This window comes from Callospermophilus lateralis, chromosome 20 (genome assembly GCF_048772815.1).
Source record: "Callospermophilus lateralis isolate mCalLat2 chromosome 20, mCalLat2.hap1, whole genome shotgun sequence".
Classification (NCBI taxonomy): domain Eukaryota; kingdom Metazoa; phylum Chordata; class Mammalia; order Rodentia; family Sciuridae; genus Callospermophilus; species Callospermophilus lateralis.
In genome coordinates, this window is record NC_135324.1 from 9,630,177 (window position 1) to 9,774,355 (window position 144,179).

A 144,179-nucleotide genomic window follows, 5' to 3' on the forward strand; every position below is an offset into this window, starting at 1 on the left:
TTTTAAGATTAATTTTATGTTCACAGGAATATCATGCAGAAAGCAGAGTTCCCAGATATTTTCTCTCCGCCCTCATTGCTAGCCCCCACCACAGTCACACCTATTACTATTTTGCATGATTTGGGCACAGCTGTTACCATCAATGGACCAGTATTCATATATTATTACTAGTCAAAACCCACAGTTTGTTAGAATTCATTCTTTGTATCCTGAGGTGCTACAGGTTTTAAACAATGCATAATGCCACCTATCCACCATTATAATAATATATAAAATAGATCCACTGCCTCAAAAACTGAGGCTCAGTGTTTACTTTTAATCATGTTACCTCACTTTGCATAAAAAAAAAATTAGGGCTGGGGTTGCAGCTCAGTGGTAAAGCATCTTGCCTTAAAGCATGTGTAGAGGTACTGGGTTCAATCCTCAGCACCACATAAGATAAATAAATAAAATAAAGATGACATGTTCATCTACAACATAAAATATTTAAAATTATAAAATAAAATAAAAACAAACTTTGCAGCAGAATTCCATCTCTTCCTTGCAAGCCTGTTTTGTTATTCCCATCAAGGGTTTTACTTCTACATGTTACCAACACATGTCCACAACACATTCTTATCATTCTTGCTTTAAATAGTCCATTTTAAAGAAACTTTAATAATAACAACAATAAAGTCTATATTTACTCATGTGATCCTCCTTCCTATTACTCTTCCTGAGATCTGATTTCCCTCTGGATCATCTGCCTTCTTCCTACTGGGTTTCTTCTAACTTTACTTGTATTATAGGCCCACTGGTGACGGATGCTTTTGGCTCTTGGATTTCTGAAAATATCTATTTGATTTTTGTCTTTGATAGATATTTTCCTCAATATAGAATTCTGGGTTAACTTTTTTTATTGAGTAAAACTGCTGCTCCATTGACTTCTGGCATATGGTGCGTGTGATGAGAAACCTTTTTACAATGGCTGCTCTTAAGACTTCATTTCATCATTTTAAGTAATTTGATTATGACGTGCCTTGTTGCTGTTTCTTTCACATTTCTGCTACATGGGTTTCACTGCGATTCTTGAATATATTTCAACAATTTTGGATCCATTTCAGCCCCTCTTCCTTCAGATATTTATTCTGTATCTGTCTCTGCATTTAGTAACTCCAAATGTACATAAGTTGTTGCATACATTCCTAATGCTGTTTTATTATTTTCTGTCAGTGTTTCATTTTAGATGGTTTCTATGACATCTTCAAAACCTTTTCTTAGAATATATAATTTTCCTTTAATCTCATTCAAGTTTTTTTCATAAAATATTGTCATTTTCATCTCTGGATATTAATGTACTTTTTTATACCTTCCATATCCTTATATAATGTGTTTGATCTCTTTACTTTCCTGAATAGAGTCCAGTTTTAATAGCTCTTCTAGTGCTCTTGCATATTAATTCCATCATCCATGATATGTCTTGATATTTCTTCTCATTATAGGCTATATTTTCCTACCTTTTTATGTGCAAAATATGTTTTAATGGATAGCAGAAAAATGTAGATTTTATAAGGCACTTGATATGGTTGCATTCCTACAAATGTTCTTGAACTTTGCCCTGGAAAGTCTTTAAGTTACTTGAATGCAGGTTGATAGTGTTGTGACTAGAACAACATTTTGTCTGGTTAATTATTTTCTACTGCTGAGGCAAAACTTATTGGAGTTATTTATACTATTTCATGTATTTTTGTACTCTTCACTTGAGTTGGGAGAAAAAGGAACGAGTTTCAGCCCACTATAAACATCATTCCCTTTAATATTTCTGGGCAGTTCTTTCCTTAGACTTATATAGTTGTTTCATGTGCAATAAACACTTAGCTAGATAGTAGCGTGAGATCCTCTGCATACTCTCTGAGGTCTCACTTGCTTTTCTCTCCAGTCCTCTGCCTTGCAAACTGTTTACCATGGCCTCTGCACTCAAGCCTGTCTCCTCTACCAGGGAGTCTGCAAGATGCTGCTTGGATTAGCTTTGCTGCACTACATCCTATAAACCCTCTTCAGAGAGTTGCAAGATATCATGTAGATAATAACATTTCCAATGAAAATGGGCAATAAATAAAATTAGGCCAGTGAGAATTCTTCAAAATGGAGAAAAAAAAAGAAAGAAGAAAGAAAACTATATCCTTCTGTGAAATAACATGCTAACATTTACAAATCCAATATTCCCAGTGGTGCTGTAAGGCAGAAACGACACCCTACAATTACCTGTGAACCATGCCAATATGGTTGACATGAAGAAATGGGATAGAATTAATTTGCTTATCCATGGAAATTAACTGGAAGAAAATGGTGAAAATTATATAGAGAGCCAATTCATATTTCATTTCATGTGGAAACTCAGAGATGAAGAGAAAGGCTGAAAAAGATTAATTTCCTTTCCTTTCAACTTTGGGTTGACAAAAAAGACATATTCAGGATCAAAGGCCAAATAACCAGTGTCAGCTACTCAGCGGGAGGAGTGGTTTTAACAGAGTTTTCAGATTATAATCTTGGTGAATTGCTTTTCACATTCATTTACTAAGTGGGGCCACATTTTTTCAGCCTTCTTGAATTCAAGAAGCGTACCAACTGTCAGTACATCAGTCCAGGATTCTGTGAAGCCATAATTGAGACAAATGTCAGAATCCCCTCCCTGATTTCGCTCTCTAATTTCCAGTGAACTTTCTAAAGTCAATGTCTGATCACGCACCCTCCAATGGCTCTTTCTGCTGGTCTGGGCATGTGGTTCCATCTCTTTGGCCTTATTTCATTGTTGAGAGCCAGTCTCTGCTTCTCTCTCTTACCTCCTGATGTGTTTCTCCTTCATTTCTCATTTTCTGCTCCAGCCAACCTTCTCTAAATTCAGGAGGTCGGTAGGCTGCCTGTTTCCTCTAGCTGCCATGCAAGCCCCATGCTCCTCCCGGAAGAAATATCTTCTCATTCTTAAGAATTCATCTTACACAGACACCCTCCCTAAGCACTATGGTTTCTTCTCATCATCAAACAGAAAAATAAGTCTAGCTACTACTCTAAATTGAGCACCTATCTTCTGCCAGTACTTTGGAAAATATTTTATGTTCTGTTTTGATTTTGTCTTCAAAGAGGCTTTATAAAATAAATAATACCTCCTTTCTTTAGGAGATAAAGGTTGGGTTGAGAATTTAAAAATTTCTTAGCATCAGATTACAAATCTGGGTTTGAACTGGACTCAACTCATGTATCTCAGACAGATAATTCTATTCTTTTGTTTTTAATATGTATTTATTTTCTAGTTATAGTTGAACATAATGCCTCTATTTCATTTGTTTTTATGTGGTGCTGAGGATTGAACCCAGGACTCTGCATGTGCGAGACGAGCGCTCTACCGCTGAGCCACAACAGAGAGCCCCAGAGGGAATTCTATTCTTATAGACTGTGCTAATACCTCCTTTTAACAGAACCATAGGAATTAAATATAAAGAAATTAACCTTGAGTTGTACTGATACAACTGAGAATCAGGCAAGTTTGAAGGCAAGATATATGCCAAGTGCCACACTAGATGTGCAATTTTGGCACAAAATCATTTCCTTTGATATTCAGAAGCTTTTATTTTGATGGCATCCCACTTATAGATTCTTCATTTTATTTCTTGAACTTTGGGGGTCTTGTTAAGGAAATTGATGTCAGCACTAATATGATGGAGTGTTGGCCCTATGTTTTCTTCTAGCAGTTCCAAGGTTTCTGGTCTAATTCCTAAGCCTTTGGTACAGTGGTCTTCATGTCTGTTTTGCAGCCAATACCAAGAATACAACTCTGTAGTAAAATTTCAGATCAGGTATTATGATACCCCCTTCTTTGTTCTTCTTGCTAGAATTTCTTTGGCTATTCTAGGTCATTGATTATTCAAAATGATTTTAAAATTTTTTTTTCTAGTTATGGGAAGAATGTCATTGGTATTTTCATGTTGACTGTATAAACTGGTATATTGCTTTTGATAGTATGGCCACTTGGACAATATTAATTCTGCCTATCCAAGAACGGGGATGTCTTTCCATCTTCTAAAGTCTTTTCTATTTCTTTCTTCAGTTTTTATTGTAGAACTCCTTTACTCCCTTGGATAGATAAATTCCTCAGTATGTTTTTTTAAGTTATTGTGCATGGAATGATTTTCTGGATTTCTCCCTCAGCTGAATCACTGTTGGAGTACAGGAAAGCTATTGACTTTTGTGTTTTGATCTGTATCCTGCTATTTGCTGGACTCATTCATAAGCTCCAGAAGTCATTTGAATTCTTCTTTTCCTGTTGGTATCATTTCATTTCCTTTTCTTGCATGATCACTCTGGCTAATGTTTCAAGGACTATAAATAAGAGTGGTGAGAGTGGACAGACTTGGCTTGTTCCTGATCTTTAAGGAAATTCTTTTCGTTTTTCTCCATTCAGTATGTATTGGCTTTGGGTTTGGCATAAATGGCCTTCATGATAATGAGGTAAGTTCCTTCAAACCCTAGCTTCTCCAGGGTTTTTAACATGAATGGGGGCTGGCATTATCAAAGGCCTATTCTGCATTTCTTGAGAGAATCATGTAGGGCTGGGGATGTGGCTCAAGTGGTAGCGTGCTCGCCTGGCATGTGCGGAGCACTGGGTTCTATCCTCAGCACCACATAAAAATAAAATAAAGACGTTGTGTCCACCGAAAACTAAAAGATAAATATTTAAAAATTCTCCCTCTCTCTCTCTCTTAAAAAAATCATGTGATTCTTTCTTTATTTTCTATGTTGGGCATTTGATTATGATGTGTCTTGGAGAGCTTCTCATTTGAATAAGTTTATTTGGGGTCCTGTAAAGCCTCCTGTATGTGGAAGTCTATCTCATTTCTGATATGAGAAATGTTTTCTGTAAATAATTGAAAATGTTCCTAAAGCTTTTAGCTTGTATCTCCATGTTCTCTTCTACCAATGATTATTTGGTTTGGTCTTCTGATGTTGTCCCAGATTTCTTGTATATTCTGATCATGTTCTATATATTTTTCCATTGATTATATCCTGTGTGCTCAAGTTCATATACCCTGTTTTTAAGGCCTAAAGTTCTATTTTCTACACTATCTAATCTATTAGTGATGCTTTCAAGTGAATTTTAATCTGATTGATTGCGTCTTCCATTTCTAGGGGTTCTGATTGGTTTCTTTTGACTCTTTCTATTTCTTTATTGATGTGGTCCTTCATCTTCTGAATTCACTCTATTAATTTATCCATTAGATTGATTTTCTTTTAGTTCACTGAGCATTTTAATGATAATTTTTTTTTTATAATCTTGCTCTGGGATTTCGTCCACTTCAATATCAGTGAGATCATTTGACGGGGGATTGTGGATTTGGGGGAAAGATTTGGTTGCCTTTTCCCTCATGTTTTCAGAGGTTTGGATTTGCACATCAGTTGAGATAAATTCCCCTTCCTCATCTTTATGTGTAATTATATTATTTGTTCTGAGACTTCTCTCTGTTCTTGATAAGTGAGTTGATGTCAAGGTGTGGGACCTAAGTTCCCTCTCTGATTGTTCCTCTTTCAGTCCTGGCTGTTCATTTGAGGTTTTTGTCTCCTCAGTTCTTTGTGTTGAAGTAATGTCAGGGCTCAGGTGGGCTGAGATTGTGTGTAGGGTGAGATTCACCATTGCTTGGTGGAGATGTGAGAATTTCTCAGCTGCAGGATCTCTATCTGTTATCTTGCAGTGTTCTGATCTCTTTACCACCCCTTTTACAGAAAGAGGGAGTCGGAAGTGGCACTAATGCTAGCAACGTATGTACAGCCTAATAATATATTTTGGTGTCTATTTTGACATCTATAACACTAACTGCCACCTATATAGAAATGGTGGAGACAGCATTTAACAACAGTACCAATAATAATAAGCCATGAACTAGATCAGGTGTTTAACAGCAGTTGTCTACTATGTTGTCACTCTATTAATAATTGCAACAATTGAATGAGTTAGAAATTACATAAAATATATAATTTCTATTATCTGGTGGGATTGCAGTTTCTTTTTTTATATGTCTATTTTTTAGTTAAAGGTGAACACAATATCTTTATTTCATTTTTATTTGGTGCTGAGGATCAAACACAGTGCCTCATGCATGCTAGGTGAGCACTCTACCTCTGAGCCACAACTCCAGCCCAGATTACAGTTTCTTAAGAATAATAGGGTCAGGGGACAAAAGAAAGTTCAAAGTGTTTGGAAAAGTCATCAGAGGAGAGGCAGGTGATAGGGAGCAGGTGTCAGCTGTAAAAAAGGCATAATAAGTTAACTGAAATAATAAAAAAGGAAAGAGAGGAGAAGGCATTGGAGATGTTTGCTATTACTTGGGGAAGAGAGTAAAGAAAAGGAAATGGGAGGGCCCAGAACCCGGTTATGAAAAATGTAAGCTTGAAAGAACTCAAACTCTGGTGTAATTGTACCCAATCTTAGTCTAACCTAGAGTAAATAATGAATACATGCAGGAGAGAGCTATTAATGTGTGAGTAAAGTTACATGAATATATATATATATATAATATGTGTGTGTGTGTGTGTGTGTGTGTGTGTGTGTGTTTCCAAACCTATCCATGCAGGAAAAGCATATACAACCATATACATACTCACACACACACACACGCAATCATGTATATTGAAAACAAAAAAAATGAAGAATGATAAAATGATGTTTTAAAACATTAAAATTTAAAAAGTGGGAAAATATGGAAACATGGAGAAAAAAAATTAAAAAGAAAAAAAAAACATAATGAGAGGTAAAGGGCTTATTTCCACCGTGCTGGTCAAATCTGCTGGTAGAGATGGACTTTCAGTCTTCATATTTATTTTTGGCTGTGTTGTTTTGCCCACTGCTCTTGTGCTCCTTGCCTAGCTGACAGCTGGGCGTAATAGCTCTCAGCTTCCAGTCTTTCAATAAGGAAGGCGACAGACTGGGACTGTTAAGGAACTGTGACCTGGGTGTCTGTCCTGGGCTGCAGACATGCTTGCCTGGCTGCAGTGAGCATCTTCACACCAGCTCCTATAGTGCTTTTATGGGATTTTTGTCCCTTGGATCCAGAGGCTAGTGGTCCAGGTGAACTGTACTGTGCCTGTTTTAGTCTCTCTGGTCGGGAACCCTCTGGGAATGTTTCCCAAGGCTGCTGATAACTTCCTTTATGAGTTCCCAGTGCCCTTCTCTGTCCAGGCAGTGCGAGCTGTCTGGGACCCTTTTCCTGGCCTGCCAGCACATTCTTGCTCACAGAAGGATCCCAGCCATGCTCACAATGGCTCCCATGGATGGCTTTTTTCTCCACAGACCACTTCAGGTTTGTTTTCACCAAGAGATTCCCACCAACTCTGTGTCCATTAAAATCAGCCTTCCTCTGTAAACCCCAGGTCTCCAGGGCCAATGTTCCTCCATGTTTTAATTTCTATCCTCCCATGGCCACCATCTCTTGTCCCAACTCCCTGTGCTAGTCTGCTGGCAGCCAGGCTGGCAGCTCTGAGGTGTTATTTCTATGCTCAGGTTTCAGGATTTCTGTAGATCTATGAATTTCCTTTTACATTTCTGTATTATGCTTCAGTGGGGTTCCTAGGTTCTCACCTCGCTGAGGAGAAACCTTCCTCCCACTTGACAAGTCTGGTGCTGAGGAGCTGCTGGCCTTGCTTCCTCTTTCCTCTGCATTCCTTTTTTTTTTTTTCTCCTACCAGGTATTGAACAGTGGTGATTAACCACCAAGCCACATCCCCAGATCTTTTTTATATTTTATTTTGATATAGGGTCTTGCTAAGTGGCTTACAGCCTTGCTAAGTTGCTGAGTCTGGCTTTGAACTCACAATCCTCCTGTCTTGGGCTCCTGGGATTATAGGCATGCACCAGCAAAATCTAACTTTTATTTTAGAAGACAAGCAGATGTAATTCTGCAAATTAAAAATTCCCATTTCACATTTCATATGCATTTGCCTATTTAATTCATTTATTTTTCTTTAGAGTTATTTTCTGTTGCTCTCTGCTTTTATAGTTATTATTCCAGTGGCTCCATTTTATATTTATAATCTTCTATATTAATTGTGAAACCTTTTAACTATGCATTTATTGATATTAACTTCACGCTTAAGTTGTTTCTAGTCATAAACTGAGGCCTATTTATTTTTTTAAATCTATCAATTGGAAGGAAAACCCATATCATTCTAAAAATATTGACTTATGGAGAAAATGGGTAAAGTTAAATTTCAAAGTATGTTACCATATCAAAGAAACTATTCAAGATTTAGAGAAAAGATTCCCTAAAACCAGAGAGGGCTGTTTCCCATTTTTGAGCCTCAAAAAAGCAAGAACATAGAAAGTACCTTTCAAAGGTAGAAAGTAGCTTGTTATAGTCTACATTCAAAAATAAATATTAATCACTTTCAATGTTTTAAGAAGGAAAAAACTCATATTGTATTAAATTTTGTGTATTTCTTATAAAGCTTTGGATTCCTGCATTATTTTCCTCTTCTCTTTCATTTCTCAAAATGTCCATTTGACTTCCCATAAAACTCATCAGAGTGATACATAGAAGGAAGAAAATTATCAAATCTGTTTGAATCCTGTGAGTGAATTCATAGAGCCAAAGGCAAATTATTTGGCAAAGTATTCCTCCAAAATCAATAACATAGCAAAAATAATGTCAATCATATGTATCGTTGGTTGTCCAATATCTATGAAACAATTACTGTTACAAATTGTGTGTATACGACTACATTTAATTATATAATATGCACATAAAACATAGGAAATCACTTCCATTTGCCAGACAGGAAGCTAAATATCTTGCACAAATACACAAAGCCAAGGGTAGAGGTGCCTTTGAATTTGTAACATTCCAACAGACTCCAATCTTGTTCTTCACTAAGGTAAAACTGGTTAGTTTCTTACCTAGTACCCTCAGGAGGACTGTTGTGCTAAGATTTCCTCTTAGTTTGCACATGTCTTAAATGAATCCATAAATTAAAAAAAAAAGTAACACCAAAAACTCCTAATGAAGCCCACATTAAAAATCTTTGAACAAAATATGTATAAAAGAAACCAATTCTATTTTAATAACAGGTGGTACTTAGTAACAGGTGGTACTTATCTGACCACAGATTTGAACCCCCTCCTGTCCTATAAGAATATCTTCTAACATTTTTATATCTGAAAATTTCTGAATCTTCACCAAAATATTTTATTTTGTAAAATATTTTGTAAAATATTATAAATATTTTATTTTGTAAAATAAATATTATTTTGTAAAATATTATAAATATTTTATAATGTTATAAATATTATAACATTATATATTAAAATGTTATAAATATTTTACAAAATATTTTATTTTGTAAAATATTTATAACATATAAAATATTATTTTATATGTTCAGGAAAAGAAAACATAAATGATAATTATCTTAGTATTAAAATAGTGACCAATAAGTCATATTTACATCAATCAGCCAAACTAGGTATCAAATGTCCTCAGAGCTGTTAGGTTCCACACACAGTGCTAAGTATCAAAACACTGTTCCCTGAAGTTCCATCCTAAAATAAAATTCCAAGACACTAATAAAATCGAAATGTATTTGGAGGGCACAGGGTTTTAAGTCATTTGAAGTTTACAATGCATCCTCAGAAGCAGTGGTCTTCTACAGAAAAGATTATTGTTGCAATTTTCCAAATGAGAGTTGAGAGATCTTATATGTTGTGAATATGTAACTGAATCAGGCTCCAACATTATTTTTTATTCCCATCCTTTGAGTTGTTCATAATAATTAATTTAATAATTTATACTATATATTTTTTTCTCAGTATTTTAAGTTAGTGAAATCCATGTGCTTGGAAAATTCTGCTCTTTCAGAGCTTTTTGGTTTCTTTAGATTTTCTATAATTTAATCAACACAACAAAATGGATCCAATGGATGGATATCTGTCCCTATAAATTGTGCCAGCATAGCTAGCCTAGCCAGATAATTCAAAAAAGGAAACAAAGCATGGTTCTTTCTTGTTATGCAAATTGCCTTCAAGGTCATCATCTGTTGGAGAAGGGTTCTGAACCAGGTGGGAAGGAGATACTAGAGACAGAGCCAAAGTCTGCTTTGGTACAGGTGACACTGGATGGGAAAACCTATAGCCAAAGTGCAGTTACTGTTAACTTTATAATGTCCCCAATTCTTTATAATTCTTTATAATGTCCCCAATTTCCTATACCTCCCTGTAGCCTGCCCTTGGTAAGTGCCCTCCTATAATGAGTGTGAGTTCAGTCTTGCTTTGATGAAATCAGTGAAAGAGGAGCCTTAAAAACAATGCTACAACAGTTTTGTGTATCTTTTTGCAACCCTGGCCACCACCATTATAAAATGTTTTGGCCAAGCTGGGGTTGTGGCTCAGTGGTAGAGTGCTTGCCTAGCATGCATGAGGCACTGGGTTCAATTCTCAGCACCACATATAAATAAGTAAAATAAAGGTCTACCAACAACCAAAAAAATATTTTTTTAAACAATGCTTTGGCTGCTTGCTGCACGAACATGAGACATACACAAAGGAGAATGAATTATCGCAGTAAGCATACAACCCTCCAGTTAACCAGACATACAAAGGAGTCTGAGATTAGTCAGTTTCTCAGGTCAGTGGAACTTGCCAGATAGTATGTGGTTGCTAGTTTAAGAAATACTAATAAGGGCTGGGGATGTGGCTCAAGCGGTAGCGCACTCACCTGTCATGCGTGCGGCCCGGGTTTGATCCTCAGCACCACCTAAAAACAAAGAATGTTGTGTCCGCTGAAAATTAAAAAATAAATGTTAAAATTCTCTCTCCCTCCCTCTCTCTCTTTAAAAAAAAAGAAAGAAATACTAATAAGAAGAGGTTGGTATTTAAGATGCTTAAACTGGAGGGTAGTCTGTTATGTAGTGATAGCTAACTGATTCACTATGTTACCTCTGAATTAAGCTTATCCCTCATACAGAAGCTAGAAAACTTAAATAAAATCATTCTTTCCCTATACTATTCCTAAAATCATAGGAATACTATTCCTAAAATCATAGGAAGTACCTGGAAAAGTTTATCATGATGAAGGAAGAAGGAAGACATGAGAGAATTTCTATAGCTCATAGATAGGCAATCCTAAATGAATACTAGTAGATAAGCAGAGTAAATGTAAATATTAATCACTAATGCACTCAATGAAATGTAACTTAATGGATGTCATACTTCCAATTAAATTTGTAAGCAGAGAACTCATCTTACATTTGGAAATGTTAAGAGAAAGAGAGAAAAACATAGCTTCTTGGCCAAGATTATCTTTTGAAACTAAAAAACAAAAGAGCATATGAAACCTTTATTACACGAACTGCCATAAATATGGAGGAAAGAGAAAATACACCACTTCTCCATTATCAACAACTACAAAAATCAGTTTATTAAGCCCTTTTGATGTGCAAAACACCTGGTAAAATTCAGCAGATAATCTGGTATTTTCCCAGTGAAGTGCATGCAAATTAGGCATTACAAGGAAATGCATTGGGGATTATAATCTCTTACTCATTAGAAAAACCACAATCTCAGGGCTGGGGATGTGGCTCAAGTGGTAGTGCGCTACCACTATCTTTATTTTATTTTTATGTGGTGCTGAGGATGGAACCCAGTGTCTCACACATGGTAGGTGAGCACTCTACCTCTGAGCCACAACTCAGCTCCACATGCTTTTACTTTTAAAGAGCAATTTATCTTGAGCCCTGCCCAACTAAAGTCCACAGGATATGTTAATTACATTTCTCATCAAAATACCTCATCAAATTGTCTGCAAAAGAAATGCAGGCCCTAGAATTTCAATATGAACACAAATTACCCTAAAGTGTATGTGTCGGGGGAGCACTTTTGTGACCCTAACACAGACCAGATCCCTGAACAATCAGGGAGATAAAAATAATTCCTCCTAACCATAATATCTATAAGACTAGGCTCCAATTAGAACCAGTCAGCATGAACCAAAGTGACCTAAAGTTGTCATGGCAGTGGTGACTTGAATGTCAAGAGGTGGACTTATAGGGGATTCTCTGGAAACTTTGCTGGGACCCCCAGTAAAATTGGAGGGCAGGAGGGGCATGTGTCCCTCTCCACTCTGATAGGACCCACTCTCTCCCCTGAGAGTGTCCCCTTTCCCTTTTCCTGTCCCTCTAATAAATACATTCATGCCTGTAACTCTGAGCAGCTTGTCTGAAACAGGGTTTGAAGGGGGCATTTAGGCTCAGTTTCCTAGAAGGCCCCAGCCCTGTAATATCTGATGATTTGAAGGGGGAGTAAAATGAAAAAAGCAAGATAAGTATTCATGTCCATAAGATCAAGCTAGAGACTACATACATGCACTCCTCATTGACCATCTTAAGACTCCATTGTGTGATTATCACAAAGTGATCTCATACTCCCTGCCCTTTCATTACAGTTCTGACATGGTCATTAACTCATAATGCAAAGGTTTTCTCCCTCAGGGGACTCCCTTTTTCTTCAAGTTCTTTCGTTCTCATCAAAATTTCCCCGGCTTCTTTTCCCATTGTCTGAATAAATAACCTGCCAGTTTATAACCAAACTCATACATCTTCTTTTGCCGTTCTTTGTGTTCAAAGGAAGTATTTAGACTAGCGATGAAGAGAGTTTGCCAAAAGGCCAGTGACCTTCATTTTTTGAGCAGAACAGCAATCATGGTTTGCCAAAGGCACAAAAGAAAGTTAGTGATTGTTGCTGTATATCATGATGGAGGTGCCACTTCCTGTGCTCTATTTCAGGTTGTTCTGTTGAAACTGGATGTACCACACAGAGTCAATGGAGCAAAGAAAACAAAGCCAAGGAAATAAGCAATTTCCTTTGATAGATGTCACCAGGGTCACAACAAACATTGGGACAAACTATGCTGTACTGGAAGGTGACTTGGTCATGCAGATTGTGCAAAATCTAATCAAAGATCTGAAAGCCTCCAAAACAGAACCATTGTTTATTTTCTGACAAAATTATCTGTTGGTAATGGAATAAAAACAATTAGAAGGAAAATATAAGCTTTAAGCTCTTGTTTCTTAATAAGAGCTAAACTGTATCTTTAAGTTTATGCTTCTGAATGCTATATGGTTATATTTACAATTAATAGATGGATCAATGTCACATATTTCTGAGAGCCACAGCTGAGTCAGAATGGCCCCTGGCATTTTGCCAGAAATATGGTTGAGAGGTGAGCCTTTAAGATGATGATAATTAAGTTAAGCTGTCTATAATTGCTGTGACTGGATGATGCTGGATTGAAACAGGCTGTGTATTCAATTGTATATAGACCCCTGCTGTCTGCCTCCAGTGCCCACTACTTTGGAGTTCTCCTAGAGTTCTCCTGGGGTTCTAGAGAGTGGGTGCGCCTGGACTCTGGTGGAGGGAGAGTGTTCCCGGGGAGCATGTGGTGTGTGCTGGTGGAGATCAGGAATAAAGAGTTGCTGTTTGAACCTACAAGTGCTTCGTGGTGGCTCTGTTATTTGTGCCCAACCAGACTGCGGCAACATATGATATCTGAGCTTTTAGCAAATCTCCAGTTGGGGATTCCTATCATGTATATCATGATGGAGGTGCCACTTCCTGTACACCTTCAATTGTTTCTCTTTAAAAACTTTAGAATTAAAAAAAAATCAACCACTATCTACTGCAATCATTTCCTATTTTGGATTAAATGCAGATTTTTCATATGATGCAAAATTCCAAAATAGTATTTTAATAAATATTATTGGTAAATTTGATAAATATTTTAAATTAATATTTTAATACTTTAAATACTATAATATTTAATGTCAAATGTTAAATATTAATGTTATATTAATATTTAAATAGTATATATAGCTTAAATTAATTTTATAGACATTTGATATATTTTAAAATAATTTAAATTACAATTCAAATCCTGGAACCAGAATTACAAAGGCTTTATAGAGCAGCCCAGCACTATGTATATGTCTGAAACAACTGAATCAATATGATTTTTTTATCATATAAAAGAAATAAATGGGGCTGGGGATGTGGCTCAAGCGGTAGCACGCTGGCCTGGCATGCGTGCAGCCCGGGTTCAATCCTCAGCACCACATACAAACAAGATGTTGTGTCTGCCAAAAATAAATGTTGAAAGTTCTCTCTCACTCTCTTAAAAAAAATAAAAGAAAAGAAATAAATGTAGGGGCTGGGGCTGTAGCTCAGTGGCAGAACGCTTGGCTCACATGCTTGAGGGACTGGGTTTGATTCTTAGCATCACATAAAATAAATAAAATAAAGGCCGCTTTCCATCTACCACTACCAAAAAAAATTAAAAATAAGAAATGTTACGGGGGCTGGGGATGTGGCTCAAGCGGTAGCACGCTCGCCTGGAATGCGTTCGGCCCGGGTTCGATCCTCAGCACCACGTACAAAACAAAGATGTTGTGCCCGCCGATAACTAAAAAATAAATATTAAAATTCTCTCTCTCTACCTCTCTCTCTCTTTAAAAAAAAATAAGAAATGTTACGAAGATACATACATTGAACATATTCATGAACATATTGATTTCTTTGGTTCTTCTCTATCAGAAAGAGGAATTAAGCATACATTTGCCTCTCAGCCACTGCAAAACTGTCAGTATTGAATACCTGTTTGGCCAGATTAAAGCCAAATCATTAGAAGAACAATTTGTTAAGGGAAATTAACCCAATTATTGATTACTCAGGATGATGTGGACTAGGGAGATGAATAGTCAGATGAATTGTCTGACTAACCCATTACCTCCTGGATTTAGAGAATGTTTTCACTTTTAAGGAGCTGTGTGACACAGCCACTTTTAAATGCTGTGTGTGTGTGTGTGTGTGTGTGTGTGTGTGTGTGTGATACATGTAACTTCTAGTTCCTTAAAAACAAACCAAACACTCTAATGGTACTACATTTATGTAAGACTCCCTACTTAAGGAAGAGAGTTTCGAAGTGCTAGCCCCTCTCTCTTTTTCAGACCCAGACTCAAATAAACTTGAATCCCTCCTATAAACACTTGATGCCCCAAATACTTGTACTCAAGTGTCAGGCAGCCCCAACATCTGATGTGAATGACACTTTTGGAGAAAGGTGCCCTGCAGGCCAGCCTTCTAGTTTCTTACCAGGAGAAGAAGGGATGGCTGAAGAGGCAACTTGGCTGCTCATGGTCAGCTGAACCTGAAGTCAAGACTTTAGTGACATCTCAGCTACTGGTGAGAAATCTTTCCACATCCAAGACTCCCTTCTTTCCTGCTGGTGCTTCTGGCTGCCAACAAATGCCTTGTTGGTGGGAAGGAATGAAATTTAAAAAAAAGAAAGGAAGGAAGGAAGGAAGGAAGGAAGGAAGGAAGGAAGGAAGGAAGGAAGGAAGGAAGAAAAAGAGAGAAAATATAGTTAGGGAAAAACACCTGGAAAAAATTTATAAGTATGTGCAAAATGTTTATTTGGGAAAAAATGAAAGTTATTGATTGATTTATATTATGCCGAGATGAGTAACACGGAAAACCTTACTTTAATGGAGTTTAATTGAGTTTTGGGTCATACGAGTTTTATAATACAATCAATCTGTCTTTAATAAATGTTACATTTTCTAGTTTGAATCCCTGTGAGCCAATTTGAAAACTCATATACTTAAAATATTATATGACTTTCAGCAACTCATGTGGAAACAAATGAAGTGCTTAAGAGGGGAAGAAAATATAGTAAAAAATTTGCTTTTTTTTCACTTTTATCTTCAGAAGTACTCAAATCACACCATATGTACCAAAAGCAAATTAAAATGGAGATTTGGGTGAGCAGTTAACCAGATAATCTTTTCCCAGGGAAGAAACTCAGGGTTTTTTTTTTTATGTTTTGTTTTTTCTTTAACAAAATTGTAAGAAGGAGGTGAGGCTCTAATTGTGGACTAATCTGATGTACTAACTTTTGTATAGCTTGCATTTCTCCCTAATTTTGTACAACTCTGTTCATAGGGATTTGTCAAAACTCTAGATACATGAACAAAAATCAAGTATGCATATGTATGGTGGCTTGGTGTGTGTGTGTGTGCGTGAGTGTGGTATTAATTGCCATGTCAATCAATTATGTAAAAATGTCACCAAAAAGGTTTAAGGAAAGGGTGACCTGGCTCAAGTTTTTGACTCATTGTGTATAACTCTTGGACTTTGTCCTCTTGCTTATAGGAAATTATTGTGGTTTCAACAGAGCCCCACATTTCTCTAATCTCACTTGTGAATGCCTCGGCCTGATGCCTTGAATATCTTTTCTCTCTATACTCACTCCTTTATGCATTTCATGATTATTCATGAGCATGCAAATGGCCACCAAATCTATACCTTTAACCCTAACTTCATTCTGCTCCAACTACAGGCCATTAAATTCACCTTTCTTGAATCTGATTGTAATGTAAAATAAACATATGGAAACTAAACTTTCAGTATCCCCCCTCAAACCCTCATCCATCTGCCACATTCCCCATCATATTTAAGAATAACTCTATTCTTCTAATTGCCCAGGCTGACAATTTTGCAGTCATTTTCAACTATTCATCTTATTCCACTAAAAATTTACCTGGAAATATTATTGGTGCTATCTTTAAAACATATTTATTTATTAATTATCATTATTATTATTATTTTAATATTCAACTACCTCTTCTCATTGCCGCTGCCAAATTCCTGGTCTTGAGCTGTCATCATCTCTTACTTGCATGCTCACAATAGCTTTTGTGTCCTCCACCCCAGTTTTCTCTCATGTAAAATTCTGCAACTCTTCATTTCATTCAGAATAAAGCTGAAGTTCTCACTATAACCTAGAAGGCTGTTTCTCACTTTCTGATATCATCTCCTATCATTCTCCTCCAACTCGATCTTCCCCTATTGCCTTGCCTAATGTTCCTGGAACACATCAAATGCACTCCTGCCTTAACACCTTTGCATAGAATGTTCCTTATACCTGGGACACACTTTTAGAAAGAGATACAGCATTTCCTCAAACATTTATCTAATTCTAAAGCCCTTCCCAATTTTAAATTATTACCAGTTTAGTCTGTTTGAGCTACTAAACTACCATTCAACTGGGTGGCTAAAATGACAGATTCATTTCTCACACCTCTGAAAGCTAAGAGGACCAAGATTATGGTGCCATCATATTCCATATCTGGGGAGGGCCTCCTTTCTGGTTCATAGATGGTGGTCATCTCAATAGGGTGGAAGGGGCTAAGAAGCTCCCTTTGACAGGCACTAATAAGTGGGGATTTTCATTATTATTGTCTATATCACCGATTTCCTTGGGAGCAGACTGAGCTAGTAATGCTGCAATTCAGTACTCTCCAATCATTTCTCTATTAGTTATTATTACCACATAACAAGCGCCTAAAAAATCTCCTTGGCATGTAACTATTTGCATTTCTTTCTTGCTCACAAGAATACAGTCTGCAGGAGATATTTCTGCTTCAGATTTTGGGGACAGGACTTGCCTTGGTTTACAAGCTAGTCAGCTACGATGGCTCTAGTCAGTTATGATGGCTGTGCTATAGAGACATTTTTCCTCCCCCAGGCCAATAAAGAGAGCAGGGTGTTCACAACTGTGCAAGCATATTTCAAACATCTGCTTGCAGCATGGTTACTAATATCCCATTGGCTACAGAAAGCCAGGTGGCCATGCCAGTGACAGGGAGGTATGCCCTGCTTTTGGTGGGAAGGCCAATTTAATATGGCCAAGTACCTAAATAGTGTGTGGTGGGGTGGGGGGAATGAGACAGACTCAAAAAAAAAAAAAAAAAAAGAGAGAGAGAGCTGCCAACAAAAAGTTCAATCCCTGCTTCCTTAGGCCCACATGTGAGAAGGAACATGAAACCCAGTATATCAAGCTAAAATTAAGTGGGTGGCATACAATAATATTCTAAATTAGAATTCCTGAAACATTACCATGTAAAAGCAAATTTTAAAGTCACAAGAAGAGCCCATGAAAATACTTCTACTGCTAGAATTATTTTCTTGGGATACAGAAGAAAATATAAAATAGTAACATATTTAGTGCTATCAACTATTGAGTGACACATTCAATAAATATGATTGAGACCTCACTATATGCCAAGCAGCAGGTTGTATTAATAGATAATGATGTGTTAGCACATCACTATTTTATTAGTGCATTATAGTTAGACATAACATTGGGGTTCATTCTGACATAATCATAAAAGCATAGAATATAATTTGCTTTACTTTAGTGCCCAGTACTTCTCCTTTCCCTTACTCCCTCCACATTAACCTGTCTCTTTTCTACTGTTTTCCTATTTATTTATAGTTTTTTAAAATCCATGCTTTTTAGACATAAAGGTGAAATTCACTATGATGTATTCATAAATGCACATAGCACAGTGTGGTCAATTTCATTCCACCATTACCAAGGAGTGGGCTACACAGTGGATCATACAGTGGTTCCATTCCTAGTTTTTTGAGGAATCTCCATACTGCTTTCCAGAGTAGTTGTACTAACATGAAGTCAAACCAATGTGTGATTATTCCATTTTTGTCACATCCTTACAGCAATTATTATTATTTGTATTCTTCATCATTGTCATTTTGACTGAAGTAAAATGAAATCTCACTGTAGTTTTGATTTGCATTTCCCAGATACTTAGAGATGATGAACATCTGTTCATATCTTTCTTATCAATTTGCATTTCTTCCCTTCAGAAGAATCTGTTTAGTTTTTTCACCCATGTATTAATGTTTGCAGTGATAAATGGAAATGGAGATATTAGTTAAGAAGGGGACTTAGGTTATATGGAGATAATAATATACAGTAGAAATTGAAAATAACCTAAGAGCTGAATGTGGTGGAACATGCCTGTAATCTCAGCAACTTGAGAGGCTATGGTAGGAAGATTGCAAGTTTGATGCCAGCTTAGCAAGGACCTAAGCAAGTTAGTGAGACCCTGTCTCAAAATAAAAACTGAAAAAAGGTTGGGGATGTGGCTCAATGATTAAATGTCCTTGGGAGTTCAATCCAGAAAAAGAAAAAAGAAACTAAGAAATGCAGTGGGAGAAGTAAGAGTTAATTGCATTGAGATATGTCTATATATATTACAGAAATCAGTTTTTAATTCTATGATATTTTATAGAAGATCTGTAAAACATGAAGATGGCTCTGATTGAAATTAATTTGACTTCCTGTTAAAATCTGATGTTCTGACCTAATTTCCTGGTGTGTGTGTGTGTGTGTGTGTGTGTGTGTGTGTATTTATTTATTTCTAAGTAAAGAGTAAGATGAGCACTTGAAGTCTGGTAAGAAGAAACAGACTGCGGCCTGTGAGAAATTAGCTCCTTTGAATGTAATACTGGCCAGGAAAAGGAATCATGATAGGGCTCAAATGCAATGAGGAGAGATTCACAGAAGTCATCCGATTGAACAGTTATTATCTCTAAGTCATTATCTCCTGCAGACCAGTAATAATTTTATTTGGTTGGATAATCACACACAAGCCCATGTTTTAGAAGAATATTTTTCATTTCATCTAATGAGGAACTGGAGAGGAAATTCATTTTTGTCCAATGCAAAGTGCTTAGAAAAACAGTAAAACTTTGTTTTGATAAGGTCAATCTTAGTAAATTGACAAAAAATTGTGTATTTGATCTGATGTTATCTTGCTATTACAAATTAGTAAACCATAACAGATTAGGCTCCATGCTGAGAATTATTTGCCATTTTCCTACAAACTTCTTAAGTCTTTCATATTTTTATATATGGGCATGTGCATGGTACATTTCTACTTTTTTCCCATTTTTTTCCTAAAAAATGAATAAAATTTCCCAAGTTTAATTTAAGTAAGTATGGTGGTAGCTAATAATATTTCCTACAAAGGGAAGAAAGGTTCTTAACTTTGCAAACACAATAGCATGGTTAAATTATATGAACTTCTTTGAAAAAAGATTGTACATATTTGCATTGAGTGTTTATTTAAATATGTTACTCAAGCTTATCCATTTTGTTTTTTTTTTAATGTATAAAATGTATGCATTCCTAAACAGATTTTCATGAGTCAAATCTTGTTTTTGGAACGAATGTCCTATATAATCATTTTAGTTATTTTAGCTTCCATTAGCCACCATTCTCAACACTTGGGTGAAAATATTTCTCCCTATCATCCTTTGTACCTTGGCAATATCTATTTGTTGAGCTGTTTATGCAAAAATGTAAACTGATGGGAAATCCTGAACTCCTCTGGAGCACAGACTCTCATTAATATAAATATTTCCCTGACAATTCAGAACTACTCTGTCTTCCCTGCTGACCCAATTCTCTGGAATAAATCCTTACCTTCTATAGTCACGAACCTCTATTTGGCCATGTTTATTAACATATTTTCTTCTTATTTTACAGTGTTATTTCTGCTGTGTATTGGCCATACTCTCTGCCTCAGTACTTGTATTAGTCCAGGTTCTCAGCTTCCATCAGTAGCAACTGGCTCTCCCTGAAATAAACAGAACAATTTCTTAAAAACATATTGGCTGGCTCACAGAAATAGTAGGAGATCTAGATTGCTATGCAAAGATTAAGAAGCCAGGAAACCACCCTAGATCATACATCAGTTCATATTTGGTGAGAAAACTGCTATTGTGACAGAGAGATAAAGAGGAGGAAGAGGACTTAAGAGGAGGAGGAAGAGGAGGGGAAGGAGATGGAGAGGAAAGTGGCAGGAAACAAAGGAGAAGAAGAAAGGGTGGAGGGAGGGAGAAGGAAATGCTTATGCCTCTTAAATAATCCCATATCTCTGAATTAGCCTCAAGGCAGGCTGGGAAGTGGGCAAACAGCTTTCATGACTTTTTTAAAACTTTTTTTTTAAGTTGTCAATACACCTTTATTTTACTTATTTGTATGTGGAGCTGAGAATCGAACCCAGTGAGAGAACCCAGTGCCTCACACATGCAAAACAAGTGCTCTACCATTGAGACACAACTCCAGTCCTCTTGATTCTTATCATCATAACTGAAATGTTCCTCCTCGCCAAGTTCTAAGTGGCAATTTCTCATATGGATTCCTATTCTGGGAAACCAAAATGAATACCACCTTAACCTTCAGGTATGTGATACTATTCATTGCTTTTAAAATGCTAATATTTATATGAGTTTATAACAGTAATCTTAATTTTCATATGAGCTTATAACACAAGGAAAGAACAACCAGAAATGACCAAAAAAAAAAAAAAAACACTCCAAATAAATTAAACAGAAGGGGGATGCTATACATTATGTCCTACCATAAATAATCATAATACTCAGGAGAATAAAAAATATCCTAAAATTCACACAGAGAGGGTCTGGGGCTGTAGCTCAGTGGCAGAGTGCTTACTTAGTACGTATGAGGCACTGGGTTAGATCGTTAGCACCAGAATTACTTTTTTTAAAAGACTGATCAGTAAACCCTATTAGTCATCTAACCAACAGCTCTTTGCACTCCCACTGGATTAGATTTCTTTCTAGTCTTAATTTTGTTCAGGGATGCACAATGTTCCACATGACATTGTTCAGACAAGGTCAACATCATCCCCAGTCCTGGGTGTAGTTCCTGCCTGATGATGCCCATGATTGATTTCACTTGGGCAAGTGATATATTTCCATCTAATAAGATGTTAACAGATATTGACTGGGGATTTCTTGGAAATATCCTTTAATCTTACAAATAATTACAAGTAAGAATTGAACTCTCTATTACTATGGACTTTCCCATGCCTGGATGGGAAATCCTTAACTATTGTACCCATCTTGAAGCCACAGAGGAGGCCAGCCTGAGGACAAACGCTGTGCAAAAGCAAAGGAGATCCTAGTAAAATAAAGTAGTGTCAATGTTTATATGCTACCATGACTAAGGTCATTTCTCATTATACAAAAAAGGACACTTTCTTTTTAAGCTTTTCTAAAACATTCTAAATGAAATACATTGAATATGTTGTAAAATATATTCCACAGGATTTCCTTTAGAAACTAAGGATATAGAATCTTCTGAGGTTCTAAGCCTTGTCTTGGATACAGACTTCCCAGTTAATATTCCCTTTCTGTATAAGCAAACAAAATCATCTACTTCTTGCATCATACTTAATAGGTGACCTTTAATTTGACTGCATAGTTATAGATCAATAATCAGACAAATGATAACATTTTTGAAACCCACAATTTATGTTTCCCTTCTTGGCACCAATGTAGCTAAAACTATCAAATATGTCACCCTCTGTCACTCAAGAAACAGAATCTACTATTAAACTCAGAATGGGAGAGAAAATATTTTTAAAAATCTTACACTGAAGTCTGAATTTGCTGTCTGAACATTCTATAAAGCTCCTTTCCATGGAGATAAAGTGTCCATACGTGCAATCTGGCACTTCACTGTAACACGGCAAATGCATTTCCAAATGTGTCACCTTTACTCAGTGCTCATGATCTATGGTCAACCTATCATCAGGCATCCTGAAAAATTGGTTTACATTTAAACAAGACAGTGTATGTATGAAAACAAGTATTTAAGAGATGAAGAATCAAAGGCATTGGTTGTTAGTAACAGAAAAAGTGATCAATAGTTATAGTGTCTACTGTTACATGGGAGTATCTCCATGTTCTACATGTCTTCCCAGAACACTATCCTCCTTGGGCCAGCAGCTGTGAAATACAACACAGAAGGTGAGGTGCTGAGGGTAGAAAAATTAGCCAAGGAATAGGGAACAGAGAAAGGGAAGGAGCAGGCATCAGGAAGCAAGTCCTCCCCTGTGCCTCATGCTAGCTCTGACTTTGGCCCTTTCTCCCAAATCTTTCTGCAGTTCACATTATCTTCTAATACTCATGAAGATAGAAAGTTAGGAAGAAAAAGAGAAAGAGCACTCAGCTACAAAAAAGAACTTACAGTAACTCTATATTTACTGGTTATATTCACTGTTATAACAGAACCTCATCCGTTCAGCCTCTGGAGAAGGCCCTCTAGGCTGGGTTACAACATAGCAGGTGGCACCATGACAGGAACACTTGAAAGAGGGATCAGATGGTGAGACAGAAAGCCAAGACCATTTTCGTTCTTTTACTACAACTTGCTCTTTGGAGAGCTAACTCTGAAAACTTTGCCTTAATACCTTCATATAGCACTATCCTCCCAATAAGCCCCACCTTTGAAAGGTTCCACCACCTCAGCATGACCACACTGGGGACCAAGCTTCTAGACGTGAACCTTGACGATCAAAATCTATCCAGACAGGCAAGGCGGTGCATGACTATAATCCCAGCTTCTTGTGAGGCTGAAGTAGGAGGAATGCAAGTTCAAGGTCAGCCTCAGCAATTTAGTGAAGCCCGCAAGCAAGTTAGCAAGATCCTGTTTCAAAACAACAACAAAAAGTAGGACTGGGTATGTGACTCAGTGGTTAAGTGCCTCTGGATTCAATCCCAAGTACCAAAAAAGAAAAAAAAAAGTATCCAAATCATAACACTGGCTTTGGATACTTTCTGTTAAGAAGTTTTGTTAAGTGTTTTTAAAATGCTGAATTCCATTTTTTCTCCTTTTTAAATATTTCTAAATTTTCAGTGCATATAACTGGATCCTCAACCAGGCACTCAGACTCAGGTTTGTATTTTTCCCTGTGGTTTATGAGTATCTGCACATTACTTTACTCCCACTTATTCCAGTTGAGAATCAACCTTAAAGTGTAGCTCCCACTAGTTCATGTTTCCTTATTACACCCCAAAGGTTTCACCACAAAACTTAACCAGATAACTTGAAGAGCTTATAAACAAATTCAGCAAATTAGTAGAATACAAGATCTATTAAAATGCAGTGCTCATGGTAGAAACACATAACATTATATAAGTGTACATATTACTTTTCATTTAGGAAGAGTCATTCAACAAGTTCCTGAGGAGGTTTTCAGCCATGAGACATTGAAACCTGAACCAGGGTTGTCAATAATCTTTGTACTTTCATTTTTTCATTCTTTCATCAGATTTATCAGTTTACTGTACAAATATTTATTTAAAGGTAATTAAAATGGCTGTATCTTTAAAAAATGTTATACTTAACATTTGTATGTTATAATTATACATAATATTAGGATTATTTTGATATAATCATACATGTTTGGAATATAACTGGCTCCACTTCAGTTCCCAGAACTTCCTCTTTCCTGCCCTTTTTCTCTGTTCCTGTTCCCCTTCCTCTGCTTTATTGATCTTCCTTCTATTTACTTATTGCTTTCTGAAAATTAGATCTTCATAGATATACAAAAAAGGTAAAATTCACTGTGGTATGTTCATATATGTGCATAGCATAATTTGGTCAATTTCATCCCACCATTCCTCCTCCTCCCATCCTCCTCCTTCCCCTTAATCCCCTTCCTCTCTCCTACTGATTTCCCTTCTATTTTCATAGGATTCCCTCCTCCTTTTCTTTCATTATTTTAGTCTAGTTTCCATGTGTGAGAGAAAATATTCATTCGATGCTTGACTTTCTGGATCTGGCTTATTTCACTTAGCATGATGTTCTTCAGCTTCATCCAATTACCAGGGAATTACATAATTTCACTTTTCTTTTTTGGCTGGGTAAAACTCCATTATGTATACATACCACATTTTCTTTATCCATTTATCTGTTAATGGGCACCTGGGCTGGTTCCATAATGTGGCTGTTGTGAATTGAACTGCTAGAACTTTGATGTGCCTCTATTACTATAGTATGCTGATTTTACTTCTTTTGAGGAGTGGAATAGTTGGGTTATATGGTGGTTCCATTGCTAATCTTTTTAAGGAATCTCCACACTGCCTTCAAAAGGGTTTGTGCTAATTTGCAGTACTACCAATAACATATGAGGGTATCATTTTCTCTCCTTCCTCGCCAGCATTTATTATTATTTGTATTCTTGAAGCTTGCCATTCTAACTGAAGTGAGACAAAAATCTTCATGTAGTTTTGATTTGTATTTTCCTTATTGCTAGGGATGTTGAACTTCTTTTTTCTATATATTTGTCTCATATATTTGAAGTGTCTGTTTAACTCTTTTGCCCATTTATGAATTGGGTTATTCTGGTTTTGTTACGAGATTTTTTTTTTTAATTCTTTATATATTCTGGATTCCTCTGTCAAAAGCGGCTCAAAAAGATCTCCCATTCTGTAGACTCTCTTCATGCTCTTGTTTTCTTTGCAGTACAAAAACTTGAATTTGATACCATCCCATTTATATTCTCGGTTTTGTTTCTTGTGCTTTGGGAATCTTTTTAAGGAAGTTGGTGCCTGTGCCAATATGTAGGAGGACTGATACTAGACTTTCTTTTAGCTGTTGCAAAGTATGTGATCTAATACCTAAGTCACAGATCTACTTTGAGTTGACTTTTGTACAGGGGGAAAGACAGGGATACAATTATCCCTGTTTGATGATGACATGATCCTATCTCTAGAAAACCCAAAACAACTCCACCAGATAACTTGAAGAGCTTATAAACAAATTCAGCAAATTAGAAGAATACAAGATCTATGTTTACAAATCAATTATTTTTCTATACTCCAATAATTAACATACCCAAAGAAATTAGGAATGCTATCCCTTTCACAAAAAAAAACAAAAAAAAAACTTGGGGCTGGCGATGTGGCTCAAGCAGTAGCGTGCTCGCCTGGCATGTGTGCGGCCTGGGTTCAATCCTCAGCACCACATACAAACAAAGATGTTGTGTCTGCCGAAAACTAAAAAACTAAAAAATAAATATTAAAATTCTCTCTTTCTCTCTCTCTGTCTCTCTCTCTGTCTCTCTCTCTCTCTCTCTCTCCTCTCTCTCTCTCTAAAAAAAAAACTTCAAAAAAGAAAAACAAATTGGAAATAAATATAACCAAGTATAACCAAGGAGGTGAGAGACCTTGACAGTGACAACTACAAAACAATGAAGAAAGAAACTGAAGAAGACATAAAAATATGGAAAGACCTCCTGTGTTCATGGAGAAACATTTTCAGAATGGATCTTATTGAAATGTTTCAAGAATGTCAGAAAAACAGAATGTGAGAAAAACAGTCATATAATTCACTTGGAAAAACAAGAGACCCAGAACAGCCAAAGCAATCCTGAGCAAGAAAAGCAATACAGAAGGCATCACAATACCTGATCTCAAATCATACTACAGAGCTATAGTACAAAATCTGAGTAAAATGAAATGTTAATGTAGTTGAGATTTGCATTTCCCTGATCACTAGGGATGATGAACATTCTTTTTTCATATAATTGTTGGCCTTTTGTATTTCTTCTTTTAAAAAGTATCTGTTTAGTTGTTTTACCTCTCTTGCCCATTTTTTAATTGGGTTATTTAACGTTTTTTTTTTTTTTTTTTTTGTGTGTGTGTGTGTGTGTGTGTGTGTGGTGTTGGGGATTGAACCCAGAAACTTGTGCATGCTAGGCAAGAACCCTACACTGAGGTACATCCCCAGCCCCGAGGGGTCTTTTTTGTTTGTTTGGTTTGTGTGTGTAGTTTTTTTTTTTTTTTTTTTTTTGGTATTGGCATTAAAACAGACACGAGGACCAAGAGAATAGAAGACTCAGAGACTAATCCACATATAATCATCTGATATTCAACATAAAGGTACCCAAATATAAATGGAGATTTAATGTATCCAAGAGTTGATCCACTATTGAATCTGAGCTTATGCCAGCTGAAACTCTGTCAAGAAAGTAGCAAAACTCTATCAACATCCAATTGAACTACTCTGGTGGTTGGTGGGTTGCTTTCTGAGATGTTTCCTAGTGATCCCTACCTCTACCTCATTCTTTTGCTCGAGTGAGGGCTGGATCCAGGGACTAATGATGGGTCCAGGGACTAATGATGAATGTCATTTCTGAGGACAGATATGTGAGTTCTTACTTGCTCACCCATTCTTGATTTCTCACGTGCTCACTTTTTTTTTTTTAACTTGTGCTGTCATGTTATGAGCTGGTCCATGAAGAAAGAGGCTCATAAGCCAAGGAACCCAGGGCCAGCAGTGGGCAGAGAACTGGCTCCCACCAACAACCATGTCAAGAAGCCCAACAGGAGATTCACCTCAGCTGAGATTTAAGAAGACTGCCTCCGCTCTCCACATCTCAGTTGCAACCTTGTCACAGTTGGCCAGAGGATCCAGATAAGCTGTGCCTGGACTTTTTTTCCACCAAGATGGTGAGAGAGTAAATGTGTATTTCTTTAAACAGTTTTGCAGTACCTTGCTATGTGGAAGCACATAATTAACACAATACACTAATAGCTAAAACTGAAATACAGACATGTGTATTATATATTAAATATAATGTTACATTGTCATATATACATATATAATAAACACATATATAATTATATGTATATGGGATGGGGTTATAGCTCAGTGGTAGAGCATTTGCCTCACATGTGTGAGGCACTGGGTTCGATCCTCAGCACCACATAAATACAAATAAATAAAGATATCGTGTCCATTTAAAATAATAATAATAATAATAATAATAATAATAATATGTATAGTATAATTACTTAGCAGACTATATTTATTTTTAGAATTTATTGGCTTCTTTTCTAATAGACTGAGTAGATGTTGTGATATCTTTGGAGAATTAAGAAAAAGAGCATAGCATTTTTATTCTTAAGAATAATAGTATAGCTTAAGAAGATAGTCTCTTAAAGCTTTCCTCCTAAAACTTGGAGCCTCATTAAATATGTAAGCTATATTCTCAAGGAATTGGTTGTATGCATATCAAACCTCCCTTAATTACTATCAACTGTAACAAAAATGAAGAGTAGTAGTTAGGAGTTTGAGATCAAGGTGGGTGGATTTGGGTCTCTATGCTTGCTTGCCCTCCTCTTTCTAGGCCTCAATCACAGGCAAGTGACTCACTCTTTGAACCTAGTTCTGCATCTGTGAATCAGTAATATTGTAATAATAACCTCACTGGGCTTTGAGAAGGATTAAGTGAGATAAAAGGGAACAACATTGTATCTGTCACAAAATAAGTAGTTAATAAGTGCCAGCAATTACGTCTAGCTTTTAAGGAAGCTTAGTGTACATTATCTCATTTAATTACAGGTTCAACATCCTTAATTTGAATATCTATAACCTAAAATACTCCAAAATTCAAAACTTTTTGAGGTTCAACATGTGATGGGTCATTGTCCAAATACAGGCAAACTAAAAATAGTGTATAAAATTACCTTTGGGCCATGTGTGTAAGGTGTTTATGAAACATAAATGAATTTCACATTTAGACTTGGAGCCCATCCATAAGACCACTATAACTATGCTAATATTCTAAAATCTGAATAATCTGAAATATTTCAAGTAAGGAATGCTCATCCTGTATTAGAATAAGCATTTGCTGAGCGCTATTTGACCTCATTTCATTATGTAAAGAAAGTCAGGGTAGATAGGCTCAGCCACTGGCAGGAGGCTTACCATAGTTAGGTTGCCTGAAGGATCACAGGAGAATTGAACTGTTTCTGTTAAATGAGATAATGAATAAACAGGGCTCACCAAAGCTCAATTCTGCTACACTCAATCAGGATCAACTGGTATTACTGGAATGTCAAGAGAAGAATCTAGAATCCTTGACTCCGGCTTAGCGGTCTATCTACACATGTGACCCATTCCATTCACATTTACTCCTGGGTTTTTCTTATTTTCCATATGCTACCCCACTAATGACAATGAGAAAAGTCAGACATGGAAATAAAAATAAAAAAGGCAAAGACCATTTATGCAGAAAAAGAGCTCCTTAAAAAAAAAAAAAAAAGTATCTTGAGACATTTCAATAAGATCCATTCTGAAAAGATTCCTACTTTAATTCCTTATGAAATCAGCCTCCCCACGAAGGAACAGATACCTTAGTCATGTTAGATAGTCCTACTAATTCTTACCATTTAATTATATTTGTTCATATTACTAGAGAAATATATTTACTGGGAATAAATAAGATTTGCATAGATTACAAATGCAGAGGACTTAATAAAATGGCTTTGATGAATCAAACCAAAACAGGGAATCTATTCATTATGAGCATTGCTGAATGTACTATATTCTCTGATACTCCGAATTTAAAGCTCTGCATTAAACACTTTGAAATAGAAAATGCTATATACCAGGATATAGAAATAACTGTTGCACTTTAGTCCTCATTAATCCTTTCTGGGTGAAAACAACATAAGAATCAATGAATAAAAATAAATATGGTTTATTATCAAATGTTACTTGGAAGTAAAAATGGCAAAAGTTCCATTCAAATAAAACTCACATTTAAATCTCATTATATTGTTTACTTACAACAGCCAAACCCCTGCTCCTCTCCTCTCTCCTTCCCAAAATTAAAAACTGCCCACATCACACATTAAATGCTAGACACTTCATCATTAGGATGATAGACATTCAGGTCTCATTATACCAAGGTACTTTTTTATGTATGTGGTATTGTATATAAATACTATCTGATATTAATAAAAAGACAAATATCTAATTATTCACAAATGACAGTAGATACTATGTCAGGTATTATTTTAAACTTTTTAGAGGGGTCTGATTTACTTCTTGTAGAAACCCTTTGATGCAGACATTACTCTCCATTTTCTAGATGAAGAAACTCATTAGATTAAGCTAGTTTCTCAAGCATACATGATTACTTCATGGTCAAGTCAGGACCTGTACCCAAGGCCATCCAAACCTCAGAGTCTGTGTTTCTTACCCTTCATGTTCCCTGTGGTACTAGGGATTGAACCAAGGGTGTTCTACCACTGAACTACATCCTTAGTGCTTTTTATTTTGAGACAGGGTCTTGCTCAATTGCTGAGGCATGTGCCTCCAGTGTCTGGCTATTCTTTGATTCTTCTCAACACTGTGACCATTCCAATCAAAAACTGGGGTGCAAATTGTGAAGAAGTCAGCTTGGTAAAATTCTTGGCATGTTTCCTTAGTAGTAAGAACATCTTTCTACCACCTGAAGAATCTCACTTGGTAAAGTTCTTTGTATATTTTCTAAGCAGTAAGAACACCCTGTTACCATCAACCATCCATAGAAATGAGCATAGCAGTAACGTACTAGCCCTTCCAAAGCTGGGAAGTGTAGGGTCAGGAGCTGGATGTCCCAGTTCTCAGTACTTTTTGTAAGCACAGCAGAAAGTGAAGACAACAAAGCATGAACTCATGCAAAGGAAGCCACATGTAACAAAGGGGATAGCATCTCCTATTATAAGATGGTATTTTTTCCAGGTGTTTAAAAATCTGAATGTAAAGGGAGTTGAGTATTGTTGGCCAAGAGTGGTGGAAGGCATCTGCCCTGAGCTGCTACTTCAAGGTTAATGAAGTGGCGTTATCTTCCCCACCAGAGCAAGAGGACAGCTATAGTGGCAGAGCTGTGTACCTAGGACACAGGTGTGGGTGACAACACAGTTCTCAGAGTAATCAGAGTCCTCCAGCTGCCCTTTTCCAAGCTCAGCCCATGTGGAGCTGAAGCTTTGGCAAAAGACATTTTCTTTTAAAGAAGATAATGCGTGATGTCAGACTTTGTGAATAATGGCACTGTGTAATAGAGCCAAAGCCAGCACTGCATAGACTTTGGTGTGGATCAGGAAAGAATAAAAACTTGATTATAGCTTCTGTTTTCTTTCAACCATCAGTCACACGTTTCTTAACGTGAATTTCTTTCTTGTGTTATTCCTGGTAGTTGATTTGAATTTAGAATTAATAAACCTGACATCCAGGTATAATAACTTATTGCTTGAATATGTTCTTTATATTCATACTTTTGTTTATTTTCTTTGAAGGGTGGCAGGTATTAAACATAAAAAAAGCCCTTTTGGGAAGCAGAGCCTTTATCGTAGCAAAGATGAGAGACGTTTTTGAAGTTTTCAGAATAAACATTTTCAGTATGTGTTATTTGAAAGGATACCAAACACACAGAGAAACATTCCTGCTTAAAACAAACATGTTCATTATATACAGTATTTATTTTTTTTAATTTATCTTATTGGATTTTATTGTAAAAATACTTAATTTGAGATAACTTCTTAACGAACTTTTAACTGTATAATATAGCATTTGGGCAGCGGGTGCCAAGGATTGAACTCTAAGGTACTTGACCACTGAGCCACACTCCAGCCCTATTTTTATATTTAGAGCAGAGTCTCATTGAGTTGCTTAGCACATCGCTTTTGCTGAGGCTAGCTTTGAACTCATGATCCTCCAATCTCAGCCTGCCAAGCTGCTCAATATACCATTTTTAAAACCAAGACATGTATATTGTATACATACTCAGTGCTGTCTTTTGTTTTGATGTTCTAGGGAGTTTCAGGAGTAATTTAGATGCTCTTTAAGCTGATATTCCACTCAACAGAAATAGACAATAAATGTGTACATATTATTCAATAATGTAAGCTAATCAATAACAATGTAGTTTCAGATATAAAAAGGGCTATTTAAAATCATCCAAATTTGGCTTTTTATTTCTTCCCATGAAACATGCCTTCTTACTGCAAATTGCCAATTTGGAAAGGTCATTACATTTCCATATAAAGCCCAAATAAATGATGACATGGAATATTTTCATTGGGGCGACTTGGAATAATAAATGTTTGTACAGCAGGCATCTCAGGTCCTCACTCTTGAGGTCATGGTGAGTGACAAAACGAGTGCTACAAATATCATGCAGCTTCTAAACTGACGTATATAAGATATTTGGCGGTAGAGAATAAAGGTTGTAACTGAAGCCGGCCAAAGAGTCTATATTTGGAAATTAGACACTCAGATGTTTCAAAAACAGTAATGGCAAGTGAATCATATACTCACTGAAACCCTCATTTTTTACATTTAATGTGGTCAACTTATGGCTTCTTTATACATCTTTACCATCTCAATAGCATACTTAATAAAAAGTTATAAAAGGACTTATTGCATTGAATATGTAGTTTTATTATTTTTGTTCTCTCTGCCTATATATGTGACTCACAAACTTGAAATCTCCCCACAACCTATATGGCTCTGCACAACATGTATCAGTTATCTTGTGTCTGCTACCATTAATATAGCGCATGGAAACCTGCAATACATGAAAAAATGCTCACCATCTCTAGCAGTCAGAGAAATGCAAATCAAAACCACCCTAAGATACCATCTCACTCCAGTAAGATTGGCAGCCATTATGAAGTCGAACAATAACAAGTGCTGGCGAGGATGTGGGGAAAAGGGTACTCTTGTACATTGCTAGTGGGACTGCAAAATGGTGAGGCCAATATGGAAAGCAATATGGAGATTCCTGGGAAAGCTGGGAATGGAACCACCATTTGACCCAGCTATTGCCCTTCTCGGACTATTCCCTGAAGACCTCAAAAGAGCATACTACAGGGATACTGCCACATCGATGTTCATAGCAGCACAATTCACAATAGCTAGACTGTGGAACCAACCCCGATGCCCCTCAATAGATGAATGGATAAAAAAAATGTGGCATTTATACACAATGGAGTACTATACAGCACTAAGAAATGACAAAATCATGGAATTTGCAGGGAAATGGATGGCATTAGAGCAGATTATGCTAAGTGAAGCTAGCCAATCCCTAAAAAACAAATGCCAAATGTCTTCTTTGATATAATGAGAGCAACCAAGAACAGAGCAGGGAGGAAGAGCAGGAGGAAAAGATTAACATTAAGCAGAGTCATGAAGTGGGAGGGAAAGGGAGAGAAAAGGGAAATTGCATGGAATGGAAGGAGACCCTCATTGTTATACAAAATTACATATAAGAGTTTGTGAGGGGAATGGGAAAAAAAATAAGGAGAGAAATGAATTACAGTAGATGGGGTAGAGAGAGAAGATGGGAGGGGATGGGAGGGGGGATAGTAGAGGATAGGAAAGTAGCAGAATACAACAGTTACTATTATGGTATTATGTAAAAATGTAGATGTGTTACCGATGTGATTCTGCAATCTTTGTAATGTTTTGAATAACCAATAAAAAAAATAAAAAAAAGACACATTATCAAATGAAAGGGATCACAGAAGAGAATTTAAGCAATGTGTATGAGTGTTAGTTTCATTACAGCAATAAAATATTGCAGATAATTAATTTAAAAGAGTAAAGACTTATTTTAGTTCACCATCTTGGTGGTTGGCTCTGCTGTTTTTGGATCTGTAGTAAGGCAACACCTCATGGCAAGAGTGCAGGGCACAGGAAACTGCTCACCACATGGCAGCCAGGAAGCACTGAGAAAGAGAGGTGGGGGGCTGGGGATGTGGCTCAAGTGGTAGCTCGCTCGCCTGGCATGCGGGCGGCCCAGGTTCAATCCTCAGCACCACATACAAACAAAGATGTTGTGTCTGCTGAAAACTAAAAAACAAATAAAATATTTTTAAAAAAATTTTAAAAAAAGAGAGGTGGGGCAGGAGTCCCAGTATCTCCTTTAAAGACACATCCCAATGAGTTCAACTTCCTTCCACAAGGCTACCCTCCCAAAGGTTTTACCACTTCTAATAGTGCTGTGGGTTGGCAATAACCCTTTTACACAAGGGCCTTTGGGAGATACTTATCCAAATTATAGCAGTACATTGTTACATAAAAATTAATTCGGTCAATTTGAGGTAATGATAGGTTGGGGGAAGAGTGGATCTCTATAAGCCAAGCCACAGAGCTGGAAACAGTGGTGCATACCTATAAACCCAGTGGCTTGGGAGGCGGAGGCAGGAAGAACTTGCGTTCAAAGCCAGCCTCAGCAATTTAGCGAGACACTAAGCAACTCAGTGAGACCTTGTCTCTAAATAAAACATAAAAAGGGTGGGGATGTGGCTCAGTGGTTAAGCACCCTGGGGTTCAATCCCCAGTACCATAAAAAAAAAAAAAAAAAAAGCCACAGGACAGGATGGGATGGGACCTGAGTGAAATCATATGGGGCCATAGAAAAAAAAAACAACGAAAAATCTCAATCTTTCCTAAGGGGATAGGAAATCAGAAAAGAACCAGAAGTATAAGGCAGATGGAAACAGAAAAGCAAGAGGCTCTGAGAACTAGAGGCAGGTCATCTTCATCAAAGACATTAGATGAAGTTTCACTAGAGATCCAGTAACCAAAGAGAAGAATAGGACGGTAAAGGGACCAAGAGTTTGGTTTCTACAACCACACTTCTTGGACTTGAATTCTGACTCTGTCATTTTCTAGCTTTACAAGTGAAGATGATGGAGCAATTTACTTAACCTCTGCATGCCTCAATGCCACAGATTTTTTAAAACTGAGAATATTGAGAAGAGTTCCAACTTCACCAGGCTATTGTGAATTAAATGAAGCCATCTTGTAAGGCTCTTAGAACGGTAACCAAAATACAAATATTACATTGGGGGAGTCTGCCTGAGGTCTAAGAAGTTGGCAGATTAGAAATGTTTGAAAAAGGGTGTTGAAGTTAAATTTGAAGTCCTGGATCTTAGAATCAAGATGGAAATTGATCCTTCTGGAAGCTGACATCACATGTGGTTTGGGGAAACAATGGAGAGAGCTCTAGTGCTGGCACAATACCAGAATACATGCAATATGAAGGAATAAAATAGGTTAAAGGATCAGAAGACCCTGGGAAAGGATTATTCCATGGGTATGACCATTAGGATAGGGGCACAGAGTTAATGATTGGAACAGGATTGGTCCCAGGTGGGTCCATATGCAAATGTTAATGGGAATTTGCAAGTGGAAGGGTTGAGAGCTGGACAGAGCATTGGGATCTCCAGAGGAGGCCACTATTTACAGTCATTAGCTACTAGTAGAATTACTGTATATTTTCAGAGAAATCAGAAAGACCTTTCCAGGTGCTTAGCAATCAAGGAATCCAGAGGCAGAGGGTGGATCTCATCTTGAACTTGATGGCATCTGCCCACTCCTTCTTACCCTTTATGCCAATCCAGGTCCTCCACAAAACTCTACTCTGTGAGCTTTCTCACCAAACAAGGACCACTTACATCGTAGCACACATTTAGCAGATGGATTTGTGTTGTCTCGCAATGACAATATATTTTAGCTGAAGTTTAGAATTTGACTATATATTTCAAACACTTGAAAAAGAAGCTAACCCTTAACTCCTATTGTTTACTCTATGTGATGGCTAATCTATGGATCAAGTTGACTGAGTTAAGTAGGGATACTCCGATCCCGGTAAAACATTATGAGGGTATTTCTGGAAAAGACTAGCATTTGAATCAGCTGACTGAGCACAGATGATCTGTCTTTACCAACATGGGAATCATTCAATCTGTTGAGGACCCAAATAGAACAAAAAAGAGGAAGAAAGACAAATATGGTCTTTCCCAGAGTAGGATTTCCATCTTCTTTTGCCCTCATTCCTCAAAACTCCTGGTTCATGGGCCTCAGCCTTGGTCTAGTAGTTACACCACTGGCTCCTCTGTTTCTCAGGCTTTTGGACTCAGGGTGAGTCCCGCTACTGGGTTTCCTAGTACCCCAGCTTGTAGATGGAAGGCTATGGGACTTCTCAGCGTCCATAATAACGTGAGCCAATTTCAACCAATCAGTCTCCCTCCTCTTGGTTTGGTTTCTCTGGAGAACCCTGACTTATATTCTTTCTCAGCTATAGGAAACTCTTAAACAAGAATATGTTACACACACACAGTAATTATGGACAGTAATTAGATGCCTTTGTATCTGTGTCTATTTCCAATTGGTGACCACCATAGGGCCTACCACTGTGCCAATGAGATGAGTTCATAATTAATCACAAGAAAAAAATACAAATTCACAAAATTAAGCTAAAGTACATTTTCCTCATTAGGGACAAACAAAATTGTGTGATCAGCACATTGGTGATTTCCTATGACTCACAGACCAGTGGGATTTGCTAGACAGAGTGTGGTTTTAAGGTGACAATTCTTAATCTAGAATTTCCCCCACTCTAACACCTCTATTTTAAGTATCTGTTTCTGTTTTGAAGTTTCAGAGTTAAAAACTGAATGTAATCTTGTAGAATAAGAAAGCCAGAGGCTCTTTTTTAGTTTTTACTTTTAAATTTTGTGTCTTTTTGGAAGGTCTAGGAAGTGACCCTGTGAGGCCAGCCCAGGTCTCCTCAATAGATTCATCAGTCCTTTAGTTTGTCTGCTTTTCTGGCCTGAAGCTCCTTCAATCCCAGGACACCAGTATATCCATTCCTTTCTAATTTTCCAGGTCATTAGACATTGGCCTTCAGAGAAACACCAGGTATCCACAAGGCACTTCAGGAGATGGACACACTCCCTCCTAACTTTGGTTGTAAAGTCACAATACATGGAAGGGCTAAACAAAATGCCTATTTCAGCCCAATAATTGACTTTTATTAGCTGCACGATTTATTGAAGCCTGTACTTTGGGATTGTTCAGGTATTTATATAAAAACATTTTTCACAATAGCAATAAAAATGTGATAACTACTTGGGATTTGACTGTATTGTAGGCAATTCCATTCCAAAATCATTTATTAACTAGATGTTTGGTGCTTGGAACTGATTTTATCCCTCCTGTGATTTTCAGGTTAAGAAGAAAATAATAAGTCCATAGAATTGGAGAACTCCAAAATCAAGTCGATGGTGTGGTGTTTTGATTTTAAATATAAAACTGTTAATTCAAAATGTTAATTCTTCAATAGCAAAAACACAAAGCAAAATTGCAAATTAAGGGATGTTGGAAAAGATGCATTATTTTGTTCAAATAAAGCAACATTTTATGCATCAACACAACTAGTATATTATTTATCACAAAGCTACATGAAGAGGATTACCAGAGCTCTGTTTTTAGCAACTTTAATTCCAATTCCTTGCTTCTGAGTACTGTATGGTGGTAAGAACAAAAGGTTGGGGCCTTTCAGGATTAGAATCCCCGTTTCTAGATTTATTCAGTGTATGGGCCAACCTCAGCTTTGGTTTCTTATCTGTAAAGTGGCAAGCATCTCTATTTTTCTCTTGGGATTAGTATAATATTCAGTAATAATATCTGCAAAGGCCTAGCATGAATGGTAGTTTGGGGATTCTGTTATGTCTTTTAAATATATACATATACATATGCACTTGCCTAGCACTATGAGGCACCGAGTTCTATCCTCAGCACCACATATAAATTAAAAATAAATAAATAAAGGCCCATTAATAACTGAAAAATATTAATATAGGGATCCAGGTATATAGAAGTAAGACCTACTTATCTTTGGAATCAGAGAGATCTGAATTTAAATCCTAATCTCACTTTTTACTAGTTGATTAATTTTAGATTAACTTTGTTATTAAGCCTTAACATCCTCAACTGCAAAGTAGGAATAAATGAAAAGAACTTGACTATCCATCAAAAGATGAATGGAAAAAATAAAACAGTTAATTTGAAATATGAATTTTACTTAGCAGTTAAAAGGAATGAACTAACTAAATGACTCTCCATATATGTTATATATAAAAATATATAGACACATAAATATATTCTCACATGTTTGTGTAGCATAAAGCATATCTTATGTTTATAATATAAACATATAAAAATATTTAAAAATATAAACATATAAAAATATAAATATTAAAAAATATAAACATATAAAAACATATTCTTGTATATCCTCATTAGGAGCATATTTCAAAATAACACTGAATGAAAAATTCAAGATACACACTAGTGAGTACAGTTCAATAAAGTTTATATAAAACACCTATAAAAACAAGTCATCACTACATATTTTTTTAAGTATTATACAGTGATTTTTAAAAAAGTATTGGTTATTTTAAAGTCTTTAAATTTGTGAAAATTATTGTCTCTGAAAATAATGTTGGGGAAGGGAATAAAATTTGTTTAGAGGAATTTAGATTTATGACAAAGTTTCTAATTGTAAAAAATGTAAATAAATAATGTAAAACATTAAAGAATGGCAATTCTGGGTATGGGATTGTATACATTTTTAATATTATTTATACTGTGTCAATTCTAAGAATTATAAAAAATAGTTGTCTTCCAGGCATAGTGGCACACGCCTATAATCTCAGTGACTCAGGAGGCTAAGGCAGGACAATCTCAAGTTTGAGGATAGCCTCAGCAACTTAGCGAGACCCTACACAACTTAATAAGACCCTGTCTCAAAATAAAATATAAGATGTAAAATGGGCTGGGGATGTGACTCAGTGGTTAAGTGCCCTGGGGTTCAATTCCTGGTACTAAAACCAAAACCAAAACAAACCCCTCAAAACTTGTCTTTTGAGATTATATTGAGAGAACTAATTAAAAAATTGTTCATAAATCATATTTTAAAAGTATTGATATTTTAAACCAAAGGAGGTCGTGGACAGGAATTGTGTGAAGGCCTCCTGGCATTTTCCTGGGGTGAAGGAGCAAAGATGCACAGACTCTCAGAGGCACCAGTGTAAATAAACTCAAGGCCCTTTCTTTCTTCCTGGACACTGCAGCCCAGCCAAAGCCTCCCAAGAGTGGCCTTAGATCTGAAGGGCTAAGCTGGAGATGAAGAATAGAGACCTCAAACTGGGACCTGAACAGCCAAGTAGCAAATTTCTCAGAGATTCAGTTAATATCTGCCATCTAATTTTTGAGTCTCGAGTTAAACACAGAAAACATCTGATTGAAAACCTGCAGGACACATCATTTAAAGCCACCTCTGTAGCTCCACTCCTAGGGTAGAAACTGACTGAGAACAAATCTCATAAGCACCTTTCTCCTGAGGAAGCATTTCTGATACAGCTTAATTCACAGCATTGTTGTAATTGAGAAGGTGAGATGACAAATTATCAGAAAATTCTTCATAAATTGTGGAGGTTAAAAGTATAGGCACTGAGAACCTGTCTGATTTTGGTCCAAGCTCCTCTTCCCGCTCTTAGCTAACTTACCATGAACAAGTTCCCACATCTGTAAGCTACAACCTTGTCCTGACAAATTGAAGGTCATCTTACAGTTTTTACCTTCAGGACCACTGACATTCAAAACAGGTAATGACCAGGAGTCAGCTCAGTTGTAGAGTACTTGCTTACCATACCTGAGGCCCTAAGTTCAGCCCCAGTACATCAAATTAAATAAACGAATAAGTAAATATATAAGAATAATGTCCATATTCTAATACATATTCAAAAGTTAAAATTAAACTCATGTACAAGGTAATAGTATTAAATTCACACACACACACACACACACACACGCACAACCAGTTATTATGAATCAAGAAACTTGGATTCATAATACCTTTATAATTTTTTAAATCTTATCCATGATCAAATGTTAGACCTAACTATATAAAATAAATAATTTATTCTTTTTATTCCTGTTATTTTTCCTCTTTTTCCTTTTCTACTCCTTCTCTTTTCTTCTTCCTCCCCTCTTCCTTCTCTTTTTCCTCCTCCTTACTGAAATGGAAAATATTTTTAAAGAAAACTGAACTGAGGATTAAAAGTCTATATCACTAGGATGAGTCATTATCTCCTCAGAGCTTCCCAGACAATGTTGCTTAACAAGAAAAACAAACAAAACAAATACAACTATTCACTACATATTACCAAACAGTAAATATAAGGCTAAACTTTAAGTTCTTTTTTAACCACCAACATGATTTGGTCATGTCCAGGCATAATCTATAATTACAATTTATTGGTTTGTCATTAACATGATATAATTTTTTACTTGAGTTAATGGGTTTTTAACAATACGTCAGGTCAGGTTTTTCATAACAACAAAAAAAACATACCCTAAACAGAAAGTAACAATGAATGAACACAAAAGATGATGGAATAATAGTTGAATACTAGTTCCTGCACATGGCTCTGAGCCTGAAGCCTCTGAATTCTTTCAAATAAAATGAGATTATCAAACACCACCAAATTGGCTCTTTTTGATATAACTAGAAAGATGGGTCCATGAGATGTTCAAAGTAATTTAGCAAAAAGTCCACATATGATTGTGACCATTATTTAAACTTCCTAGGGAATATCCATACTTGGGCATCTCTGCTCCAGCACAGTGCCCCCACAGAATTGACTACTCTCTTGAGAATCAATCACTGTAGAAATTGTTAAAGTTGGAGAGACCAGGTTACACTATATTCTCAAAAACCAAAGCTGGTGTTCTTTATTCATATATTATCATTTAAAAAATGCCTTCTAAGTAAGTAAGCATTTCCTGGAAAGAAACAACTTAAAACTGAATGAACAAGATTCCTAGCGGTTTGAGGATAAGGAATATGGCATTCTTACTTGAAATTGCTCCACATTTCTCTGTCTTTACCTCTCTTTCTTCTTACTCTTCCCCTCTATCCAGATCACTTTCTCCAAGCATAAGATATATATGCCGATCCTAAGAGCTAGTTTTTGTTCCACAGTCTCTGGAAATGTACTGGAAGATGAGTAACTGCGAGTCTGCACATTGAATTTCATATATTGTACATATTATAAAATACATTGGTCTCTCCTGAGCATATGATTTATATTTGGCAATTACCTACACTGATTTTAAAAATAATGATTACAGATAGAATCAAACTTAGTTTATATTTTAGAATGTTCAGATATGCTAACAGATGCAAACACAATTACATGTCTCTATAAGCTAAAAGTTATTAGAAATAGACATACTATGTTATATAAATTTCCATCAACCAAGGTATCTAGCAAATAGTCTATCATAAAATTATAGATTTGGGTGGGGCTATAGCTCTGTGGTAGAGTGCTTACTGGTTGCCTGACATTTCTGATGCCTTGGGTTTGATCTTCAGCACCACAAAAAAATTAAATACAATAAATAAAATAATAGATTTACATGGATACATTAAGGTATATATATTAGATGTATAGGCATATGTATGTGTACATGTGTGAGTATAAATAGATAGAAATACATTTGAGTGAATGCTTCATGAATCTCTTTCTGATCCTTCAAAGGTTTCCATTTAAACTCAATTTTTCTCAATATTGTGTTACAAAAACACTTACAGCTCATGTGCTTGTTAAAAGTTCTAATTCCTATAATTCCAACCCCCAATTCCACTAAAGGAGAATTCTTCTGGCTAAATCCTTCCTGAACATTTAACTGTTTTATCAGTTTTTTCCCCATTACCATTCTAGAACAGCAGATATTTTGGTCAATATACTGCCATCTCCTCAATATATAAAACATGCTGGTACAGAGTGAGAACTTTATAAGTATTTTTTGAATAAATAAAAGGAACAAGATCATTAGGAGATTGTTTTTTATGTGTGCCATTGTTCAAAATCTATAGTTCAACTCTATTAACACTGAAACCTACATGGAAAAGATTGCCCCATATGCTGCAGAGGCATAAGAACATACTCTGCTCAGCCTGAAGTATCCTTGTAGCTTGCTGTGGTTTCAGTTTGATATTTATTTTCATTCTCAGCTTACTGCTGTGCAATAAAGCAAATATGACCTAGTGCCATGAAGAAGTGGTTCTTAACTAGGGGAGATTTTGCCCTCAAGAAGACATTTGGCAATGCCTGGACCCATTTTTGATTGCCTAGGTAGAGGTGCATGTGTATGCATGTGCTGCAGGTGATGGGGTGACCTACTGGCATCTAGTGTTAATGCATGAAGACCAAGGATGCTGCAGTGCACAGAACAACCCTCCACATCAATCACCTGTATTTTATGAAATGTCAGTAGTGCTACTGTTGAGAGGCTGTGCTGTGTAGAACAACAGCTACCTGCTGGGTATCATGACCTCAACTAAGACCAAGTTTAGTCGAAATGACTTCTTTGATGACAGCTCAAATGCGTCAGTCCTCTCTATGTCTATAACAACTGTCCCATCCAAACCATCCCCGTATTCCGCCTGAATTATAACTAGTACCTTTTCCCTGCAAAACCATAACTCAGCACATGCCTCCCCACAGTTACAACAAAAGTTCATGCTTTCCCTTTCCCTTAGAGTAAAATCCCAACTTCTAACCATGATGTAAGAGGCCTTCTGACTAACCCCGACATCACCAATTTAATACAGGGCCATCCTCTCTAGGTTCAATCAATGGCTTTTCTCCACGATGACCTTTGGAAATTGACAGAACATGCCAAACTCTTTCCTGATTCATAGCATAATGCACTTTTACTACAGAAAAACCTCCCACCTCCACTCTAGCATGGTTACATTTGTAGTCAGTAGCACCTTAATGTCCCCAAAGATATTTTCTCTTTACGCTATCTGAAATGACTCCAGTATTACTTATCATGGATTGGTTTTGTATTTAACTATCCCTTTACTTATGTCATTTATCCCTCTCTCATTTCATTATATGTTTCATGGAGAAAGGGACCACATATATGCTTTTTCCATGTGTCTCCTATATCTAGCACAGTAATACACATACAGTAATAAATTATTATTTAATGAAGGAATGACCTACAGAAATAGTACGTGTAACCAAAGCAAAATGCAAGATTCACAGCAAGTCATGCTGCTCAGGCCACACAAACAAAAAACTAAAACAGAAAACAAACATAAAGAAAATACAGACCATTTGTTGGGGGAAAAAAAAAAAGCAAGACTAATGTGATTCATTTTCAGAGCAGAAAAATTAACCCCTCCTAAAGCAATTCCACTTTGGAAATCCAGATCAACGCTCACCAGGGCAAAGGCTCAAAATTACAACTCAAAACAAATCAAATCACTGGAAGTGGTCCCACTTTTAATTAAACATCATCTCTACACCTGGATCTGCTGTATATCCTACTTAGTTTGCTAATTATGTTGTGTGAAAAGTAGAGCAAGGCATTCATACTGAATGATTTATTGACTCAAACAATGTAAATTCTGTGTTTTTGAAAATATTTTGGGCATGCTTGAGACAAAAGGGATAATTAGTCTGCCCAAAGCATCATTGTTTCATTTGTTCTTCATTCTCACAGACACATGAACACAAAAGAATTTTGTTCCATTTCTATCTGTAGCTCCACAGTATATGCTAGATTATGTCCTTTGCTCCTTTATATTGAACACCTATATGGATCATCAAAAGAATTTTGCCTTGCAGTAAAACCTATGAAAACATAAAATATCAACATAGTGCAAGAAAAATTGCATGCTCTTATATGTATACTGATATATTCCACTCCACAACATTAATATATGTTCAACATATAAGCAAAAATGATGGTTTAAAATTACTGATCTTTAATATGTAATAAATCCAAAATTAATTTATTTCTGTCCTTTTCTAAGGAAAAGAGATTTTTAAAAATTTTTTTCTGTATGAAGAGGAGCTGTGATCCACATGTGATCCCTGTGATCCCTGCAAACTCATGTTAAAATTTAAATGCTAACATCATGTGTTATTTGGAGGTAGGGCCTTTGGGGAGTAATTAACATTAAATGAGGTCATGAAGGTGGGGTTCTATGATTGCATTAGTAACTTTATATAAAGAAAAGGAAACCACCTTTTCTAGCTTGCTCTCTCTTGTCATGTGATTTCCAATGCCACCCTGGGACTCTGCAGAGTCCCAAACAGTAAGAAAGACCTCACTAGAAGTGGCATCTCAGACCTGAAGTTTCCAGCCTTTACCATGGTAAACTGAATAAACTTATATCTTTATAAATTACTCACACTGTGATATTCAATCACAGCAACCAAAGAATCTAAAAAAATATGCACACTTGTTTTGAGGGGTAGAGAGAAAAAACTACTTCAATTATGTTTATTTCTTCCTAATTTATCCAATTGAATACATCAAAATTTATAATAATGAAGTTTCTGCTATTTCCATAAGTGTGAATTTAGAAACTACTGAAAAACTTGTCCTGGAAGCTGCAGAGGGAAAAAATTACTGACTTGTACTCTTTAACTCCCTTTCTGATAAGCATTGATTAGGGCTATTTCTCACTCCACTCTTCTTGTTCCATTTGTTTCTCTCTTGCTAAGAATATTTTAATAGGGACACACTGACTTTAAAAATTTCCAGGGCTGGGCATGGTGGTGCACTCCTAAGATCAGGAGGCAAGTCAGGAAACTGAGGCAGGAAGATTGGAGGCTGGCCCTACGCAACTTAATGAGATCCTATCTCAAAAAAAATAGTAATAATAAATGAGCTGGGAACAGGGCTCAATAGTAAAGTCCACCTGGGTTCAATCCCCACTACAAAAACAAACAAACAAAATCTGAAGGAACCCCCAGAAACGGCTTGCAAGTGTGTTAATTTTATGTGCTTTATCTTTATAATAGATGCAGTTTGTTTTCTTATTTTCGGGTTGCAAAACTTGTTGACATACATATGTACAGATAAAAAAAATCATTAGAATACATTTTACCATTAATTTTCACATCTGAATTGGAGGTAATTTGTCTAAAATGAGCATTTTAGTAGGTGAACATTGCCCCTACCCCTCAGTAACAGTGGAAAGTCAAACACTATTTCCACTAAATACTCCTCTCTAAGCCATATCTCTAATATTTCAGAGATTATGCTACATTCAGGTGCATTTATCTTTCTGATAATCAATGGTTAAAATGTCCCTGTCTCAAGTCATTTTTAGAGACTTACCATTTTTTTCTACTTTTTTTTTTAACTTGAGGATGAAATACAAAATTATCTACATTATTTTCACAACCAATATACCCATATGTAGCAAAGGTCTTTTCCTACAAGTAAAATAAAAGATAAATAAAACGTTTTCAACCAATGCCCATATTTCTACAAATTATCTCACCAAGCACCCATGCACTTAAGTAAAATATGATGTTCTTTTCACTGACAGAGATCTCCTTTGAGATTAGTATTGTTTCAGGGAACTTTTACTTCACACAGTTGTATTAAAAATAAAGTAGCAGATGAAAAACTTCTGGGGAAGAAAACACTTGGAAATAAAAAGGATTTATACTACAACTAAAAAATAAATATTCTTTAAAAATGGGCTAGGGTTGTGGCTCAGAGGTAAAGTGCTCACCTTGCATGTGTAAGACCCTGGGTTTGATCCTCAGCACCACATAAAAAATAAATAAATGAAATAAAGGTATTGTGTTCAACTACAACTAAAAAATCAATATTAAAAAAAGAATTAATAATTCACAACAAATGACAAGACCTCCCAGACATTTCCAGGCAATGGAGAAGCATAATATAATCTTGGATAATATACAGAAAAGTTCCAGCTAATGTGCCGAATGTATTTCCATTGGCATCATTTTCTACTTGGTTCCATTTTGAAGTTCAAACATGATTTTTCTATGTAATCCTCTTTAACATACCTACATATTTTATTCTTTGTCTAATACAGCACAGAGGTTACATTCTTATATAGCGGGCTATTTATTAGAATATATATTAGTATCATCCCTTCCAAAAAATATTAGTTATTCTTTCAACAGTGGTTAAATACCTTGAGCTTTTCTTATTATGTGGGTATCAACATGACAGTACATTTCTTTTTGTTGTTGTTGTTGTTTTGCACTTTCATTCAGAATTTATATTCATATTTATATCTAAAATATTACATTTCCTTGCACCTCAGTGAAACTTTATAGTATTTTTCTTTGCTATAAATCTTTATACTTTTGTATTATATATTTTTAAATTTGGACTTCACTTGGGATAAAATCTTTTTACTCTCATTTATCTTTCTAGTGGCACTGTTATCTAAGAAAATTATAGCCAGGCAAGGTGGCGCATGCCTGTAATCCCAGTGACTTGGGAGGATGAGGGAGGAGGATCCTGAGTTCAAAGCCAGTCTCAGCAACTTAGTGAGACCCTGTCTCTAAATAAAATATAAAATGGGCTGGCTCAGTAGGTAACTGCCCCTGGGTTCAATCCTTGGTAATACAAAAAAGAAAAGAAAAGAATAATTCTATTTTATAAGCAGTTATTGGAATTTCTCTTACTATTAATAGTTTCAAAATACTTTTATTAGCTGAATAAATGATATTTATTTTCAGAGAAAGAAAGCCTGGTATTAACCATGAACAATATTACTAAAACCTAAAACATTCTGGGAAGAACACTGTCTCTCCTACGCTTTCTCATTATTTTGACCATGCAGTATGGTGACATTTCACTAAAATTCTGAAGGTTGAGATGTTAAGCCTAAGCGTTTCATATTTTTTCAATAACATTCCTCTCTGGCTATCCAGTAAAAGAAAACATGATCTAAAATATTTTTTGTATGTACAGGTATATCTAGAAAATCTTAAAGAAAAACAAGGAAAAAAACTAAATTTTAACTAGGACTAGAGAGATTAAAAGGTGGAAAAGGGTTTGATGTTGTCTGGACCCCATGAGTTAAGTCACTGCCAGGAATTCAGAAATGAGAAATCTTAACTTCGATCAAGGTCACAGCTGCAAATTGAGTTTCCTGAGAAGCAGAATGAGATGGAAAGCAACATGAAAGTATATTAAGAAGTGCTTCTGGGATCAACACAGGTATAGAAAGAAAAATAGAAGGAAGCAGGAATGTCCAAGAGAGAAATGCAACTTCAACCACTTACAACAGAGACTTCAGGTGATTTCATGGAGAGCTCGGAAGCTGCCATGGCCCCCGACACTATTGTCCTGTCCCAAGAAGGTGTCTTTACACTACTGTATGGAGTAGTTGCTGGGGTCAGGTTGACCCCAGGAAAGAAGCATGGCTTTGTGCAAGGCAGCTGTCTTCCACTGGAGGAATTTTCTAGATAGGGCTGACAAATGAGGGTTTTTGTCAGCAGCAAGTGCAGCAGCTGTGGGGAATGTCTTTCAGTCCTGAAGGTAGGATCTGGGCACGGCATTCACTAGTTTAACTTCTATGGAAGGTCAAGTAGATTCTAGAAGAATGATTCTGATGCCTAAAGAGAAGAGGAGGTAGACTACCCAAGTCATAGATTAGGGCTCTAACATCATTTTCCAGCAGATCGTGGAAGAAATTATTAGGTAGGCATTCTTTAAGCACCGAGAATGGAAAGTGATCTCTAAGAACCAGAATTTCATATTAAAATAAACCATTTCTATTTTCTCTAAATCAGGTAGCTTAAGTTGTATCACAGAAGAAATTTGGAGGGCTGGGATATAGGTCAAGGGTAGAGCAGTTAACTAGCATGTACCCAAGCCCTGGGTTCAACCCCAGTGCAGAGAAAGAGAGAGAGAGAGAGAGAGAGAGAGAGAGAGGGGCTTACAAACTATGGTAAAAACCCAGCATAAAATATTTATATCTTCCATTTTAAAGTAAAATAAAGCAATTATAGGAAAAAAAAAAAGTCCAAGACCAGAGATAGCTACGGTTAAGTGTTACATGTCTGGATTGCACACATAAACACATAAGTACAATTGTACACACATGTGTGTGTGTATGCCCATGTATATGAGCCAGGAATTGATAAAACAAATCTTATGCTTCACCCTGGGTTGGCAAAACAAAGCCCGGGTGAAACATAAGGCTGATTTGCAATGAATACCTTAAAGTCCATTTGGGTGTTACAAGAGGAAATTCTTATGGTAGTTTACTTCATGCTCTATTCCATTGACTTAGTAATCATTTGAATGAAGCTACAGTTTACTTCAAACTGTATTCGAGTGCATATGCATCAGATAAATTATTCAATTATATATATATATATATATATATATATGTGTGTGTGTGTGTGTGTGTGTATACATATATATATATATATATATATATATATATATATATATACTCTTTCTATATATTTTACTATTTGTTTCTGTCTTGTCTTTTGTTTTTGTTTTGTTTAGTACCAGAGGTTGAACCCACTTTACCACCGAGCTACATCCTCTATTTTTTATTTTAAGACAGGATCTTGCTAAGTTGCTGAGGATTTAACAACACTGCTGAGGCTAGCCTCTAACTTGTGATCCTCCTGCCTCTGCTTCTTGAGTCACTAGAATTACAGGTGTATACCATTGCACCCATTTCAATATGTATGTATGTGAATATAAATATTGTATATTCACATATTTGACATATTCATAAAATTTACTGATGATCTGAATCAGAGAGGAATGGCTAATTCATTGGATGGTAGCATAAAAATCCATATAGTATCAAGCAGAGATAATCATGGTCTACATCAGATAAAATGAAGTATAAAGAAAATAAATTTTAGAATTTGGTTCTAAAATGAAATTTGTAAACAAAAGCTATAGCTGACATAACTAAGAGGAAGCTTTAAAGAACAATGCCAAATTAAGTCTGATAGTATTATACTAAGCAGCTACAATTATGTCAAAAATAACTAATTTTCCCACAGAAAAGACTCTATACTGAGAAATGTTTCCAGGTACAAAGCCCAAACTCTATGGCACATACTTTAGGCCCCAGGTTCATCTGGTCAATTCTGCCTTGAGTTAGGAAATTATATTTTTTGCTTAAACTAGTTGTAGCTTGCCACAAGTCCATTCAATCTATAAAGTGAGAGAAGAAGACATTTCCCACATGACCCTAGAAGTCAGGGGAAAAAATCAATATCATGATATATATGTGTTTCACAATGTCATACTGTGTACAATAAGTACACACAATTTTATCTGTTGATTTAAAAGGAATAAATTGAATAAATTTGAATATTGTAAACATAAATGTTAAAATAAAAAATTTAAAGTTTACCATTAGCTTTTTAAAAGAGAAATGTTCACCAAAGGAGTTTGCCTAAACTATAACCAATGTGATTTGGAAAACCCTGTCAATTAAGAAAATAGGTTCCAAGATACACATGGTGTTCAAGGAGATGTTTGAAATATTTAGAGACAACTTGGGCCCTAAGATAGGGAAATACAGTCAATATCTTTCATTTGAACATCTTTAAATGAAGACACTGATTTTTTAATATAATATTAAAATGTGATTATTTTATAAAACTTTAAAGATAATAACTAAAAAATTTAAAACCTTAACAAAAAAAGTTTAACAAGAATTAAAATCAAGCCTATTAACCCAGTAACTTGGGAGGCTGAGGCAGGAGGATCTTGAGTTCAAAGCCACACTCAGTATCAGCGAGGTATTAATCAACTCAGTGAGACCCTGAAGTCTCATTCAGCTGTAAAGAACTGTGGTTGCAATTATTATAAAGTTATTACTTTATAATCAAATATTCATTTTGACATTAAAGAAGATTATTTCCTCTATGGTCAGTTCAATAGCGAATCTGTAATATCTCTCTAAAATGTCCCTCCAAAATGAAGTAAATGTCAAAATTTGGTGTTATAAAAGTGAGTAGTCAGATGTTAAATAATATATAGTACATTAGGAAGATGAACTGTATGTATACAATTTATTCTCAAAATTTCCCACAGGTTTAAATGAAATGAAACCCATGAGAATGTGCAAAATCTCATGGAGATGATACAAGACAGGCAACCAGAATCTTCTGCCCCCAGTGTCCTTAAATAACTACCAATTTGAAGTGAGACAGCTTTCGAAATCTAATTTGGATCATACATACCAGATTGTCTATAAAAGTTGTACAATAAACATTCCCCATCAGCAAAGAGCTTTGAGGATATAAAGACCACTTTTTCCCAACTGGAAAATATCAGACTTGAATCTAAACCATAAGTTATGATGAATATCTGCATTCCCTACAGCAGCAAAATACCTGTTCAGAATACATAAATCTGACATGTTTTAAATGTGTATCAAATTTCCAAGATAAATGAAAAGTCCCTTACCCTCAAGAGAACTTGGTGGTGACAAAGGCATGGGGGTGGGCACCTACCATATTAGATACGCTTTATTCTATATCATTCATTTAAACATCTTTAAATGAAGATACTGATTTTTTAATATAATGTTAAAGTGGGATTATTTTATAAAAATTTAAAAATAATTATTAAAAAATTAAAACTTTAACAAAAAGTATAAAAAGAATTAAAATCAAGCCTATAATCCCAGTAACTCTAGAGGCTGAGGCAGGAGGATCTTGAGTTCAAAGCCAGACTCAGCAACAGCGAGGCGTTAAGCAACTCACTGAGACCCTGTCTCTAAATAAAATACAAAATAGGCCTGAAGATGTACCTCAGTGGTCAAGTGCCCCTGACTTCAATACCCAGTACCAAACCTCCCTCCCCCCAAAAAGAATCAAAATCACCTCTGTATGGGTACCACTATTAACATAGTGGTACACATGAAAATTCTATTTTATGGAGGTGAGGATTTTCATCCTTCAGATTTTTCTTAGTTTTCATTAACACAATTTTACATATCTTTGTGATATAATATGATAATGTGATACATGTGCATAATAGGTAATTATCAGATTGGTAAGCACTTCCCTATCTCCCAACACTCATCATTTTTTTGCATGTATATTGGAAGCACTCCACAATGCCATTAGTTTTGGGTGACAATTTTAATGTAATTACATAATAATTTCATTTCTTCATGTTTCATTTCTAATTTGCAATTTTGTGGCTATATTTGACCATCTGGTGAAAGGGACAGAACCTCTTGCCTGAAAAATGGAAAAGCATATAAAAATGAAACAATATTCCTGGGATGTAGAGATCCTTGAAGATCATGGGTCCTAGGTAAAGAAGCCTTGTCAAAAGAGTACTCCTTATTAATCTTCTGATTTATAGTTAGAACAACATGGAATCTCATATACTCCTAAGCTGAACTTTGATACAGAAGGAATAAATTCAGGAAATTTATTCTATTCTTTTTTTTGCATTACAATTCTTATTACACAGATAGAGCACAACTTTTCATATCTCTGGTTGTATACAAAGTAAATTCACACCAATTCATGTTTTCATACGTATACTTTGGATAATAATGACCATCACATTCCATCATCATTTCTAACCCCATGCCCCCTCCCTTCCCTCCAACCCCTCTGCCCTATCTAGAGTTCCTCTATTCCTCCCATGCTCCCTCTCCCTATCCCATTATGAATCAGCCTCCTTATATCAGAGAAAACATTAGGCATTTGGTTATTTGGGATTGACTAAATTCACTTAGCATTATCTTCTCCAACTGCATCCATTTACCTGCAAATGCCATGATTTTATTCTCTTTTACCGGTGAGTAATATTCCATTGTGTATATATGCCACATTTTTTTATCCATTCATCTATTGAAAGGCATCTAGGTTGGTTCCACAGTTTAGCTATTGTGAACTGTGCTGCTATAAACATTGATGTGGCTATGTCCCTATAGTATGCTGTTTTTAAGTCCTTTGGGTATAGACGAAGGAGTGGGATATCTGGGTCAAATAGTGGTTCCATTCCCAATTTTCCATATTAGCTGCTTTCCATATTAGCTGTACCAATTTGCACTTCCACCAGCAATGTATGAGTGTATCTTTTTCCCCACATCCTCTCCAACAATTATTGTTGTTTGTATTCATAATAGCTGCCATTCTGACTGGAGTGAGATGATATCTTAGAGTGGTTTTGATTTGCATTTCTCTAATTGCTAGCAATGATGAACATTTTTTCATTTATTGATTGATTATATATCATCTTCTGAGAAGTGAGTGTTCAGGTCCTTAGCCCATTTATTTGATTGGGTTATTTGTTTTTTTGATGTTTAGCTTTTTGAGTTCTTTATTTACCCTAGAGATTAGTGCTCTATCTGATGTGTGAGGGCTAAAGATTTGCTCCCAAGATGTAGGCTCTCTATTCACCTCACAGATTGTTTCTTCTCCTTGCACATATTACATGTTCAATACGTTGCAAGATTTCATTTTTTTTTGTTTTCTTCATAACTTTAAACATTTCTATTTACTCAACATTCCCAAAACATAAATGAAATCTGTGTGCATATGAAACTTGGGGGGGGGAGTAGGTCCATAGCCATCTACCCCCCCCCCAAAAAAATAGAAGTATTCCATGTTCTAAAATAGGAGTCTTCCATACAAGAAAAGATTTTGAGATATTTACAAAATTCAATACTTGAAACGCTATATTACTAAAAGGGAAATACAACTGGGTATTGGATAAACTAAAAATGTTAATGGTATTCTTTATACACCTTAGGGAGAGAAAAAGTCACTTTATGTTCTAAAAATTAATGGGAGTGTTGTAGTAATGCATTTAATTTGGCATTGGGTAGAGTATAAACCATTGACTTATCTTCCTACTCTGTTTACTTTATTTTGAGTACCTTCAGTAGGATGGATCTGGGAGGCTGTATAGAATAGACACATGCATGAATTTGAGGTAGACTTGGTGTCAAACCCCAGTTTGTTAACCTTGTCTGAGCCTTTGTTTATTAATCTGTAAACTGGGCATGCTGATGTCCTTGGAGCACAGTTCTACAGTTAAATACTAATGATTCATCTATACTAGGATAAGCACACTGAATATCCAACAAGCAAAAGTAATTATTATTAGGAAGAGATAGAAAATGACGCTCAAAAAAGTTAATTCAGTGCCTCCAGTAGTAAGCATGGGTGTGTTAATAGTAATGTGCATTCTTTTTTTTTTTTTTTTTTTTTGGTACCAAGAATTGAACCCAAGGACACTTAACCCTGAGCCACATCCCTAGCCCAAGCAGTTTTTTTTTTTTTTTATTTTGATACAGAGTCTTGCTAACTTGTTTAGGGCTTTGCTAAGTTGCTGAGACTGACCTTGAACTTGAGATCCTCCTGCCTTGATCTTCAGGGCTGCTGGGATTACAGGTGTGTGCCACTGTGCCTATCTAGTAACATGCGTTTGAATCTTCAACCTGTGAATCCCAATGACCAGGCTTTACTTGTTCACTATTCAATACACACTTCTGATCCTCATTTCCTTTTCTTCTTTCTTTCATTTTCCTTCAAAAGAATGAACCAAGGAACCCTCTGACTGTATATATGATTACAGCAGCTTTTCTCTTTTCCCATCCTGTTAAATCTAATAGCTTTTGGAAATCTAGCTTGTGGAAGGAAGGAGCTGGAAGTACAAGTGAACTTCAGCTTCCATGGGGAACCATCAAGACCTCTTACCGATACCAAGATCTGTGGATACTCAAGTCCCATACAAAAAATGGTAAAATATTTGCATATAACCTAGGCATAGCCTCCTGCATACTTTAAATCATCTCTAGTTTATTTATTATTCCTAATACAATAAAAATGGTGTGTCTATATTTGTTATGCTCTGTTGTTTAAAAAATAATAAAGGGCTGGGGTTGTGGCTTAGTGGTGGAGTGCTTGCACAGATGTGTGAGGCACTGGGTTTGATCCTCAGCACCACATAAAAAAATAAAACAAATGAAATAAAAGTATTATATCCATTTATAACTAAAAATATTAAAATCATCATCATCATAATAATAAGAAAAATCTGTACATGTTTACAATTTTTCTTCCAAATATTTACAATTTGCAGTTGGTTGAGTCCATGAATACGGAACCACTAGATACAGAGAGCTGATTGAATAGGCTGTTAAAAGCAGAAATATCATGTACTAGAGGTGGGCAAGCTCCTTTGGGAATCTCTGTTAACATAACTGTGTGTTCTTCAATATAGATGTACTAAATTTAGTCTAGAGGAAAATGTGTGATTAATGCCAGATTGTGTAGATACTTGCATATACTGTATTCTCCACCATTCAACACTACAATCCAGAAACAGCATTGTAGGCAGATTTCTAACAGAAATAGACCACACAGAAACACACCTTCCAGTAGCTAAACTGCACTAGTTCGTGAAATCAACCATTCCTTCTGTGGCGCTGATTTTTTTTGAAATCGTTATTCCAAGTTTGTCCCTTTACTGCTAGAGATGCCACACAGAGGTCACTGTCAATTTATTCAATCACTTATTATCAGCCAGCTATGGAGACAGTGGACTGATGTCCGGTATACACAGCACACCTAAACATTACAGGCAAGAATGGAGTAGACAGTGGTTGAGTAAGTACCCTTGGAGTTCAATCCCCAGAACCTGGGGAAAAAGAAAAGAATGGTGCAGAGATCAGGCAAAGTGTTTAGTATTAAGTGAAGGAAAAAACCAAGTATCGACCCTCCCAAAACTTCAGATCTAGAAGGGAACATATGCATTAAAACTTTATATTCCCAAATGCAAAATGCAGATGACTTTTATCATTATATGAAATATGGTTAAGGATCTTTATAGGGTATTGTTTAAGGTACATGCCAAGGGTAACTATTCTGAGGATTCAGGGAAAGGCATTTTTGAAGGGAGTAAAATTTTAGCTAGAAGTTGCAACTAATAATGCTGCACAAATAAACAAACAATATACCCAACTAAGCTGGATTCCATGTGTGTATGGTCATATTTTTATGTGTTTTAGTGCTCCAGGGTCCATCTACAGGGAATATTCATCCTTTTATGGTTCCAGATGCCAGGGTGAAACAAGACCCTGGACCTTGACATGTCCTTGCTTTCAAAGAAATGTCTAATCTGGATTCCTTCTGTGCAATCTTGTCTCTAATACATAAAACAATATGTGCTCAGCTAAGGAATGTCTGTTACCTGTATTAGAGTAGATGCTTAAAAAATAAGTTAGCGGAAGCAGTGAGTCAGAAGGGAAGAGGAGAATTCCAGGAAAAAGGTTACAGTGATAGCAGGAACCTGAAATAAATAAGAATCAGTTCTGAGCACACAAAGGTAAAAAGTGGAGACTCTGTAGAGATAAATGAGGAGATATCACTGAGGCCAGATTATGCTATGCCTGGTAGTTGTTTTAAGGATCTTAATTCCTAAAAATAGTAGAGAGTTATTGCAGAGTTTTAAGTGGAACAGAAAAGATAATTGCTAGATGCTACTGTGCAAAATCAGGTAGACTCATGCTTTCCCCAAGAGCAGACTGCCATCCAGGTTCAGAATTGAAGACAACACCCCATAATTCACATCACACTTGCCCACAATGTAAATATGAGGTTCTGAGTTATTATTCATTATTCATTCTAAGGTACCTAAAATGTCATAGCTGGAAATAAATTTAGAGATCACTCACTCTAGACTGGTCATGTTTATAGATAACAGACTTACATAACATATATAAATCCATATATCAAACACATCACATATTTCAGGGCTCAAACAACCCAAATGCCAAGATCTACTAGACATCTGTTTAAACAAACCCATGACAGTTCTAAACATTTCCATTATCTAAAACAATTAGTCATTTTAATATTTTAGCTTCACTTGTCTGTTAAAAATAGTTTTATCAGACATCATGAAGGGATAAAAATTACAAAATAAATGTTTTGCTATATAAATAATACGTGTAGGATATATGCCTTATGCATTGACAATATCAACATATTTATTATTACTTATGTTTCAGTGTATCTGCATGTTAAATTATTGATTCAGATGCATTTATAGAAACACTAGAAAAATATGATAAAAGTATTCACATTTATGCTATCCAGAAAAATTATTATTCCCTATAAGCTAGCTGGTATAAAACTGATCAGTGAAAAGCACATTAGTTTGTGCAGGAAATGGTCTTTATCATCATTTGCAATATTATCTGACAAAGCTATATAATTATCTTCTACCTTATTCTTATCATAATAGCAATCTTAATTAACATTCCTCAGCACTCATAATGGCCCAAACACTATTAATGTTTGAAAATTAATGTTTAAAACTATTAAGTACCTTAAAATCTTGGGTCCATTAATCATTTCTACAATCACAGGATGTAGGTATTATTAACCACTTTGATTTGACACATACAGGGACTGAGGACCAGACAAAAGTTTCACAGCTAAGGTTCTCATAATTGAGATCTGAACAAGGCAGTAAACCTCTAAATCTTGAGATTTGACCTAGTAGGTGGCTTCACTACCTACTCCTCTGAAAAAATTGGAAAAGAATGCAGATAAGCTCTATGAAGAGAAAACATAGTTGCTTGAATTTAGGAAAACAAGAATGTGTTCAGAATGTGTCTTGCTTGCGGGACAAATTAATTTGGAGAAGAACAAGAAGAATAGAAAATGCCTTGAATATTTAATGAATATAATTTTGAAAACAAAGTGAGAGATAATAAAAGATGATATGCCAATCTCATGACAGTGTGTAAGAGATAGTAGAAAGATAAAACCACCAGTCTTGCATAGCTCTTCCTCTGTACAGGACAATGCTTGGTACAGGGTCCTGGGGCTTGCAGTGTAGCTTGAAATTCACCTTCCCCAGTGTTTAACCCTTGAGACTTGTAATATCTTCAACCATCAAACTGGGCTATTTTAACCAATTTCACAACATGTCAGTGAACCAGATAACAGAGTAAAGAAATATTCTGAAAATTCTAAAGTAAAATAAATCAGCTATTTGTGATTGATTTTTCTAATAGTAACTAGTTAAGATTTATAGGAAAGTAGTATAAATATGAGAAAAAATAAAAAGGAAAAGCTACCTAAGTAACAGTCATTGACTCTGAATATAAAAGACGAATATTAAAATTTTTGAAATAAAATTAAATGTGACAATAATAAAGTAACATGAATAGCCAGATTCATATCAAATTATGCAAAAATAGTCTTATTATAGAGATGAAGAAGGCAGGACTGTATGGTGGTAAAGAGATGGAATTTTACATTAATATAATTGTAAATATAATTATTTATACACACACATACCACAAAATACACATGTATATATAACCCTAAACAGGTACAGACAGATGATAAAATCATAAGTGGTCTTAATTATTTTGTTATTTTGTAGTTTTCAAAAACTGTATCAAAAAGGAAGAACGGTAAACTGCTATATAAAATATACATGTAAAGAACAGATATACATAGATCTTAGATAAGAAGGAACCGTGGATGTTTGGAAGTCAAAATAGATGAGTTATGAAAGGTCAGAAGAAATGACAGACACACAATAAGAGTACCTTTTTATTTGCTTTAACAAATAGAAACTGTGTTCTACAGGAAAAGTTCCAGATTCACTTGCAAAAAAACAATAGCCAGCAATTATAGAACATTCCTCATACACAGTCAGAAAGAGTGACTTGTAATCCTCTCAGATACCCCATGACTGAGGAACTGTTATTTTCATCTCACAGGTGAAGATCTAAACATCAGAGTAGTTCATCAACTTAGGAAGGTGACACAGCCATTCAGTGACAATATGGGGATTCACCCCCAAGTCCGTGGAACTCCAAAAACCTCGATTTACCACTCCCTTGTTATTATAAACACACTGAACTCAACACCGTTGGTCATAGAGTTAGCAGTACTCAAGCAAATTCATGGCTAGTCATTATGTAGACAGAAGAAATTACAGAGTCCTTGAGACCAAGCTGGTCAAGTTGACTTGGAAAATACAGGGTAGTGGAAAACATTCCTGCTGCTGAAATCAAACTGTAAAGCCTTTGCAGAGACTTGCTTTAAGAGAGTCACTAAAAGAATGGCTAGGCAGCACAGTGGCACAAACCTGTAATCCCACCAGCTGGGAAGGTTGAGGAAGGAGAACCAAAGCCAGTCTCAGCAACTTAGCCAGGCTCTAAGCTCCAAAGTGAAACCCTGTCTCTAAATAAAAAGGGCTGGGGATGTAGCTCAGTGGTTAAGCATTATTGGGTTTAATCCCTGTTTAAAAAAAATAAAAAGTTGGCTACACTGGGTAAATAGAGCAATGGTTAAAAAAACAAAACACATCTTTCTTTATTATACACAAGAGGACACCCAACAGGCATAAAAGAAGTGCACAGAAGAGCCATGAGAATCTTAGAAAAATGTGAAGAATGCCCCCAGAAGACTGTGAATAATATGTAAAGCTGGGGAATAAGACTCTATTGATGATGGGGCTTGGGTTGTGGCTCAGCAGTAGTGTGCTCACCAAGCACATGAGAGACACTGTGTTTGAGCCTCAGCACCACATGAAAATAAATAAATAAAGTTATTGTGTCCAACCACAACTAAAAAAATTTTTAAAAAAGACTCTATTGATGGCTAAGAGCATCTCTGTAGCAAAATCATTCCTTAAAAGAAGACCAGGTACATCAGGTGTGGTGGCACCCGCCTTTAATTCCAGTGGCTCCTGAAGCTGAGGCAGGAGGATCACAAGTTCAAAGCCAGCCTCAGGAACTTAGTGAGGCTCTAAACAACTTAGTGACACCCTGTCTCAAAGTAAAAATGGCTGGGGATGTGGCTCAGTGGTTAAGCAATCCTGGGTTCAACTCTGGTACCAAACAAACAAACAACAACAACAAAAAAACAAAAACAAAAAATGAAAGCCAGGAAAAATAAGAAACTGAGGCTCTTAAGAAAAAGGAAACAGTAACACTTTCCTGGAACAAGTGAGCAAAAAGTAAAGAAGGGGAGGCTTGCAAAATAGGTTCTGAGCATTATTTAAGCCTCTGGTTCAGAGTTTTAAAATACTGTGATAGTAGGAGCAAATGTGACTCCATTTTGTTTTATGACTTCATATGTGAAGTCTTCAAATGTGACTTCATTTTGTAAAACAACCATTCCAAGTAGAAGAGTCATGACTGGAACAAGATGTTCTTTTCCTTTTGCTATAGAAACCTTTAAGAACACAGAACTACCTAATGGGGTATTGTTTCTGTAACTAGGGTAACGGGGCTCTGTTTCTGTAACTGGGGTGACTGGGCTAACTGTGATTGGTTAGGCTTCCCTCTGCTTGACTGCACTGTTCCGCTTCTGTAACCTGGCTTGCTTGCATTGGCTAGACTCCCCCCAAACATCTCTTTTGCGGTTTTCAGGCTTATAAGGAGTGCCTTTGCAATTGTTCGGGGCTGATCAGGGGAACAGCTTTATGTTCTGGTCAGCCGCCACCGGTGTGCTTCAATAAAGGCTTGATTCGATTATAGGTGAGTGGTCTGGAAGTCAGTTTATGAAACCCTGGGACAAAGCTTTAACTATAACAATACAACAAAATGTATTTTAAATGCCTTTAAGAAATTTATCTTATGCCTGCTAATCTTTAAAAAATATATATATGCTTTTCAGCTGGGTGCAGTGGTACATTCCTATAATCCTAATGGCTCTGGAGGCTGAGGCAGGAGGATTGAAAGTTCAAAGCCAGCCTCAGCAACTTAAGGAAGCCCTAAGTAACTTGTCAAGGACCTATCTCAAAATTTAAAATAAATAAATAAATAAAAAGGGCTGGGATGTGGCTCGGTGGCTAAGCACTTCTGGGTTCAATCCCAGTACCAAAAATAAATAAATAAATAAAATCAGGATTCTCATGAAAGAGATAGAAAAATATATGTTAAGGAGCAAGGGTATTGTGAAAAATTCTACAATAATTATAATACGAGAGACAGAAACTGTCTCAGCTTGACTGACACCTCTTCCAGGTAGCAGACATGTCCCAGAGCACTAGGTAAGTAAAAGTGCATTCAAATTTTCTAGTGAAAGAACTCCATGTTCCCCTTTGGAGGGAAAAATAAATATCTGTTTTTTAAAAAACACTGTCCATCATTTACTCTGGTTCTCTTAGATTATCTCTTTGGCCCCCTTAGCTCAGTTATTAAGAGAGCCATTAATAATAAGGTAGTACCACAGATAATGAGGACAAAGGAGCAAGATCCCGTGAGTCTACCCAGGAAAGATAATCTACAAATGAATTTGGCATTACTGACAGCTCCAACCTCACAAGACAGTTGAAACAAAGCATACAATGATTGGGTGGCAATGGAGGGAAACAAAGAGGAGATAAAATGATGATGTACTAAGCTAGACAGATATCATATAATAGACAGAGATGAATAAGAGGTATGGGGAGCAGAGAAAGACAACCATGTTTGACAATGGGGGAGGCACAGCAATCATGAAAAAGGGTATATCACAGAAGGGCTATCAGGAAGCTCATTAGGAAAAAGAGAGTGAGACAGAAAAAAATAAAGACAATTGCTATCACTTAGGTTTTACAGCACAGAGAACAGCAGAGCACAAGGGAGCACGTTGTGAAGGCTGGATCGTACCACATATCCCATCTGTGCCCAGCTCTGGCCAGGCCCTTTCCCAGATGGAGTCTTACCTACCACTTGGTCCATAGCCTTTTGCTACAATAGAGGGGTCTGAAAACAGAGAAGTTCCAGAAAACTCAAGGGTCCCTCTGGTACTAGATAAAAATTAGGCAACAATCAGAGAGAGGAGAGGGAAGAGGGGAGAGGAGAGAGGAAAGAGGAGAGAGAGAGAGAGGAGAGAGGAGAGAGGAGAGAGAGAGAGAGGAGGGGAGAGAGAGAGAGATGGTGCTGAACTGTTTTCCCCAGAAGACACACTAAACACCTGATCCTCAGTACTTTCAATGTGACCTTATTTGGACACAAAGTCTTTGCAGATGTGATAGTTAAGATGTGATCACAAATAGATTTTGGTGGACCCTATATTTAATGATGGGTGTCTTTCTAAGAGAAAGAAGGAGGAGATTTGGATACAGAGACACATGTGTAAGAAGGACACATGATGACCTGGAGTCTTGCAGCTGAAAGGAAGGAAGGTCGAGGACTGCCATGGGCCACCAGAAACCAGGAGGGAGGCTTTGCTGGAGCCCTCATGGAAACATGGCTTCTGTCCTCCAAAATGTTCAGAGATACCCTCAACTGGTCCATGGTGCTTTGTTACAGCAGCTCTAGGGAATTGATGCACAGGGAGAGGTAGGGAGCTTAGTGAAAACTTAGGCAATAAGCATAAGAATGCAAATTCATTTTCCTTCCCTTACAATTAACTTCTCCTGCAAGCGAGGTCATAAACTGTCTCAGTGTCACCTTCAGAACAGTTAGTAGCAACTCTGTCTGTCAACAAGCTGCTTTTGAACACTTTTGGTTTTTCACACTGATGAGCATAAAGTTGTTTGAGTATAGACCTGCCATCCTTGTATATTTATCTACAGGTAGAATAGATAATGTACTAATAATCTAACATTATTAATTAGTATAATGAAACCAAAATGGTAATTAATAATGAGTGGATGAGTAAAGGAACAATTTAACTATCACCCCTATACTTAATAGTGATAATTTTTCTCACAAAGTTGATACTATGTGTTGTTAGTACAGGTTGAGCATCCCTAACATGAAAATTCAAAGTCAGAAATGTTCCAAAATCCGAACATTGATATAAAGCCACAAGTGGAAAATTCCACACTTAACATGCAATGGGTAATACTCCAAATGCAGGTACACTCCTCATTCATGGCTGATGGGACTGCAAATGGGTGCAACCACTCTGGAAAGCAGTATGGAGATTCCTTACAAAATTTGGAATGGAGCCACCCTCTGACCTGCTATCCCACTCCTCCATCTATATCCAAAGGACATAAAGTCAGCATACTACAGTGACACAGCCACATCAATGTTTATAGCAGCTCAATTCATGATAGCTAAACTGTGGAACCAACCTAGCTGCCCTTCAATAGATGAACAGATAAAGAAACTGTGGTTGGGCTGGGATTGTGGCTCAGCGGTAGAGGGCTCCCCTAGCATGGGTGGGACCTGGGCTTGATCCTCAGCACCACATAAAAAAAAAATAAAGGCATTGTGTTGTGTCCATCTACACCGAAAAAAAATATATTTTTTAAAAAGAAACTGTGGTATATATTCACAATGGGATATTACTCAGCATTAAAGAGTAATGAAATTATGCCATTTGTAGGTAAATGGAAGGAGTTGGAAAATATCATACTAAAGCAAACTAAGCCAATCCCAAAAAAACAAAGGCTAAATATTTTCTCTGATAAGTGGATGCTGCTTAATAAAGGGAAGAATTGAGGAACTTTGGATTGTGCAGAGGGAAGTGAGAGGAGGGGAATATATGGGGGGGAAGATAGTGGAATGAGATGGACATAATTACCCTATGTATGCGTATGATTGCACAAATGGTGCGACTCTGCATGGTGCTCCACCATAGAAATTAAAAGTTGTGCTCCACTGGTGTACAATGAGTCGAAATACATTCTGCTGTCATGTATAATTAATTAGAACAAATTTTTAAAAATTCAGGTACACTAAAAATGTTGTGTCAAATTACTTACAGGCTATGTGTATAAGTTGTATTTTTTTTTTTTTTTTTGATTTCTGGGGATAAACCCAGGACCTGGTATGTGCTAGGAAAGTGGACTATCCTCTGAGTTACACCTGAGCCCCTCTGAGTATATGTTGTACATGAAACAAACATGAATCTTCAACATTGAATGCAAGTTGAATGCTTCAGCATGGATCTCATTCCCAAGATATCTCATTATGTGTATGAGAATATTCCAAAGTCTCCCCAAAAAAAGACTGTATTTAAAACACTTCTAATCCAAGCATTTTGAATAAGGTATAGTTAACCAACAAAAATATTTTCAATGACAGCAACTGGATAGTATGTCAGGCAGGCTCGCTCTCTCTCTCTCTCTCTCTCTCTCTCTCTCTCTCTCTCTCTCAGACACACACACACACACACACACACACACATACACACACACACAGTCTTGCTTCAGTCCTATGCCCTAAAGCTTTGAGAAGCCCTGTTTAATGTCCTGTTCACTGTAATGGTTGATCCCAATGACTGTCAGACCAGAAAGACCAGAAAACTGCCTCACAGTGACATATGGGCCTCTCGTTGGGAGGGATTTTGTTTACTGCTGTCATTAAATCATGGGACTCATTTTCCAACTTTACTCACAATTAATATAAGGTTTGAATTTTTTTAAAGAAGTAGGCTTGTAAATTCCATCTCCCTTAATGTCAATCAATTGTATTTTCAAACCAGTTGAAAGGTAACCACATACAAATAAATGAATAAAATAAAGTTTCATCAACACCTAAAAAAATGTTTAAAAAAAACTCATTGAAACTTTTCATTTAAAGGAATTGAAACAGTTTAGAAGATTTAATTTCTTACCAAAAATGTCCAGATACATAAGGTTTCAGAGGTGGCACACTTAGTATTTTTCAAAACAAAACTCACATAATGATGAACATATCCCCACATATCTGGATGGAAGTGCTTTCTCTATTCTATGGCTTTATTTCTAAAGGTAGTAATTTTTCTCACTCACTGCTCAAACATCATTTACCTTGAGGATACAAATTAAGTCTGACAATAACACAATAGAGATACTTTCCTTTATAGGAAACCCTTTACAAGGTGTGCTCTTCAGGATAGAGTAAACAGGGCTGGTGGGCTTCAACAACAATATCAAAACAATAAAAACGTCAAACACTTTTATTCTAGTACAAACAAGTGTGTATTGAACACAAACACAAATACACACACATCTATCTCTATGTCTGTCTTTCTGTCTATCTATTGAAAAATATTCTGGTTTAGTTTCAATATGCCCATCCATCACAGCAGACTATGTGACAATAACATTTCATATAACCCTTATAACAGCTTATGAGAACTAGATGCAATTAGTGCTCCCATTTATAGGGGAGGAAACTAAAATTATAAGGGACATTAAGTAAGCTGCTATGGGATGCACTGATATCAATTGTCTTCGTGCAAATCTAAGCTATGATGCAACCTCCATTCTGGATTTCAGGTTTTAATGGGTTTGGGGCTAAGGAAGTTAAGAACTTAAATATACTGAGGTCCTTATGAATGTTTATAAGAGTTGCAAATGGGGTAAAATTGGAGAATCAGAGTGATTGGAGATGTCAGAGGCTGGTAATAAAAGCGTATGGCATGGCTCAGGGGCCTGAGGTACAGGTGGATTGTGAGTTCAAAGCCAGTCTCAGCAATTTATCGAGGCCCTAAGCTACTCACCCTATCTCTAAACAAAATAACAAAATACAAAAGAAAAAAAGAGTGGGGATGTGGCTCAGTGGTTAAGTGCCTCTGGGTTTGATCCCCAGTACAAAAAAAAAAAAAAAAAAGTCTATTGCAAAAGGATGCTGAAGTTCCTTTAGATTTGAGACACCTATATAAACATTTAAAATGAACACGGTTGCATAGGAAATGTGAGGGGAGAAAGAAAGAACAGCTTCACACTGTTGTGAGAGACACTGACTTGAGATGTTTTCAAGATGCAGAGTGAATGGGCACAGTGGAGGTCAAACATCATGAACCAGAGTAAAATACCACTGCAGGGAAGAAGGTTATTGTAGTCAAATAATATTGTTCCCTTTTAGTCTTCTCCCATCCTCATGCCTGGCAAGCTCTTTGGACATCCATTATGCACAAATATGCAAGTATTTCTGGAATGGAGTCATGAAATAGTCATCTTTCGCCAGGTTCTTTACAAGATCTGGTGTATTATAAGCATGAACCATATATTTAGGACACAAAAAGGCCAAATCTTTGTTTAAGAAAAGATAAGGGACAGTGTTTCTTTCTTTCTGTTCTTTTATTTATTTATTTATTTATTTATTTAGTAGTCAATGGACCTTTATTTTACTTATTTATATGTGGTGCTGAGAATCGAACCCAGTGCCTCACACATGCTAGGCAAGCGCTCTACCACTGGGGTTGTGGCTCAAGTGGTAGCGCGCTTGCCTGGCATGCGTGGGGTGCTGGGTTCGATCCTCAGCACCACATAAAATTAAATAAAGATGTTGTATCCACCAAAAACTAAAAAATAAATATTAAAAAATTCATTCTCTCTCTCTCTCTCTCTCTCTCTCTCTCTTAAAAAATATTATACTCTAGATGACAATTTGGGTGCAGAAAATAAAAAAAAATAAAGAAAAGAGGAAGCCAACAACTTAGGCTTTGAAGATAAGAAATAAGAGTGAGGGGCAGGCAAAGTGATGTATTAAGGTCAGGGTGTAAGGGAAGGAAGCAAAACCAGATATATGGCAACACAGGTGCCCTGGTGGAGAAACAGAACAAACCTCCCATGTTCATGGATAGGCAGAATTCATTATACCAAAAGAATACACCAAGTGGATGCAATCCCCATCAAAATGCCAATGCCATTCTTCAAAGAACTAGGGGAAAAAAAGTTACAGGCCATTGTCATTAATATAAACTTTGTAGTTGAAACTCAGAAGTCTCGCAGAGAGGCTGATATTTTAGTTGGACCTAAAAGATTGCAAGGAATTCAATTACAGAAGAATAGGAAAGGGCAGACCATTCTAAGAAGAGGAAACACCATGTGGAAAGTTGAAAGCACAGACACCACCGTGGGAGTCTGGTGCTGCAGCATAACACAGAAAGGAAAGTCACAGAAGATAGCTGGGAAAGCTGGTGAAAGCTGTCTTGCAAATCTCTTGTCTGCCATGCAAGCTGTGCTGACCAGACTGTCACCACAGCCATCACTCTTCCTGAGAAAGATCATTTGGGGTAATTAACTAAATATGTAGATAACCTTGATTTCTTTCTGATAATTGGGATTTATAGGTCTGGATTGGAGCCTGGTAATTTTTTTTTTAAACAATGCATTTAAGTGACTTTTACCTTCAGCAAATTTTAAAATTTGCTGGATTTCAAATACTGGGACTTCAAATATATGTACATATATTGTATATGTATACTATAGAATATAATATTATATTCCATAATACATGAGGAACAGTATAAACTGTAAATGTTATAGAATGTTTTAGGTTGTACATATATGACATTCACAGACTACAAACTCCAAATATTTCTCTATTCTATAAAATGAATTATATTCATCATTATATATAAATGTAGACTATTTATGTTTTCTGCATATTACTATAGAATACATGGAGGTTTATGAATAAAGTGTTTTATTTTAGATGTATATAATGCTTTGAGTAATAACATTTTAAATATAAATTTCATATTTTTTTACAATCTCCATCTGAATAAAACAAAATTAGGCTCCATATTATATCTAATTTTTTTCCACAAAGGGTCAGGGATCCCTGCTTTCATAGTATATGTAAATACTTGATGGATAGAGACAGAGAGACTTCACCCATAAAAAGGGATATTATCTGACCACTGAGAGATGCATCACAGCTTTGCCAAAAGCCTTTCTGAATATTTGAGCCTTCTCAGCTATCATCCATGGACTCATCTGAAGGAAGTATTATTGGGTTTAGGACCAGAAAACAATAAGGAAATCTTACCTGTTTTTTTTTTTTTTTTTGCCAAAAATCCCTTTAAGCTCCTTGGTACCTTATCTCTTCAATGGAATTATGTATTTCTTCTAAGGAACAGACAATGTTCTACATCCCTTTCATGATCTATAGCAGCTGACTTGCACTAATAGATATATATTAATTAGCCGATTAGGAAGAGAGGGAAGAAGTGTATGGTGGGAATTGCTACCAAGGGTCAAATGAACATCTCTGGGGCTGCTAAGCAATGTTCCAACTATCAAGCAAATGCAAAACTGTGGGGGGAGTGGGAAAGAAAAAGGAAAACAAAAGCAAAAATTTTTTAAAAGTGATGACCCCATAGCAACAAAACCAGTTAGATGCTAAAATTCTGGAAGTCGCTGGCATTAGTTCCCCTTGAAATAACTACATAAAAACATCAAAGACATGTACAAAGATGTTCCTGTGCTCAGTTTAAGATAACATTATTTCTCAGAGAAAGCAATTTAGTGCAATTTCATTATATAAGAAACCAGCTTTAAGATCAGAATTTATTGAACAAATCATAATACAAAATAAAGCCTGGGCAAGATAAAGAAGAATGTATGTGCTGCCCAGAAGTATCCTGCACATAATGGTCACCTTTGCCACACAAGGTGCCTGCAGAGAAACAAGGCCAAGAAGACTTCTGAAATTTATCAGAAAAATGAACTTCATCTACAGAAAATTAGAATAACTGGAAAGCGTTGGTGGAGAAAAGGAAACAAAATCTTCCTTAATAGTCTTTCCTTTTGTAACAAAAAATACTCTAAAAAAACCAAAGCACCCCTATTTACCTAATAAAATTCCTTACTCCTCTGACATTATTGAGTGTATTAAATGAGCTTCCTATTATTGCTTTTCCTGGAGATCAAGCTGTGGTTTTAAAAGGTATTAGAAGAAGATAAGTTTACACAACTGTCACAATTTCAGCATGTCTTCAATTAAAGGGAAGTGTTAAGATACACAACTTCCCCTATTCAAAAGCATTAACATAGAAGAGAGCATGTGTGAATCAGCTCTTTCATTAAAAAGGACAGAGGTTTTCATTTTACTTTGAAAAACTTTCATAAAAGTCCTCATTATAAAACCATGGGAAAGGGCTGGGAATGTGGCTCAAGCGGTAGCGCGCTCGCCTGGCATGCCTGCGGCCCAGGTTCCATCCTCAGCACCACATACAAACAAAGATGTTGTGTCTACCGAAAACCAAAAAAAAAAAAAAAAATTAAAAAAAAATTCTCTCTCTCTCTCTCTCTCTCTTTAAAAAAAACATGGGGAAACAGATAAATAAGTGATTCAATTTAAAAAGTCATACAATAAGGAATTAGAAATTAAGATGCTATAAAAATCACTTAAAACTGTGAAAGAGGCTAAAAATAACGAAACCGATCATTTTTCTATTTCCATTCAAATTAAATAAAATATAAGAATAGATTCAGGGTTGGGGGAAAATTGTTATGACAAAACATGCTGTACAATATTACATGAAAAGCCAGAATGCCATCAATTCTGCTTTTGATGTGCAACAATAAATGCTATCAAATTGTCATATTTTTCTACAACTGGTTATTATTAAAGGGAATTACATATACTGTAAATAATGTAACTGACCACACATTTATCTTATGCTATAGTATACTATATATTAGTCATATTCTATAGTATGTGCTATACTAATCATTAACTATAGTGTGATGGGTATTATTGTCCTAGTGATATATAAAGATTTTTACATTGTAATATCATAGAAATCTATGCTATGCTGATCTCATATTTGATATTATATGAGAATAATGAGATGGAAAGAGAAAGTAATAAAAAATTCTCTTGAATATATTCTAGATTCTAGATAAAAGTAAACTATTATTAGGTGATTGATGTTTGAGACAATGGCAACTGCTAATTTTTAAAAAATAAAAATATGCTTTTAAAATTTTCCCCTTGAATATAGGATATTAAGTGTAACAGTTAATTTTTCATGCTAATCTTGATAATAATATCTTTTGTGCATCATAACAATGATATTAAATTTGAGGATGCAGATGACAATGGCTAATACATTATAGTGATAATATTATTTCTACACTTCAAGAACCTCTGTGTGTGTGTGTGTGTGTGTGTGTGTGTGTGTGTGTGTGTGTGTATGTATATATCTATCATCTGTTGACCATGGAAAATGGAGATATGTAGGTACCATTAGCCCACTTGACAATTGTGCCTATTTCTCATAAGGTTAGAAAAAATGTTTCCATTTAAATAAAATGATCTCAAGAAATGATATAATTTCTAAATACCAGTTAATCTTATAGGAAGAAATTGCCCCAAGTATATAAGTTTAAAAGTCAGGTTTTGCTTCTATACCCTAGCATTTAACCATTTGCAAAGGAAACTAAGAAAACAAGTACATTTAAAATAAGCACAACAACACTTATTAATAAACAACCCAGGGGATGAAAGCCCTGTACACTAAAACTATAAAACATTAATGAAAGAAATTTAAAGAGATACAAATAAATGAAAACATTTCCTTTTCATAATCTGGAAGGCTTCATCTTTTATTTTGTGTGTGGTAGGGGTTACTGGGAATTGAACTCAGGGGCCCTTGACCACTGCGCCACATCACCAGTCTTATTTTGTATTTTATTTAGAGACAGGGTCTTACTGAGTTGCTTATTGCCTTACTTTTGCTTAAACTGGCTTTGAACTCAAGATCCTCCTGCCTCAGCCTCCAGAGCCACTGGGATAACAGGCATATGCCACCGTGCCTGGCTAGAAGGCTTAATCTTGCTCAAATTTCCATACTACTCATGATTATCTTCAGATTCAAGGATTTTCACATCAAAATTCCAACGTCACTCCTTACAGAAATAAAAAAAAAAAAATTCAATCCTAAAATTCATATGGTACCATGAAAGAACCAGAAGAGGCAAAGCAAACTTGGAAAACAAAAATAAAACTAGAGGCATCACAGTTCCTGATTTCATAATAGATAACCAAGCTTCAGTCATGTTATAAGCATGGTACTGACATAAAGATAGACACAGACCGATGGAACACAGTGGACAGATCAGAAATAAATACAGGCATATCCTATCTTTGAAAAGGTTGCTGAGAACACACAGGGTAGAAAGACAGTCTCTGCAGAAAGCGGTGCTGGAAAAACTGGATGTCCACTTGTAAAAGAATGAAATTGTATCCTTACAATTTCATACACCAAAATACAATTTCAAATACCATATACCAAAATCAAACAGGATAATTAAAAGCTTTAACAGAAGACCTTAAAGTGTGAATGTCCTAGAAGAAAAATGTAGGGGGAAATCCTGATATTGGTCTTGGCAATGATTTTCTGGATCTGACACTGAAGCATAGACAACTGAAGCAAAAAGAAAAAAGAGGAGGACTTCATCAAAGTCAAAAACTCCTGCACAGCAAAGAAAAATCAGCAGAACAAAAAAGTCAACATATGAAATTAAAAAGAAAAACACATTTGTAAGCCATATATCAGATAAAAGGTTAAGTTAGAAAATATGTAAGAAACTTATACAACTCAAGAGTAAAACCCAATAACCTAATAAAAAATGAATAACCTACTTGACAAGACGTTTATCCTAAAAGACACACCAAATGGTCAACAGGTATATGAGAAGATGTTTAATGTCATTAATTAAAAAAACATGCAAATAAGTAAAGACCGCAAGAAATCACTTCACAACTCTTAGTATACATACTATGAGAGAAATGAAAGTAAAGTGTTGGTGAGGATGTGGAGAAATTAGAATATTGTGCCCTATAAGGAATGCAAAATGGTTCAGCAACCAGTGAAACAGGATTGAGGTTCCTCAAAAAATTGAAAGTGTGGCTCCTGTATGACTCAGCAATCCCACAGCTGGGTGAACAGTAGTACATCCAATGAGATAAATGCACTCCCAAGTTACAGCAGTGTTCTTCACAATAGCCAAGGTTAGAGATGTAATCCGTGTACACCAACAAATGAAGGGATCAAAAACCTGGTATAGGGGCTGGGGATGTGGCTCAAGCGGTAGGACGCTCGCCTGGAATGCATTCGGCCCGGGTTCGATCCTCAGCACCACATACAAACAAAGATGTTTTGTCTGCCGGAAACTAAAAAATAAATATTAAAATTCTCTCTCTCTCTCTCTCTCTCTCTCTCTCTCTCTCTCTCTCTCTCTCAAAAAAAAAAAAAAAAAAAAAAAAAAAAAAAAAAAAAAAAAAAAAAAAACCTGGTATGTGCATACCATATTATTCAGCCTCAGGAAAGAAGAAAATCCTGCCATTTCTAACAACATGGATGAACCTGAAGAACATCATATGCTAAGAACAATAAGCCACTTATGAAAGAAAACTTCTTCAGGTTTCCATTATATAAGGTACCTATAAATTTCGCTTTATAAAATCAGAGAATACAATAGGGAGTGTTTGCCTATGTTCAATCATCAAAAGGTACAAGCTAAATATATGGAGTTCTTCATATACCTCAATAAAACTCTTAAAAATTAGTTACGACTCAACATTTCAGTTAGCTTAGTCAGATTTCAAGATGAAATTCTTCAAATGAAGTAAAAATTATCCATGCCATAACTCTCTAGCATATCTTAGATGAAGAAAGCAATGTAATCAACAACTTAAATGCCCTTTGGGTTTTGCAATATAATATCAAGTCGTTATTCTGTCCCTTTATGGAGATGTCAATCTTATCAGATCCAAGGTATTTGTTTATATTACCATCATCACCCACAAACAGAAAATTATATGCCTCCTTTATATTGGCTCTTACAACTATATATTTCACTAATATTAAAGGCTGTGATTTAAAAAATATCTCTGCTTAAGAATTATATTTCAAAACCCACAAGTAATAAAATATATTGCAATCTCATAAACAGAAAACATTGCATTCGCTAGCAGTGATATGCATAATGGCACTTTTTATCCCTCTGTGGTATATGCCAGGTTGGGGGAAGATGGTGGGAGGAGTGACTTAAGATCTTGATACACAACATAATCACACCTAATGTGACTATGTGACTTTAATAATTACCTAAGTGCTTACAGATTTGAAAGTTTAAAAGACATAACAACATTAGAATTCAATGGAAGCATAGGTATTCAGGTCTTATAATTTTATGGGTTAATAAAATATTCAATTCCCCTAAGGTACTGCAAGATCAAAATGCATTGTGATGACTTAATAATTTCCTTTTGTAAGGAAGGGTGGTGACTGAGGCCTTAGGGGGAAAAAGGGGCATATTTATGAATTTAAAACCTAGCTGGGCATGATGGCAGATATCTGTAATCCTAGAGGCTCAGGAGGCTGAGGCAGGAGGACCACAAATTCAAAACCAGCCTCAGCAATTTAGCAAGACCTTAAGCAACTCAGATAGATACTCTATCTCTAAATAAAATATAGAAAAGGGCTAGAGATGTGGCTTAGTGGTGTTGAATCCCCAGTACCAAAATAAATAAATAAATAAACCTTGAGTAAAATCAGTTAACCTTTTTAATTTAAAGAAATAATGGGTAGAAGTCGATGTATCTGAACGAAGTTGAGTTGCAAGAAGGGAAATGGTTAAAATAAAGAGTCCTTTACACCTGCCTTATTTAATTTGTGTTAATCATTTTGCATGTATACATTATAAGAAAATTTTCTATAAATTTTGGTCATATTGTAGTTAATTATCATAAATACAATATTTCTGCTGGACAGTACTTTTTACAAAGCTTTTGAAACAATAAGTATCTCTGAAGAAACAGTGGTAATGTATTTTAAAACTATCAATGTGCCCTGTAGCAACACTTTCAAATATGTACTTGTTTTATCTTGCCAGAAAGAACCTAAACTTCCTTTGGTCTTAGGGATGTTATTACCCTAATACAATATTCCTTAATATCTACCACATATTCTCAGTACTACTAGATCATAAACTTCAAATGCATTGAGATCCGTGAGCTAAATGAAGACAGAACCTACAGAGCTACCACTTACACCAAATTTTCGAGGATGGATGACTTTTTTCATTTAATTTTCCTATAATATCCTTAATGTAGCGCTAAACTGGATTCAACTTGTAAATATCCAAATATTTTTTCAAATAAATACCTGTCAAATTAGAGAAAAGTATGGCATCAGTATTTTAACTTACACATCTCATTTTTGGTTTACAATCTAATTTCTGCCAAAATCTCACATAAGTGAGATTTAGAATTCAATTAAAATTTTACCTTTCCACAGCATATTTTAGTTTCCTTTTTATTTATTTTTATTTTTTAAAAAATGTGTTATGTATGACAGCAGAATGCATTAGAATTTATATTACACATATAGAGCACAATTTTTCATATCTCTGATGGTACAAAAGCAGAGTCACACCATTTGTATCTTCATACATGTACTTGGGGTAATGATGTACATCTTTCCTACCCCCATTTCTCCTTCTTTCCCCTCCCTCCCCTTTTCCTCTTAGCCATATCTAGAATTCCTCTAATCCTCCCATGCCCCCCTGCCCCCCACCACCATCACATTATGAATCAGCATACTTAAATCAGAGAAAACATTTGGCATTTGGGTTTTTGGGATTGGCTAACTTTGCTTAGCATGATATTCTCCAACTCCATTCATTTAACTGCAAATGCCATGATTTTATTCTCTTTTAATGCTGAATAATATCCCATTGAATGTATGTGTGTGTGTGTGTGTGTATAGTGTGTGTGTGTGTGTGTGTGTATATATATATATATATATATATATATATATAATATTTCATTGCGTGTGTATGTGTGTGTGTGTGTGTGTGTGTGTATAGTGTGTGTGTGTGTGTGTGTGTATATATATATATATATATATATATATATATAATATTTCATTGCGTGTGTATGTGTGTGTGTGTGTGTGTGTGTGTGTGTATATATATTTCTTTATTCATTAATCTACTGAAGATCATCTAGTTTGACAGTTTAGCTATTGTGAATTGGCTGCTATAAACATTAATGTGGCTATGTCCCTGCAGTATGCTGTTTTTAAGTCCTTTGGGTATAGACCAAGGAGAGGGACAGCTCAGCTAGGTCAAATGTTGGTTTCATTCCAAGTTTTCCAAGGATTCTCTATACTGCTTTCCTATGGACTGCACCAATTTGCAGTCCTATCAGCAGTGTATGAGTGTGCCTTGCCCCCCCACACATCTTTGTCAACACTTATTGTTGTTTATAGTCTTAATAGCTGCCATTCTGACTAGAGATAAAGTCTTAGAGTAGTTTTGATTTGCATTTCTCTGATTACTAGAAATTTTGAATACTTTTTCATATATTTGTTGATTGTTTCTCTTCTTCTCAGAAGTGTCTTTTCAGATCCTTGGCCCATTTATTGAATAGATTTTTTTTTGGTGTTAAAATTTTTGAGTGCTTTATATATGTTAGAGATAAGTGTTCTATCTGATGTGCATGTGGTAAAAATTTGTTCCCAAATTGTAGGTTCTCTATTTACCTCACTGATAATTTCTTTTGCTGAGAATTTTTTAGTTTAAATCCATCCCATTTATTGATTCATGATATTAATTCTTATGTTAGAGTCTTATAAGGAAGTTGGGGCCTAATCTGACATGATGGAGATTTGGGCCTACTTTTTCTTCCAATGGACATAGTGTCTCTGTTTTAATTCTTAGGTGCTTGATACACTTTAAATTGAGTTTTGTGCATGGTGAGGGGTAGGGGTTTAATTTCATTTTGTTGCATAGGATTTCAAGTTTTCCCAGTACCATTTGTTGAAGAGGCTATCTTTTCTCCAATGTATGTTTTCAGCACCTTTGTCTAATATATGATAACTGTAATTGTGTGGGTTAGTCTCTGTGTCCTCTATTCTGTACCATTGGTTGACAAGTCTGTACCATTTGGTGCCAATACCATGCTGTTTTAGTTACTATTCCTCTGTAGTATAGTTTAAGGTCTGGTATAGTGATGCCACCTGCTTCACTCTTCTTGCTAAGGATTACTTTAGCTATTCTGAGTCTCTTATTTTTCCAGATGAATTTCATGACTGATTTTTCTATTTCTATGAGGAATGTCATTGGAATTTTGGTTGGAAATGCATTAAATCTGTATAGTGCTTTTGGTAGTATGGTCATTTTAACAATATTAATTCTGCCTATCCAAAAACAAGGTAGTGCTTTCCATATTCTAAGATCTTCTTTAATTTCTTTCTTTAGCATTCTGTAGCTTTCATTGTTTAGTTGATTTCCAAGTATTTTTTTTTTCCTGAGGCTATTGTAAAAGGGGTAGTTTTCCTTTCTGAGGGTTTGACACTGATATAGTGAAATGACTTTGATTTATGAGTGTTGATTTGTATCTTGCTACTTTACTGAATTCATTTACTAGTTCAAATTTCTCTGGTGGAATTTTTTTGAATTTCTAGGTATAGAATCATATCTTTGGCAAATAGTGCTAATTTGAATTCTTCTTTACCTATCTGTATCTCTTTAATTTCTTTGGTATGTCTAATTGCTCTGGCCCGTATTTCAAGAACTATGTTAAATAGTAGTGGAAGAGGGCATCCCTGTCTTGTTCCAGTTTCTAGAGGAAATGCTTTCAATTTTTCTCCATTTAAAATGATGTTGGCCTGAGGCTTAGCACAGATAGCTTTTACAATGTTGAGATATGTTCCTGTTATCCCTAGTTTTTATAGTATTTTGAACATGAAGGGATGCTATATTTTGTTAAATGCTTTTTCTGCATCTATTGAGATAACATATGGTTCTTATATTTATGTCTATTGATGTGATGAATTACATCTATTGATTTCTGTATGCTGAACCAACCTTGCATCCCTGGGATGAACCCCACTTGATCATGGTGTACTATCTTTTTGATATGTTTTTGGATTGATTTACCAAAAAATTTTCCATCTATATTCATTATAGATATTGGTCTGAAGTTTTCTTTCTTTGATTTGTCTTTGCCTGGTTTTGGAATCAGGGTGATATTGGTCTCATAGAATGAGTTTGGAAGTGCTCACTCTTTTTCTATTTCCTGAAATAAATTGAGGAGTATTCATATTAGTTCTTCTTTAAAGGTCTTGTAGGAATCAGCTGTGTATCCATATAGTCCTGGGCTTTTCTTGGTTGGTAGGCTTCTGATGGCGTCTTCTATTTCATCACTTGAAATCGATCTGTTTAAATTGTGTATATCATCCTGATTCAGTTTGGGCAAATCATATGACTAGAAACTTGACAATGCCTTTGATATTTTTTATTTTATTGGAGTACAAGTTTTCAAAATAATTTCTAATTATCTTCTGTATTTCTGTAGTGTCTGTTGTGATATTTCCTTTTTCATCATGTAGGTTAGTAATTTGAGTTTTCTCCTTCTTTTCATTAGCATGGCTAAAGGTCTGTTGATTTTATTTATTTTTTCAAAGAATCAACTTTTTATTTTGTCAATTTTTTTCAATTGTTTCTTTTGTTTCAATTTCATTGATTTCAGCTCTGATTTTAATTATTTCCTGCCTCCTACTGCTTTTGGTGTAGATTTGTTTTTCTTTTTCTAGAGCTTTGAGATGTATGTTAAGTTATTTATTTGTTTTCTCTTTCTTCTTTTAAGGAATAAACTCCAGGCAATGAACTTTCCTCTTAGTACTGCCTTCATAGTGTCCCAGAGATCTGGATTTGTTGTATCTGTGTTCTCATTCACCTCTAAGAATTTTTTAATCTCCTTCCTGATGTCTTTCGCAACCCATTGTTCATTCAGTAGCTATTTAGTCTCCAGGTATTGGAGTAGCTTTTATTTTTTATTTTATTATTGATTTCTAATTTCATTCCATTATGATCTGATAGGATGCAGGGCAGAATGTCTACTTTTAGTCCCTTTTTATTTAATAAATTTTATTATATTTCATATTATGAAAATATTCATTTGCACTGTAAAAAATAGAAAATTTAATCTCCTGGGGAAAAGGAAAAATAAATCACTTCTTCTTTCTATCATTATTATTACTAGTATTACTACTACTACTATTACTACTGCTGGTACCAGGGATTGAACCCAATGTTGCTTAAACACTGAGCCATATCCCCAGCCCATTTTTACATTTTATTTAGAGACAGGTTTTCACTAAGTTGCCTAGGGCCTCACTAAGTTGCTGAGGCTGGCTTTGAACTCAGAACCCACCTGCTTCAGTCAGCCTCCCAAGCCACTGAGATTACAGATGCGCACCACTGAGCCCAACAAAATCATTTATTAGGTCACCATCCACAGCACAGTTTAAAAGGTGAAGATTAATAGGATCTGAAGAGAATCCAATGTCTGTAGCTTGTTTTAATCTTGGTTTAGTTTCTTTAAAATCTTAAACCCTAGTTTGGACCTGTTTCTCATTTTCCTGCCACACCTATCGTTGGCACTGCTTGTATTCTATAGCTCTTATGAACCATGTGATTTTTGCCTTTCTGCTTTATTTCTTTTATTCCTCTTGATCTTTTTCCTTGAGATGGTCTTCAAAAGGCAACATGAGCTTTCTCCAGTTTCTGAAAGGATGAGGACCATTCTCTTTTCTGAGCCTGTTTCCAACAATAAGCAGATGACCCTGATCTCAAAGCACGCTCTAGTACACCCTTATTTGGACTGCAGAAATGATTCCCATGGAACTTGAGGTTGGGGCTCTCATTTATGCCCAGTGTTTGATTTGGCTCTGGTTGTAGAGACCTGGCCTCTATCTGAGAACAGAGATTCCTCATTACCATACATAATAAGTGGGGTTCACTCCTCCTGGAAGCTCAAAACTATCTAGGAAAGTCACAGTACTATTCTTGGGCCTGTGAATAGCACTTTTCTTTAAAGGGCCCATGCTGATTCCCTGCATGAGCTCTTTTGGCTCAAAGCACTATTATTGATTAGTTTGTACCATCCAAATATTTAAAGGGTGAGTTTTGAAAACCCATGCTGGAAAGAAAGAATACAAAATCAGATGGGAAATGTATGTCCCAAACCATAAAGAACCACATCTCGCTTTTTTTGTATTCCAGAAGTTTCTAATGGCTATTGATATTTGTGCATTTGTGTTTGTTTATTTTTAAACATGCAAAATAACAAGGTGATTTGTCTTTCATTGGAAAGCTCATAGTAGAAATCTCAAGGGTGGGAAGTATACTTCACTTCAGTGCTTAAAGTCATGAAATAAGTGTGCTATTTAAGTCTGCACTACCTTTGTAAAAAGGCACTTTCATTCATTTACAATGCTCCAACTGCCTCCTGGTCTCTTTGATGAATTCAATTTGAGAAACTGTGGGTAAAAAACAAAAACCCAGTTACAGCCAGACACTTGGAAGTCCCTGTGGAATTTTTTTTTCACTCAGTATTTTAATTTCAGAAAGAATTAAATAAGCAAAATGATTAGGAAACCTTGTCTGAGATAGTTTTGCTCTGATTCTTGAACCAACCAGCTTAAAATTGTGGTCGGGTTTAAACATTTCTGTGCCTTGGTTTCTCTAATTATAAAACGAGAAGGATTGACCAACAGATCTCTAAATTATCATTCTGCCTTAGAACCCTGTAAGTCTTTCCATTTTCCAGGAAGCAAAATGAGCACACAATCAATTATGATGAAATTTATTTTGTCTGTAAGAAAAAGTTTGGGGGGGTATCAATGCCCTTGTGCCACACTTTGTGGTAAGTGTGTGTTCCTGGATAAGTTAAGATAATTCTTCAAACTTTGGTATATTCACAGGTAAGATGGGGATTATTTCATGGTTCCCATTAACCTCAAGGCATTGATACAATGTTCCAAAGAGCAAACAATAGGTGTTAATGTCAGGTGCAGTAGCACATGTAATCCCAGTGATTTGGGAGGCTGAGACAGGAGGATTGCAAGTCCAAAGCCAGCCTCAGCAACTTAGTGAGGCCCTAAACAACTTAGTGAGACCGTCTCTAAATACAATATAAAAAGGGCTTGGGATGTGATTCAGTGGTTAAGCACCCCTGGGTTCAATACACGGTACAAAAGAAAAAAAAAAGGTGTTAGGATACTGTTGATGTTAAATCCAATGCAAATATGGCATTGTATATGTATACATATTGGCAGAAACTACAGATTCCTGGCTATCCTCCAGTTGGAGGGCATGTCCCACCCTTTTTTATTAAAGTTCTATTTGCTTATTTTTGAGAAACAATTAACTACATATTTAAAATATATAATCTGATAAGTTTCAACATATGTATAAACCTGTGACATCATCACCACAAAAAAGATAATGTTTCTTACTGATCTTGATAAGTCTTGAGGGTCTTTACCTCCCTGTGTTCCCCAGCTGGATGACTGTCTCCCTAGAGACTGGCTGGGTTATGCCATGGAATTACACAACCTTAAACATCAGTGGTTTGCTTCTTGCTTACATTACACCTATTTTGGATGGGTGGGTGGGCAGTTTCTCTGTATCATTATTCTCATTCCATGACCTAGAATATCAGTACAGCCACCCTCTGAAATATTACACCCTCTGAAATATTACAAGGAACCACCAAAGGTAACAGGCAAAATAATTGTGGAAAAATATGCATTGGTTTTTAAATTTCCAACTTCCACCTGCAAATGATCATCACAGCTGCTCACATATCAGTGCCAAAGAAATCACAAGACCACGCCTGAATTCAATCAGGATGGGAAATACACTTCCACCAATGTTAAGGAAGACAGCAAGAGAATGAGAAGGAAATATTTGTAGAAAGCTCCATTGTCTACCTGAGGAAATTATCACTTTCATTTTTGTCTTATGATTTAAATGTTTGTTCTTTATTTTAAAAAGGACACCACTTCTTGGACTGCAAGCAGCCTTTAGATGTAACAAGATAAAACAACTCAGGGCCACTGTGCATGCATAAACATCTCATCTCTGGAATACTATATTGGAGAAATAAGTTTCTGTCTTGCTTAAGCTTCTAAGATTTTGGAATGTCTTGGTTAAAGCAGAATAGTAGCATACTAACACAGTAGTTGCTACCCTGGTTAATTTTTAAAACTTTTTCTTTCTTTCTTTCTTTCTGTTTTTTTTTTTTTTTTTAGTCATAGATGGACACATACCTTTATTTTGTTTATTTATCTATTTTTATGTGACTGAGGGTTGAACCTAGTGCCCCACACGTTCTAGGCAAGTGTTCTATCACTGAGCCATAACACCAGCTCCCCCAAACCCTGGTTAATTATTATTGCTCCTCTTTTCATACTCAGGTGGCTTGCATTGGACAACAAATGACATAGACACACTAGTTCTAAACACACAAGAAGTACTATTATATCTTGCATTTATTCTTCCACCTCTAGAAATAGTTTGCCCCAATATGCATTATTATTCAACTGTTGTTAAAATAAAGTATTCTCACCTTTGAAAAACCTGAAGGGCAGAGACCAGTGCCTTTTAATGTTTTGAAAGTGAAACAGGACAAATTCTACAAAGCCTTTGAAGATAAAGGCACAGGATGAAAAGGCAGCTCAGCACAACCCATATTCTTGAAAAACATGACTTTTAGAACTGTATTGTCATTGTGGAGTTGCAGTGGCTTTCAACTTGAAGATTACCAATAGCTCCACAGGGATGGCAATATCATAGTCAAGGGTTAGCCAGAAAGAAAAAGGAATGAGACCCACTCTGGTTTCTGCAAGGAAGGTTGACTTTTAAGTATCAAATCTATTTTGAGAACTGAAGTAAATAATTCTTAGCATTTTAAATTTTCTTGAAGATTTTGAGCAGAAGGCAAACATCCTATAATGCAAGCCTACAAATCAGAACTGGGAACTAAATGTTGGAAGAGATTGGGAAGTGTACTCCTGTCCTTGCTTGGGAACATGAGGCAAGACTACCATGTTCCTGCCTTTCCAGCAAGCACCACCTCACCACCATCTGCCCATGAGGACTAATTAATGTCATCATGATTTACATTCTTATTTGGGGCCATCTCTAGAAACCTCATAGAATCCCTGGGATTCGCTTCCAGTTTGTTCCTGTGCATCTTCTGCTTCCTTATGATGCCAGCCTCCTAATCCCAAAACCTTTCTCAGAGTGTTCCAGAAGCAAGGGTCAGCTATGAAGAGAAGCTCTTACATTCTCAGCTTCTCTTCTGAATATTATGTTTGCCTTCTTGCTCTGAGTTCTGATTTTCCTTTGAGGACTCCACTTGTGTCTCTCAGTCAGTGACTTTTTAGCAGCCTTTACATCCCTGTTTCAACCTGGAGGTACACAGGAATCCTCCCTGTTCTTGCTAATGCACTCCTGTTGCTCCCTTTTCCCAAATACCTCTCCAGCATGGGAAGCTTTAGCCATTAGACTTCACCCACCATTTTCCATACTACTTTTGGTCATGCTACATTAAAATTCCTCAGAGATTTTAACATCTGATTTACTGTTACTCTTTAAAGTTTCTTCTTTCAGTGAATGATTCTTCTAATTCCTTCGCCTCTCCGTTTTTTTCAACTCTTTCTCCAGAGATGTTGTCTTTCTCATGCATGGTGACTCACCTTCCCTAATGTTTCTTGGACATTAAAATCAGTTAAATGCATTCTCCCTTACATAAATATAAATTTAGCCTCAACAACTAATACCTGTCCTTTAAATTCCCTTCCTCTCCTGGGCCCAGTCCAATATTTCTTCAATTACAACTCTAATCCTTTGAGCCTACCACTTTCTACTCTTCCTCACTCTCCTAACGTCCTTTCTTTTCCTTTAATGAACTTAGTTACATTCTATGATTAATCACTATATAATACTTCTTTGCATAAATGTTCAATTTTTCATGCCTGTAATCCCAGTGGCTCAGTAGGCTAAGGCAGAAAAATCACAAGTTCAAAGTCAGCCTCAGCAACTTAGTAAGACTCTGTCTCTCAATAAAAAATATAAAAAGGGCTGGGGATGTGGTTCAGTGGTTATGGATCCCGGGTTCAATCCCTGGTAAGAGAAATTAAAAAATAATAATTATTGCTGAATTTTCTTCTCCTTCACTCCATTGGCCATTCTTAACCTGGATAACTTCAACCATGGTTAAACCATATTTTTCACTTATTCAGCCCAGAGAAATGTGTTGAAGAAAACACATAGTATACTAAATGGTCTTACCTATTCATGATCACCGTAAAATTGTAGTGCAAAGTACCATACCCTATGTGACTTATAAACAATCAAAAATTTGTTCTAGAAGTTAGTAAGTCCTAAATCAAAGTACATTCAGTATCTGGTGAGGGTTTCCTTCTGGGTTTATGGACGGTTCCTTTCTGCTGTGTCCTCACAGGGTGGAGGGGTTAGGCAGCTCACAGGGGTCTCTACTAATTCCTCTCATGAATATTCTACAATCATGACCCAATCTCCCAACTAACTTCTTACTACCTTCATCTTAGAGTAAGGATTTCAACATGTGAGATCTGGGGGGGCACAACATTCAGATCAAAGCAACATATGATTACTTAGAGTATTCCCAAAGTCAGTATACCATGGCTCCAAAATCCAAACCCAGCCCACTCTCTGATTTTATTTTAAAAACTGTAAGTTGGATTGGAGCACAGCCACACCATTTGTTTATATATGGTTCCTTTGCCATCTTGCAGAATTAAGTTGCTGTGATAGAGACTTGGAGGTCCACAAAGTCTAAAGTATTTGCCACCTGGACTTTCATAGAAAAAGTTTGCTGATATTTTATCTATTTATTCTCATTCTCCTGTAAAACAATTTCAAATCACCTTTATCTTCTCAGTTTTCAACAATACTTCAATTTCCACTTTGAAGGGATGCCTGTGCCTCCTATTTTATTTCAAAAAAGGCAGCAGTAAGCCTAGAAGACCCATATGTTGACACCGTTCCTCTATCTAGTGCTGTGTCAATGTAATAAAAAATTTTATTTCAAATAATAATTTATCTTTTACGACTGCAGATAAACTGGCGTAGTCACATTTGTTCTAGGTGCCTCATCTGCTCAAGAGTGTGACTTGGCCTTGTTACTTTCTCAACTGAATTATCCATTTCTTCATGTCTGTTGGCTCATTCTCATGAGCATATAGATATATCATAAATTCTCCCACCTTCAAAATCTCTTTCTTTGATTTTTAGCTACTTGTCTCCTTTCTAGTTCTCCTTTTCAGTAAAGCTTCTCAAAAGAGTTTCCACCATTTCTATATTCTCTCCTGAATTCATTACTTTCTTTTTTAAAAAGGGGTCTTTCTTCTGCTTTATATGTATATCTTTATTTTATTTATTTGTTTTTATGAGGTGCTGAGGATAGAACCCAGTGTCTTACATGTGCTAGGCAAGTGCCCTATCACTGAGCCAGAATTCCCGCCCTCTCCGGAATTCATTTCAATCAGATTTTTGTCTCTGTGACTCAAATGAAATTTCTCTTCTCGAGGTCACTAAAAGCATCCATCTTTCTAAATTTAATGGTCAACTTTCACTTTTTTTTTCTCTCATACCATATCTATTTAACAAAGTAAATCTCTCCATTATTCCATTTTCAATAAATAAACTTCTAAGATATTATATTCTCTGCTGATTTTCTTCCTACTGTACTGGCTTACCCTTTGCTCTCTCTGACCTCTAAACTTTAGGGTGCCTCTGGTTTACTTCACAGAGCTGTATGCTTTCTCTGTGGTCATTCACCAGTCTCATGGCTCTCGGTAACATCTCTAGCAAATATTCCTCTGAGTTTCAGAGTCATATAGCCATTTACAGATTTCTTTAAAGGTTGTACATCTAAAAATCAAACTCCTGATATTCATCTTCCACCAAAACATCATCCTACCAGAAAACCTGCTCATCCCCGAATGGCTACACCTCCCATCTGGTTCCTTTGGCCAATGTTTGATATCTGGATCACTTATTTCTCATTTCTGCTTTTCTTGAAAGCTATGGGTTCCCTGTGATTTGGCTCCCAACACCTCTCTGTTCCATCCCTAACTACTCTTCTTCTTGCCTCATCTGTTCCAGGTGGACTGTTCTTGGTTTGAATGTCTAGACAGTTTTCACTTCAGGGCCACTGTGTTTACTCCTCTTTCCTGATACTTCTTAACTGCCCTTTCTGCTTTATTTTTGTTTTGAGTATACAATACTGACTCATATTGTTCAACTCATGTTGTTAGTTGATTAAATTATTCATTCCTTTCCCTCTATTCATTACAATGTAAATTCCATGAAACAGGAAACATTTTTTTTTTTTCAGGGCAGTATCTCACCTGCAATAACCCTTGGCTTACAGTCGATTTTTTATACTCATTTCTTGACTGAAAAATGAATCTCCATTCTTTAAAGACTGCAGAGGTAATCAGGCATATAAAAATGCAGAAGGAAAGAGAAGAATCAGGTTTTCTCACAGACATTTTCTCTTATTTGACCCTGAAATGCTAGTAAATACAATTAGTCACAAGATTGTATGTGTGTATTTATTAATTTATAGTCTGTTTAATAAAGTAAAAGCTATCAGTTCTGAAAGCTTTGTTAAGGGACCTGAAGTGGAAAATTGGCTGCCTTGCATATTTTCCTTCTTGTGAATTGTGTTTGAGAAAAATATCTTATGATTATACTAAATATGTTCCACTGGATTGATTTGTTGAGTTGGTTAACAGACTGGTTTGCAGTCTTTTTTTTTCTTCCCCATTTACCAATTTTAACCCAATAGATTTATAAGCTGTAAAATGTTTCATTTTTTTCTCCAAGTAAAATGAATTATCAAGCACATGGCTACTTGGGATGTTCAGGGTCATTGTCCAAAAAAAATAAGTAAAATAATAATAATAATAATAATAATAATAATAATAATAATAATAATAATGCACAGGAAGCCCTCTAGCACAGGAAGGGGTGTCAAATGATGCAAAGTAACATTTGTCAATATGTAGTATGAAGGTGCTCACAGAAATGATCTAATTATCTTTGAATACAAATTTTGGTGGGTAGACAGAAGATATAACCTGAGACTTTATTACATTACCATTTTAGTTCAATTAATTGATTTACTTATTGAATTCTCAATACTTCCAAATACTTATTGTGCTTCTACCAGGTACCTTGTACTGCCATATGCCACTGGGGATATGGTAATAAACACAAAGTTATAAGTTTTTACCATTATCATGGGGTTTAAATTCTGTTAGACAAAAATCTAATAAATAAACAAAATGACAAATATCAGGTAGTACTTTGGTTTCAGCATCGTTCAAGTGTATACCTCAAAGTTTTGTTTGTTGAAAGCCTGTTGATGTGGGAACTAATGAAATCTTTAAGAGATGGGGCCTAATGGATGGTCGTTAGGTCACTGGTGGTGTGGGCTCAGAAGGGAATATTGGTCTGCTGGAGTGAGTTCTCTCAAGAACAAGCTGGCACAAAATCTGAGCCTGACTGGGTGCGGTGGGACATGATCCCAGTGGCTCAGGATGCTGAGGCAGGAGGATAGTGAGTTCAAAGCCAGACTCAGCAAAAGTGAGGCAATAAGCAACACAGTGAGATCCTATCTCTAAATAAAATGCAAAATAGGGCTGGAGATGTTTCTAAGTGGCTGAGTGCCCCTGATTCCAATTCCTGGAAACCAAAACCAAAACAAAAACAAAAACAAAAACACCACCTGAGCCTGATCCCTGAATTTCTCTACAGCTTCCTGTTTCAAGATGTGATGTCTGCCTCCCACCATTGCCTCCCACCAGGAGGGGCCACAGCCTACACAATGTCATTGGGACCCTCAGCATCTAAAAGTGTAAGCTTGATCAACCTTTTCTTTCTTTATAAAGAAAACTTTTATAAACATTTATAAAAACCCTTATGAAACTTTGTAAACTTTTATAAAGAAACCCTTTATAAATTGCTGGGAGCTACAGCCAATTAATATGATGCATGGCATTTTTGATTGAAAGGTGATGCCAGCTAGCCATTGAGATGATATGATTATGTTAAAAATTACATTCATATGGATACCGGACTCCTGCTGCGGGACTCCTGGAGAGTTCCCATTGGTTGGGAAAGTGCAGTAGGAGGGAATTCCGGAGGAGGTGCTTGCGCTGGAGTTCCGGGAAGGAACCGGTGGAACGCCACGTGGGTGGATCGGGAAGCTTCCCGGGCACGGACGTTGTGTTGGCGGTTTTTTCAAATAAAGTTTGTTCCTGTTTGAGTGGCTCGTGATCTTGTGCCCAGCCAGACAGCGGCAATAAATAAAAAAGTTCCTGCCTCAAATATTTTATTATAATCATGAAAATCAGACTAATATAGTGATTTCAATGATGCTCTGCATAAATATAGTGAGGTGATTGATCAGAGTGCTTCTATAGACTGATCAGTAAAGGCTCTTGAAGTTGAGTTAAAATAAGAAGTTGAGATCTGAAAGGCAGGAAATTCACCATAGGAGGAAATAGGGAAGGACTTAGGTAGGAAAGAATAAACACTGTATGTGCCATACAGTTGTATACATTTATGGCCAAGTAGCAGAGTACTTAGTTTGCATTTGCTTATTCCATAAAGACAAAGTTTGCTGAATATATATTAATAAAACTAATGGACAATTATTATAGAAATGTGAACAATAGAGGAAGATAAAAAAAATAGTTAAACAAAAATAATATAAATTCCAACCACCAAAAGAAAAGATATTACATTCTATGCACATGTATTTTTATTCTTATTTTTAATGTGGTGAATACACTTCATGATATGCATTTTGTAAGAGAAATACTCCCATAAACCAGACTCCAACTCTAATGTTCATTATCATGACAGACTTAGCCAGTAATTCTGAAATTGTGGCAGAACTATTAACTCACATTCTAGAATCATGGCTATTTTTCTCCAATTCTGATTTAATTTTATTTTTGTGTATATTAAACCTTAACTTATGAATAAATAATGATAGAAATAAGAGATTTCTTTAGCATTCCTATGCTCTTCATCTAATACTCGTACAATCAGAAATGAATTTCACTAGTTGCTGATTTATCTTTCGTGCATTTCCTTTTGTATAAATAAGCATATATAATTTTTAATTTGGTCCTTCTTACACATCAGGGAGTTTGCTACATAAACTTTTTTCAACATATAATTTTCACTTTCTAATATATCCTATAAATCATTTCACATCAAATCATAGAGATCTTTTGCATTTTTTAAACAGCTGAACAGTAGTCCATGGAGATATGCAATGATTTATTCAGTGAGTCTCCTACGAGAGAGTATTGTAAATGTCTCCATTAGTTTTCAATTTAAAAATAACACCTCAACAAGCTGAACCATCAATGCATATTTTGGTTTGTATTTCTGGAGATTTACCTTCAAGATAAGTTCCTGGAAAATAGATTTCTGGGTTGAAGTTTAGAAACATACAGAGTTTGGTTTTCTTTCATGTGCTAGCAATGTATTCTATTTCTTTTCCCCATGGTATCGCCAACAGCCTATTATGTACCTTCTGAAATTCTGCCAATCCCATAGGCTTCTCAGTGTCAATTTAATTCTTATTTTACTTATGAATCTAAGCATATTTTCATGTTTAAGAAAAATTATACATTTTTCAGTGATTTTCTGCTAGTATATGTGTTTTTCAATTTTTAATATTTTCTGTTATTTTTTTCTTAGTTTTGAGAGTTACTTCTGTTTAGGCATATTAACACTACTTGTGATTTAATTTGTAAATATTTTCTCCCAGATTATCTATTGTCTTCTGAATTAGTTTTCTACTTACTTTTGTAAGAAGCAGATTTTTGTTTTGTTTAGAAATTAGGAAGAAATGTACATCAAAAATAGACCTGGTTACTTATTAATATGCCTGCCTAAACTAAAAAAAAAAAAAAAAAAAGCTCAATTTTTATTGTAGGGGCTCAAGACTGCAAAGTTACAAAGGTCTGGTAAGAAGTTTTGAAAGAATTCCTGCACGATTCAAATTTTATATAAAAGCTGATCTTTGAGCTATCTAAGGAACATACCATATAAATGAACTTTGTGCAATTAAAGGATATTCTGGATTAAAGAATCCTACATCTACTTATAATCCCAAATAGAGCAACAGTTTATGATGATTTGTTATATGGAAAAATGGGAAGATCTGAGGTTAACTCCAGCTTTACCAAAAGGGCTGACATGAGCAGCTCATTCATCTTTAATGCCACACCTCTGTCTTCTGTAACAAAGGGTTGATAATTCCTGCCTTTCACTGCCCAAGAATGTTAAATACAAGAGGATGAAATACAAGGTTTAGTTCAAAGCTTTAAACATAGTTATCAATTACTACAATATATTTTTTACTAAGGTATTATATATGAATACATGTAGAAAAAGTAAAACATTCTACACAAGTTTAAGTAAGATATAGCTTCCCTATTTTTCGCATCCATATATAACACAAGGTTAAGAAAGTAAATGCAGTCATTACCAAAGTTTTCTAAATATTATGTTCATTCACTTGAAATTTTCTTTTTTCCATCAAAATTTCAAAAAGTAGGGCTGGGGATGAGGCTCAAGCGGTAGCGTGCTCGCCTGGCATGCGTGTGGCCCGGGTTGGATCCTCAGCACCACATAAAAACAAAGATGTTGTGTCCGCCGAAAACTAAAAAATAAATATTAAAAATTCTCTCTCTCTCTCTCTCTCTCTCTCTCTCTGTCTGTCTCTCTCTCTCTCTCTCTTTCAAAAAAAATTTCAAAAAGTGATCTTGGGATCATGTTTGAAGTCACTGGACACTACATTAGGACTAGGAGTGGTTTAACATATCTAACATGGTTCTACCCCTCACAAATTTTCTTCTGTCAGGGAAAATCAAGTTGTTTAAACTATTTTGTTTAAAGTATTTTCCCTCTATCTTCAATGGAAATTCTTTAGCAAAGGATTAAATCAGTTGCTGATACTGATTGACTAATTAGAATGCATTTAACCCAGTGCAAAACATCTGGTCAATTTGATTGACTCCATTATTCAAGCTGCCAATTGTATTTTAAAGAAAACTAATCACCACAATTGGATTGTTAGAGTCTCAAATTTTTCAAAGGCACTTTCGGGGAGCATCTACAGTAGACCTAACACTGGCATACATATGCAAGTCCAAATTATCTAGAGAGAAACAGTACCGCAAATCTGTGTACCTTGATGTACAGCAAAGCCACCAGGGACAAGAAAATCTGTTGCTAAAAATTGTTGACTCTTATCTGACTGCTCATGGTCTGGGTAGGACCATGGGAAAGAGAGCAATCTAAAGAACAGGATTTCTTCATAATTGTTTTAATTCCAGGCCAACTCACACAGAGCACCAGAATAATGAGCCTCCTCTTTTACCCAGTCTATCATTTATCTAGCAGAGGGTTTCTGACTAGTGACTAGGGAACAATACAGATAGATACACAATTGCATGGTGCATTAAGCAAACCAATATGACCAGTATCAGCTGGAGAGGTGTCCCAGATATGTCCAAATGCATGCCAGAAATCATCACCAAATAACTCTATTTCTTTGTTATTGTGTATTTTTAAAAACTGAAGTGGAGCAAATTATATGCCATGCTTATATGATTAGTCAAAATGAACCCCAAAATTATATAAAATTATAATTTAGCAAAGGATTAAGTCAGTTGTTGATACTGCTTGGCTAATTAGAATGCATTTTCTAATGCAAAATTATATACAATTATATATAATATTATATACAATTATATACAATTGTAATACACAAATAAAATTTTAAAAATTAAACCTTAAACTTGAGAGTACAAACATGTTGCTATCAATTTCACATTTGATCATTTTACTCACAAGAACTAATAGTAAGAGATGTCAGTAATATGTATCAAAGGTTTCTATGATCCATCTCATCATGTAATTTGATTTTATAGACGATGATATGAACCCCTAGAGGTGCTAAGTATCTGGTCCAAGGCCAGAGAGTTATTAGCTGTTAGAACTAAACTCAAGCCCATACTGTAAAATGCCAGAGCACATATAGTTAATGGCTACCTAGGTTCATGAAGACAGAAATCTGGAAACAACAGATGATATATCAAGAAGTAGTATGAGGGGTTGGGGATGTGGCTCAAGTGGTAGTGCGCTCGCCTGGCATGCGTGCGGCCCAGGTTCGATCCTCAGCACAAACAAAGATGTTGTGTCTGCCGAAAACTAAAAAATAAATATTGAAAATTCTCTCTCTCTCTCTCTCTTTAAAAAAAAAGTAGTATGACTGCAGTCATGAATGAATTTCTTTATAGTTGCAATTATAAACTGTTGTCAGTTATCAAATGAAATTGCTAACTTAACCCTACTATTTCATTACTATCCTTAATTATGATAGGCTCTTTACACATGATTTCATTGGCCAGGCCAGATCATAATTTGTTCACCTATCTATTTCTCCTAAATCTTAAGCTCCTGAAATATAGAGATATTTGTTTGTTTGTTTTTTTCTTGTATCTCCAGTAACTGGCCCAGTCTTAGAAGCATAGTCAGAAGCAGAGCCTTAGATATTGAATATGTTTTATAACTTCTACACAGGAGAACAAACAAGATGACCTTTGATTATCTCCCAACTTCGTGACTAATTAACATAGGTGTTTACTAGAAAACTCAGTGCTCCTGATAGCTATTTAAACACTAAGTTTATAATAGTTTATTAAAACACTAAGTCTTGCTGGAGTAATACAGTTCAGGTTTAAAGGAAAAATTAGGAGTAAGTTTTAATATACCTGCAAAATGACCAGTCTTCAGAATGATAAATAGCTGTTCCTATACATTGATAGGGCTCTGTGTTGGCAAAATTAAATACCAATATTAAAATAGCAATGATAGTATTAGTGCTCCAGGTAAAGAGTGGGTCTCTCAATGTTCAAATGCCATGGGGTCCTTGACAGCAATGATTGAGTAAAACATGGCAAATGAGCCCTTTACATGGTATGTATTTAAAAAAAAAGGAAGAAAAAGAAAAAAAATAAACAAAAATATGAAAAACAAAACTATAGACAAAACCAAAAATGTGCTACTAGATTTTGTAAACCATTTGCTTTAGTTCCTCCTACTTAAAATTGGGGATATGAAAGCAACTTTATAAGATTTTTGTTAGGATGAAATGAATTAGGACATGTTAAATACTTAAAACCATGTCTAGCACACATTACATAATTTATTTAACTTCATGTAATTTACTTATTTCAAAAAGTATGAGTGTTACTTCCCCTAGATTTGCTTTGGAAATACATAAAGATTACTAGTATAACTAGCGACATTTTTGCCTCAAAATGTGTTCTCCAAATATAGTGTTATGTCTGACTTCAATGAAGGAGGAGGCTGAGGAATCTACTGTCTAGAGGCAGTGTTCCTATTTATGTTAAGTAATCCAAACCTCAAGCTCTTCTCAAAAAATGGAGCTAGAGAACTTTCCAAACTTATTCGGATTACCATAGCTTGTCATAGGCTGAGTTCAGACCAAATACAGGTCTCACTGATTCAGAAAAACTGCTTCAGAGTGATGCTTTCCATTCTGAGGGTTGGAGAGATTTGGGGACACTGGAAATATTATAAGAGGTTCCTTAATTTACATGTGCAGAAAGTACAGTCTATAAAAAGAAGTGTTGCTATGTATCCTTTAGAATGAAAACAAATTTAATATTTTAATAAACTTATAGTCTCTTGTTATTAGTGTCTCAACCAACAGATGATAACAAGGAAATGATCATTGTGCCGGGAATCCATGGAATGTGTCACTTTAACCCTTTAAAGCTCTGATGTAGATCTTCCCCTAAGACATGGAAGGGGATGACCCAACCAAGGAAAAGTGAATCCCAGTACAGCTATCATCTGACACCATGAATTTTTATTTTATTGAATGAATGAATGAATGAATGAACAAAAGAATTAATACAGATAAAAACACACACACACACACACAAAACAAACAAACACACACACACACACACACACACACACACCAAAGAACCATATGCTTGTTTTCCGGGGGCCAATCTAAGAATAGGAGCACTCATTAATAAGGGAACTATAATGTCTCTTGTTCTTCCCTGAATGTCTGGAATGGCTTTGCTTATAAATGTCAATTGCAAGAATGTTTGAATTGGTCTTGCTTTATGAAAACCTTTGGATGATTAAGTGAGTTTGGCCAATGCTACACTCTGCAATGACCATTTGGAGACTTATCAGGCACACAAGCAAATCACAGGCCCTGAGAAAGCCACAGTAATAAAACTCAGATATACCCTAGTCTGTTGGATCACAGAAGCCATAATATCTTTTAGCCTCTTGCAGAACTAGGTGCTTAAGGAAAATCCCTTGGGAAATAATCTTTTACCTTATTCTTATTCATCAAAGTTTCAATTCAGGTAAATAATAAATGTTTTTATCTTATTCAAAATATAAAAGGACAGTGGAGGCCTTTTCTCAAAGGAAAAGCATGATTTCTGAAATCGGCCTTCGAATCCCAAAAAGTACAAAGTCATGACCCCTGCCTTTTGTAACAAGAGCTCAGGAAAATACAAGGAGCAGCATTCCTCTTACCAACTGCTCTTTCCATGAGTGTCCAGTTTCATGCCAAATTCAGCTTCCCCAGGGGGAAGATGTCTCTGGGTATTATTAACAGGTGTCACAGCTAAGTCAACTCCAAGGTTGCTAGGGGGCAAATAATAACTTTATAGTTAGTGGAAGCAAACAAACAAAATAGCCAGTCCTGGGAAAGTCTATTGCTCAGTACAGTCACTAATAGTGCCACAAGCTTCCTATATGAGATCTCTCTTCTGACAGGTGTCAATCTTGGAAAACCCTGCAGCTGGTGCTACTGAATGGGAATAGAGAGCCTTTGAGGCCTTGTCATTATCTTCTGGAATGGTGGAGTACAAGAAGCTCTTTCTAGAGGGAGATTAGAGTTCCTCCTTCCAAATCTCTTTCAGAAAATATATCCAGGAATTTAGCCTGATCCCAGGATTTGCTAGGAACATAAGAGGCTGAAAGAAAGCCAGAGTTGATATTCTCTGGTCTTACTACAAACCATCAAACTTTTGCTCACTGGAAATCATGCGCTGGGAAATGTACCAGGTCCTTTTGGACAGAAAATAAGGAGTGTAAAGGCTTGCTCCTTTGCCCTTTGGTGACCTTACACACTGTTTTGGTAAGAGAAAATAGATGCACTTTATAAATTATCATGCAAAGCGATTCATCATTAGCATGAGGTAGAATGGAATGGGTTTTAATACTGGAGGAGCACAGTATAGGTGCAGAGAATGGATTTAAGCCCAAATTGGGAGGAAGCCATATGTCAGCCAGTTCAGGAGAAGTGGGATGAATCTGGCAGAAGAAAAATTAGAGGGAAAGTTTAATATGAAGATGGATATTGGAGGCTGAGTTAAACAAAATGCTAAAAGAGTACAATATAAGCATTAGTATTTCTTAAAGAAAGAAGCAAGCCAGCCTCAGGTACCTAATATACACCCTCTTCTAAAAATATAATCTCAGTGTTTTCACTCATTCCCAACTGAGACAGGGTATATTAAGGATCCTTTTCCCAGGTCCCATCCCATCTTGATTGGCAGAGCTGATCTTCTTTTTCTGAAGATTGCCCAACATCCTATGAAGCATGTGTAGAGATCTAAGTTTGACCTATAGTAACCTAAAAAGGGAAAGCACATTTAATATCACGGGTTGGTCAATACACCGCCAGGCTAGTTTCCTGCTCAGAAGGGGCAAGCCACTGGAGAAGAAGAAAGTCTGAAATAATTAGTAAAGAAATAAGAGACAGAGACAGAAATTAGATTTAAAGGGGAAATGGAGCACCTGCTAGGTCTTCTAGTCCACATAGGAGCTGGAACTGAACAACTAGAAAATGGCTTTGGTTCTTTATTTAAGGGAGAGTACATCAAAGGCAGGGATAAGGTTTCAGAGGGAGGAGTCTTGCTGCAAACAGGTTGATTGGCATCTTGGCAAGCCACACCCATCTCTGAGAGGATGTGTGGCTGCACACCTCCATTGGATCACCACATCTCCAGGGCAGGGCTGAACCTGACAGAGCTAAGAAGGAAGTCACATGTAGAAGGGGGTCTCAAACCAGCAGGAGTGCTGCTGGGAGTTCCCAGATACCAGACTTTCCTACCCAATGGCTTCCACGTGAATTTGGTTCATGCACAGTTCACAGATAGCTCCCAGCAGTTTAAGACCCTTTACATATTACTTGTATCTTGGGCATCTAATGTAAAACCTTGGAATGAGCATTTGGTACGTGGGCAGTAGACATTGGGGCAGGGCACAGGAACCTGGTGATGTGGCTCAGTGGTTAAGCACCCCTGGGTTCAATCCCTGGTACAAAAAAAAAAAGAAAGAAAGAAAGAAAGAAAAAGAAAAAGAAAAAAGAAAGAAAGAAAGAAAAGGAAAAATATTAAGTCAGTCATATAATTTCTTGACTATATAGTTTCCACGGCACTTGCTTTGTGTCATGTGCCCATTCTTGTACCAAAGATAAGAGACCTGTATCATGTTCTACTAAGGCACTGAAGGGTGGAAAAATCTCACCAGTCCCTTGAAGCATTTGACCTAAAACTATAAAAAAGCTACTTCTTAACAATAAAAGGAAAACTTGATGAATGTCAACAGGAAATTAGTAAACAGATGTTTAAATGGGAAGAAATAATAGCCCTGCACTACGGTTTCATTTGTGCCTAGCATTTCTCAGTCTTACAATCACTCTTCCTTCTATAGATACTGAACTAAGAACAATAACATCCTTCCAAACACCACACTGACATCTCCCATCCACTGCCCCACGACAAATCACTCAGTCATACTTTAGACAGTAATTGAAGATGCCAAGAAGAAACATGGTAGAAGTATATGTTCGTCAGATCAACTGACCAAGAATCAAATTGCTTTGGACTCAAGATTCTGAGCTGTGTTTAAGCTGCAACTCAACCGATGCCTTGTTTTCATGTCTTCTTAGGTAGAGCAGTTGAGGGCCCTAACGCTGAGCATATTAAATCCCCTGTTGACTTCACGCTTTGCTATCCCAGGTGTCTTGCCTTCCTTTGATCCTGAAGATCTCAAGATGAAAGGCTATGCAGTTTATCACTGAGTAGTCATGTGAGTAGAGTAAGTACCTTTCTTCACTGATCCTCCCATACTTAGAATACTATTTATCGGAGAAGAAGCCCTCACGGGTAGTTTTTGGGTGAGTTTATAATACAAGACTTGATTTAGGAATTTCAATCATTTGGCAGGGTACATGTGGTTTCAGGAGGTGAGGGATGATAAGAAATGATTAGTTTTAAGTCTGTGTTTTTACATCTCAGAATTTCTTATCACAATTAAAAAAAAATGTGTCTTGATTGAACTGTATATTGATCCACAAAGCAAGCTGATATACATGTTCTCTGGTCTCTGGAAATTTTGAAGCTATTGTAGGCAAAACTGGCTGAAAACAGGCAAACAAGTAATTATAGAGATCAATGGCAGAAATTTGTGTTGTTCACGAGCCCTGAATGAATGTAAATATGATAAAGGATGACAGGTAGCAAGGGCGTTAAGCTGTGGCAATGGAAATATAAATTATATGTCTAAGCAGGGTAGGTTTGGATAAAATTCAAAATCGTAGCTCACGTGAAAGTGTCAATTCATTTAAAGAAAGTAAAAGAGCATGAATCCTTTCCAATTAACCAAAGCAGGGACAGACAAGTTAATTTTTAAACATTTTCCTGGTACTGAAAAAAGCAAGAAAAATAAAGCAAAGACAGTCCAGAGTCCTACTGGCCAACTAAAGGTACTTGGGATCCTTCTAATAAGAGAGCAGCTTCTGTCTGCTTCAGGGTTACTGGAAATCTGGACTTGCTTTTCACAGACAGCAGAGGGGAAGACAGGAATGATCTACAACTTTATCAAATAACTGAAAAGTGTGAATAGGACAAATTCTCCAAGGTGGAACTACTTGAAATTCAAAACCATAAAGAGTATCTATCTGTGACCTATAATCCTGTCATAAGGCCTGTTAAGAATCACAAGCAGTGCTTGTCAAGAAAGGGAATCCCACTGTGCTTTCCACACTGGGCTTTTGTCCTGAGTGGGGTCATTTTAAACTAATACATATCTATTTGCTCAAAATACATTTGCTGGTAATCTACTAATTATGAAACTCCTTGCTAGGATTGCAGATTTGGAGGCAAAACTTAACCTCATCTTTTGGTTGCATGAGTGCCAGTGTACCTTATGTTAGAGTATTCCTCAGATAACAATGATAAACTCTGGGCAAAATATCAAATGTAACTTGAAGATTGAACAACAGTAGACATAAACTAGAAAGCATTTAATACTTCCAAAGAGTGAAGTCCACTGGAAGAGCTCCATCTCTATGAGGTCATTCTCCTATAGGATCCTCTTAGTGCTTAGTGAAGAGAACTTTAATCCCATGCAAAAATAAACGGTCTAACACACCATTTCAGATAGCATGATTATGTGTAGCAAGTTAAATGAAACAAGCTCGTCAAAACACCCACAGTTTTTACATGCCTCCTCCTATAAAATAGTGAGCTATAATCATATAATAAAAAAATGGTAATATGCTAGAAAAAATACAGTCTTAATTTAATTTAATTATCAGAGGATGAAATGTGGCTGCCTAACTAAAAACTGATAAGAAGAAATCCTGAAAGGACAGAATCACAGTGGTGCCAAGCCCATGTTCCAACTATAATGTCAAATTCTAGGTAGAACCTTGAACTGTTCAAAGGTGGGGGACACTTCCAAGTGCTCTATGGGAAATACCAGATGAAAAACTGAATAAACAGATTTCAGCTGCTATCAACCACCACAGGAAGCAAGTATAATTTGTGTTCTGCTAACTTATACTGTTTTGGTAAACACCTCTTAGAATTTTTTATAATAAAATACAAAATAAAGGTTAATTAGGTGATTGGTAATTTAAATTCCTGAAAAGAAATATGCACGTACACCCACACAACATTCCTGTTACCGCCACCATCACACAGAGCAGAACAATATAATTCAGAGTCTCTCCAACACACCAAACATCCAGTACACAATCAAAATTACTAGGCAGGTAAAGAAGCAGAAAATGAAAACCCACTGGGAACAAAAGTCATTCAAAATGGACCTTGGTATTACCCAGATTTTAGAATGATCACTTAAGAACTTAAAGACACTTATAAATGTGCTTCAGGCATTAAAAGAATCATAAGGAATGCCATTTAATCAAAGAAATGGAAATATAAAAAGAGGGAAATGGAAAGTCTAAGATGAAAAAATACATTATCTACAATGATTAAAAATGGATTTAGAGGCAGAGTGGAGATTAAGAAAGTAACATAGTGAATGTCAAAAAAAGAGAGATTAGTGAGTAACTGAGAGAAAAGAATGGGAGGGGGGGACAGTGAACCCAGGACTTTTAGGACATTATGAAGAGTCCTAAAATATGGGAGATATCTAAAGAGACAAATAAATGGGGAAAATGGATTTTCAGAAACAATGACAAAAAATTTTCACATTTATTTGAATATGTCAAGTTGGAAATCTAAGAAGCTTAGTAAAGTTCAAATAAAATAAATATAATGAGAAGTACTCCTTAGTATATAACCATCGAATTTATAAAAACCTAAATCACCCAGTGGCTCAGACTGAAGAAGAATAATCACAACTTCAAAGCCAGCCTCAGCAAGCCTGTCACAAAATAAAAAACAAAAAGGGCTGGGGATGGGGCTCATTGGTTGAGCACCCCTGGGTTCAATCGATAGCGTATGTGTATATGTACAAAAACAAAACAAAAACATGGAACAAAAAATTTTTGTGAGTTGCCACAAGAGAAAAAAAAACAATACTTATTACATACAGGTAAACCAATATGAGAGTTAAGCAGCTTCTTATAAATAGTGAAAGAAATAAGACAATGAAACAGAATGTTTTTAATGTAAAACCATCAACCCAGGACTCTCTGTGTAGAAAAAAAAAATAATTCAAAAATAGGAACAAAAGCCCAGCACATGGTGCCCACCTGTAATCCCAGAGACTGGGGAGGCTGAAGCAGGAGGATCTCGAATTCAAAGCCAGCCTCAGTAAGACCTAAGGTGGTAAGCAACTCAGTGAGACCTTGTTTCTAAATAAGATACAAAATAGGGCTGGGGAAGTGGCTCAGTAGTCGAGTGTCCTTGAGTTCAACCCCTGGTACCAAAAAAAAAAAAAGGAACAAAACAAAACTTTAAGACAAATTCAAGTTAAAAGAACCCATCACCAGCACACTTGCGTGCAATAAACACTAAAGAAAATTCTTCAGGGTAAAGAGGAATGACAGAAAGTGAAACGTAGATATCGGTTAAGAAAAGAAAAAGGAAAGCATCAGAAATGCTAAATAAGGGCTGGGGATGTGGCTCAAGCAGTAACATGCTCACCTGGCATGCGTGGGGCGCTGGGTTCGATCCTCAGCACCACATAAAAATAAAATAAAGATGTTGTGTCCACCAAAAACTAAAAAATAAATATTAAAAAAATCCCTCTCTCTCTCTCTCTTTAAAGAAAAAAGAAATGCTAAATAAATATAAATATAGGATGATTTAGCATTTTTTCTTAGAAATTCAAATGATAATAAAAGCAAAAAGTATATAACATTTATTTTGTGAGACATCATGTATGTAAATGTAATATATATGATAAAAATAGCACACAAGATGGGGACTATAAAGAATTAAAATCCACCGTTTAATGAGACTCAATCTTGTTTTAAATCTAAATGAACAGTAAAATATTGCATCATTTCTGATGCTTCCTTTTTTCTTCCCTATATCTATATTTTATCTTATATCATATTGTAATTACTATTGAGACCACTTAATGTTCATATGAAAAAAGTGAAACAATTAGTATAAGGATTATGTAGAATACTGAAAACTAATTAATCAAAAAAAGGAAGAGAAATATGTAAACTGAGCTATACCCCTAGCCTTATGTTATGATCTCTAAGTTGATAGCTTCTTTGTCTGTCTTTGTTGTTGTTTTCAGGTTGTTTTTTTTTTTAATTCAGCATTTTTAAAGTATCAATCCACTTGAGACTGCACAGATTCAGATGAGAATACTTTGCTTGTCTTACAAGTACTCCTCTGTACATAATATATTCTTGGTCTTCTCTTTAAGATTTGCTGTTTACCAGTGGTTTATAGTACTTGGATTGTTGTGAATTGTTCTTTGTGTTTTACTTAAGGTCCAATGAGCTCTTTGGACCAGTGAGTTTATTATAGTTTTCATCAACTTTGGAAAAAAAAAATGTTAGCCATTATTTCTGGAAACTCACTTTTTTTTTCTTTAATGTTTATTCCTGGACTTCAATTTTGTGTATGTTGGGTCACTGGATATTGGCCCACAGCTCACTGCTACTGCTATTTATCAGACTTTTCAAACCCTCTGCACCTCATATACATAATCAGTATTGCTATGTTTTTGCTCTCAAACTTTCATCTGCAGCATCTAATCTACTATTATTTCTTTCAGTGTTCTCTTCATTGCAGATATTTTTTTTCATATATAGAATTTTCATTTTCATTCTTTTAAAAAATTCTTCATTTTGTTTAATATATGTTTTCCTTTTATCTGTGTACATATTTGTAATGTTTATAATAAATTCTCTAAGGACCTTGCCTATTAATTACATGATGTTTATTAGGGATCTATTTCTTTATTTCCCACATATAGGCAGTATTTTCTTCTTTTTTTGTCTGTCTGGATAACTCTGGTAGATGCCAGATGTAAACTTTTTTGATTTTGGCTGCTGATTATATTCTCTTTCTTCAAAGACTATTGGATATTTTTCTTATACAAACTAAGTGATCTGAAGATTACAATAACCTCTTGGTATTTGATTATATATTCTGTTGTAGTAGATCCAGAAAAGCTTTTACTCGTTGAAAAATCTAGCTCAGACTACCAAAGATTGTCCCTCCTAGGGAAACTACCTCTTATGGATTGAATTGTGCTCCATAAAAAGAAAAAAAAAAAAGATAGTTTCAAGTTCTAAACCCTTTAGGGTTTAGCAGAAACAGTTAGCAAATTAGACTTCACTTCTAATCCAGTGAAGTCATACTGGATTAGAGTGGGCCATTAATCCAATAGGACTGATAAACTTATGAGAAAAGGAGAAGAGACACAAGGGGGTGACCATGAGATAATGAAGTGAGAAATTAGGCAGATGTATCCATGAAATGAGGCATCCCACAGACGGAGCAGGCACCAGACTCCAGGAGAGGTAAGGAAAGATCCTCTCCTAGAGATTGTAAAGGAAACATGCCCTAACTTCTAGCCTCCAGAAGCATGGGACAAGACGGTTGGACAATGATGTCCAACATGTTGTTTGACAACAACAATTTCTGTTTATTTGTGCCATCTCAATTGTGGCACTTTGTGACAACAGCCCTAGGAAATGAATCTACTGTCATTGTTCTATTCTGTCTGTGTGGACATCAAGAATCATTTTCCCTACTGTTTTCCTAGTGGAGATTCATTATTTAATTTTAATTTTACTTACTGGACTCCCCTGTCTTTTCATCTTTGTTAGCCTAACTAAAATTTGCCAATTTAATCTATTTTTTTCTAGAAACCCACTTTGGGTTCACTGATTTTCTCTACTTTCTTTTCAGTCTCAATTTCTCATATTTCTGCTCTAATATTTATCTTGATTTAAGTTTCCCGAGTGTCACAGATCATAATGAAGGCAGGAAGAAATGTGTGAATACATAAAATGCTGTGTGTTTTCTGTCATATGAGTGAAGATATCATCTCATAATAATCAAGTATTCTGGGTGAGGTTTTATGCATAGTATTCTAATGCTCTGAATACATCCTTCAAGGTAACCAAGAGGTAATGTTCATTTATCATTTGAAGAAATAGCCACACTGAAAACTGGAGGTTAATTTTTATGTCCAAGGTCATGCAACTAGTCAAGAGTAGAAGCAACAGGGGCTGGGGTGTAGCTCAGTGGTAGAGTACTTGCCTGGCATGTGTGAGGCAGTGGATTTGATCTTCAGCACTGCATAAAAATAAATAAATAAAATAAAGGTATTGTGTCCATCCACAACTAAAAAATGCATGTTCAGGTCCCTGAATTTGATCTTTAGGGTGCGTGAACTCATACACTCACACACACACACACACACACACACACACACACAGAAGAAAGAGAAAAAAGAATTTCTTTGCATATAAAATTGATTCTTCAGTACTTCCTAGGAAATACACTATGGAATATTACTATTTTCTTTGTGTAGACAAAGTACCAAGGTGACTACCCAGATACCAATCATGTTTACTATAGCAGAAGCCAAAAACATATGCCATATGCAGATGCTGCAAAAATTGAATGAGCATTTGAAAACATATAGGTAAAATCCACAGAATAATCCCTTTATGTATAGTGAAGATATAGAAATTCTTGGTGGGACAGCTGGTAAGTGAGGAGAGATTTTCAAGGATTTAGATAGAGGGACAAATTATAATTCCTCTCTTCTTAGGGAGATCACTAATCACTACGTATGTCAGACCTTTTCATGTCACACACACAGTGCAATTGTGTAAATAATTATACAATTCCTATTCTAAAATAATGATTCTGCAAATAATGAGGCTGAAATAGACAGCATTATAAATAATATCACATAAGTGGAACAATTGTTACATTCTAATTAAACCCAATAATTAGATTCTACTTAGGCAGTGGAAAATTTACCATGTATTCATTAGTCAAAAAATCATCTGATATGTATTACTTATTGCTAATAATGCAATCGTGCCACTGTGGTTGTTGTAGGATTAATTTGTTCTTCTGCATAGCCTCTACAGCAATGACCATTAGCACTGCTTTTGCAGACACATAAATTAAAGAGACTCATACAGAAATGAAAAAACTCACTTCCCTTTCCCTTTGTATAAATTTTACATTTGGCTTTGGACCTGTTTTACTCCCGGGCTCTCCAATGTATCTGTGATTGTCTATTTCCTGGGATCACTTCGGATACCAGTTTCTGTAATCAGGGTCCAATCAAGGCAGAGACCACAACCCAATTATTTTAACATGCAGATATAAGTAAGGATGCACCTGCTACTAAATAACTGAGACAGGGGAAAAAAAGAAGCAATGAAATATTTTGGCAGTCACAACTGCAGGAACCAACTATCACCCAGAGACCTGGGCAAACAAGAAAGAGTTTGGACATTTAATTTCTTAGAATTTTATAGCAGAGGTCTCTGGAGCTCCAACTCTCCAACCCAGACTGCTGAGCAAAATGCACCACTCAGCTTGTATTGACTTCTCTGAGCTGAAAAGATGAGTCCCATCAGGTTGTAGCCCAGACCCTGAGGATGGGACTCTAGTTCATGCAGAGAGATGCAGGAGAAAGCTGAATCTGCAAATTTGTAAGAAACGTGATTTGGATTTGACATGCTGCTGGGAAAATGAACTTACCCACTACTGGAGTGGAGGAGCAAGGCTAGAGTGAGGCAGGGAGGAGAAGCAAGGTTGACAGGAGTGTGCTGCAGGGGGTAGGGAACAGACACAGATGCTGTTGGAAGTGAGCAAGAAGCAGACAAGAAATTAAAAGAGCCCTTCTTTTTCTTTCCCTCTTGGACATCTTCTAAGACACCCCAAAAGCCATGACCTTACAGGAAAGGCAGAAACGTGGTTTTCAAACTTCCAACCTAGGCATCATAAAGCCGAGAGCAGGAGAAAGCGTTTGGAGCTGCAGGGCTGTAGCTTAATAACTTGCACACCCTCCTTGACATTTTCATTTTCCACTTGATCGAGAAGACCTTAAAGGCAGCGACATTTCTTATTCATTCCTACTTCCTAAGTATCTAGCCTGGTGTCAAATTCAAAGTGGCACTCAATTTTTTTTCTTCCATTAAAAAAAAAAGAAAGATTAAAACATGCATTATGAGAAAGAAACAGAGACAGGAAGGCAGAGACAAGAGAAGAAGTCTGTACTATATGCTATACTCTTGATTTCAGTGATTAAATAGTGAACAACAACAAAAGAAAGATCCTGCTTTTCTGAAGCTGCTATACTCGTAGGTACTAGATGAAGAGACACTGGATATGGCCCATTTCTCCTCTCCAGAATATTTTTCTCATGGGCCACATTGTCCTGGCTTCCTGCCACCTCTTTGTGTCTTCTTGCCTCTTTGCTGGCTTCACTGTCTACCTCCACTCTAGATGGTTGTATTCCCCTAGTACCAGTCCTTATGTGTCTGCTCTTTCCCTTCTCTGATCCACCCCCACTCAGATCTCATCAATTCCTAGATTGGATAGTAATGCATATTGTCCTAACTCAAATCCTTTGATTGCCTGCAAGAAATGTCCATTAGCATAGTCTCTGGTAACATCAAGCTCAACATACATAATAAAAGCTCATCTTGTCTCCTTTAGAGAGCCCTCATACATAGAATGGGTAAACTTGGGGGTCAAACAATTCCAATTGATATGATTTCGTATATGTGTATGTCTGTCTAACTATATATATGTATGTTTATATATATGAACAAATGCATTTTCCACTATGAGATGTGACCCCCAAATACTCAAAAATCTAGATTAGATGAGCTCCAAATTCTAAGAACTTAAAAATGTTTTAAAATTCCTTATTCTCACAGAAAGATAAACAAATATAGGTAAAATTATCTTACATGTTGGGTTTGTAAGCTTTCTGTTAATATAACAAATACCTAAGATAATCAGCTTATAAAGAGAAAAGGTTTATTTTGGCTCATAGTTACGGTGATTCCAGTTCATGATTGTCAGGCCACCCACTAGGCCTCACCTTGTAAGTTTTTCACTACTTCCCAACAGCACCAGGGTAGGAAACACGTCTTTAACATATGGGCCTTTGCAAGACATTCCAGATACAAATTATAGTACTGTATTATGTATTTATGTATGATTTGCACATTGTTGCTATGGCTCAATTTATTGCTTCCTAAAGAACCTTTTATCCTACAAAACTGGACAGCACAATAGCAAGAATTATAGGAAAAATTTAAAAAAAAATTAGTGCATATCACTCAAACCCTATATAAATTTGTAACAAGAGCAATCATAATTTGTACTTTGTTGATAACTTGGGTGTCCTAAACAAGGTACTTTGGAGTATTTTTTTTATTTGGGGGGGGTACCAGGGAATAAACTTGGGACACCTGACCACTAAGCCACATCTCCAGCCCTATTTTATATTTTTATTTAGAGACTTTTGCTGAGACCATCTTTGACCTCTTGATACTCCTTCCTCAGCCTGCTAGGATTACAGGTATGCACCACCAAACCTGGCAGTTTGGAGTAAGAGAACCAGATGCAGGCATATTTTTAATGCCTTTACCTTTCCCTAAAGCCTTTTAGCCCTAAAATAGAACTGAAGCATTTCTATGCAACAGAGAAGCTTGTAATTTTTTCCCTTTTATAATGAAGTTTTAAATTCCATTGCGATTATTCTGTCTCTCTTTGTCTAAGAAAACAAATCAAATATGAAAAAAACCTACTTCCATACCAAAGTATCATTACAGCTACCTAGCTACAGAACCAGCTTGTTTTAGCTTAAGTCTATAGTCATGGCATAATTATTAATAGTACCATTTTCTACCTCTGACATATCTGGGTTTGCACAACAAATTATATGGTCATAATAATTATTTTGCTATTTAGCAAACTATTGTAGCAGAGCAGACTGAAACACTTGGATGTTATAATAAGTTAAAAACATTAAGTGTATGTTGATAGGACCAAAAAGGAAAGTAAATATAAAATATTTTAGGGCTAGCCTCTATGGAGAAGAGACATTTAAGATGCACTGGGTGCAAGAATCAGCAGAGAATGCATGGCCAGTGAACAAGGAAGTGGAGGAAACAGCATATGCAAAGGACCTGTGGTGAGACAGAGGCAGGCAGGTTTAAGGAATTGAAAAGAGGCTGGTATGGCTGGAGTATAGAGAAAGAGGAGTGTAGGGTGGCATTCTGAACTTGAGAAGCTTTAGGATAGAATGTTGGGAAATACAAATTGCAGAGCTTACCAATGAACTAAAATACTGCTGATGGAGAAAAAGGAAACAAGGATGATTTCTAGGTTTCTAAAAGAAATCCAGGAAATGACGATTCAATTTTTGTCTCTCTCTCTCTCTTGAGATCACTTCTCTGAGGACCTCGGTTACCTTGTCTACTAAGCATAGATAAACCGTACCATGTCTAAGCACCCTGCCACTTTTAACATTCTGTACTTCTAAATTGCATCTGTAAGCACTTACTTCATATGGATTAGAGTATATCCCTTCTCACATATTTGTCCCTTCCAAGGAGTAAATAAAACATTTTTTTCTCAACAAGCAAACATACCTTTCTGTAAATTTCTCAGTGTAATTCCTTCAGGTTTCTCTCTGGGGTGATGCATTTCTTCTCCTTCCCCTTTAACTCCAATCTTACTTCTTTCCCCTTTCAGACTTGATAGGGCTCTCCATAGTTGGGAATGAAGATTGTCATAGATATTCCAAAATCAATTGGCCATTTACCCCTGTAAAAAATAACAGAAAGAAAGTGTTAGCTTGCAAACTACAACTCAGCCTAAGGTCACCTCCCACTCATTCTACTGCTGGTTAATCTCCTTGGACTAATTTGATAAAACACATTTGATTTACTTTGCATAGACAAGCATTGCTTCTATTGGCACTCAAAGATACTGGAAGAGCTCCCAAAACACAGAGAAATGTGTCCATTCATTTAACAGAAATCTATTCCCTGCAAAAACAAACAAACAAACAACAACAACAAAAAAATGTTCTTATTTCTCTAGTGTATTCTTGTCCGGTACCTTGAGAATTCACAAAGTAAAACATAAGGGGATGTATTTTTGTACACATATACATAAACAAGTATATATCCCACTGTTTTTCAAGGTTTGATATTAAAGGGCACATATAAAACATACAGTGGTGCTGTTGAGGTAGTCCAGCCTCAGAAGAGAGGGGCTGACCACTGAATATAAACACCTTAAGTTTCAGTCTTCTGGATTTTCCCAGAGGAAATGCTCATGTTATAAAAGGACACTGTGTGGATTAAGAATAGACATTTTCATTGTATTAGCACATGTTGATAGGACTGAAAGGAAGCCCTATATCTTAAATTCAAAGGATGGTGTTAATTCCTTACCAAAAAAAAAAAAAAAAAAAAAGAATTGATGCCTTATAAAAATATAGATTCCTGAGCACCATGACAGAATCACTGAATCAGAATCTCCAGATCTGGGGCCAGGTGCAAGACTCTCAATGTTTTACATGTATAGGACTCATCTGAGGATCTTGTTTAAAATGATGTTTATGCAAGCCTGTAATCCCAGCAGCTAGGGAGGCTGAGACAGGAAGATCTCAAGTTCAAAGCCAGCCTCAGCAGCTTAGCTGGGCCCTAAGCAAAAGCAACACAGTAAGACTCTGTCTCAAAATAAAATTAGTGTTTAAAAAAGGGTTGGGGAAGCTGGTGCAGTGGCACACGGCTGTAATCACAGCAGCTCAGGAGGCTGAGGCAAGAGGATTGTGAGTTCAAAGCCTGCCTCAGCAAAAGCAAGGCGCTAAGCAACTCAGTGAGATCCTGTCTCTAAATGAGATGCAAAATAGGGCTGGGGATATGGCTCAGTGGTCAAGTGTCCCTGGGTTCAATCCCCAGCACAAAAAAAAAAAAAAAAAATGTTGGGGAAGTTGCTCAGTGGTTAAGCACCCCTGGGTTCAATCCTGGGTACTAAAGAAGAATACATTTTATGAGGCATGGGATTGTGCATGAGTTTATGTCTTCCCAAAGCTCCCACATGATGACATGCTTCTGGTCCATAGACCATACTTGGAGGAACCAGATTCCAAAGTCTGCACACTACTACATAATCTAGAATAAGTACTCTGCCATTGGCAGATTCCTCCCAACAGCTCCACTGTAGTACTAACTGGCTTCCTACCATAGCACAGAGAAACTACACACCGGGGAATGCCTCAGCTAATAGAGCTCATTAGAAAAGGGCTTAAAAAGCAGTATCATCATTTTTACAATTTGAAAATGACTTTTCAGTTTACCTGCTTAATACATCACACATAGAAAGCCCAGGGAGGCATCACGCACCTGAGGTCTCTTTGATGCCCAATTTATTTCCTTGGCAATGCTCATCGGGCACTGCCTGTATCACCTCTCTTCCCATCACAACAAAGTGGGGAAAAAACTGTCAATAAGCCTTTGTAGACAGTGATCAAGGGCAAGTCGGCTTCTCAACAGCGATTCTCAGCTTTTCATCACGGATTATCCATCAACAAAGTTAATGCGCGCCTTAAAAGACAGCCTCCTGTGTGAACATCACTGGGGATAACAAGGGGGCCTGCAATTTTTGCATTTGTTCTTAATCTCCTTTACTGTGCTTTTTTAACATCTGAAATTGCTGATGCCCACACTTACACAGTTTTTAAGGGGAATCCTTTCATCTGAGCCGGCTCACCAACTCCTACATGTGCTGATCTTTCACATCCCACAAACAGAAATGGCCAAGAAATAAAGGTAGGATCTAAAATGAATTGATCGCTAATTAACATGCACAATATTTGTATGCTTATCTGGTGTAATCGTCATGTTAATACTCTGGGTATGTTTTATTGTTTTCATTTACAAATATAAAGAAACTAGGCCAAGAGGCTAAATGGAATCACTCAAGGAAAAAGAAATCAACCTAGGCTGGCTACCTCATTTCCAAACCCATGCCATTCCCCTAAAACAAGTAACTTTTGTTTTGTTTTGGGTTTTTTTGATACTAAATTTAAATGAAGTGAAGTGATACTGACCACTTGTCAGGAATTTATAGGTAATATTTATATAAAAAGAATTTGAGGGGCTGGGGATGTGGCTCAAGCGGTAGCATCCTCGCCTGGCATGCATGCGGCCCAGGTTCGATCCTCAGCATCACATACAAACAAAGATGTGTCCGCCGAAAACTAAAAAAATAAATATTAAAAAATTCTCTCTCTCTCTCTCTCTCTCTCTTTAAAAAAAATAAAATAAATAAAAAGAATTTGAGCAAAACAGTCTCAAAAGATTTTTTCGAATTCTAATGTTCTATTATTGGGTACATGAATAAAATATTTTATACATTATAAATTGTCAATATTGTATTCCAGTGAATCACAGATAAGCTTAAGTACACTGACACAATCTTTTTTTTTAAAAAAAATTGTTTCTTTTTAGTTATACATGACAGTAGCACTGACACAATCTTAATCAGATAAGTGATTTAAGACAGAATGAAGTAGGCTGGGCACAGTGGCCTACACAGCAACTGGGGATGCTGAGACAGGAGGATCACAAGTTTAAAGCCAGCCTCAGCAACTTAGTGAGAACTTGTCTCAAAATAAAAAATAAAAAGGGTTTAGGATGTGTGGTAAAGCACGCTGTGTTCAAGCCCCAGTACCAAAAAAAAAAAAAAAAAGAAGGAAGGAAGTAAAAATGAAATAGATTTTATTGTAAAACATCAAAGGTAAAGGAGACCTGTGGTTTTGGTAACAATCTAAGAAAACAAACCAAAAAAAACTGGTTTTAATTGGCTGGGAATTGAAGATTGTACAACAATAAAGTATGTTTTATTTAAAAAGTGGAGAGTTCTTTAGGAACATCTAACAAAAGAGCAATGTGTCTTTTATATCAGAGAGAAGGTTGCTAAGCACTGGACTGACTGGGTGTTACTATGAAATGGGCTTAACTAGAGAAGGATCTCTAACTGCCTTTTGCTAGGGCTCTGGAATCAAAATGATGCATTATGGCCATGCTATTTTTTAAGATCCAGACTTGTCAGTACTATCTCAAAGACAAGAAATACAAATTCAAGCATGAGCAGGGAAAAGGCATGTAAGAGAATGGAGCACTGTGGCTCTGGGCAGACCAGAGGAATAGGAGAGTACTGGTCTCCTGCAGAGGAAACCTGACCCATGGGTCACACCATCAATGCCTCAGAAGCAATTATTCAAAGTCAACCTCCACAAGAAAACCAAAACCACAGCAACTATTTCTTCAAAGACTGTCTCATACAATGAATTTACTGAGTAACCAATTACTCAATGTTTGATTCCTTGGAAATTTGTTTATATTTATAAACTTCTAAGGATCAGAGCCATTTGTGTTGCTCATTATGTTTTAAAACCAGTCTTTGAAATTAATATTTTCATATAATTTGGGGAAAAATGAGTTTCTTTTGAGTTTTGATTTTAAGTGCTGTGCATTATCATGGATGTCAAGATTTTAGAACATTAAAGATTTTACTCAAGAGTAAAATAGGCATCTTCTTTTCTAACTCATTTTCAATGGAATCCACTGCATTTTGTACTTTTCTTATTCATGGGTTTGCTTTCTTGAGTTTGACAAAAAGAAAAATGCTAACAACTAATTCATGGGGAATTGGGGTTAAAATATGGGCCAAACAATGAGAATAGTGATAGGTCTTTCAGAGGATTGTTACAAGAATCAATTTAGTGAGAGGGTAATAAATGTATATTCTTCCATTTAGTCATCTGCCCATGAAAAAAAAATAGGATCTAAGGTATTCTTGCTAATAAGAGAAAAGCAAGAAGAAATTGCTTCAATACTAAATTTGCATGACATTTTCTCTTTTACATTTCCACTCTGCACAGGGATGGCCAAGCCTGACAATTCCAAGAAGCAACAGGCACTAAGAATATAAGAAAGAACTCAAATATTAAAATCAGGAGCCATAAACAACATCATTTTGGAGAAATTTTTAAAATCTAGGTAAACATGGAGATCCAGTATCCTCACAGACTGACATTGTTGAACAGTTCTGACCTCCAAATAGAGAAGAATAGAAATGAAGTGTTATGGAAAGATAGTCAACAAAATGGAATATGGGAAAAAGAACAAAAATAAAGTACAAGTGGATTTTACATTGAAATGTTTTAAAAATCCTCTAAAACACTGGGTATGAGATATAGAAAAATATTGCTGATAATATTACTCTAGAGAAGATTTTTTTAAAGCAGCCAATACAGCACACACACACACACACAAAAAGACTGGTAACTTTAACTCCATGCATTAAATATTTCTCTGTGGAGCAATGGACAACATTGCTACTTCCAAAGCAAGTAGCAGCCTGGAAAAAGGTATCTATAATCAGTGCCTCAGAAGAGTGATTATTGTCTGTTATGGTGAAATAACTCAAAATTAATTTTAAAAAGACTAAGAATATAATAGACAAATAAGCAAACAACAAGCATTTTCAAGATGAAGAACACTATTTGCATAATATACAAAGAAATTAAATCTCAGGAGTATAAATTAATCAATTAAACCTCAATAGTAATCCAGGGAAAATACAGACTTTAAAGGGTAACATTTTCTTCCCAGTAGATTGGCAAAAATTTCAAGGAAACTGATAATAGCAATTGCTGAATAAGATGAGAGAATACTGCTCACATAGGTCTTTACAAAATTAATCCTTTAGAGAACATGTTGACAACATCTTCTTTTATTATTTTTTTTTTTTGTATTAGAAATTGAATCCAGGGAGACTTTACCACTGAGCTATATCCCCGTCTTTTTTATTTTTTTAATTTTGAGCCACAGTCTTGCTAAGTTGCTGAGGGTCTCACTATGATGCTGAGCCTGACCTAAAATCTGTGAGGTTATCTCAGCCTCCCCAAGTCTGGAATTATAGAAGTACACTATTGTGAATGGTGGCAATCTTCACTTTACACTTTGCTATCTGTTGCAGAAAAATTCTTCCAAAAATATATATGGAGACATATGCAAAGAAACATATTGTCTGCAATAATATTTGTAACAGAAAAAGTTTGAAAAAAAGATTAATATTCATCTAAGAGAAAAGGCTAATCAAATTGTGGTAATATCTATACAACATCAGACTATACAGCAGCATCTACAAAGAAACTCACTCTACCTATATTGGATACATATTATCCAATACACACATATTATTAAGTCTTTTTTAATTATTTTTCATAATGATATATACTCCATGATATTTTGAACAATTTCTAAATATAACAAAGTATGTGAGCAGTACACGTTGGTCTGTGAAATGTCTATGTGAATCAAAACCTAACAACAAGACAAGAAGGAAACTTTCCAATGTCAACTCTAATATAGTTTAAGTGGGTGAACATTGTACAGTGGCAGATTTGGAGTCAAATGGCATTCTTAAAAATAAAATACAAAATCAAGAAATGGTTTTTTCCCAAGGCATGATCCCACATTCCTGTAATCCTATCAGTTTGGGAGGCTGAGAGAAACTTAATGAGTTTGAGGCTCTAAGCAATTCAGTGAGACCCTGTCTCTAAATAAAATACAAAAAAAAAAAAAAAAAAAGAATGACATGTAGCTCAAGTGGTTAAGAGCCCTTGGATTCAATCCCTGATACCAAAAAAAAAAAAAAAGGAAATAAAAGAAGAAATGGATATGAAAAGGTAACTCTAACACACACAGGTGCACACACATAAATATTCCAAGCAAAATAGAATTCTTTCCATGTAATACATTGCCTCATTTAGTTTGTCAAAAACATGTACTAGGGATATATTATATCCCTCTTATAAAATAAATATGTAACATCTTAGTTATTTGAAAAGAGGCCAAGCCAGGCCTGGTATCTAGGTAAATCCTAAGTTATCAGATACTGTTGGCTTTAACAAAAGACCTTCTTTCAGTATTTTTAGATGTCTTTAATACTCTCGTTTAAATAGTTTTAAATAATGTCTTTAACAATACTTAAACAATATCTTAATATCTTTTGGATGTCACTCAGGAGCAGGTGGAAATGCCTGAAGATCCTTGGGTTGTCATGACTTGGGGCTAGGGGTTGCTACTGGCACCTAGTGTGAAGGGGCCTGGGATACTGCCAAACATCCCACAATGCTCAGAACAGTCCCTCAACAGAGAACCATCTGATGCAAAATGTCAGCAGTGCTGAGGTTGAGAAACATTAGTTTCTTCTAATTTTTAAAACAGGTTTAGTTATATAGCTCATTGCCAGATTTATGAACATATCATTGTGCATACCATCTACACTGTATCTAGCTCTCTTTTTCCTCCTAGCTTCCCACTTAAGATTCTTGTTTTCAGGGTTTCTTTAAACACTGAATTCCTGCAACAACCTGTCAAAACCATTGTTCAACCCATTAAAATGTTGACTGTCTTGGGCTGGGGTTGTGGCTCAGTGGTAAAGTGCTTGCCTAGCATGCATGAGATACTGGGTTTGATTCTCAGCACCACATACAAATAAATAAAATAAAGGTCCATTAACAACTAAAAATATTTTTTTAAAATGTTGACTGTCTTATCATTAGAACTCAATCAATACCCATTCTGAGGAGTTTCTTTCACATCTTGGTATTTTCTACTCAGAAGATAAACTTGAACTCCCCGTCCTCTTGGGGACCACTTGCTCTATTTGCATAGTTGCTCTGAGAAAATTAATTCCGCATGCAAATACATGTTACGCAAGTCCTTGGAAAACTCCAGGCATCCTGATTTTCTGCAGTGCCACATTTGGAAATTGCCCAGCACTGTGCCTCTGCTATTTGAGGAACAGTAGCAGAAGGCAGGCCTGCATTTCTAGGAGAGAACCCTTTAGGCTTCATCAGGGCGAGACATTTCCACATGGATTCTCACTTCCTCCTCTGAGACTACAGCTCCAAGCTGCGTGTGGCTGGCAGAACAAAATGAGAGTGATTCGAAGGCATCAGCAGAGCGCTCCACTAGACAGAAACTGCCTGTAACTCAAAGCCGGGGCTTGGCTATGTGCCTAGAATGTGACTAGGCACAACCTGATTTTAGCACCTGTGTCATGATTATATTATCACAATTGAAGCATTACAATATGGAGAAATGGTACATTACCTTCAATAAATACTTCTACAGACCACTAGAAAGGAGATCTTTAAAAGGTCCTACTCATTTTAAGTAAAATTGAACTATTTGAAATTCGTGAGCTTTTTATAACCTAACAGAAGTGCAAAGATAGAGATTTATAGGAAAATAAAAATTGCAGAATAAAGCAAAGAAACTAAAAAAAAAATCAAGAATTACTTTTAAAGACCTTAACTTATTCTTTTATATAGATAAAGCTTCTGAATATAATAAATATTAAACAGGTATTTGTTATATGAATTCACCCATCAATCAATGAATTACAAATTTCTACCAACCTTTAATCATCCACTGTTTAACACCTATCCGTGTCTTAGGAAAAACCATCTTATTAAGTTTTAAGACCCCAAGTGAAATGGTAATAATAATAATAATTGTTATTTACATGTCACAAATTTATTTTGTGTCATGAGGGTGTTAAGTGCTTCCCATAAAGAACCAAATTCAATTTGTACCAAAACCTTATGAGTTATGATACAATATTAATATCTCCATTTTACATAAGAGGCAATGTTTGTTTCCATAAAAATATCAAATACATTTGGAGTTAGTTCACAACTAGAATATGAACCCAAGTCTATCTAAGTCTAAAGTCATCCTTCTAACCCTACTTATAGTCTACATGGGTTAGTCACACCATCTCAGTTTGATTTTGAACTTACTGAGCAAGCTGATATACAGGTCCCTGTCAGGCTATCCCCCAGGAGTCACATATTTAGGTTTCTAGAATATCTAAATTGGCCCTTATGGAGAATCTACCTGCTCCCAGATCTATGTGCATCATCCAGGGGGAGCATACTTGAGGCATCCGATCTCCCCTTATGCTTGGGCATCTTCTCACTAATGTACTAAACTCATACATTCAAGAGTTTCATGTCTATTTTCCTGGGAATTCTGGGCCTACCTTTGCATCCTACCTATGACTGGGTTTGATTTCCCCTATTAATCTTAGAATCCTGGTAGGTTTAGTTGCTTATAGACTTTATATTGCATCTTGAAACCTCAGCTTTGTAGAGGCTGAACTGACCCAAGATAAACCACTTAATATGTGAAGAGAGAGCTGTCTTGCTTGGACCTCGCCTTCATGAAGAGTATCAAAGGTATAATTCTGAAATTATCTCCAAACACTGGAGACACACCTGAGGAATGGAACATTAGCAGGACAGAGTATAAGATTCTCCTCATATGTCTTTAAATATGTGTTTCAATATTGGACCATGCCACAGTAATACATTAATAACTATTCCTAACACTTATATCACTATCATGCAAATTACATAGTCATCATGAATCATACTTTTGTTAAATTATTCTTTTTGCAATTAACAAATTTGTTAATTGCTAACATTTAAATTATGTCAGCTTTAGTAATCACATTTTGGCATTTATTAATTTTTGCAATATTATCTATCTCAATAAAGGAAGTGACAAGAGGGCTGGGGATGTGGTTCAAGCGGTAGCGCGCTAGCCTGGCATGCGTGCGGCCCGGGTTTGATCCTCAGCACCACATACAAACAAAGATGTTGTGTCTGCCGAAAACTAAAAAAATATATATATACATTAAAATTCTCTCTCTCTCTCTCTTTCTCTCCTCTCTCTCTCTTTTAAAAAAAAAGGAAGTGACAAGAGTTTCTTCTGAATAATAAGGGGACTTGTATATCTACCCTTAAGTTCTGCATGCTTTAAGAAATAATGCCGGAGGCAAGCCCTAAGAACACAGTATAGTACATGTATGTAAATAAAGAAGGAAAATGTAAAACCAGTGTAAGTTCATACTTGTCTTCTAAATTATATTCAGAGATATTTACCTTATTCAGGCTGTACCCAGTTTTCCCCACTGATAATACCTGTCAATATTAATATGATATCACAACAGTTGAAACATAAATTGTCATTAGTTTTACTCTTTCCCTATTTCACCCATATGTATTTTACTCTTTTCTTAGGCCTTGTATATGGCATTATGTTTTAGTGCATATAGAACTCAAAAATATATACACATGTCTCTTTATTCAAAAGAAGCATCTGTCATAAGCTTTTATTGAAATAGATAATATTAAAAAATCAATGTCAAAATATGGTACCAAAGCTGAGTTATATCATTCCTTAAAAAATGAATGTGAAAATAAAATTATTTCTAATTAAAGAGTTAAATTTAAAGGAGAAAAAGGTCAAAGATATGGTTGGCTTTTCAGGTTTTGTCTCTGTTGCAACCTACTCCCTTCTGTTCATGCAGCGTGAAATCAATAAGAAAAAACAGGAAGTCCATAAACATGGCTGTATTTCAATAAAACATCATTTACCTCAACAGGAAGCAATAGGGTTTGTCTTATACCCTAGAGTTTACAGAGTTCTGTCTTCAATTAAACAATCCTAAGAAAATACATTACATGTAACTTTCCCAAAACATCACGCACCTGGTCCAATCCTAGAGCCACGCTGCATTCATTGAGGCCATTCAGAAACAACAAGGTAAATTCAAAAGAATTTGTAACTTGAAAAATTAATAGTATAAAAATAAGATTTATGTCATAACAATTTCCCAGTTTCTCTCCCTTACACTTTGCATGTTGCAGGTGCTCTAACACATCTTCATCTTCAGATTACTGATACATTCCTTCTCTGTCCCCTGCACTCATGGTTTAAATACCCTATCTTTTCTTCTCACTTTTAATAAATAATTTATTTTGCTAAGTTTTCCCATTTCCCTACTATCCAGTTGGTTTGGTTTTCTGCCTATATCCATCAATTTTCCATTAACTCAAAAGAACAAGTCCATTAAAGAAGGACTCTTTTTGAAGAATGAATGAGAGGAAAATGTGCTAGCAGGGCTGTGGCTGTAGCTCAGCAGTAGAGCACTTGCCTAGCACAGGTGAAGTACTGGGTTCGGTCCTCAGCACTACATAAAAATAAATAAGTACAATAAAAGTATTGTGTCTCCCTCTACAACTAAAAAAAATTAAAAATGAACTAGCAAAGTAACAAAGTTTCCTTAATAGTTTGGAGAAATTTGCACAAATCCATATATTAATGGTGTTAGTCTGTTTTGACAGCTACAATAAATAAAACACCGTACACTGAGTGGTTTGTAAGCAATGAAAATTTGTTTCTCACAGTTGTGGAGTCTGGGAAATCCAACATCAAGGTACAATCATGCTTGGGTTCTGGTAAGGGCTCTCTTCTGAGTGGCATCATGCTGAATTCTTGCTATGTACAAGGACCAGACAGGTTTAGCAGACTTCTTTCATAAGGGTACTAATGCTAATGCAAGAAGACCTCATCCTCATAACCTAACCCCCTCTCAAGAGACCCTACCTCCTAATACCATTTCCTTGGGGATGAGTGTTTCAAAGTGAGTTTGGGGGTAACATAACATCCACACCAAACAAATCATTATTGTCATATCCATTATAACCATGCCGAATTAGGTGGGTTATACCATCTATTCCAATGCCCCTCCAGTAGGGTCAGCAGTTCAGAGATGTTTAACAATTCTGTTATACAATGGTACACTCCAGTTTCATCAGATACACTCTTCTCAAACACTTTGATGGGAATATAACCACTTCCACTTCCCATTTCATCAGAAGGGGGTAAACAGTTTATAGTTTTGTTTTTGCATAAAACTTGCTCTTTGCAAATCTGACAAATCCAACATGAAAGGCGTTTGTATTTATCGTGAATGATGACTGCCTAAATTCCTTCCTGCATATTACAAGTCCAACTCTCACTCTGAATCTTTTGGCACTGCACATTTTCATCCATCTTGGGACTGAATGCCCTAAACCAATAAAAACCAGAAATGAGGCAATCAAATAATGCCTGTCAGAAAGCAAAGTAGGCACACACATTTCTTCTCATTACTGCATATTATTAGGGCTAATGGCAGAGATGAATATCTCCAGTCATAGCCACTTATATAGGAATTTACATTTAAAAGTAATTGCTATAGATCATAATTGGTTGATTAGGTGTTCTCAACTCCTTAGGCTCTTTTCAGACCTTAACTGCATGATACATGCCACCCTTTCAGAGGATCAATTTGTGTAAAAAGAAATGTAATTTTTCCCTTGCAAAATTTCAAGTTAGAAAATGTGAACACCTATTCCACATCTTCCCAGGTCAGTTGCTGCCCTCCATGGTCATAGTCACTGGTTACCATGAGGGACATAATTGACATGGAGATATAAAGTATGAGGTGGGCCCCAAATCTACTCCACAAATAGAACTAGAATAGTTGTCTGAACTAATCCACAAATTGGCTTTTTTTAAAAAAAGCAGTAACATTATGCTACTAATCTTGGTAATCACAATTCTCTATATAATGAATTTCTCTCAGTGGGGAGTTCATTATAACCTTTACAGGTTTTTTGTGCTATCTTAAACTATATAGACTCCAATAGGTTTGAATTGGTCCTCTTACCTCAACAAGGAATAACCCTGGCTTTCATTTTAGTGCTCAATGGCCATGGTTTTTCCTGCTGCATGAGCTCTGTGTCACTTAAGGGTTTTATGTAGCCCGAGAGAGTGCAGTGCAGTAGTAAGTTAGCAATCCACTGACCTGAAGTTCACAGAGATCATCTGATTCTCTGAGGGAAGATGATCTCACTTCTTCACCACTAAACTCAGATCTGACTGCTATGCAATAGAGCTCTCAGAATTTAAATTCATTTAGTCCTTCCCATTCCCTCTTGCATCATCAGGCCATGGAAACAAACAATACAGAACTGCTGTTTATATTCTGCACTCATGGATCCAGATCTCTCTCTTTCTTCTACAGGGCTTCGGCTATATACATTTATCAAAATTTTCTTGTTTAGTTAAGACTCAATAGAGATGGTCACATCCATTCCCTTGGATAACAGATTCAAAGAAGGAAGGAAGGAAGAAAGGAAGGAAGGAAGGAAGGAAGGAAGGAAGGAAGGAAGGAAGGAAGGAAGGAAGGAAGGAAGGGAGGGAAGGCAGGCAGGCAGGCATAATGATTTACGCCTTTTGGACAGGTCATTATAGTCTTTGAACATCTTCTGACCAAAACTAAAATAAATCCAGAAAAGTGTTAGTGATTAGATCATTAGTTGCAAAGATTTTACTGGGGAATTTTTTATCCGACTTTTTAGTACTGACAACTCTGAGTACAACAGAACCAGAAAGCAGAGCTCTCGATAAGAGAGACTAGAGCAGGAGAAAGGACAGACATTACCAGAAGGCTCCAATCCAGAGACTTTTGTACCACAGAGTCCTCTATGAGATCTCCAGGGTAAGGATGAATGTCAAAGGGAAAGAGGGGTTGACAGATCACAAAAGCACAAAAGAAAAATCACGGAAAACTCTTCCTCCTATCGGGCCCATTTATAAATGTTACACTAGGAAGTGGTATATTCATTCACAACATTTATCACACAGCACACCCTGCCTGCTTCTGTGAGGCAGGAAGAAGCAACAGGAGACAGAGATGATTTAGGAGGAAGATCAGACTTGGCATCGGAAGACTTGGGTTTGGGACTGCTTCCACCACATCCCAGCTGGCTGCTAATTTCTCTGAATCTATAAAATATGCATAATCATAACAGACCTGCTGCGTGGTTGTGAGTACTGAATGAGATAATTTACCTGAAATTTCCTAATGAATGATGAAGCATTCACAGTGCAATGAGGTGATTTTGTTGCCCAGAGATAATTGAGACTAAAAGAACTTTCCAGAGACAATTGAGAGTTTGACCACCTTGTTCTCATGCGTATAATTTGGAAAATTACAGTGTAAGTCCAGTTCAGAGGGGAGCTTGTCTTTGACTTTCGAGGATTTGGGATGAAATGCAAAACCAAAAAGGCAAAAAGAATTAGCTTGGGAAAAATGCAGAAATACTAGTTTCTACTGCTAAGAGTGGAATCATTTTAACCCTGAATGCCCCTGCTGCATGAATACCAGAGAATTCTCTGTGCACAGGTAATGCATTGACTATCAACCAAAAACCATTGTTAAGTACCAATTTCTGCAAAAGAAGATGGCTCTATGGAGCAATCACGATTTATCTTTCCTCTTAAAGAACAGGTTGTTTATTTTTAAGCAAGGGTAAGAAATGTACCTGTTTCTCTTTATTTTTAACATTCCCCCTAAAATCTACTAAGCCTAAATGAAGAAATGAATCAGCTTAAAACTAGAAATTAAAAGATTAGCTCCACACAGACTTTCCTAGAGCAAAATTTCCTAATTTAGTCACTATTAAATATGCCCAGTGAAGCCTATTCACAGCTCTAAAGGTATCTGAAAAGATCAATATTCACTCAGGAGTTAAGGACACAAAATTCACCAATCTCAGGTCTGAGCTTAGGTCACGCTATGTAGTTTACTAAGCAACTGTGGAACAATAATTTTGTCTACAAACTTCAGTTTTCTCATCTACAAATAGTAATCCTTTATTATAAAAGCCACCTCATTGTTTTATGAAGGCAAAATGAGATGGGACAAATGGAGCACGAGTCACATCGTTGGGCAAAAGTTAGGTGCTCAAATAAACTAATCTAGCCCTGAGCACCTAATATGGAGCCCTCTGTTAGCCTTCTGAACCATATGACCAGTCAGGTCAATTTTATATTCAACTTCATGATACTTACTCTCTACTTGTTGGATCATAAAGATAATATCTTCCAAATCTTCAAGCAAAATTGACATTAAAAAAAAAAGTTTGGGACTGCCCCACGTATTTTCATATTCTTTAGCAGTACAAATCACAGGTTGAGCAAAAAATGCCTATACTTTCCACCAATTTGTGTGGGTATACAAAATATATTGGCTCCGAAGGAAAGCTCAGAAATATGAAAATTTTACTATTTGTCTCCCGAATGAATCATTATTAACTTTCACCTTTCCACTCATAACAACATGGGTTGAGAATGGACTTAAAGAAAGCATATTTAATATGGCACTTTATTCTATTTAGTCCTGCTAGATTTAGTCTCATGATTTCCAATGAGACCCAGACAGGTTTTATGGGAGCTGCCGAGGGCCCCCTTGATGAACTGTATCAATCCATGGAATCTACCGTTGTGCAAGCTCTCTGTGACTGTGGCTAGACAAAATGGAAATTCCAGAAAAAAAGAAAGATGGGACAAACCATCACTATAAACACAATGTCACAATATTCTACAGCGTTCCATTATAATGGTTCTTTCAACCCCTTCTTTGTCTTTATGGGGGTTTCTCTATTCTCCTATACTGTATTGCTGCCTCAGATTCATGAGGATTCCAATCTTAGGATAATCTCTCCAAAATCATGAACATTCTTAAAAGAGAAAATACTTCCCATTATTGAAAGTGTTTTGGAAGTCAAATAAACAGGGAGAAATAGACCCTGCTCCTCACTATATATGAGATCCTGAACAAACCAGTTAACTTCTCTGAATCTTTTTCCCCTCACCTGGTGACCACATGGTGATGATGAAATGAACTATTATGGAGTGTTCACACCATGACTCAGATGTGATTTTGTACCCAATAACCAATAGTTTTCTTTCTCTTTCTTTCCCATGCCCATTCTCAAGTCAACCCCCATGCCCTGGAAGGTAAGATCTTCCCAATTTGAAGACAAGTGTCCCCCCATTTAAATCACTGTGCCCCAGAATAACAGTACAAATTTGCTGGCATTATATTTTACATGTTTAATCCCATGAAGTCATTTCAGAAACCCTGTGGGGCAAATATCAGCATTATTTATTTAATAAAGCTGCAGAAGCTGAGGCTTAGAAGGGTTAGAATTTGTCCATTGTTCCAGAAAATAACTGAGAAAGTTGGAATTTGGGCTTAGCTCTCTCTACCTCTAACTGTGCCCTAGGTTTGTATGGATTCTTATGTCACACTAAGTTTGAACTGGAACTCAGGCAGCACTCCTCAAAATAGAGCCTTAAAATCACTTGCATCAAAATAACCTGAGCTCTTCATTAAAAATTCATATTCAGGACCCATATTTAGCCCTGCTGAAGCAAAAACCTATTTAAGACCTGAAATTTTGCATTTTTAATAAATTGTCCAGATGAATCTTCTGCTAAGTGTCCCTGCCTTTGTTATCATATTCTACTGCACATACCTGTCTTAGTCATTTTGGGTGAATATAACAAAAATACCATATATTACTATTCAAACCTAAAGAATAAATACTTATTTCTCACAGTTATGGAGCCTGGAAATCCAAGATCAGATCCAGGAGATATCCTGCCTGGTAGGGCCCTCTTCCTGGCTTGTAGATGGCCATATTCTCATTGTGTCATCACACAGTGAAAGGAAAAGCTCTGGTGACTCCACCCCATGACTTTATGTAAATCCAATTACCCACCCCCCAAAAGCTCCGCCTCCAAATTTCATCACCTGGGAGATTAGGTTTTAAATGTGTGGAGTTTGAGGGTGAACATAGATACTCAACTCATAATATTCTGCCCCAGAGTTCCCCAAATTCATGTCTTTCCCATGTGCAACATTCCAATCCAATGGGCCCTAAAGTCTTAATTAGTTCCATTATCAATTCTCAAGTCTTAAGTCCAGAGTCTTATCTAAATACCATCTAAATGAGATAAGTATGAAATTCAAGGTAAAAATTTCTCTCCAGCTGCGAACCTGTTAAAAAAGTTAAGTGGTAGGCTTCCAAATTACAATGGGAAAAGCAGAGGATTCCACCTGCAAAATGGAGAAATAAGAAGCAAAAAAGGGTTGATGGGTTACAAGTAAGTCTGAAACCCACCAAAGTCTCCATTAGACTTAAGGCTTGAGAAGGATCTTCCTTAGTTTGATTGTCTTCTAGACTCAGTGGGGCATTTGTTTCATCCCCAGGGTCCTCTACTTCAAATTCTTGTCCCAGGAAGCCTAGTAGAGATTGCCCTAGTGGTCTGTAATAAAATGACAAAGGTTCCCAAGATTTACCCAGTTAAAAAAATAAGTGAGTTGGGCACAGTGGCACAGGCCAGTAATCCCAGGAGGCTGAGACAGGAGGATTGAAAGTTCAAAGCCAGCCTCAGCAAAGGTGAGGTGCTAAGCAACTCAGTGAGACCGTGTCTCTAAATAAAATACAAAAATAGGGCTGGAGATGTGGCTCAGTGGTCGAGTGTCCCTGAGTTTAATCCCTGGTACGCACTCCCAAAAAATAAGTGAATAAAAATTAAACTTTGTGGGCTGGGGTTGTGGTAGAGTATTTGCCTAGCATGTATGAGGCCCTGAGTTCAATTCTCAGCACCACATATAAATAAATAAAATAAAGATCCATTGACAACTAAAAAAATAAATAAATAAACAACAAAAAAAGAAACCTTGCTGCCCTGAAATTCTTTTGGTGCCCAAAGCAAACAGCAAGTCAGATTTTCCATCTGTCCTGGTTTCCACATTCCTGCCCACGGAAGGGTGTGGCTGAGTGTAGGATTCTAGTGTATATACACACACATAGCCCATCACAAGTATTTGAGCTTAACTATGTTTCCATTTTCATTACATTAGGAGACGATTCTTCAAACAGAAGAGAGTACTTTCTGGTTAAGAAAAAAATAGAAAACCTAGATTTTTCTTTCTTTCATCTTTTGATTTTTCCCAAAGGTCTTCTCTAAGTAAAAGTATATTCTTGGTAAGTAGTTTATATTTAGTAAAGTTAAGGCTTTCACATGTGGAACAAATATGTCACAAACAGTCTAAAATATTGCTGTGAACTGGCAAAAGGCAGTTCTGGCTTTCAGGTGCTGAGAACAAACTGAGGCATATATTTCAGAATTTGTGCTACCAAAAAGACATCCCAAGGAAACAAATAGACCTATTTATCCTGAGGTCTGCCCGGTTCAGCCAGCTAGATGTGATTTGTTGAATGACAGAACTTATTTCTATAAACTAACAAAACCTAGGAAGGGGTCATTAGAGAGTCGGAGATTGCTGAATTTCCATTTCAGACCTTGAACTACAAACAATAAATGCTGCAAGGAAAAGATGTGAAGATCAAGAATCATTGACTGGTACCTCTCTGAAGGCACCCACACAATTCAGGGAAAAAAATAGAAAGGCTTCTTTCTCTCCTGCCTAGCAGCTGTCTGATCCCAATGAGTTTAAAGGCAAGACAGAGAAAAGTAGCACTATAGGAATGAGTTCACTTACATTGTGACCCTGACCTAAAGACCTGTGGAGCTCCTGGCTTTAGAAGATAACTAAGCGCATCACCTTTCAGCTCTCCTGGGTGTAGAGAGAGGTGGGAATTACTACCAAAGGCATTAATCTGCTACAAGAAAACTATGAAAAATATTTTTAATAATTAATTGGACTATAATGGTTATAGGCAGAACAACACCCACAGCTTTGGAATGGGTGATAATTAGCTCAGTGTAAATCATCCTAGTGACTTATTCAGGGTCATTGACACTATCCACACAGGGCATTCACCTGGTCAGAATGCCAGGTATGTTTAATTTGTCTATTTATCAATTTACCTGCCCTCATTCCATTTCACTGAATGATGAAAATTATCAAACATCCAACAGAATTGAAAGAGTTTTTAAAGCAAACACTTGTCTACCTACTACCTAGATTCTACCATTGATTTCTTAATTTACTTAATTTTTTCATGCGTCATTCTGCCATCTATTAATTCATCTTATTTTTGACGCATTTCAAAGTAAATTTTAAAACTCAATGGACTTCAATATAAGAAATACACATTTATATGACTGAACTAAGTATTTAATCTTCTTTTTTTTTTTAATTTTTTGGGGAGGGGAGAGTACTAGGATTGAACCTAAGGGCATTTAACCATTGAGCCACACCCCAAGCCCTTTTAATTTTTTAATTTTGACCCAGGGTCTCACTAAGTTGCTTAGGGCCTCACTAAGGTGCTGAGGTTGAGTTTGAAATCATGATCCTTTTGCATCAGCCTCCTGAGCCACTGGGATTACAGGCATTCATTATTGTGCCTGACTATAGTCATTTTTTTTTTTTGGATGGGGGAGGAATGCTGGGGGTTGAACTCAGGGGCACTTGACCACTGAGCCACATCCACAGCCCTATTTTCTATTTTATTTAGAGTCTGGTTCTCACTTAGTTGCTTAGGGCCTTGCTAATTTTCTGAGGCTGGCTTTGAACTCATGATCCTCCTGCCTCAGCCTCCCGAGCCACTGGGATTATAAACATGCGCCACCGTACATGTACATGGCTTGTAGTCTTCTTTTGATATAAAATTTGCACATAATGAAATGTGCAAAGCTCATGTACCTATGTATTGCCTACTGATAAATGCATATTTCTCTGTCACAAAAACAATCCAAAATATTTAACATGATCCATTCTAGAAAGTATTACCACCCATGGTCAGTAAAATCCTTCCATGCTGCTCTAGAAGCAACCATGGTTCTCACTATTTTCCACTATACCCTGGTTTTCTCTTATTGAACATGATATAAATGGAATCATAAAGAATGTACTATAGCATAAGATTTCTTCTAGTTATATTTTTCATGTCCATCCATATTGTTGGCTACAACTATATCTGTTCTTTTATATTGCTTAGTAGTATCCCATTGTATGAAAGTATCACAGTTGGTTTATCCAGCTACCTGTTGTTTGATACTTGGATGGGTTTTTTAATAAATTATTATTATTATTTACAAGAAGGAAAGGGATTCATAGAAAAGTTTTCCCCATTGAGGGGGAGTTATTTTAACAAAATTGTTTATAATTGCTAGAGCAGAGTTACAAAAAGATTTATTCATATATTTGTTCATACTTTTCTGCTTTTTCTGATACTAAGGATTGAAGCCAGGGTACTCTATAACTGATCTACCTCCCCAGTGCTTTTTTTTTTTTTGTACCAGGGAATGAACTCAGAGGTACTCTGTCACTAAGACACATTCCCCACACTATTTTGTATTTTATTTAGAGATAGGGTCTCACTGAGTTGCTTAGCGCCTTGACATTGCTGAGGCTGTCTGTGAATTCAGGACTCTCTTGCCTCAGCCTCCCGAGCTGCTGGGATTACAGGCAAGTACCACTATGATTGGCCCCCAGTGCTTTTCATTTTTTAATTTTGAGACAAAGTCTTGCTTAGTTGCCCAGGCTGGCCTCCAATTTATGTTCCTCCTGCCTCAGTCTCCCAAGTCTCTAGGATTACAAGAAAGTACTACCATCCTCTGCCTGCTCCTATTGTTAAAGTTTCTCTTTATGAAAACTATAGAACACTGCAGACAGAAATTGATGTCTCAATCATTGCTTGTACCTGAGGGAGCTATTACTGCTGCCCACCCAGGGGCTTATTCTAGAACCCAACTGACTGAGACCATGTCTGCCTGTCTTTCTCTAATAGAGGGTCTACTATAGTGTCTGACACACTCACGACTCCCCAAACATTTATAAATTTGCTAAGTGAATGCTCTGCCATTCACACTGATAGAGAAGCACAGTAAAAAATCAAGTGAATCTTCTTATTTTCAATCTCTCTTGCAGCCTGATGTACTTCTATGCTAAAATAAGTATGCCAAAACATAAGTAAACACTTTCACTTTCAATAAAACGCAACTGAAAATTCCCCTGAAGGTTTTTATGTTACTTATTTGGCAAATCAGATCTTACTTGACATTAGTTTGAGTTAAATGATATTTTACCACACTGTTCATTGAAATCTATTTTCAAACCAAGTCAACCCTTTCTAACCATCTAACTCCAAGTCCTAATTAAAAAAAAAAAAGAAATAAAAAGCCAAATTTTTATCTCACACAGTCTTCAGAGGGCTTGCACCTATGTGAATGAAATGACTTAAATTTGAGAAATATCTTGGAATATTAAGTCTGTGTATTTTCAAGAATGTCTGTATAAGGGAGAGAGTTGTTTTAAAATATTACCACATATATAAAAATACCAAAATTTTGTTCATAAAAGTATATAGAATCTTCAGTGTACAATTTCTACTGACATTAGATAGTATATAATTATATAGTGTATAATTGTGTATTGTATAATTTCTACTGACATTATTTGTTTTGTTTTGTGTTTGTACTAGGAAATGAATCCAGGGGCACTTAACCACTGAGTCACATCCCCAGCCTTTTTTTTTTCTTTTTTTCTTTCTTTTTTTTTTTTTTTTTTGAGACAGGGTCTCACTAAGTTGCTTAGGGTCTTGCTAAACTGCTGAGGATGACTTTGAACTTGTATCCTCTTGCCTCAGCTTCCTGAGGCATGGGGTTATAAAGTGTGCCACCACTCACAGCTACCAACATTATTTGTAATTAGCATTTTGTGATACTTGGAATTCTAATTTCTTATATTGTTCTTACATCATATCTGTGGTTTTTCAGCACATAAACTAATTTACTGTCATTTATTGAAAGACTATATATATATATTTGCAAATGACATCAAATCCCCATGTACTCTTTCATTTGGCTAAATCCCAAATTACTGATTTAAAATTAAGGACAAAAGTTCACCTTTAAATTTGATGAAGGGCGGAATGGAGACTCTGGAGTCAAATAGTCAATCTGTTATACCCAAACTCAAAATGTCCCATTTGTGTGAACTTGAGAAATGTTCTAAACATCTTAGTACTTTAGACTTTATTGAAAATGGAAGTTTACACTGAGCCTAACTTTCAGGACCACTGTAGGGACCAAATGTGTCTATCTATATACATGACACACTTAGTGCATGAGGACAGTTCAACATAGTACACACTGATCTTTGTCCTGTTTATTTTTGCTTCATGTTCATCACTGGGCTCCCACCTTCAAAACAGAGACTTACGCTCTACATTCTCCACAGTGTCAAAGTGCTCACCACTCATAGGAACTTAATAAGCGCATACTGATCCATCTATAGTAATCCACCTCCTACTGCATGTTAATGACACCTTGTACATGCCAGGGCCTCTTTCTCTTTCAATGTTGAAAGTCCATCAATGCTTTTTCCAATCAAGGTCTACATTATAGACATTTTTCAGACACAGCTTATGAGGTACCAAAACCTGGCCATAGTATAATAATCAATTACATAACAGCTAAAAAAAAAAGGTGTTTAGCAATGATCTTTATGAAAAATCATTGGTCAAACTCCTTTGACTATTCAACAGTGCCAAAACAAGGAGGAATTTTGCTGCATTTAATACATTTTTCATATGGAAATTTGATTTTTTTAATAAAATTCCCTTACCTTGAGTTACACTTAAAAATTGAGGAAGTGAATTTATTCAGAACAGTTTATCATTTTCAGTAAGCTAAGAAAACCAGTTTCCCCCGAAGTGAAATATGAGGAAGTTTCCTGAATGTTTGAAAATTTAAGACCTAACCCATTATCCATCCAGGCACCTCCATTTCACTAGCTCTGATGTCATGGGCAAGACAAATTCTCTAAAATGCACCACTACCAAGAACAGAAAACTCTCAGATTCATTGAACTGGTTGTGCTCTGTGCCATTTGATTTTAAGATTGCCCCCTGACTCTCTTAAACAATGTACATAGGCAAAGCGCTGCACGAATGTAGTGCTAAGAGTCACTGTCTCCTTCCCTGAGTGAAATTCAACAGTCAGAGGTAAAAGATGAATATAAATATACTATCCCAAGGTGGGAAAGAGAACCAGTGAGGCAGAGCCTTCCTGAAGCATAAATCTTTGCCTTGTCTGACAGGCAAGGAGAATGTAAGCTAATGACGTGTAAAAGGTCCAAATCCACTCCTGCCTTGCTATCCGTCTTTAGAATCCTAGCTCGAAGACATCCCAAATAAGCAGGTGCGATTTCACAAGCCAGGCTTGCTCTGACATCTGCGCCACATCTCCTGATTTTGATGGGTGAATCTCTATAAGGAAAACATGATTTCCATCTAGGGTAGGAGGAGCTTTGGGATTCAGGATCTATGATGCATAATTATTATTTTTAAGAAAACATAAATTTAATAGAAAGGAAAGGGAAATAAAATTATTAAACACCATCTGAATTCAAGTTTACAACTTAGAAACTGCCTGGTGTCCTTCTGTGACGATTTTCTTAAAGCTTCCCACTTAGGCAAACATCTGTTTATGTACCATGTGTTTTCCAAGTACTCTTGCTGTTTATTTTTTCCTCTCAAGAATAGGCAGATTTTCACCAAAATAGCATTTTAGTTAAATATGAAATTATCACTGGCAGTAGAATCCAGATTATAATGTATTCAAATTATTAAAAAATGATGCTCATGTCAATATTTGAGATTTAGGCCTCAACCTAGGACTGGAGTCAAGTATTTTTTTTTCCTCTCTCCCCTGCTCACTCTTAAATTATAATAGTTTCAGAAAACAAGAATGACACGTAGGGAGAGCTGACTTCATGAGTATGCAAACTGAGCACGTCACACACAGAAGGACCTCAATCTTGATTTAAGGATCTGCTGCTGCCATCTTGGAATTGTTAGTAATTGTATCTTTACACTTCTGTTTTATGAATGATGTCTAATGGGAGAGTGGAGTAAGAACTTGAGCAAGGGAGACAAATGCAATATGTGTTATCTGCATATTATCCTATTTGCAAGTAGTAGTAAGAATGCCCTAAAAGTGCAGTTTCAATGGTACCATTACACATGGGATTTCAGGGAGACTAAGGTAAGCATGTTATCTTATGACTTTTTAAGTAGAGGTGTTATCAGTTCCGGAAGGTCAGCCTTTCTGGTGAAACCAGAACATGCTTTTCACAGGAAGAAAGAAGACAACAACATTCTAAGAAACATACACAGCTAAGGATTACTTCTATCTAACAGCAAAAATGATGCCCCAGAGGAAAGGGAAATACAGGGCGACACAGATTCTTTTTCTTCCTTTCCTTCTTTAAGCATTCCTAAGCCATGGAGAGTATTTGCTGAACATGTACCTCTCAAGTGAAGTAGGAACAGTTGAGATGGTTTTGTGCACTGTTTCTATTCTTTCTTATGTTAAGAATGAAATGCAAATGCATATATGAGCCAGAAAACAGGACTGTATAATTTTCATGACTCCACCTATGAGTTAAATGTTTCTAGGTTTGCATTTAAAACAAGCATTGCACAGGATAAAGAAGAATGGTATAAGCCATGTTCGTAATTTAAATTTAAAATTTTTCTTTACTTAGAAAGATCTTAAATAAAGAATAACCATGACAAGCTTAAAGAGAGACCACAAAAGAAAGGAAAGGGTTTTAGATCCTGGTGACTTTAATGCACTTTTTACTTGCTTTTTTGAACAATAGGATTTGAATTTTCATTTTGCACTGGTATCCATACCTTAGGAGTTGATCCTGAATAAAAGGAAATCCTTTTAATTATTATGACAAAATACTATTCCCAGAAATAACTGAAAGTCTACTGCAGATCCATTTACTTATATTCTTTATAAGTAATTGATTGTTATGGTTTAGATACTAAGTGTCCTCCAAAAGCTCTTCTGTGAAACAGTGAGTTTAGAGCCGAAATTATTGGGCTATGAGAGTCTGAACTTAATCACTGCAGGATTCCCCTGATAGGGATTAAGTGTATAAAGGTAGGGTGTGGCTGAAGGAAGTAGATCCCTGGGGGCATGCCTTGGGGGTATACATTTTTGTTCCCTGTGAGTAGAGTCTTTCTGTGCTTCCTAATCACCATGTCCCCCGCTACCTTCCTCTGCCACTCCCTTCTGTTTTGTTGTTCTGCCCCACCTCAGGCCCTGAAGAATGGAGCCAGTCATCTATGGACTAAAAACACTGAAACCCTGAGCTCCAAAAAAACTTTTCCCCCTCTAATTATTCTTATCTGACCTATTAGTTACATCAGAAAAAATCTGATTTAGGAAGGAAAATCTCCCATAATAATTCCTCTCCATCTGTGCTCTGCCCCTTGCCATAGTCCAAGTTCTTTGCACATTCATTACCAACTAAGTCTAGCTTTGAATATTAGTTCATAAATGTCAAGACAACAAAGTGTTGGTGCTTCTGCTTTTAGAGGTAATAGTGTTTCAACTGGTGCTGAAACTCAGATCCTTACCTGTGTTTTATTGCCTCTTCCCTCTCCAAGAAACATTGTTCCAGAAAACGCTGAGGGGAGGACCTCAGTTAGGTTAACCTCTGTATCATGATTTGCCTTCTAAACTTGAAAAGGCTTAGAGAATAGGAGCAATAGCAGAAATGTGAAAGAAGAATAGGAAAGGATTAGGAGATGGCTAGCAAGCAAATCTCATGGGCCCATCTGCTTTTATAGAGAGCTAATACTCCGTACTATCTATTAACTAGCAGTTAAGCAACTGCTCTGGGAAAGAGATGACAGGAATTACAGGAGGCATCCAATGAGTCCAGAAAAATGTCAGGACAGTCACATCTCTCTGCAGAAGTAGGTTTTATTCTTATCCCCATTGATAACTCATTTCTGTTCTGTATTCTTAATTAGATTATAATCACAGTAGAACTAAAATAACTATACATAAGTCAAGAAGAGAACACTTTTGCTGAGCAATGTAGACCTGAACAAATAATAAGGAAGCATATCTTTGAAGAAAAAAAAATCAACAGGAGTTGAATTAGAGTGTGAAGCTTTTAATTGCCTACCAACATATGTCAGTCCTGGCTGTTTGAAGAAATGGAATTCACAGACAATATCACAGAGCAGACGCACACTTCTGAAGGAAATGCAGTTGAGCAAACGTCCCCCAACACCCATTGAGAACTTCTAGGAAAATGTTTGTTTGAAACAAGAAATGAGTTGCTTAACAGAAGAAATAACAAGAAACTATATGGATAAGGAGATGATGTGTTCAGAATGCAATCAGAGTAAGGCATAAAAGAATCTGGGGAGCTGGCAAAACGATGGAGGCACAGGATTGGAAAAAAAGGGATGTATAGAAAGGAACAGAAAAGAAAGTTAAAAACTAATGTGAAATGCAACTATAAGAGAATTTTTTTTCTTGGTAATGGAGATTGAACCCAGTGGTGCTTACCACTAGCCACATCCCCAGCCCTTTTAAAAGTTTTAATTTAGAAACAGGATCACAAAGTTGCTGATGCTGGCTTCAAACATGATCCTCCTGCCTTAGCCTCCCTACAGGTGTAGGGAGGTGGTGTGTGCCACCATACTGGGCTAAGAGAATATTTTTTAAAAGGTATTTTGGAAAGACATCCCTAGTGCTATCTGATGAAATTTCTTTTGATCTCACCCCCAAATTCCTTTGCATAGTCTCACATAATTTTCAAGGTCTTATGAATTTCCAAATTGAATTTCTTTTTATTTTTTTTATTTATTTTTTTTTAAAGAGGGAGAGAGAGAGGGAGAGAGAGAGAGAATTTTTAAATATTTATTGTTTAGTACTTGGCGGACACAGCATCTTTGTTTGTACGTGGTGCTGAGGATCGAACCCGGGCAGCACGCATGCCAGGCGAGCGCGCTACCACTTGAGCCACATCCCCAGCCCTGAATTTCTTTTTAGATGCAACATTTTACCTTACAGTGTCCTGTCATAGATAGAATTAGGCAATAACCACAGCAGAGCTTATTCACAAATAAGAAAGAAAAATAAAAATTGTAACAAAAGAAACAGATTGCAGTGTTTCAAGCTGGCAGGTTAGATATAGCCCTGGACTCTGGCAAAATTCCTTGAATTTATAAAAATTTTTAAAATACTCATTGGAAAGAAGAGAATGGGGAGAAAAGCTAGAGTCATTATTTTGCACTGCTGAAGGTAGTTCAGTGGAGTTTGGAAGATGTCTATCAAGGAATAAATCAAGTAAAATAATGTCAAATTCTTTATCCATACATCTGATAAACACTTAAGCTGGTTCCATAGTTCAACTATTGTAAATTGTGTTGCTAAAAACATGGGTACACATGTATCACTATAGTATGATGACTTTAATCTTGATGATGAAGACCAAAGAGAGGTACAGCTAGGTCATATGGTGGTTCCACTCCTAGACTTTTGAGGAATATCCATATGGATTCCCACAGTGGTCCTACTAATTACAACCCTACCAACAGTATAAAAGTATTCCTTTTCTTCCATATCCTCTCTCTCAAGATTTATTATTATTTGTGTTCTTGATGGCTACCATCCTAATTGGATGTTTTGATTTGCATTTCCTTAATTGCTAAAAATGTTAAATATTTAATCAGTATACTTGTTGGCCATTTGTACTTTTTCTTTTGAGAACCATCTATTTAGTTCATTTGCACATTTGTCAATTGAGTTATGTGTGTGTGTGTGTGTGTGTGTGTGTGTGTGTGTGTTGTGTTCTTTATACATTCAGGATATTAATCCTCTGTTAGAAGAGTAGCTAGTATAGATTTTTTTCCCCATTCTGTAGGTTTTCTCTTCACAGTCTTAATTGTTTCCTTTGCTGTGCAGAAGGTTTTTTAATTTGATGCCATCTCATTTAGTAGTTCTTGCTTTATTTCCTGAGTTTTAGGGGTCCTATTGAGAAATTCATTGCCTGTGCTTGTATGTTGAAGTGTTGACACAATATTTTCTTCTAGAAGCTGCTTAGTTTCTATTCTAATTCCTAAACCTTTGAACCACTTTTAGTTGACTTTTGTGGAGGGTTAAAGAAAAGAATTCTCCTGCATGTGGAGCTTTCCATTTGTTTCCCAATGCATTTTTTTTTTTTTGCATCTTTGTCAAGAATCAGAGGATTATATCTGTAAGGATTTAGCTGTCTTATATTCTGTACCATTGGTCTATGTATTTGTTTTTATGCCAGTACCAAGCAGTTTTTGTTACTACAGCTCTGTAGTAAAATTTGAAGTCAATTATTGTGATGCTGCTGACACTGCTTTAAAAAGAATTGCTTTGGCTATTCTGGGTCTTTTATTTTTCCAAATAAATTTTAGGACTGTTTATTTTAGTTCTGTGAAGAATGTCATTGGTATTTTGATGGGGATTGCATTGAACCTGTGTATTACTTTTGGTAGTATGGCCATTTTAACAATATTAATTCTGCCTATCCATGAACATGGGAGTTCTTACTATTTTCTAGTGTGTTCAATTTCTTTCTTCCGTTTTCTATAGTTTTCATCACAAAGGTCTTTCATCTCCTTGGTTACATTTATTCCTAGTTGTTGTTGTTGTCATTTTTGTTTTTAAGGTTATTGTGAATGAGATTTTTTTCCTGATTTCTTTCTCGGCAGAGTCATGATTGGTGCATAGGAAAGCCATCAAATTTTGTATGTTGATTTTGTAACCTGCTACTTTGCTGAATTTGTTTATCCAATGTAACACAATTCTGGTTTTTTCAATCTTTTAAATATAGGATCATATCATCTGCAAATAGTGATAAGTTGTCTTCTTCCTTTCCCATTTTTATCCTTTTTTATATCTTCTGTGATCTAATTACTCTGACTAGAATTTTGAGCCTTATATTTAGTATGAGTTAGTTATGAGAGTGGACATCCTTGTCTCATTCCAGATTTTAAAAAAATGCTTTTGATTTTTCCCCATTCATTGATGTTGGCTTAGGTTTATTGTATATAGTCTTTATGATGTTAAGATTAGTTCCTTCTATTCCTAATTTCTTCAGGGCTTTCATCATGAATAGTTGCTGAATTTTATCAAAGGCTTTCTCTCTATCTATTGAGATAACTGTGTGATTTTTATCTTTGCTTATATTTATGCGGTGAATTACCTTTATGATCTGTGTATGGTAAACCACCTACACAATTCTAGAATAAAACCCAATTGGTCCTAATGTACAATCTTCTTAATATGTTGTTGAATATATTTTGCTAATAGCTTATTAAGAAAGCTTTCCAACTTTGTATCACTATCTGAGAGAGGAATAATTGTTTAATGTTTAGAAAATATAAGTATAATGCATATTAATGACCTAGAATGGTATTTACAAGTAACCCAATAGATATCAAATAAAATTATTATTGTGACAAATATTGAGGTCAAATATATTCAGAATTTAAATATTGGCATTTTAGAAAATTAATACAGTACATATGGCAGCAGTGCGAATTCCATTCTTAAATAATTATTCAATGCTACAGGAGCAACTCATTATTGAATATTAATATTCCTGCAGTGAAACAGATGACTGGACCAAATATTATTTGAAATAAAGATAATATTTTCTCATCAGATTAGATCATTTCTTATTGCCAAATAAGTTACAAAAAATCAGAAAATATGTTTTCAGATGTTCTTTTTACTTTTATAGTAATGTTAATCTAGGTAATGTCAGATCAGGACTTGAACCACTCACTTTCAACATCATTTCTGAAATAAGCTGATGGAGATTCAGCAAATTTCCAGAACCCTGATCCCCTCAAAGTTTGAGAAAAATAAAATAGCCATTTTTATTCATTAAGTATTGCAACAACTTTTTATGCAGCTAAAATAAGCAGAATAAGTTTATAAACTTGAAAAGAGCAAGTACGGGGCTGGGGATGTGGCTCAAGCAGTAGAGTGCTCGCCTGGCATGTGTGCGGCCTGGGTTCGATCCTCAGCACCACATACAAACAAAGATGTTGTGTCTGCCGAAAAACTAAAAAAAAATAAATATTAAAATTTTCTCTCTCTCTATCTCTTTAAGAAAAAAAAGAAAGAAAAGAGCAAGTATAATATCCTTACTCTTAACAAAGTCCAATTCAAAAGTGCAGTTATTTGACTCCTATGATTTCTACTTACAACATAAATATGCAAAATTACATGGTTAAGTATCCACGAAGAACTTTTCCTAAAAAAGTGTCATGGGTGTCTAAAAGACAAGTATCTTACAAGTTAAATTTAAAAAACAAAACAAAACACAGGTGTACATAATTAAAGACGTAGAAATCACTAAGGGATTTTTTTTTTTTTTTTTTTTTAGTCAGCATGTTTGAGGGGTCACAATTCACCAGAGATACTGTCAATCTTTCACTGTGAACTATTGTATGGTTAGTTTAGAAAAAAGAATATAAATGCAATGCAGAACATTTCCCCTAAGGGCCATTTATTAATTACTCTCCAACTGCATAATTGTACTTAGAGTGAAAGATTGAATAATTTTTCTTTTGAAAGGGCATTTGTGCTTTTCTTGTTAAAATCAAAGAAAGGCATGCTTGATTAAAACTACTCAATGAAAATCAGCAATATACTGATCTTTACAACCATAACCTTTTAGAAAGCCTATCACAATTTAATTTTGGGGAACAGAAGAACAAGGATGGAAATGAAGAGCCACCTTCCTGTTTGAACATGGATAGATTCAATTCCTAAATTCTATTGTGCTTACATACTATAGAGATAAGCATGTAATCTATTTATCTACTCCTGACAAGCAGAACTTTCTATTCTATTTGTGAGGATAATTCTTTGGGGCTTCACAGACAAAGACAAGAAAAAAAAATTGAAGAGCAACTACAGCAAAAGCTGATTGACGATGCAGCTGGGAACGCTTTTCTTACTAGTGATTTGAGTTTGTTCCTTAAATCGGAACAGAATATCTGAAGGGTGAGGTGTTCACACACCTTGCAGGTAGATCTGAAAGACCTAAGCAATTTCATTCTGCTTGGGATCTTATTTTGCTCTGAAACTTAACCTCTGACTTATTGTAATCCTAAAGTCAAGAAAAAATCTACAGAAAAACTCTGTGGAAACAGTTCAGTTCTCGGAAAAGCCGCAGATAGGCCAAGATAACCACATATCTGAAATTCCAGATGGCTTCCACCTAGGTGTGGTGACCAGTATCTAAACTAGAAGCCCTGCAGTTTGGCACGTACTCCCCTTGCGACATCCTCAAGGTTTAAACCAATCAGTTTAAATGAATCCCCCTCTTGTAGTGACCAATCCCTCCTACCCAACTTGTTCCTGCCAGTGAATGTGCTAATCATGTTTTAGAATTGTTATTTGATTTTCCCGCAGTGTGTGATGATTTGCTAGGAGATGTTATGATGTATGTGGGTGTCCCTGCCTTCTCCAAAGAATGTATAAAACTGCTGCAAAACCTGGGCTCGGGGCCTCTTAGCGTCACCTGTTGCTGTGTGTGTGCGTGGAGGACCGAGCTAGCTCGCAATAAACACCTCTTTGCTGCTTACATCGATCTTGGGTCTCTGGTGGTCTTTTGGGAGTCCCGAATTCGAGCATAACAGATCACCTTGAGTTGCTCTTGTTTTGGGGGATGAATGTTTTATCAATTTGGCTCTAATGTAATCCTATGTTGAGAGAACCTGCTTCCTTCTACCTTTCGAACATTTTAGAATCATTTAGACAAAATGTGAGCAATGAAAGTAACACAGATCTTCAGCTCAGTGTTTTTCAAACTCTGTCCTGTGGAAGCCCATGTTTTTAAGTATGTTAATATTATATCTTTAATTATTAACATATTATATGATTAAATATTACATAGAATGATTATTACATATTTAATATTAAGGCTATAATTATATATATTATATGATCATGTATAAAGATGCATGAGGACTATATTAAAAACTCAGAGATCTGAAAAGTGATCTCACTGAAGATGAGATACAGATAGCAATTAAGTTCATAAATATATAGTCAACATCATATGTATTTGGAGTATTGCAAATTAGAACAATAATGGGATACAAGTTCTCTTCCCTTGAAAGGGACAGATTTCAAGTCAGTGACAACACTGAATGGTGGCAAGGATATGAAATAACATCAGTCCCCATTCATTGCTTGTAGGAACTTAAAATGATCAGACTGTTCAGAAGATGGTCGGGCAGTCCTTGGTGTATACCCAAAGGAATTGAAAACACACAAGAACCTTTGTAAGGATGAATGCAGTAGCTTAATTCCTAATTGTCAAAAAACAGAAGCAATCAAGATATCATTTAGCATGTGAGTGGATAAATAAAATGTGGTACACACAGACAATGGAGTATTATCCAGTGCTAAAAGAAAATGAGCTATTAAGACATGAAAAGACATTTAAATATCACTAAGTGAAAAAAGTTGATATGAAAGGCAGCACACTCAAGATTCCAAACGCATGACTTTCTGGAAGAGGAAAAACTATTGCAATAGTAAAAGAGATTAATGCTTGCCAGGGTTGAGGAGAGGGAGGAATGAGTAGGTGCAGCACAGGGGACTTCAAGGACAGTGAAAACTCTCTGCTTGGTACTCTAACCATGGATACACACCAGCAAACATGCGTCCAAATCCATAGGATGTGTAACACCAGGAATGAACCCTCACGTGCACGGTGGATTTCAGGTGATGATAATGTGTCAGACTAGGTTCACTGACTGTATCAACTGTGCCACTCATGCACAGAATGTTGACAGTGGGAAAGTTGTACATGTCTGAAGGTAGATGATATGGGAGGACATTGAACTCTTACTCAATTTTGCTGTGAATGTAAAACTGCTCTAAAACATAAAGATCATTACTTATAAAACAAAACAGAACTAATATGTAATTTATGCTAGCAAGTTTATTTGTTTTATACAGATTTTAGCATTTAGCTCATATGTTTTTTGGGTCTGCACATCTGCTAGCTGCTCTATGAGGGACATTTTTTCTCCCAGTCTTTTAAGCGGATTTTCCCTTTTATCAGGTTTTTAGCAAAGCTGCCTCTGACTACCCTAAGAAGAGCAGCTACACGTTGTATTTTAAATACACATTTAATCATGGCAATATTAACTGTGTATGATAACTGTGGGAAATTAGGGTGTGTCTGAAGAAAATAGATCACTGGAAATGTGACTGTGGGGTTTACATTTTGTCCCTGGTGAATAGAGCTCTCTCTGCTTCCTGGCTATAATGAATAAAACATCTTTATTCCACCATGATATCATTTCGCAGCCTGGACCCAAAACAAAGCAGTTGGCCCATCATGGTCTGAATATTTGAAATCAAGAGCTAAAATAAACTTTTTTTCCTCTAACTTGTTTTTCTCAGGTGTATTGGTCATAGTGATGCAAATCTGACTAAACAGTAGTTAATAGTTTAATAAAGTTCAAAATACTTTTAAAATTTGATTTAGACTTCCTCCTTGATCAACAATTCATGTAGAAGTATGTTGCCAAATTTCCTAATATTTAGGGATTTTTATAGTTATATTTCTGTATGGCTTCTATTTCAAGAAACAGAAATGGACTAAAAATGCAATTTGTATTATATATTTTTCCTTTAAAATATGCTAAGGTGGCTTTGTGTCTTATATATGCTAGTTAATGTTCCATGTCACCCTGAGAAAAATGCTTGTTATTGCATGGATTAATTTATAAGTACCCAGTTATTTATGCTTAAGTTATTTTGTAATGTTGTTTATGCAGTTTCTAAATCTTGTGTTCTATGTTCTCATTCTATTATAGACGTAGACAAGAGGGTGGAACTTCAACTGCAATAGTGAGTTTATCTATTTCTCCTTTCAATTCCATTAGTTTTGTGTTATAAAACAGGAAGTTCTATTATTTGCATTCATGCATATACCTAATAAAAGTCAGGACTGTGTTTTTTTTTTGCAAAAATGACTTATTATTCTGTAATACATCTTTTTACTTCTTGTTATTCTTTGTTTTGAAGCCTGCACTGTCTGAAATTATCATTGCTACTTTGGCTTTCTTTTGATTAGTGTTTGATTATTATACTTATTCCATCCTTTTACTTTTAACCTATTGGTGTCTTTATCTATTTTTATTAGAGCATTATAGTTATACATAATAGTTGGGCTCATTTTCACACAATTACACATGTATAGAATTTAATTTCAGTACCGTTTTCCCTCCCTTTCTCCCTCTCACTATTATCCTTCCTCTACACTACTTATTTTTCTTTCACTTATTTTTGATTAATTCATTCTACTTATACATAAAGATGAAATTCCCTGTGGTGTATTTGTATGTCCATATAAGATGATTTTGTTCCATTCATTCTATATTTCCTCCTATTTCTCATCCTTTCTCCATCCCTTTCAATCTCCTTTTAATTTGTTTGTTTGTTTGTGTAGTTGTAGATGCACAAAATGTCTTCATTTTATTTACTTTTATGTGGTTTACTTTTATATGGTGCAAAGGTTTGGATCCAGTGCTTCGCACTCACTAGGCAAGTGCTCTGCTACTGAGCTACAGCCACAGCCCTCAGTCTCTTTTTTCTGTTCCACTGATCTTTCCTATATCTTTATGATCACTCCCCATTTCTTTCCCTTATTTTGCTCCAGACTCTACATATGAGAGAAAACACCCAATCCTCAATTTTCTAAGACTGACTTATTTGTCTTAGCCTGATGTTCTCTACTTCTATCCATTGACTAGCAAATGCCATAATTTCATTTTTCTTTATGATAGGTAAAACTCCACTGTGTATATAGAAGTCTTTACATTTAAAGTAGTTTTTCTATAATGGAATGTAGTTGGATTTTGCTTTCTTTATCCAATTGACAATCACTGATTTTGTAAGTAGACCATTCATCTTTAATAAGATTGGTCATGTGGCTAAAACGAAATAGACCTTAAAGCCCTTTACGATTTGTTCCATCTTTTCTCTATTCTTTTTTCCTGATGTCTCTTAGGTTGAATGAACATATTTGATATTACACTCTATCTTCATTATTGATTGTTATTTTTGGTGGTTGCCTGAAGTTAGCAACAGAGCTCTGACATTAATCAGAATCCTGGAAATACCATTATTTTCTGGCACATGCAGTTGTAAGGGCCTCACAACAGCATATTCTATTCTATAAATTTTACTTGTACATATATTATAAACCCACATGATTGCTACTATTTCTGATTTAGACAGCTGTATTCTAGAAAAGTTAAAATTAAGGTAAATTTTTTTATTATTTTACCTTCATTTATTCCATTTAGACCAGTTTTCATTTCTTTGTATAATTCACACTTCATTTGGTATCACATCCCTTCTCCTTACAAAATTTCCTCTGATGTTTCTAACAATGCAGTTCATCTGGCAATGAGTTCACTCCACTTTTGTTTGCTCATAAAGTGTTTACTCTGTATTTTGGGAAGATATTTTTCACTGGTTGGAGGATTCCCTGTTCATTTTCATGTCATTCATCTTTTTAAAGGTATAACTCCATCACCATCTGAGCTGTGTAGTTTCTTGTAAGAAGTCTGCTGTAGTTCTTGTACTTTGTTCACATCTTTTTTACTTTTTATCATTTATGTGTGACCTAATCCAAGATGTTATTTTTGTATTTTTCACCGGTTCAAAGATACTTTGCTTAAGTATAGATTAAGTATTTAATTCTGCTTGGTGTTCTTTGAGATTTTTCTTAACCTGTGGTTTGTGTAGGTCTTTAACTTTGGAAAATTCTTAGGTATAATTTCTCTAATATTTCTGCTGCCCTGAACTCTTTCTCCTGTCTGTGATTCTAATTACACATAAAGCAGATTATTTGATGTTATGTTATCCCATACCTCTTGGATTCCTTGTCAATCTTCCTCTTCATTCTCTTTGTTTCTCTGCATGTTTACTGATTCTGTCCTCATTTTTGTCATATCTACTCATGATGAGTTCTTTGAACATGTGCATCATCACTTCTACTACTATGTTTTGTGTTCCTAGCATTCCTATTTGACCTTTTGTTCATTTTCATAATTCTCCCAAAATGGCATTTGATCTTGGATGTTCAATATATTAATAAAAAATATTTAAAATTACCTTTTAGTTTCAAAATCTATGTCAAATCAGAGTAGGTTTTGTAGATTGGTTTGTCTTTTTGAAGTGTGCTTTTACATTTTTTCTTCTTTGCATCTGAGTAGCTTTTTGTTTGTTGTCGGTTTCAACAGACTGTAGAGAATGAAGAAAATAGTTTCTATGCGTGGAAAGAGGCATGCCTTTTCTTCTGCTGGTCCTTTAGTGTAGGTTGTTTTTGCAAAGCACTGTTCAAGGAGTCAGTCTGGGTTGAGGAATGGTGTTGCTATGGTTACCCTGAGTATACCACAGGCTTTAAATACCTCTAGAGATGTCTTGTGTTTGGCTGTAGGGCTGGTTTTCCCAGAAGGTTTGAATTTTAGTTTTAGGCTATCCCTACAAGCTGTGCTCAGTGAGAGTCAGTATCTTCCAACTCTCCTGGCAATATTTCACTATTGTTTGCTACTTAATGCTTCTCAGCCTAGAGGTGGGGAGTGTTCACTGATGATCTGATGAATTTTCAGTCATTGGAAATCTTCATGGTATCATGGTGTGACCCATTCATTGTTACTATCACTGTAGTTTTTTTCCTGCTCTTCCTATCATTGTAGTGTTTCCTTCACATATTCTGGTGATTCTCAAATCACCTCTTATGCTTTCCTAGAATTAATTCAAACCATACATAACTCGAAAAGTCAAAAGTAGAGAAGCACTTTCAGAGTAAAGATGGTCACAGGCTAGGTAATAAGAACTTGCTGGGGTATTGCTACTGTCACTGAAGTCCTAATGGGTACCTCCCAGGGGCTGAAAAGCCCTTTACTACATTACCCTAGTGGAACCATCACTGCAGCATCTCCTGGAATTACAAATATCTCTGTTGTTTCATTATTCTTTCCCTCATATTCCAAGGGTTTTGTCATTTCCCCTTGGATTAAGGTTATTCTTTCTACCAGGAGATGGGAAGAAAGGCACAAGGGAATGCTTTGACTCTATCACAGCAGGTGCTATTGCCTTCTGTTGAATCAGCCCTATGAGGAAGCAAAGGATCTTCCAGTCTTCCCTGTGAGCAACTGATAGGAGTTCAAGGGGAAAACCCTGCAAGATGATAAAAACTATCTCCATAGCCACCCCTTGGGGCTGAACACCTTCTTGCAAACCTGCACTTGATACCCACCAGTTCATCAAATATTGTTATTTTATTAAGAGTTAACAGGAAGGAAAGATGCAATGTTCCTCAGAAGTAACTGAATGCAATTGAGACTAGAATTTTGAAAACCTGCGCCATGTACTTTCAAACTGAACTGATGGTCAGCAGCTCTTTCTTTCATTCTTTGTATTAAACATATTTTCCCTATAATTGAGATTCATATTTATTTACAATAAACCATAACATTATATATAAGTGGGCTTATTTATTCACATATCATTTTAGGAAGCATTTTTGTTCATTTCTCTTTGTTAAAAAAAAAAAAAAAAACTATTTATTTGTACCTAAAATTACATTCCTGTTTTTTCCTCCCACTCCGCTTTCTTTTAAATTCCATTTTCTTCTTTATTGTACTTGGAATCCCAGGTGGTGTCTATGGCAGGTATACACAAGCAAATAACTTTTATATGGCTTAATAGAGACATAATTGAATATAAAAATAAGGCCTATAATTTCCATACTCTAGTAAAACCCTGTTTCATAATGACAAAGTTAAAAAAAAAAAAACAAGAGTGAAAAGTCAATAGTACTTAATAACCACGTAAAGACCAGCTAATAGAATTCATGAGCCTGTTAACATTTAAAGGCACATCAGAAACAATGATCTGTTGTTTCAAACTTCTTCAACAAGAAATGAGTAGCAATAAAAAGACTTTAAAAAAGATTTTGCATCTATTTAACAGAGTTCCTAAACTTTCTTTCCTTGTTGATATTAATATCAGGGATCGGGGAAGTATAATAGCTAACACTGGAAATAATTTTATAGAAACTTTTTATTTATTTAGAATGTCAATTACCTAAAACATACGTTCTTATTCTCAATCACCTCTAATGCTTTCCTAGAATTAATTCAAACCATACATAACTCTGAAAAGTCAAAAGTAGAGAAGCACTTTCAGAGTAAAGATGGTCACAGGCTAGGTAATAAGAACTTGCTGGGGTATTAATTGCTACTGTCACTGAAATCCTAATGGGTACCTCCCAGGGGCTGAAAAGCCCTTTACTACATTACCCTAGTGGAACCATCACTGCAGCATCTGGTATATAAGGTCACCAACTCTAAACCTTCCAATTTTTTTCACTAAAAAATAGGTCCCCCAAAGTGGAAGCCACGTGTACATTTGCTTCTCAGAAGGAAGCACTTTCTGAGAAGGATCAGGCAAGTAGCTCTTCAGGGTTTTTCAATGGCTCCTTCCTATCAATGATTCCAGTGTCTGGGTCCATAGCAGTTGTTATATGCTGGGGCAAGATGAAATTCCTTTTCATTTCTATGATGTCACTTAGGAGTTTGTGTTAGCTAACTTTTAGGAGTTTATTATAAAGGATTCAACTCAGGAACAGCTAAATGAGAGCAATTCATAGACAAAATATGGGGGAAGTGACAACAGAATTTCCATGACCTCTCAGGAACTCCACTTGCATAGCACCACCCTAGGTTCACCAATCTGGCAGCTCCATACATTGTTTAGAAACTTTTATCTTAAAAACATATATGATATGTTGAGGAGTTCTACTAATTATAAAAGGCAGCTAAGAAAAGATAACGTCATCAAAAAGGTCCACTCAACATTTCATTTCCCCAGATTCAATTTTTGCTGTGATTCAGTGCTTCATGGATCTTGTATTATGGGAAAAACAGTGAAGTGGGCCTTAAGGAAGTGCCCTTCACACCTATTAATAAAAAATGAATAAACTTTAGTCAGCAAGACTACAAAACCTGTAACTCTGTAACCCTAGAGTATCTCAAAAGATAAATCACCCTTGAAGTTTCAGAAATACTGACTGATCATGGTAAGAAGGAAAGAAAATAAACTCTGCAAAAATGCATATACCCAGGTAAGCAAATGTTCCCATTCCCTTTCTTCCTGCAGGCACCTATCTCTCTGTGCATTTTCTCTTAGTGGGTTACTCGGAGACACCAGCTCTATGATAGTTCCCCAGAAAAGTTATTATCTTGCGATTTTTTCTGACTTCTTTCTTCTCGCAATGTTTAGGGTAGCATTATTTCCAAGTATTACAGGAAATAAAGACATAAATAAGAAAGGATCCTTCCTGACAAAGATGTATGCATGAAAAGAGAGAAATAAGACATGGACAACATTATACTGCCATCAATTTAGACCTGAGACCTTCTTAAAAGAATCCACCTCAGGCTTCAAGAAAGAGGTAACATTTGGGCTGGTCCTCAAAAGGCAAGATTTTTGTCAAATGGAGATGCATTGTGACGATGCTTTAAAGGAAGGTATCAGAATAAATAAAACCCTAATTGAGGGGATTTAGAAGAGTGTGGGACAGTTTTGGAGGTTTCAGCCCATGAATTGCATCTGGGCTTGTGGTAAGGCAGCACATCATGGCACTTGCACACAACAAAGCAAAACTGCTCAACTTATAGCCAAAAAGCAGAAAGATTGGGATCTCCTTTGAGACACACCCCCAATGACCTAAGATCTTTCATTAGGCCCCGCCTCTTAAAGGTTCCACCACCCCTCAATAGCACCAGTGTCTGGAGTCCAAGTCTTCAACACATGGGCCTTTGGTGAACATTCCAGGTCCAAACTATAGTAATGCACATTAACAGAAATAAAGGAAAATTGGGGACATACTCATCTGCTCAAAGACTCAGAATATTCTACTTAATGGCCATATATGTAAACTCTGTCATGGGAGTCCTATCTGGCCAGGCTCTGATGACACACTAATTACATCTTCTAGAGTGTTAACTTCCATCCCAGCAGATCTTCCTTATACCTTCTATATATTTAGCAGATACATACTCAGGGCAATGATACTTTGAGCAGAGGCTATTGCTCACACTTATTCTCATCCTTGTGGTCATGCATACCTCTCATTCAAGTATATGAGAGCATTTGAGTGAGTTACAGCAGACTCCTGCTTAAAGCAACACTTGGTTAGTTATTTTGTGAAGATCTGAGCCAATCTTTTCATATACCTGTATTTGCCAGTTCTGCAGTCTAGGAAGGATGGAGTGGGATTTAAATTTTCCTCTAGGCATCAGCAAGGTGCTTTAGTTCTTACGTTCCTCAACACCACCCAAGGGGTAATTTAAGAGAAACTGAAAAACAACCTGCATAGAGAATGGAAACATGACTTGGTAAGTAGGAAATGCCCCATCTAGTTCATCTGTCTTTGCATTAAGGCTTTGTCATCCTCAAAATCTGCTTTAGAATAGAAATTTCTAGAGTGGTAACATTTAATCAATAAAATATATACTCCATGGGTATTAAGCATATTATAATAGTTTATAAGTTTTTCCTTCTGCACCTTAATTCAGAAATGATGGTGACTCCTATTAGAACCAGTAACTCAATAAATACTTTATGATAGTCAAGCACAGTGCTCACACCTGTAATCCCAGTGGCTCAGGAGGCTGAGGCAAGAGGATCACAAGTTCAAAGCCAGTTTCAGCAATTTAGAGAGACCTGAGCAACTTAGAGAGACCCTGTCTCTAAATAAAATATATTTTAAAAAGGGATGGGATGTGGCTTAGTGGTTAAGCACCCCTGTTCATTCCCTGGTACCAAAAACAAACAAACAAAAAATTACCTCATGATAATTATAAATTACAAAAGGAAAAGAGATAATTTTAATAATTATACTTACTGTATGATTCCTTATCATTTTCTAAATTCCACATTTTAATTAACTTTGAATATTG